Raw genomic sequence first — 127,572 nt, 5'->3', positions numbered from 1 at the left:
CTTTCTTTAGATAGAGTGGATAGGAAGCACCTATTTCTCTTAGCTGAAGGGTCAATAACCAGGGGGCATAGATTTAAAGTAATTGGTCAGCAGGTTGAGAAGGGAGTTAAGGAGAATTTTTTTCACCCAGAGGGTGGTGGGGGTCTGGAACTCGCTGCTTGAAAGGGTGATAAGAGGCAGAAACACTCACCGCATTTAAAAAGTTATCCCCGGTGTCCTGGCCCAATATTTCTCCCTCAACCAACATAACAAAAACAGATTATCTGGTCATTTTTCACATTGGTGTTTGTGGGAGCTTGCTGTGCACAAATTGGCTGCCACGTTTCCTACATTACAACAGTGACTACACTCAAAAAGTACTTCATTGGCTGTAAAGTGCTTTTGGGAGGTCCGGTGATTGTGAAAGGCGCGATATAAATGCAAGTCTTTCTTTAGATGGAGTGGACGGGCGAGACCTATTTCCCTTAGCTGAAGGGTCAATAACCAGGGGGCATAGATTGAAAGTAATTGGTCAGAGGTTGAGAGGGGGATTTGAGGGGAAATTTTTTCAGCCAGAGCCTGACAGGGTGGTACCACCAACGCTGCCTCCGCAAGATCCTGCAAGTCCATTGGCAGGATAGGCGCACCAATGTCAGTGTTCTCGCTCAGGCCAACATCCCCAACACGAAGCTTTGACCGCGCTCGATCAGCTCCGATGGATGGGTCACATCGTCCGCATGCCCAATACGAGACTCCCAAAACAAGCGCTCTACTCGGAGCTCCGGCACGGCAAGAGAGCCCCAGGTGGGCAGAGGAAACGCTTCAAGGACACCCTCAAAGCCTCCTTGAAAAAGTGTAACATTCCCACCGACACCTGGGAATCCCAAGACCGCACAAAGTGGAGGAGAAGCAGCCGGGAAGGTGCCGAACACCTCGAGTCTCTTCGCCGGGAGCAAGCGGAAACCAAGCTCAAACAGCGGAAGGAGCGCACGTCAACCCAAGCACCCAACCCACCCGCCCCCTCAACCACTGTCTGCCCCACCTGTGACATTTGTAGTGGGGAAAATGCTCGAGTCCACTATAAAAGATGTGATAGCAAAGCACTTGGAAAACAGTAACAGGATTGGGCAAAGTCAACATGGATTTACAAAAGGTAAATCGTGCTTGACTAATCTACTGGAATTTTTTGAGGATGTAACTGGTAGAATAGATAAGGGAGAACCAGTGGATGTGGTGTATTTGGACTTTCAGAAGGCTTTCGATAAGGTCCTGCATAAGAGATTAGCGTGTAAAGTTAAGGCACATGGGATTGGGGGCAAGGTATTGACTTGGATAGAGAACTGGTTGGCAGATAGAAAGCAAAGAGTTGGAATAAACGGGTCCTTTTCCGAGTGGCAGGCAGTGACTAGTGGGGTACCGCAGGGATCGGTGCTAGGACCCCAGCTATTCACAATATATATTAATGATTTAGACGAGGGAACTAGATGTAATATCTCCAAGTTTGTAGACGAGACAAAGCTGGGTGGGCGTGTGTGCTGTGAGGAGGATGCCGAGAAACTCCAGTATGATTTGGACAGGCTGGGTGATTGGGCAGATGCATGGCAGATGCAGTATAATGTGGATAAATGCGAGGTTATCCACTTTGGTGGCAAAAACAGGAAGGCAGATTATTATCTGAACGGCAATAGATTGGGAGAAGGGTAAGTGCAACGAGACCTGGGTGTCCTTGTGCACCAGTCGCTGAAGGTAAGCATGCATGTGCAGCAGGCGGTTAAGAAGGCAAATGGTATGTTGGCCTTCGTAGTGAGAGGGTTTGAGTACAGGAACAAGGATGTCTTGCTGCAGTTGTACAGGGCCTTGGTGAGACCACACCTTGAGTATTGTGTGCAGTTTTGGTTGCCTTATCTGAGGAAGGATGTTCTTGCCATGGAGGGAGTCCAGCAGAGATTCACCAGACTGATACCTGGGATGGCAAGAATGACGCTGTGATGAAATATGTCATTCATCAGACTCTGTAGTTAACTGTATATATTGTATTGCCTGCTCCGGTGTTTGTACCTTGTATTGTGTATAGGGCACCGCCCCCTTTGTGTGTCGGCTCCGCCCATACCTGGCCCTACTTAAGACAAGTCCAAGCTTGTCCTGCAGTAGAACAGCAGCACGCCAGGTGAAGCCACCGGCATCTTTTCTTTGCTAATAAAAGCCTTTGTTTTATTCTGCTAACTTCGAGTCTTGGAGTTATTGAGGCACGTCAATTTTATTAGCAAACTTTTAACGATTGATCAACTTTTGAAACCGGAACGCTTGGATTTGGACCCGCATGCTTCGGATGCATCGGCACGGTTTGGACACTGGTTCCAGTGCTTGGAATTCTTTATGGCCAACTCCGAAGCCGTCACAGCCTCTACAGCCACCGGAGATGTGAAACTCGGGATCCTACAGAATCGGGTAAGCCACCGGGTTTTTCCACTCATACAAGACGCCGCCAGCTACCTGGATGCCTGCAACATCCTAAAGGCCCACTATCAGCGGCCTACCAACGAAGTGTACGCCAGGCACCTGCTTGCTACCTGCACACAGCGACCCGGAGAGTCGCTAGAGGACTTTCTAGTCACCCTAAAAGTGCTTGGCAAAGACTGCAAATGCAAAGACGTGAAAGCCACGGTATACACAGACGAGCTGATTCGGGATGCCTTTATCGCAGGCCTTAGCTCTAATTATATCCGGCAGAGACTGCTAGAGAAAACGGGCCTAGATCTGACACAGGCTGTGGACACAGCGCGATCGTTGGATGTGGCTCAGAAGAACTCTGACTCCTACTCGTCAGGCTGCGCGGCCCACGCCGCCTCTGTTTCCCAGCCCGGTAGCCCAACACCGTCGGGGCCCTGCTCTCCCCCCAGAAGCCCTACGACAGCCGCGACGCATCGGGGCCCCAAATGCTACTTCTGCGGGCAGCCGAAGCACACCAGGAACCTGTGCCCGGCGAAAGGCACCACCTGCTTTAAGTGCGGTAAGAAGGGGCACTTTGGGAAGGTGTGCAGAGGGAACCCCGCAGGCAAAACCGCCACCGCCGCGTGCGCGCCGTGGGAGCGGCCATCTTGGCCGACCTCGTGGGGTCCGCCATCTCGCGAGCAGACAGCGTGGACGCCATCTTACCCGGCCTCGTGTGGCCCACCATCTTGTCCCGATCAGGGCCCTACAGTGGCGTCGATCACAGTGGACCAGTCCAGACCGCACCCACTATCCAAATCGATAGTGGACATTGAGGTAAACGGGTGCAAGGTTAAATGTTTAATTGACAGCGGGAGCACAGAGAGCTTCATTCACCCTGATCTGGTACAACGACTCTCTCTAACTATAGTCCCTACTCAGGGCAGGATCTCTATGGCCGACAAAACCCAGATATCGACTATTGCGGGTTACTGCGCGGTACGATTGTCCGTTAAAGACACTGTATATAATAATTTTAAACTGTTAATTATGAAAGACTTATGTGTGAGCGTGATCTTGGGCCTGGATTTTCAGTGCCACCACCAAAGCATCACGCTCAATTTCGGTGGGACCCAGCCGCCCCTCACAGTGTGCGGTCTGGCTACCCTGAAGGTAAAGCCGCCTTCGCTATTCGCGAACCTTACCCCTAACTGCCGGCCAATAGCGACCAAAAGCAGGAGGTACAGCTGGGAGGACAGGCGGTTTATCGCGACCGAGGTAGACAGGCTCCTGAAGGAGCGCATTATTGGACGCAGCAACAGCCCGTGGCGCGCCCAAGTGGTGGTGGTGAGGGGTAGCGAGAAGAAGCGGATGGTGATTGACTATAGTCAAACAGTCAACATCTATACCCAACTAGACGCCTACCCGCTACCCCGCATATCCGAGATGGTGAACCAAATCGCCCAATACCGGGTGTTCTCCACCATCGACCTCAAGTCAGCGTACCACCAGCTCCCTATCAGACCAGAGGACCGTTCGTACACCGCCTTCGAGGCAAACGGACGCCTCTACCAGTTCCTCAGAGTCCCCTTTGGGGTGACGAATGGGGTCTCGGTCTTTCAGAGGGAGATGGACCGCATGGTCGATGACCACCACTTGCAGGCAACCTTCCCCTATCTCGACAACGTCACCATCTGCGGCCACAACCAACAGGACCACGACTCAAACCTCGCGAGGTTTCTGAAAACCGCACAAAAACTCAACCTCACCTACAACGAGGACAAGTGCGTTTTCAACACCACGCGCCTTTGCATACTAGGCAGCGTGGTGGAGAATGGGGAAATCGGACCAGACCCCGACCGATTGCGCCCCCTACGGGAGCTGCCCCTGCCCAACACTCCCAAAGCCCTGAAAAGGTGCCTGGGGTTATTCTCGTATTATGCCCAATGGGTCCCTAACTACTCCGATAAAGCCCGTCCCCTCTTGAAAGCATCCTCTTTCCCGCTCTCTGCTGAGGCCCATGCTGCCTTCAAAAGCATTAAGCAGGATATTGAGCGGGCCACGCTACAGGCAGTGGACGAGAACACCCCCTTTCAAGTGGAAAGTGATGCGTCTGACTTTGCCTTGGCGGCCACCCTCAACCAGGCAGGGCGGCCCGTAGCTTTCTTCTCGAGGACCCTCCAGGGGCCCGAGATCAGACACTCCTCCGTGGAAAAGGAGGCCCAAGCCATCGTGGAGGCAGTGCGCCACTGGCGGCACTACCTAGCCGGCAAACGCTTCACCCTACTTACCGACCAGCGGTCGGTAGCGTTTATGTTCAATAATAAACAGAGGGGGAAGATTAAAAATGATAAGATTCTTAGGTGGCGGATCGAGCTCTCCACCTTCGAGTACGACATCATATACCGGCCGGGGGCCCTTAACGAATCCCCGACGCCCTCTCACGAGGGATGTGTGCCAACGCCACCGGGGATCGGCTACAGACCCTCCACAATGACCTCTGCCACCCAGGGGTCACACGGCTGTTCCACTTCATAAAGTCCTGCAACTTACCCTACTCGATTGAGGAAGTTCGGTCTCTGACCAGGAACTGCCGCACTTGCGCTGAGTGCAAGCCTCGGTTCTACCGCCCTGATAGAGCCCACCTAATCAAAGCTACACGGCCCTTTGAGCGGCTTAGCTTAGATTTCAAGGGCCCCCTCCCGTCCGTCGACCGCAATGTTTACTTCCTGAACATTGTGGACGAATACTCCCGTTTCCCATTCGCCTTCCCCTGCCCAGACATGACCAGCGCCACGGTCATTAAATGCCTCAACAGCCTGTTCTGCCTGTTCGGGATGCCAAGCTATATCCACACGGATAGGGGGGCGGCCTTCATGAGTGAAGAGCTACGCCAGTACATGCTGTCCAAGGGGATTGCCACGAGCCGTACCACCAGCTACAACCCCCGGGGTAACGGTCAGGTGGAGCGAGAGAACGGGACAGTATGGAGGGCAGTCACCCTAACTCTAAGGACCAAGGGCCTCCCTATCTCCCGCTGGCAGGAAGTCCTCCCAGATGTGCTCCACTCAATACGGTCACTATTGTGTACCGCCACTAATGCCACGCCTCATGAGCTAATGTTTGTGTTTCCCCGGAAATCCACCTCAGGCGTATCCATACCGTCATGGCTCTCCACCCCAGGTCCAGTACTTCTGCGGAAGCATGTGAGGGGCCACAAGACGGACCCCCTCGTGGAGCCAGTGCACCTGCTCCACGCCAACCCACAATATGCGTATGTCCGGCACGCCGACGGACGGGAGGACACTGTGTCCATAAAAGACCTCGTCCCAGCCGGTAACAACAGCGTTCAACGACAACGACTACAACAACAACAACCACAACTATTACCCACCCACTCCACCCACTATTCTTTCATCACCCCCGGGAGAACACCAGCCAACGGTACACCCACCACCTACTCCCCCACCACCTACTCCGTCAACAACCCCGGTGGCGCCCCCGGCAGAGACCCAGGAGACCACCCGGGACACCCAGCCGGCACCCGCGGCACCGCAACCGTTACGTCGGTCACAGAGGACTATCACACCCCCGGACAGACTAAATCTGTAGAAGGGGTGAATGTGATGAAATATGTCATTCATCAGACTCTGTAGTTAACTGTATATATTGTATTGCCTGCTCCGGTGTTTGGACCTTGTATTGTGTATAGGGCACCGCCCCCTTTGTGTGTCGGCTCCGCCCATACTTGGCCCTACTTAAGACAAGTCCAATAGCAAAATACTGCAGATGTTGGAAATCCGAAATAACAACAGAAAATGCTGGAAAAACTCAGCAAGTCAGGCAACATCCGTGGAGAGAAATTTGAGTTGACGTTTCGGGTTTGACCCTTCTTCAAAACTGGAGAGAAAAGGAACTAGATCGAAGGCAGGGCTGCGATCGGACAAAAGAATAAAAGAATAAAAGAACCAAAAGAAGTAAAAGAGATTAGAAGCTGGACGAGATGGTAATAGGCTGTGATTAGGTGTAACGTGTACTGGCAGGGCAAAAGATAGCTGCCAGGTGTGAGAGAGAAACAAAAGGGAAGGGGGGGGGGGGAAAGGAAAGGAGTGGAAAAATATAAGTGAAAATGAAATAGGGGCCGAGGTTATGATCTGAAATTGTTGAACTCGATATTGAGACCGGAAGGCTGCAGAGTGCCTAATCGGAAGATGAGGTGCTGTTCCTCGAGTTTACGTTGAGCTTCCGTGGAACAGTACAAGAGGCCAAGGACGGTGAGGTCCGAGTGGGAGTGGAATGGTGAATTGAAATGACAGGCGACCGGAAGCTCGGGGTCACCCTTACGGACTGAACGGAGGTGTTCCGCAAAGCGGTCACCCAATCTGCGTTTGGTCTCCCCAATGTAGAGGAGACCGCATCGTGAGCAGCGAATACAGTATACTAGATTGCGAGAAGTACAAGTAAATCGCTGTTTCACCTGGAAGGGGTGTTTGGGGCCCTGGACAGTGGGGAGGGGGGAGGTATAGGGGCAGGTGTTACATCTCCTCCGCTTGCACGGGAAGGTGCCAGGCGAAGGGGAAGGGCTGTTTGGGGTGATAGAGGAGTGGACTAGGGTGTCTCGGAGAGAGCGGTCCCTGCGGAATGCTGAAAGGGGAGGGGAGGGGAAGATACGTTTGGTGGTGGGATCACTTTGGAGGTAGCGGAAATGCCGGAGGATGATCCGTTGAATGTGGAGGCTGGTGGGGTGAAAGGTGAGGACAAGGGGAACCCTATCGTGGTTCCGGGAGGGAGGGGCAGGGGTGAGGGCAGAGGTGCGGGAGATAGAACTGACACGGTCGAGGGCAGTGTCAACCACTTTTACTTTTACTTTTACTTCTTTTGGTTCTTTTATTCTTTTGTCCGATCGCAGCCCTGCCTTCGATCTAGTTCCTTTTCTCTCCAGTTTTGAAGAAGGGTCAAACCCGAAACGTCAACTCAAATTTCTCTCCACGGATGTTGCCTGACTTGCTGAGTTTTTCCAGCATTTTCTGTTGTTATTTAAGACAAGTCCAGGCTTGTCCTGCAGTAGAACAGCAGCACAGCAGGTGAAGCCACCGGTATCGTTTCTTTGCTAATAAAAGCCTTTGTTTTATTCTGCTAACTTCGAGTCTTGGAGTTATTGAGGCACGTCAGACGTATCAGGAGAGATTGGGTCGATTGGGCTGATACTCGCTGGAGTTTAGAAGAATGAGAGGGGATCTCATTGAAACTTATAAAATTCTAACAGGACTAGACAGACTAGATGCAGGAATGATGTTCCCGATGGCGGGGAGTCCAGAACTAGGGGTCACAGTGTAAGGATAAGGGGTAAGCCATTTCAGACAGAGATGAGGAGGAATTTCTTCACCCAGAGAGTGGTGAACCTGTGGAATTCTCTACCACAGAAGGCAGTTGAGGCCAATTCATTAAATATATTCAAGAAGGCGTTGGATATATTTCTTAAGGCTAAAGGGATATGGGGAGAAAGCAGGGACAGGGTACTGAATTTGGATGATCAGCCATGATCTCATTGAATGGTGGAGCAGGCTCGAGGGGCCGAATGGCCTACTCCTGCTCCTATCTTCTATGACAGAGACTGTTGGTCCCGCATTGGACTCATCCGTCACCCGAGAACTCATTTTTAATGTGGAAGCAAGTCATCCTCGGTTCGGAGGAACTGCCTAAGAAGAAGATAGAGGCAGAAACCCTCATCACATTGAAAAAGTATTTGGATATTCACTTGAGGCGGCTAGGGGCGAGGAGCTGGAGAGTGGGATGGGGCCGGCAGGGACACGATGGGCCGAGTGGCCTCCTCCTGTGCTGTGATTGTCTGCCCGGGTCGGCCTCCCCCCGGCGCCGCCTCTCTCGCTGCTCCTCCCCGGGGGCCGGGCCTGGGGGCGGTTCGAGCTGCTGTCAGGCGGCGCCGCCCCCCGGGCCCGCTCTCTCTCCCGCTCTCTGTGTGTCCCGGCTCCGCGATGGCCGGCCGCCCCGTCCCTGTCCCCGCCTCCTGCCCCCGGGCCCGGGTCCAGGCCCAGGCCGGCACCCGCCTCCTGCTCCCGCTCCTCGCCGCGCTGCTCGCCGCCCGGCCCGCCGCCGCCTATTTCCCGGAGGAGCGCTGGTCCGAGGAGTCGCCGCTGCTCCGCCCGCGGGTCCTGGTCGCCGTCATCGCCCGGAACAGCGCGCACGGACTGGCCGCCTTTCTGGGCCGCGTGGAGGGGCTGCGGTATCCCAAGGACAGGGTGTGCCTGTGGTAAGGGGGAAGAGAGAGTGAGTGAGGGGGAGTGTGAGAGAGGAGAGAGAGTGAGTGAGGGGAGAGAGAGAGTGAGTGAGGGGCTGCGGTATCCCAAGGACAGGGTGTGCCTGTGGTAAGGGGGAGAGAGAGAGTGGGGAGAGGGGGAGTGTGAGAGAGGAGAGAGAGTGAGTGAGGGGAGAGAGTGTGAGGGGAATGGGGGGAGAGAGAGAGTGAGTGAGGGGCTGCGGTATCCCAAGGACAGGGTGTGCCTGTGGTAAGGGGGAGAGAGAGTGAGTGAGGGGGGAGAGAGTGAGTGGGGGAGAGAGTGTGAGGGGGAATGGGGGCGAGGGAGTGAGTGGGGGGAGAGAGTGAGTGAGGGGGAGAGAGAGTGGGGTAGAGAGTGTGAGTGAGGGGGGGAGAGAGTGAGTGAGGGGGGAGAGTGGGGGAGAGTAAGGGGGGAAAGAGAGAGTGTGAGGGGGAATGGGGGGGAGAGAGAGAGTGTGTGAGGGGGAGTGGGAGAGAGGGGATGAGAGAGGGAGAGAGAGTGAGGGGGAGAGGAGAGAGAGAGTGAGGGGGAGAGGAGAGAGAGAGTGAGGGGGAGAGGAGAGAGTGATTGAGTGAGGGGCGAGGGGAGAGGAGGAGTGTGAGGGGAGAGGAGGAGTGTGAGGGGAGAGGGAGTGTGAGGGAATGGGGAGTGAGAGAGTGTGATGGGGAATGGGGGGGAGAGAGAGGGAATGGGGGAATGGGGGGAGAGAGAGAGGGTGATGGGGGAATGGGGGGAGAGAGGGAATGGGGGGAGAGAGAGGGAATGGGGGAATGGGGGAGGGGGAATGGGGGGAGAGGGAATGGGGGGAGAGAGAGGGAATGGAGAGAGAGAGGGGGAATGCGGGAATGGAGAGTGAGAGAGGGGGAATGCGGGAATGGGGAGAGCGAGGGAATGGGAATGGGGAGAGGGAATGGGGAGAGAGAGCGTGAGGGAGAATGGGGGAGAGAGAGCGTGAGGGGGAATGGGGGAGAGAGCGTGAGGGGGAATGGGGAGAGAGCGTGAGGGGGAATGGGGGAGAGAGCGTGAGGGAGAATGGGGGAGAGAGAGAGCGTGAGGGAGAATGGGGGGAGAGAGAGAGCGTGAGGGGGAATGGGGGAGAGAGAGAGAGCGTGAGGGGGGAATGGGGGAGAGAGAGCGTGAGGGGGAATGGGGGAGGAGAGAGAGCGTGAGGGAGAATGGGGGAGAGAGAGAGCGTGAGGGGGAATGGGGGAGAGAGAGAGCGTGAGGAGAATGGGGGAGAGAGAGAGCGTGAGGGGGAATGGGGGAGAGAGAGAGTGTGAGGGAGAATGGGGAGAGAGAGCGTGAGGGAGAATGGGGGAGAGAGAGTGTGAAGGAGAATGGGGGAGAGAGAGAGCGTGAGGGAGAATGGGGGAGAGAGAGAGTGAAGGAGAATGGGGGGGAGAGAGCGTGAGGGAGAATGGGGGGGAGAGGAGTGTGAGGGGGGAATGGGGAGAGTGTGAGGGGGAATGGGGGGAGAGAGCGTGAGGGGGAATGGGGGAGAGTGTGAGGGGGAATGGGGGAGAGAGCGTGAGGGGGAATGGGGAGAGTGAGGGAGAATGGGGGAGAGAGAGCGTGAGGGGGAATGGGGAGAGTGTGAGGGGAATGGGGGGAGAGAGCGTGAGGGGGAATGGGGAGAGTGAGGGAGAATGGGGGAGAGAGAGAGTGAAGGAGAATGGGGGGGGAGAGAGAGTGTGAGGGAGAATGGAGGAGAGAGTGAGGGAGAATGGGGGAGAGAGAGAGTGAAGGAGAATGGGGGGGAGAGAGAGTGTGAGGGAGAATGGGGGGAGAGAGTGAGGGAGAATGGGGAGAGAGAGTGTGAGGGAGAATGGGGGGAGAGAGAGAGTGTGAGGGGGAATGGGGGAGAGAGAGAGTGTGAGGGGGAATGGGGGGAGAGAGAGAGTGTGAGGGGGAATGGGGGGAGAGAGAGAGTGTGAGGGGGAATGGGGGGGAGAGAGAGGTGTGAGGGGGAATGGGGGGAGAGAGAGTGAGGGGGATGGGGGAGAGAGAGTGTGAGGGGGGAATGGGGAGAGAGAGAGTGTGTGAGGGGGAATGGGGGGAGAGAGAGTGTGAGGGGGAATGGGGAGAGAGAGTGTGTGAGGGGGAATGGGGAGAGAGAGTGTGTGAGGGAGAATGGGGGGAGAGAGAGTGAGGGAATGGGGGGAGAGAGAGAGTGTGAGGGGGAATGGGGGGAGAGAGAGGAGTGTGAGGGAATGGGGGAGAGTGTGAGGGAGAATGGGGGAAAGAGAGAGTGTGAAGGAGAATGGGGGGGAGAGAGAGTGAGGGAGAATGGGGGGAGAGAGAGAGTGTGAGGGAGAATGGGGGAGAGAGTGAGTGTGAGGGAGATGGGGGAGAGAGTGTGTGAGGGAGAATGGGGGGAGAGAGAGTGTGAGGGGGAATGGGGGGAGAGAGAGTGTGAGGGGGAATGGGGGGGAGAGAGTGTGAGGGGGAATGGGGGGGAGAGTGAGAGGTGTGAGGGGGAATGGGGGGAGAGTGTGTGACGGGGAATGGGGGGAGAGAGAGAGTGTGAGGGGGAAATGGGGGGAGAGAGAGAGTGTGAGGGGGAAATGGGGGGAGAGGAGAGAGAGAGTGTGAGGGGGAAATGGGGGGGAGAGAGAGAGTGTGAGGGGGAAATGGGGGGAGAGAGAGAGTGTGAGGGGGAAATGGGGGAGAGAGAGAGTGTGAGGGGGAAATGGGAGAGAGAGAGTGTGAGGGGGAAATGGGGGAGAGAGAGAGTGTGAGGGGGAATGGGGGGAGAGAGAGTGTGAGGGGGAATGGGGGGGGGGAGAGAGAGAGTGTGAGGGGGAATGGGGGAGAGAGAGAGTGTGAGGGGGAATGGGGGGAGAGAGTGTGAGGGGGAATGGGGGGAGAGTGTGTGAGGGAATGGGGGGAGAGAGTGTGAGGGGGAATGGGGGAGAGAGAGAGGTGTGAGGGGGAATGGGGGAGAGAGAGTGTGAGGGGGAATGGGGGGAGAGAGAGTGAGGGAATGGGGGGGAGAGAGAGTGAGGGTGGGAATGGGGGAGAGAGAGTGAGGGGAATGGGGGGAGAGAGAGTGAGGGGGAATGGGGGGAGAGAGTGTGAGGGGAATGGGGGGAGAGAGAGTGTGAGGGGGGAATGGGGGGGAGAGAGAGAGTGAGTGGGGGAATGGGGGAGAGAGAGAGTGTGAGGGGGAATGGGGGGGAGAGAGAGAGTGAGGGGGAATGGGGGGAGAGAATGAGGGGGAATGGGGAGAGAGAGATTGAGGGGGAATGGGGAGAGAGAGTGAGGGGGATTGGGGGAGAGAGGGGAATGGGGAATGGAGAGAGAGGGGGATGGAGAGAGGGAATGGGGAAATGGAGAGTGAGAGGGGGAATGGAGAGAGGGAATGGGGGAATGGAGAGAGAGGGAATGGGAGAGTGAGAGGGAATGAGGGGGGGAGAGTGAGGACTGAGGGAGAATGGGGGGAGAGAGAGTGTGAGGGAGAATGGGGGAGAGAGAGTGTGAGGGAGAATGGGGGGAGAGAGAGTGTGAGGGAGAATTGGGGAGAGAGGGAGAACGGGGGGAGAGTGTGAGGGAAATGGGGGAGAGAGGGGGGAGTGTGTGAGGGGGAATGGGGGGAGAGAGAGTGAGGGGGAATGGGGGGAGAGGGAGCGAGTGAGGGGGGAGAGGGAGCGAGTGAGGGGGGGAGAGGGAGCGAGTGAGGGGGGGAGAGAGTGTGAGGGGCTGCGGTATCCCAAGGACAGGGTGTGCCTGTGGTAAGGGGGAGAGGGGGAGTGTGAGAGGGGAGAGAGAGTGAGGGGGGAGTGTGAGAGGGGAGAGAGAGTGAGGGGGGAGTGGGAGAGAGGGAGGAGAGTGAGGGGGAGTGGGAGAGAGGGAAGAGTGTGAGGTGGGGAGAGGGAGGAGTGAGAGGGAGAGAGTGAGGGGGGAGAGGGGGAATGGGGGGAGTGGGAGAGAGAGAGTGAGGGGGAGAGTGTGAGGGGGAAAGAGAGAGAGTGTGAGGGGGAGAGGGAGAGTTTGAGGGGGGAGTGAGGGGAGAGGGGGAGTATGAGAGGGGGAATGGGGGGAGAGGGGAGAGAGTGAGGGGGGTGAGGGGGAGAGTGAGGGGGGGAGAGAGGGAGAGTGAGGGGAGAAGGGGAGTGAGAGTGAGGAGAGAGGGGGAGTGAGGGAGGAGAGAGTGGGGGAGAGGAGAGAGAGTGATTGAGTGAGGGGAGAGGGGGAGTGAGTGAGGGGAGAGGGGGAGTGAGTGAGGGGGAGAGGGGGGAGTGAGTGAGGGGGAGGGGAGAGGAGGAGTGTGAGGGGAGAGGGGGAGTGTGGAATGGGGGAGAGAGAGCATGAGGGAATGGGGAGAGAGAGAGTGTGATGGGGAATGGGGGGAGAGAGGGAATGGGGGAATGGAGGGAGAGAGAGCGTGAGGGAGAATGGGGAGAGAGAGTGGGGGAATAGGGAGAGAGAGCGTGAGGGAATGGGGGAGAGAGAGAGCGTGAGGGGGAATGGGGAGAGAGCGTGAGGGGGAATGGGGAGAGAGAGAGTGTGGGGAATGGGGGTGAGAGAGTGAGGGGGAATGGGGAGAGAGAGAGAGAGTGTGAGGGGGAATGGGGGTGAGAGTGTGAGGGGGAATGGGGGAGAGAGAGAGTGTGAGGGAGAATGGGGGAAAGAGAGTGTGAGGGAGAATGGGGGAAAGAGAGAGTGTGAGGGAGAATGGGGGAGAGAGAGTGTGAGGGAGAATGGGGGAGAGAGAGAGTGTGAGGGAGAATGGGGGAGAGAGAGAGTGTGAGGGAGAAGGGGGAGAGAGAGAGTGTGAGGGAGAATGGGGGGAGAGAGAGTGTGTGAGGGAGAATGGGGAGAGAGAGAGTGTGAGGGAGAATGGGGGGAGAGAGAGAGTGTGAGGGAGATGGGGGAGAGAGAGAGTGTGAGGGAGAATGGGGAGAGAGAGTGTGAGGGAGAAATGGGGAGAGAGAGAGAGTGTGAGGGAGAATGGGGGAGAGAGAAGTGTGAGGGAGAATGGGGGAGGAGGAGGCGTGAGGGAATGGGGGAGAGAGAGAGCGTGAGGGGGAATGGGGAGAGAGCGTGAGGGGGAATGGGGAGAGAGAGCGTGACGGGGAATGGGGGTGAGAGAGTGAGGGGGAATGGGGAGAGAGAGAGTGTGAGGGGGAATGGGGAGAGCGGGAGAATGGGGAGAGTGTGAGGGGGAATGGGGAGAGAGAGCGTGACGGGGATATGGGGAGAGAGAGAGCGTGACGGGGAATGGGGAGAGAGAGAGCGTGACGGGGAATGGGGGTGAGAGTGTGAGGGGGAATGGGGGGAGAGAGAGAGTGTGAGGGAGAATGGGGGAAAGAGAGTGTGAGGGAGAATGGGGGAAAGAGAGTGTGAGGGAGAATGGGGGAAAGAGAGAGTGTGAGGGAGAATGGGGGAGAGAGAGAGTGTGAGGGAGAATGGGGGGAGAGAGAGAGTGTGAGGGAGAATGGGGAGAGAGAGAGTGTGAGGGAGAATGGGGGAGAGAGAGAGTGAGGGAGAATGGGGGAGAGAGAGAGTGTGAGGGAGAATGGGGGAGAGAGAGAGTGTGAGGGAGAATGTGGGGGAGAGAGAGTGAGGGAGAATGTGGGGGAGAGAGAGAGAGTGTGAGGGAGAATGGGGAGAGAGAGAGAGTGTGAGGGAGAATGGGGAGAGAGAGAGAGTGTGAGGGAGAATGGGGGAGAGAGAGAGAGTGAGGGAGAATGGGGGAGAGAGAGTGTGAGGGAGAATGGGGGAGAGAGAGAGTGTGAGGGAGAATGGGGGAGAGAGAGTGGGGAGAATGGGGAGAGAGAGAGTGTGAGGGAGAATGGGGGAGAGAGAGAGTGTGAGGGAGAATGGGGGGAGAGAGAGAGTGTGAGGGAGAATGGGGGGAGAGAGAGAGTGTGAGGGAGAATGGGGAGAGAGAGAGAGTGTGAGGGAGAATGGGGGAGAGAGAGAGTGTGAGGGAGAATGGGGGAGAGAGAGAGTGTGAGGGAGAATGGGGGAGAGAGAGAGGGTGTGAGGGAGAATGGGGAGAGAGAGTGTGAGGGAGAATGGGGGGAGAGAGAGTGTGAGGGAGAATGGGAGAGAGAGAGTGTGAGGGAGAATGGGGAGAGAGAGTGTGAGGGAGAATGGGGGAGAGAGTGTGAGGGAGAATGGGGGGAGAGAGAGAGAGTGTGAGGGAGAATGGGGGAGAGAGAGTGTGAGGGAGAATGGGGGAGAGAGAGAGAGTGTGAGGGAGAATGGGGGGGGAGGAGAGAGAGAGAGAGAGAGAGTGAGGGAGAATGGGGAGAGAGAGAGCGTGACGGGGAATGGGGGAGAGAGAGAGTGTGAGGGAGAATGGGGGAAAGAGAGAGTGTGAGGGAGAATGGGGAGAGAGAGTGTGAGGGGAGAATGGGGGGAGAGAGAGAGTGGAGGGAGAATGAGGAGGGAGAGAGAGAGTGAGGGAGAATGAGGAGAGAGAGGAGAGTGTGAGGGAGAATGGGGGAGAGAGAGAGAGAGTGTGAGGGAGAATGGGGGGAGAGAGAGAGAGTGAGGGAGAATGGGGGGGGAGAGAGAGAGAGAGAGGTGAGGGAGAATGGGGGGGAGAGAGAGAGAGTGTGAGGGAGAATGAGAGAGAGAGAGAGGTGTTGAGGGAGAATGGGGGAGAGAGAGAGAGAGAGTGTGAGGGAGAATGAGGAGAGAGAGAGAGTGTGAGGGAGAATGGGGGAGAGAGAGAGAGTGTGAGGGAGAATGGGGGGAGAGAGAGGAGAGAGAGAGTGTGAGGGAGAATGGGGGAGAGAGAGAGAGAGAGTGAGGGAGAATGGGGGAGAGAGAGAGAGAGTGAGGGAGAATGGGGGAGAGAGTGTGAGGGAGAATGGGGGAGAGAGAGTGTGAGGGAGAATGGGGGAGAGAGTGAGAATGGGGGGAGAGAGAGAGTGAGGGAGAATGGGGGGGGAGGAGAGAGTGAGTGAGGATGGGGGGGGAGAGAGTGTGAGGGAGAATGGGGGAGAGAGTGTGAGGGAGAATGGGGAGAGAGAGTGTGAGGGAGAATGGGGGAGAGAGTGTGAGGGAGAATGGGGGGAGAGAGAGTGAGGGAGAATGGGGGGGGAGAGAGAGTGAGGGAGAATGGGGGGGAGAGAGTGAGGGAGAATGGGGGGAGAGAGTGTGAGGGAGAATGGGGGAGAGAGTGAGGGAGAATGGGGGGAAGAGATGAAAGTGTGAGGGAGAATGGGGAGAGAGAGAGTGTGTGAGGGAGAATGGGGAGAGAGAGTGTGAGGGAGAATGGGGGAGAGAGAGTGTGTGAGGGAGAATGGGGGAGAGAGAGAGAGTGAGGGAGAATGGGGGGAGAGAGTGTGTGAGGGAGAATGGGGAGAGAGTGTGAGGGAGAATGGGAGGAGAGAGAGAAAGTGAGGAGAATGGGGAGAGAGAGAGTGTGAGGGAGAATGGCGGAGAGGAGGAGAGAGAGTGTGAGGGAGAATGGGGAGAGAGAGTGTGAGGGAGAATGGGGAGAGAGAGAGTGAGGGAGAATGGGGGAGAGAGAGAGTGAGGGAGAATGGGGGAGAGAGAGAGAGTGAGGGAGAATGGGGAGAGAGAGAGAGTGAGGGAGAATGGGGGAGAGAGAGAGTGAGGGAGATGGGGAGAAGAGAGAGAGAGTGAGGAGAATGGGGGAGAGAGAGAGAGTGAGGGAGAATGGGGGAGAGAGAGAGTGTGAGGGAGAATGGGGAGAGAGAGAGTGAGGGAGAATGGGGGGAGGAGAGGAAAGGGGAATGGGGGAGAGGGAATGGGGAATGGAGAGAGAGAGGGGGAATGGGGGAATGGAGAGAGAGAGGGAATGGAATGGGGAGAGAGGGAATGGGGGAATGGAGAGAGAGGGAATGAGGGAATGGAGAGAGAGAGGGAATGGGGGGAATGGAGAGAGAGAGAGGGAATGAGGGAACGGAGAGAGAGAGAGAGGGAATGGGGAACGGAGAGAGAGAGAGGGAATGGGGGAACGGAGAGAGAGGGAATGGTGGGAACGGAGAAGAGAGGGAATGGGGGAATGGAGAGAGAGGGAATGGGGGAATGGGAGAGAGAGAGGGAATGGGGGAATGGAGAGAGAGGGAATGGGGGAATGGAGAGAGAGGGAATGGGGGAATGGATGAGAGAGGGAATGGGGGAATGGAGAGAGGGAATGGGGGAATGGAGAGAGAGAGGGAATGGGGGGGAATGGAGAGAGAGAGAGGGAATGGGGGAATGGAGAGAGAGAGAGGGAGGGGGACGGAGAGAGAGGGAATGGGGGAATGAGAGAGAGAGAGGGAATGGAGAGAGAGAGGAATGGAGAGAGAGAGGGGAATGGAGAGAGAGGGAATGGAGAGAGAGAGGGAATGGGGGAATGGAGAGAGAGAGGGAATAATGGGGGAATGGAGAGAGAGAGGGAATGGGGGAATGGAGAGAGAGAGGGAATGGGGGAATGGAGAGAGAGAGGGAATGGGGGAATGGAGAGAGAGAGAGGGAGGGGGAACGGAGAGAGAGAGGGAGGGGGAACGGAGAGAAGGAATGGGAACGGAGAGAGAGAGGGAATGGGGAACAGAGGGAGAGATGGGGAAGGGGAGAGAGTGGGGGAATGGAGAGAGAGTGGGAATGGAGAGAGAGAGAGGGAAAATGATTGAGGGAGAGGGAATGAGGAGGGAGAGGGAATGGGGTGGAGCGACAGGAAGGAATAGGGGAGAAATGAGGAGAGATGGGGTGGGCAAGAGAGAGGGGCGAATGAGAGGAGTGGGAGGAATGCAGACTACCCAAGAGTGAGTGGGGAATGGGGAGATATGGAGAGGGCGAATTGGGGAGAGAGAAAGGGAATTGGGGGAGTGAATTGGGAAAGAGATGTGAATGGGGATAAAGATGGGGAGAAAAGGAAGGGAGAGGGAGAGGGAATGGGGGAAGAGAGAAAGAAACAGGAGGGGGATTGAGGCGAAGGCGTGTGTCAGGGTGTAATCGAGGGGGAAAGGGATCGGCACGAACGAGTGGTTCTGTGGATGGTCTAGAGGGCCATAATAGGAAGGATGATTAACTGGAGAGAAAGGTCATGGAGGGAGAGTGGGGCGGCTGCTTGGACACAGGGATCAGGAGGGGAGAAAGGGGTCAGAGTGGGGTAAAGGGGCAGCACTTTGTTTGGCTGAGGCAAGAGAGAGGTAGATGGAGGGGGTAAAATAATATGCTGGAGAAGGGAGTGGAAGAGAAAGAAGGGTTGAGGGAGGGTGTTGGAATGGGGTGGAAGTGAGAGACAGCGGGACAGTGATTGATCAGCTCTCTGTGTAAATTGGGGGATTTCTGATGTATCTTTTTATATGCCTTCAGATACAGTAATCTAAATTGAAGATTGCTTTTGTTTACTTGTATCTTTAAGAGTTAACTGTTCCGACATTCTCCCAATTATGATGAGAGATGGCATCATAGTTGGTATCACTGTCCATAATCGAATGTAATTAGGTCAGGTTTGCTTGAATGCTAGACCTGTATGTGTTTGGAGATTTTTTTAATTCATTCATGGGATGTGGGCGTCGCTAGCAAGGCCAGCATTTATTGCCCATCCCTAGTTGCCCTTTGAGAAGGTGGTGGTGAGCCGCCGCCTTGAACCGCTGCAGTCCGTGTGGTGAAGGTACTCCCACAGTGCTGTTAGGGAGGGAGTTCCAGGATTTTGACCCAACGACGATGAAGGAACGGCCGATATATTTCCAAGTCAGGATGGTGTGTGACTTGAAGGGGAACCTGGAGGTGGTGGTGTTCCCATACGCCTGCTGCCCTTGTCCTTCTAGGTGGAAGAGGTCGCGGGTTTGGGAGGTGCTGTCGAAGAAGCCTTGGTGAGTTGCTGCAGTGCATCTTGTAGATGGTACACACTGCAGCCACGGTGCGCCAGTAGTGGAGGGAGTGAATGTTTAAGGTGGTGGATGGGGTGCCAATCAAGCGGGCTGCTTTGTCCTGGATGGTGTCGAGCTTCCTGAGTGTTGTTGGAGCTGCACTCATCCAGGCAAGTGGAGAGTATTCCATCACAATGTATGTCAGGACACGGACTGGGGGAAATAAGTGAACTAATTGGGGAGGAATTTCCAGGAAGGTTGGGGGTTATCCTGCCTGTCTGCCGTACCTTCAGCCAAGGAAAGATGTTCCCGATGGCTGGGGAGTCCAGAACCAGGGGTCACAGTCTAAGGATAAGGGGTAAGCCATTTAGGACAGAGATGAGGAGGAATTACTTCACCCAGAGAGTGGTGAACCTGTGGAATTCTCTACCACAGAAGGCAGTAGAGGCCAATTCATTAAATATATTCAAGAAGGAGTTGGATATATTTCTTAAGGCTAAAGGGATCAAGGGATATGGGGAGAAAGCAGGGACAGGGTACTGAATTGGATGATCAGCCATGATCTCATTAAATGGCGGAGCAGGCTCGAGGGGCCGAATGGCCTACTCCTCCTATCTTCTATGTTTCTATGTTAAAGAGCTCAGAAACTACAGAAAAATGGCGTAGACAATGGATGAACAGTTAACGAGATGAGCAGGAGAATTCCCCATGGAAATTCACTCCCACCATCTCTAATCTGACTTTTATGTGTGGGGAGGGGAGGGCATTTCTATTGGATGAAAGTTGCTGTCTCAAGTTTAACACCTGTAGCAATCTTAATTGCCTGAGTCTTGATAAGAATCTGTTTTGGTCTTCAGATATCAGACTGCTTGTTCCACGTGAGGCAGCCCAGGGAGGCTTCTCTTGGGCCCATGTGCACGTAACTTAGCATCAGAAACTTAGTTAAAAGTTACTGAGATTTCGGATTCTCTATTGCCGTTTCGCGACAGTTCTCAGAATTGGGTAAGTCAAGTGTTGCACTGCTCGCTACTTGCCGCGTCTTTCTGCTTCTGTATAATTGTCACGCCTGGTAAATAAATCTGACTTGGCTTTAGCCTGAACAGCCCGGCCCGGTTGTGATATTTTCCCCCTTTTGCGCTGGACAGGAGAGTGCGTGGGGGGGCATCCCGCACACCCTCCAGGGTGTAGCACCGTGGTGAATAGGTCAATTGTTAGTCCCGTTCATGGTGCGCGAGTTTTGGTTCACAGGAGACGAGGTCCGCTTCAGGGAAACTGGTGTAAACACAAGTTTTGGGAAGAAAGCGCAAACCGTAATGAGCTGTGGGGGCTAAATCGGGATAAGTAGCACTTGCAGACCAAGTAGGGAGGCTTAAAGTTTAAATTTGAGTAAATTAGCAACAGTATTACTTATAAACAAAGTAAAGAGTTTATAAAGTGATGGTTATCCTCATATTGCTATGTGGATCTGAGTGTTGGAACATGAGAAAAGTTGATGAGCAAAAGATACTAACAGCAAAGAGTTTTCCCAGAGAGTAGAAAGCCTCTGGAATGGGTTGCTGGCTGGTGGGGTGGGTGCTGACTCTGGGGCCAGAGATCACATCATCTAGACGGTCAGTGTCTTCAGAGATAACACTTGGTCCATGAGATGTCCTGGACTGGGTTCCATCGCCTGAAGGGATGGAGAAGAATTTTCCAGGGTATTTTTCCCCTTATGGGTTTCCTTTTTCCCCTGTCTGTTTGCCTCTCCCAGGGGAGTGGAGGGTGCGGTGGAGGGTAGGAAGTGTCTAATCATGATCAGTGTTCCCTTTAATTTTTTTGGGGTGGTGAGCGGCCCCTTTAATGGGCTGCGCGGCCCATTCAAATTTTCACGCGTGCGTGGTTTTTCCCGTGTAACAGCTGGTGAGCCAGCTGCCCGGGACCTCCAGACGGCGCAGCTTAACCAGAATATTGGTCATGATGATGGTGTAGGTCAGGCTTGATGGACCAGCTGCTCTTTCCCTGTCTGTCAGTTTTGTACGTTTGTATGTTCAAGTTGAGTTGGTTGAGTGCAGCGCCAAACAACACTCGAGAAGCTCGACACCATCCAGGACAAAGCAGCCCGCTAGATTGGCACCCCATCCACCATCTTAAACAGTCATTCCCTCCACCACCGGCTGCTGCCCTTGTCCTTCTAGGTGGAAGAAGTTGCGGGTTTGGGAGGTGCTGCCGAAGAAGTCTTGGCGAGTTGCTGCAGTGTGTACCATCTACAAGATGCACTGCAGCAACTCGCCAAGGCTTCTTCGGCAGCCCCTCCCAAACCCGCGGCCTCTTCCACCTAGAAGGACAAGGGCAGCAGGCGCATGGGAACACCACCACCTCCAAGTCACACACCATCCTGACTTAGAAGTATATTGGCCGTTCCTTCATCGTCGCTGGGTCAAAATCCTGGAACTCCCTCCCTAACAGCACTGTAGGCGTACCTTCACCACGGACTGCAGCGGTTCAAGAAGGCGGCTCACCACCACCTTCTCAAGGGCAACTAGGGATGGGCAATAAATGCTGGCCTTGCCAGCGACGTCCACATCCCAGGAATGAATTTTTAAAACTTATTGCTCCCAACGACATAACTTACTGTGCCTCCTAACTCAGTATCATGTGCAATCGTGGATATACAACTGCCTATTCATCCAAGACGCCCACATCCCATAAGCGAATTTTTTTAAAAATGAGAGGAATAATGGGAGTATTCAGGATGCAAAGAATCAAGAATATAATATGATGGCTTGGACATGTAACAATGCTTATTCAGAAGCTCCAAGAAAGACGACTGCGATGTTTCAAGAATGGAATCGGCTAGAATGCCTTTCTTTCATGGCCCTGCGCACAGAGGTAGACGGGCCAGGAAGCGCTGGAGCGACTTGTCACAGAAAGGGATACAGATGACTGAAGTGGCCAGGCTTGTTCCGGACCGACAATAGCGGAGTGAATTCATTCGGTCCTGTTGTCACTGCTCAGCTGGTGGACGGGAGTTTAGTCGCATTACTATGAATGCCAGGTCTCAGAAAGATGTGAATAGAGAATTAGAATTGGCTCCACTGGGTCTTGAAGCTGACGCGCGTGGACTGGAAGCGGAGGAGGGAGAGGCAGGATACAGGCACGAGGGGGAACAGCGCAAGGACAAGTAAGCAGAAACCGCACCAATGTACACGTGACCTGGATCGGGAAAATCTCTGATTATGAGGCCAGTGGGGATTGAGTTGATTTTAATTTCTGACTTGTGTAAAACAATTTTAGCAAATGCAACCTCTTAGATTTGAGGGAAGGGGCACAGCCTAGATGGTAGCTTAAGGGCTTTTGGTGAATTTGGGCACCTCTGATGTTTCAGTAACAGCCTTTCTGCTTAAACTGCTCCATCACTTATTAGTAAAGCGCTTACTGCATTTTTATGAATAGATCGTATTGTGCTGCTGTGCAGCGAGTGATTGTCGCTGCTTCTGACTTGAGTCTGGAAACTTTTCGGCCTAAATGTAAAATGTTATGGAAGTTCTGGGCCATGGTTACAGGGAAATGAAGGGTGTATTGAGATTGTGGTTGGAGGGGGGGAAGCATCTAGCGATTTTGTAATGAAATGCGGCAATAAATTTTCAAAAGAGGATCAATCCCTGGTAGTGGTTTCAGACGATTTAAAGTTACCTTTGACCAAGGCTCACGCTCCCAAGTCACATGACCAAACGAGCCGCAGTCTCGTGAGTGCCTGGAGCCCACGAGCAGGTGGGAAGGCTGAATTTCCGCACCGTTTAATTGGTGAGCGCTGCCCTGAACCCGGGGGACCAGCCCCCCCCCCCCCCCCCCCCCCCCCCCCGTGAGCCTGTGATGGTGCAGGCAGGAGATCGTACAGAGGTGATTCAGGGACAGTCCAATGTTACGGATGTGGGACATAGGCTGGGTTCAGGCTGTCCAGGGCAGGGGAGCAGCTCCATTAACTCTTCACAGGAGGTATACAGAGAGCTGCTTGGTACATAGCAACAGGAGGAGGCCATTCAGCCCCTCGAGCCTGTACTACCATTGAAGTAGATCATGGCTGATCTGTATCTCAACAGCCAGGGCATCCTTGGCCTTCTCCTCTTCCTCTCCATGCCACCCTTTGGCAACATAATCGGCAGACACGGGGTCAGCTTCCATGTGTACGCTGATGACACCCAACTCTCTACCGCTTCACCAGCTCTCTCAACCCTTCCACTGCCTCCTTGCTGTTCGACAGCTTGTCCAACGACCAGTCTTGGATGAGCTGCAATTCCGTCTAGCAAAACATTGGAAGATAAAAGCTGCCGTTTAGGCCCCCGCCACAGCCTCCGTACCTTTTCACTGAGTCCATCCCCCTCCCCGGCCACTGTCTCAGGCTGAACCAGACTGTTTAAAATCTCGGCACCCTATTCAACCCTGTGCTGAGCTTCTGGGGCATATCCTTTCCATTGCAAGGATCGTCTACTTCCACCATCGCCCACCTCTGCCCCTACCTCCGCCCATCTGCTGCTCATCCAGACTCTACCTTCCATAAACTTAAGCTCACTCAAAACCGTTGCCCGCCTCCGATCCTGCGCCAGAATATTGTGCAAGTCAAGCATGAAATTGTAAGTTATTTTTTAATATTTCTCTGTAATTATCTTGCATGCAAATAAATCCAACTAGTAGTTTTAGCCTGAAGTACATGGCTTCATACTTCCCATCTTTCAAAGTGAATAGGAGAGCACAGTGGGGAGCTTCTGGTGATTAATACTGTGATAAAAAGGGTAACAGTTCCATGGCAAACTGTCCCTTCTAATAGAAACATAGAAGATAGGAGCAGGAGTAGGCCATTCGGCCCTTCGAGCCTGCTCCGCCATTCAATGAGATCATGGCTGATCATCCAAATTCAGTACCCTGTCCCTGCCTTCTCCCCATATCCCTTGATCCCTTTAGCCTTAAGAAATATATCCAATTCTTTTTTGAATATATTTAATGAACTGGCCTCCACCGCCCTCTGTGGCAGAGAATTCCACAGGTTCACCACTCTGGGTGAAGAAATTCCTCCTCATTTCAGTCCTAAATGGCTTACCCCTTATCCTTAGACTATGACCCCTGGTTCTGGACTCCCCGGCCATCATAAACTTAAGCTCACTCAAAACCGTTGCCCGTCTCCGATCCTGCGCCAGAATATTGTGCAAGTCAAGCATGAAATTGTAAGTTATTTTTTAATATTTCTCTGTAATTATCTTGCATGCAAATAAATCCAACTGGTAGTTTTAGCCTGAAGTATGCACACTTAAGGATGCAAGTTTCACTTTATGGGAGTGTTACATTGTCTGCTTATATTTTTGTTTTTGGTTCAAGGCCTTCAACGGAATATTCCACGCACACACTTGTCCCACTGATGCCAGGCTTTCTTTTTAAATTGTAGATTCCACAATAATACGACTCGTATGCTAAATTAGTTCAAAACATTTATTATACAAGAGAGATCCTGCAAAGTAATACTTAGTATAACATTCATATAATACAATTTGTATAGGAAAGTTCTTCGTCTAACAAGCTGTGTCTGTAAGCTTAACAGAGTGACAGTTTCTAAATCTGGGAGGCACCAGAAGATGTTCCACCTTGACTGTAGCTGTCAGCTTTCATATCCCGGGGCGGGGTGCACATTCCACAAGGCCGCTAAAAGCCCCTCTAATTGAGGCCTAACATTACAGCCTAAGTGGCTCTTGTTCCATCTGTCAATTCAATCATTGTACTAAAGGAACAAACACCCTGAAGTGGTAAAATGGATGGACTGACAAAGGCCTTCTATCTAACTGAAGGAATATTACCTCCTTATCACCTGCCTGCAATCCTTCCACAGACGTGGCGGTGGTAGGATTGTTTTTGCGATAGCTCTACGGTATATTTTCTTTCCACAGTTGGATGTTGTGCATTCAGGAACTAATTGTGATGCCAAAACATCTTGAGCTGATCGTTAAATCATATGGGCATGAGCTAGACAGCAAATCAATGTTTATTTAAACCCCCAACATTCCTTCGCGTGCAAGAGAGAGTAATCGGCTTGTTGCTGCATCGTCCCACCCGAGGTAAGTTGTGCAATCGAATTCTGTAAATCTGGTCGTTTGTGGGCTGGTCCCTGAAAAGGAACCATGTTGTTGAAACTCAATGGATTCGCTACAACAACAACTTGCATTTATACAGCGCCTTTAACGTAGCGAAACGTCCAAAGGCGCTTCAACAGGAGCATCAGCAAGCATAATGTGACACCGAGCCACATTGTGAGATACCGGGGCAGAGCTCGGTCAAAGCAGTAGGTTTTAAGGCGCGTCTTAAAAGAGGAAAGAGAGGCGGAGAGGTTTAGGGAGGGAATTCCAGAGCTAAGAACATAAGAAATAAGAGTAGGAGTCGGCCATACGGCCCCTCGAGCCTGCTCCACCATTCAATAAGACCATGGCTGATCATTGACCTCAACTCCACTTTCCCGCCCGATCTCCATATCCCTTGATTTCCCTAGAGTCCAAAAATCTATCAATCTCAGCCTTGAATATACTCAAAGGCTCAGCATTCACAGCCCTCTGGGGCAGAGAATTCCAAAGATTCACAACCCTCTGAGTGAAGAAATTCCTCCTCATCTCGGTCTTAAATGGCTGACCCCTTATCCTGAGACTATGCCCCCTAGTTCTAGACACTCCAGCCAGGGGAAACAATCTCTCAGCATCTACCCTGTCAATCCCCCTCAGAATCTTATATGTTTCAATGAGATCACCTCACATTCTTCTAAACTCCAGAGAGTATAGGCCCAATCTACACAATCTCTCATCATAGGACAGCCCTCTCATCTTTCACCACTTTCTGGTCATGGACAAATTTGTGCGCACCTTTGGAAGTGGCTTATTGATACGGAGTGAATGATGAGACATAACGTTACCTCCAGCAATGGTGGTCAGTGTGAAAGGAATGGCTTGGTCACTGTAGGGATTGACGTAAGAAAACTACTAGGCACTTGGCCTAAGCATTAAACAAAGCTTTAATCAACTGTTTTACAACATGGAGGTCTAGTTGTGTCCTTCACTAGTTCCTGTTAAGAATGTCCTGCGCAAGCTGGGCCCGTGCCCGAGTATTTATACTCTCCCTGGAGAGCGCCACCCGCAGGCCGCTCAGTATTATTTCATAAGTCTTTCTTTCATGAATGACTGATTCATGTCAGGGATGCTTTAGGGTGTTGCTGTGGGGTGGTGCCAACCTGGCGCAGCATATGACAGCCATATGGGTGTACAGCGTAACGTTAAGTAAACCTGGCCATGATGAGCCCATCCCTGGCTTCAAGCTTAGGCAGCTTGAAGGCACGGCTGCCAATGGTAGAGCCATTTAAAATCGGGGATGCCGGAGAGGCCAGAATTGGGGGAGCGCAGATATCTCGGAAGGTTGTAGGACTGGAGGGGCGAGACCATGGAGAGATTTGAAAACAAGGATGAGAATTTTAAAGTTGATGCGTTGCCGAACCAGTAGCCAATGTAGGTCAGCGAGCACAGGGGTGATGGGTGAACGGAACTTGGTGCGAGTCACCCACATCTCTTGCATTCCTGTGGAGCTGGAGCGATGGATTGGATGGGAGCAGCGAGGCTGTCTGACACACACAGTCTCGGGTCCTGGAGTTCCCAGGGCCTTCGTATGTTTGTTGGAGGATTGTTGATGTCAAAACCATGAGTGCTATAAGGATTCAAGAGTTTCGATGGTCTGCATAGCACAGTTCCCACCACTTATAGCGGACACGTTGGCATCGACGCGATATGTGCTCTGTACCCGGTGGCTGGTGTAACCAAAGCATTTTAAGAGTACTTTACAGTTCAAATCCCTCCACGGCCTTGCCCCTCCCCATCTCTGTAATCTCCTCCAGCCCTGCAACCCTCTGAGATCTCTGCACTCCCCCAATTCTGCCCTTTTGCGCATCCCTGATTTCCTTCGCTCCACCATCGGCGGCCGTGCCTTCGGCTGCTAGGCCCTAAGCTCTGAAATTCCCTGCCTAAACCTCTCCGCCTCTCCTCCTTTTAAGACGCTCCTTAAAACCTACCACTTTGACCAAGCTTTTGGTCATCTGCCCTAATATCTCCTTATGTGACTCAGTGGTAAATTGTGTCTGATAACTCTTTGAAGCTCCTTGGGATGTTTCACTACATTAAAGGCGCGATACAAATGCAAGTAGCTGTTGACATGAATCAATCATTCATGAGAGAAAGACTTATGAAATGATACTGAGCGGCCTACGGGTGGCGCTCTCCAGGGAGAGTATAAATACTCGGGCACGGGCCCACCTTGCGCAGGACATTCTTTAACAGGAACTAGTGAAGGACACAACTAGACCTCCATGTTGTAAAACAGTTGATTAAAGCTTTGTTTAACGCTTAGACCAAGTGCCTAGTAGTTTTCTTACGTCAGCTGTTGTTGTGGGGCTCAAGAAGCTGGTGTGTAGGGCTCGCAGCCGCCGCAGGAGTTCCAGAGGCCCCAGGGCGAGGACTGAAGGCGGTGGGGGCTGCACTTTCCGACTGCCTCACATAGTTGTTGACAGCTGATTGGAGCTGCGGGAAGTTGTCCATCAGCTTTTCGCGCTGTTGCTAATTAGGGAAGGGTGAGTGGAGACTTTGGGCAGCTCCGATCAGCGAATGCGTTTAACATGAGATCAGGTCGTCCTTTTTTTTAAAATTCGTTTTTATGGGATGTGGGCATCGCTGGCAAGGCCGGCATTTATTGCCCATCCCTAGTTGCCCCTTGAGAAGGTGGTGGTGAGCCGCCTTCTTGAACCACTGCAGTCCGTGTGGTGAAGGTGCTCCCACAGTGCTGTTAGGGAGGGAGTTCCAGGATTTTGACCCAGCGACGATGAAGGATCGGCCGATATACTTCCAAGTCAGGATGGTGTGTGACTTGGAGGGGAACTTGAAGGTGGTGGTGTTCCCATGCGCCTGCTGCCCTTGTCCTTCTAGGTGGAAGAGGTCGTGGGTTTGGGAGGTGCTGCCGAAGAAGCCTTCGCGAGTTGCTGCAGTGCATCTTGTAGATGGTACACACTGCAGCCACGGTACACCGGTGGTGGAGGGAGTGAATGTTTAAGGTGGTGGATGGGGTGCCAATCAAACGGGCTGCTTTGTCCTGGATGGTGTCGAGCTTCTTGAGTGTTGTTGGAGCTGCACTCATCCAGGCAAGTGGAGAGTATTCCATCACACTCCTGACTTGTGCCTTGTAGATGGTGGAAAGGCTATAATGTCTTGCGTCTCTTTGGCTCTGTTTCTGTCGCAAAGCAGATGGAGCCATAACAAAATCGGCTTTTAAAAAGTCAGTACGTACTGAACTGCCCGATCTAGTCGGTGCGCTTAATACATTATTAACGGTGCCTTTGTAATTGGTGGCGATGGCGAACGGTTAGCGCCATTTGCCCGCTATAGGCGGCTGTCGGGTATAAGTGAGGATGGCGTTAGTGATGAGCATTGTATTGTAATTCAGAATCTAATAGCCCGTACAATGTTCCCTGTGATTGATTTTTTGGTGCGGGGTCCCTTTAATTGGCTGCGCGGCCCATTGACATTTTCGCGCATGCGCGGTTTCTCGCACTGAAAAGCCGGTGAGCGGCCTGCGCGGGTCCGCCAGACCGCCGCGCAGCCGCGCCAATTAGTGGGAACGTTGAACCTGTATGCATAGAAAATAAAATCTTGCATTTATATAGCGCCTTTCAGGAGCTCAGGACGTCTCAAAGCACTTTACAGCCAATCAAGTACTTTTTTGAAGTGTCGTCACTGTTTTAATGTGAGAAACGTGGCAGCCAATTTACGCACAGCAAGATCCCATAAACAGCAAAGTGATAAATGACCAGATAATCGGTTTTAGTGATGTTGACTGAGGGATAAATATTGGCCCCAGGACGCCGGGGAGGTACCCACTGCTCTTTTTCAAAACAGTGCCGTGGGATCTTTTATGTCCACCTGAGAGGGCAGATAAGAAATAGGAGCCAGGAATAGGCCACTCGGCCCCTCGAGCCTGCTCCGCCATTCAATGAGATCATGGCTGATCTTGGGCTCAAAGCCACTTCCCAGCCTGCTCCCCATAACCCTTCACTGCATTATCTGTTTATCTCCACCTTAAATGTATTTACTGACCCAGCCTCCACGGCTCTCTGGGGCAGAGAATTCCACAGATTTATGACCCTCTGAGAAGAAATTCCTCCTCATCTCAGTTCTAAAAGGGCGACCCTTTATTCTGAAACTATGCCCCCCGAGTTCTAGATTTCCCCACGAGGGGAAACATCCTCTCTGCATCTACCTTGTCGAGCCCCCTCAGTATCTTACATGTTTCAATAAGATCACCTCTCATTCTTCTAAATTCTAATGAACCTTTCCTTTCCTCATAAGTCAACCCCCTCAGCTCAGGAATCAACCGTGTGAATCGTCTCTGAACTGCCTCCAATGCAAGCACAGGAAACTTTTTTTTATCCGGCACCGACGGGACCGACGTGGTGCCGGTTCATCAAAAATTCCGGATAACCGAGCGCTATAGTAAAAGATACGGAGCTGAGAGCTCCGTATAAAGCAACAAACCCTGTTGCTTAGCAACAGGTTCAGAACAATGGCCAAAAGTTCCAAGCGTCTCTGTAGCTTAGCAACAGCTGCAGCCACACCCTTGCACAGCAACAGATGGAGGAAGGCAAGTAATAAAACTTACCTGAACCTACTCCTGAATTTTGCCGGTTAACCGAGATTTCCGGTTATTTAGGTGCCGGTAAATCGAAAGTTTCCTGTATGTCCTTCCTTAAATAAGGAGACCAAAACTGTACGCAGTACTCAAGATAACGTCTCATCCGAAAGAAGGCACCTCCAACAGTGCCGCACTCCCTCAGTACTGCACTGGAGGGTCAGCCTAGATTTTGTGCTCAAGTCTCTGGAGTGGGATCAAGGGATATGGGGAGAAAGCAGGGACAGGGTACTGAATTTGGATGATCAGCCAGGATCTCATTAAATGGCGGAGCGGGCTCGAGGGGCCAAATGGCCTGCTCCTGCTCCTATCTTCTATGTTTCTATGACTGGAACTCACGAGATTCGGATTCGCGTGTGCTGCCCGCTGAGCTGCGACTGACAATAAAGCAGATCTGTGTTGCGATTGCATTTTCATTCTAAATCTGATTTACGACCAAGCACCTAGGTGCGCTTATGGGAGATGTGTCTTGCAGTGAGGAGATGTTTAGGGTGAAAAGCCAGATTTTCAAATACTCTGTGTGTGTCCACATTAACTGGAGCCCCAGAATATTATAGCATGTGTACCGTAGAGCGCAGTGCCGCCCCGGAGAATCAAGGGACTGGAAGCCGCTCTCTTAATCGAGGCTCACAATCAGTTTCTAAAAGTTGAATGGGTTTGCTGTTTAAATGACTTTGCTCCAGTCTGCACTTGTTTCTTAATCAGAACAAATTCCGTTCACCCCCCCCTCCCCCTCCCAAGTTAGCAATGACCTTGATTTTAATTTGATATTGAGATACAGTAATAGTTGTGCACGTGCTCAAACACGTTCAAAGCGCTCCATGACACCGACTCGCAGGATTATTGGGGCCCCAGTTAGGTGGAATCTTCTCGCGGAGATTAGTCTGGGAATAGTGACATTTGATCCTGTATGGTGCAGTCGGATTTATTAGTTGTGCATTAGTGCCGAATCCCATTAACTCATTCAGTGCCAGTGCTAGGGCACGCGTATCCTGAGCATTTGGAAACCACGGGCGATGAACTGATATTCAACCACTTTTGTCTTCGATGTCTGTCACCTGGAAGAATGCCGCCAAGCAGTTTGCACTGGGGAAGGGCGATGTCAAGTTAGAATCGGTGAGGATCACGAGGGGGGGATGAGGAACTAAAGTTGGCTGAAGGGAGAGCTGTTTAAGAGGCTTTTGAAGGAAGGAAAGAAAGGTAAATTAACAGGTTTTTTTGGGAGAAGGTTTAAGAGCAAGGCCAAAGTGACTGAAAGATTGGCCGTTGGCAATGGGTCGGCAAATGTGCGATGATCTAGAGTTGGGTACGGGCTTGGGCTTACGGCTGGAGGGGCGAGACTGGGCAAGACTCAGGGAGGGGCAAGATGGGGCCAAAGCATGGAGGGATATAGAACCATACAGCACAGAAGGAGGCCATTAGGTCTGTGCCGGCTCTTTGAAAGAGCTATCCAATTAGTCCCACTACCCAGCTCTTTCCCCATAGACCTGCAAATGATTTTCCCTTCAAGTATGTATCCAATTCCCTTTTGAATTTTACTATTGAATCTGCTTCCAACACCCTTTCAGGCAGCGCATTCCAGATCACAACAACTCGCTGCGTAAAAAGAAAATATTCCTCATGTCACCTCTGGTTCTTTGCTGATCACCTTAAATCTGTGTACCCTTCTGCCACTGTAAACAGTTTCTCCTTATTTACTCAACACCTGTATCAAATCTCCTCTTAAACCTCTCCGCTCTAAGGAGAACAACCCCAGCTTCTGCAGTCTCTCCACATATCTGAAGTCCCTCAAGTACGCGGTGGTATTGGGCCAGTGGCCATGACCTACCAGGCCCCAGTTAACCATCAGCTGGTGAGTTGTGTGCAGAGAAAGGGCAGGAATTCCAGGTCACCAAGGAAGGCAGGGTTGACGCGTTGGGTGATGGCTAACTGAGGCCTGGTGGGACATGACCACTGGCCCAATGCCACAGCATATAACTTGAGGTACTTGTGGCTGCCTCGGGAAGTAGTCTTCAGTGTGCCAGTGCAGCCTTTGGTCACCTGAGGAAGAGAGTGTTTGAAGACCAGAACCTCAAACCCGGCACCAAGCTCATGGTCTACAGAGCAGCAGTGATATCCGCCCTCCTGTATGCCTCAGAGACATGGACCATGTACAGCAGGCACCTCAATGCACTGGAGAAGTACCACCAACGTTGCCTCCGCAAGATCCTGCAAATCCATTGGCAGGATAGGCGCACCAACGTCCGTGTTCTCGCTCAGGCCAACATCCCCAGCATCGAGGCTTTGACCACGCTCGATCAGCTCCGATGGACGGGTCACATCATCCACATGCCCGATACGAGACTCCCAAAACAAGCGCTCTACTCAGAGCTCCGGCACGGCAACAGAGCCCCAGGTGGGCAGAGGAAACGCTTCAAGGACACCCTCAAAGCCTCCTTGAAAAGGTGTAACATCCCCACCGATACCTGGTAATCCCTGGCCCAAGACCGCACAAAGTGGAGGAGAAGCATCCAGGAAGGCGCCGAACACCTTGAGTCTCTTTGCCGGGAGCAAGCGGAAGCCAAGCACAAGGAGCGCACGTCAGCCCAAGCACCCCACCCACCCGCCCCTTCAACCACCGTCTGCCCCACCTGTGACGGAGACTGTAGGCCCCGCATTGGACGCATCAGTCACCTGAGAACTCATTTTTAATGTGAAGCAAGTCATCCCCGGTTCCGAGGGACTGCCTAAGAAGAAGTAGTCTAGACTTTTTGTTGTGTTGGTTTCAGTAGAAGGTGCTTTCCCTCTCTGTGGTATCTGAGGCTTGTCACGGAAGCACCAAGCCCAGATCTTTGCCGTTGATTGCTCCGGCTACCCTGTGTCAACTGGGGAGACTGTCGCACTCGGGCTGGAGGGCGCAGTCCAGGTTTCCATTTTAGGTTACTATGTGTGGGAGCAAGCCTGAGGAATTCTGTTGGGGAGTCCTTATTTGGGGCGAAGATGATGAGCATCGAACCCAACTTTCCCACCTTGCACTTTGGTAGCATCGTTAGCCGAATAAAATGCCCCAAGGCACCTCAGATCGAAGAGTGCAGACACCTGAGTAGCAGTGAGTTAGGAGAGAAGACTAGAGTCATAAAGATAGACTTTTTTTTAAAGGCATGGTAAAGAAGTTGCAAGAGGTCTACAGAAGGAAATTCCCGAGAGTAGGGCTGGAGCAGGTGGGTGCTCTGCCACTGATGATGGGGTAGATTTGGGGGGCTATATCAGGGCTAGTGTCAGGACCGAGGGGCTGGAGGGGTTTGTAGGAGGGGATTCTTTTTCACACATAGGGGTAGTGGAAATCTGAAACTTGCTCCCCCAAAAGGCTGTGGATGCTGGGGGACAATTGGAGCTTTCAAGACGGATCGTGAGCGGGAGAAGCAGGCCACCACGTGGAGCCGGCAACAGTGAGGAGGGGGAGGCCGCGGTGACGAGGAGGACGGAGCGGCTGAGGGTCATCGTGCTCCCACTGCCACAGGAAGCCATTGTATTGACTTTCTGAATGCGGCGCTGTATGAATAGCTGACGCGTCCCCACGGGGAGTAAGCATTCCATTGTACTTGTACTGGTTGCATATGGCAAATAAAATTGAATTGAAAAAAAATTGAATTGAATTGTGTAAGGGTATCATGGGATATGGAGCAAAGGCAGGGAAATGCAGTTGAGGTACAGATTCGCCATGAGCTAATTCAATGATGGAACAGGCTCGAGGGGCTGAATGGTCTCCTTCTGTTCCTACGTTCCTCCGACCATAGAGGGATTTATAAACTAGGACTAGGATTATCGGAATGGGGTGGCCATCCTCTCTGGAGATGGTTATCTCCACGGTGAAAGGGAGATTTTGTTGATCAATATGGCCACCACACTCCTAGGAGGCAGCCAGTCTTTAGTCCGTCCAATCATCAGCTTAGCATGTTCTGAGAAGGTGAAGTGGATTTGTTGGAGAAATAATATGTCCCTCACTTAGTTCTGCCTAAGTAGGTACGGGAGCCTAGTGGTTTCGGTACTTTGAGTTCGAATTGTGCAATTGAATTCAGTAAATCTGCTCATTTGTGGACAGGCACCCGAAAAGGAACCATGGAAACTTCCAGATTGTTGTTAAAACTCAAGGAGGTCACTCAGTGTCAGCTGTGGCTCAGTGGGTGGCACTCTCACCTCTGAGTCAGAAGGTCGTGGGTTCAAGTCCTGCTCCGGAGACTGAACACAAAATCTAGGCTGACTCTCCCAGTGGAGTGCTGAGGGAGTGCTGCCCTGTCGGAGGTGCCATCTTTCAGATGAGATGTTAAACCGAGGCCCTGTCTGCCCTCTAGGGTGAATGTAAAAGATCCCGTGGCACTATTTTGAAGAAGAGCAGGGGAGATCTCCCCGGTGTCCTGGACAATATTTATCCCTCAACCAACATCATTAAAAATGAATCCAGTCACTATCGCATTGCTGTTTGTGGGAGCTTGCTGTGCGCAAATTGGCTGCCGCGTTTCCTACACTACAATATAGTGACTACACTTCGAAAAGTACTTCATTGGCTGTAAAGCGCTTTGGGACGTCCTGAGGTGGTAGCACTATATCAATGCAAGTCTTTCAATCTTTTTCTTTTCTTGCCTTGCAGGGAAGGGAACCTGCCCACCCCTCACTATGTGGTTGACTATTCGTGGCCTCTGAATTGGTCCAGCAAGTCGCCCACGACCATCTCAGAGCAACTAAGGGATGGGCAATAGATGTGGCTTGCCAGTGATGCCCGCATCCCAAGAATAAATATATTTTTTTTAAAAGGTGGGGCCTTATTTTTTCGGTGGTTAGAGTCCTTTTCTTTTGGTGGTACAAGTCTTAAGTTTGGCTGTATTGTGGGGTTAGGGTATGCTGTGTGCGTGATGGTCAGGTGATGTCCCCTTCACAGTTGGGGTCTCTGGGTTTGCAGTTTCTTTGCCCCCCCCCATTCCCAACTTATATTTTTTACAGGGAAATGTTTTGAAATTTGGAAACCAATATTTTACCTGGCAGGCAGGACGTGTGGATTGCGTAGTGTTAATTGGCTGATCTGAGGCACTTGCTGGGCCCCAGCCTGCCTCTAAAAAGGGTTCTTTATTTCTCTTTTTCTGCCCTGCCTCTATAAATAGTTACTAACGTCATTGCTTCGTTGGCAGGCTGGGCTGGGGGAGGGGTGATTGTGCTTGGATCTGAAATGTGTGGAGAAAAAATCCTGAGTGAGCTTATCTACCTCCTTCTTCTTAGGCAGTCCCTCGGAACCGAGGATGACTTGCTTCCACATTAAAAATGAGTTCTCAGGTGACTGATGAGTCCAATGCGGGACCTACAGTCTCTGTCACAGGTGGGGCAGACGGTGGTTGAAGGGGCGGGTGGGTGGGGTGCTTGGGTTGACGTGCGCTGCTTGCGCTTGGCTTCCGCTTGCTCCCGGCGAAGAGACTCGAGGTGTTCACCGCCTTCCCGGATGCTTCTCCTCCACTTTGTGCGGTCTTGGGCCAGGGATTCCCAGGTGTCGGTGGGGATGTTACACTTTTTTAAGGAGGCTTTGAGGGTGTCCTTGAAGAGTTTCCTCTGCCCACCTGGGGCTCTCTTGCCGTGCCGGAGCTCCGAGTAGAGCGCTTGTTTTGGGAGTCTCGTATCGGGCATGCGGACAATGTGACCCATCCATCGGAGCTGATTGAGCGTGGTCAGAGCTTCGATGCTGGGGATGTTGGCCTGAGCAAGAACACTGACGTTGGTGCGCCTATCCTGCCAATGGATTTGCAGGATCTTGTGGAGGCAGCGTTGGTGGTACCTCTCCAGTGCTTTGAGGTGCCTGCTGTACATGGTCCATGTCTCTGAGGCATACAGCAGGGCGGGTATCACTGCTGCTCTGTAGACCATGAGCTTAGTGCCGGGTTTGAGGTCCTGGTCTTCAAACACTCTCTTCCTCAGGCGACCGAAGGCTGCACTGGCACACTGAAGGCGGTGTTGGACTTCATCGTCGACGTCTGCCCTTGTTGACAGTAGGCTCCCGAGGTATGGAAAGTGGTCCACGTTGTCCAAGGCCTTGTCGTGGATTTTGATAATCGGGGGGCAGCACTGTGTGGCGGGGGCAGGTTTTGCACCTTTGCACCTGGTACCTACACCTTTTGCAGACCTAGATCATCCTTGTAGCCTTTCCTCTTGTGAAAAGAAGTACGTAACTTGGGTCAGCCGTGGCTCGGCGAGTAGCACTCTCGCCTCTGAGGCAGAAGGTTGTGGGTCCAAGCCCCACTCCAGGGACTTGAGCACAAAAATCCAGGCTTGACCACTCCAGTGCAGCGCTGTCGTCTTTCGGATGAGACGTTAAACCGAGGTCCCGTCTTCCCTCTCCGGTGGACGGAAAAGATCCCACGGCCACTATTTCGAAGAAGAGCAGGGGGAGTTCTCCCCGGTGTCCTGGGGCCGATATTTATCCCTCAACCAACATCACTAAAAACAGGTTATCTGGTCATTGCCACAGTGCTGTTTGTGGGAGCTTGCTGTGCGCAGATTGGCTGCTGCGTTTCCTACATTACAACAGCGACAACACTTCAAAGAAATTAATTGGCTGTAAAGCGCTTTGGGATGCCCTGAGGTGGTGAAAGGCGCTATATAAATGCAAGTCTTTAACTTGGGTCCCTCAGGAATCATCGTGATCGTTCTCCTTTAACCCACTCTTCCTTCTATCAATTAACGTGAATTGAAGGGGAGAGGGCAGCGGGGGAAACTGAACGCCCAATCACTAGTGTTTTAAGATTTGGACCCAATACTCACAGCGAGGGGGTTTAACCACCAGTCACAGTTGGGGAGCTAGGGTCAGTAATGGAGCTGCCTGGGTCTCTGAAAGCCACGATTGGAGTCTTTGGAGGCTGATTTTGAGCAAATGAAGTGCTTTTGGAGGGAGTTCAGCGAAGATTCACCAGGCTGATACCTGGGATGGCAGGAATGACGTATGAGGAGAGATTGGGTCGATTGGGCTTCTACTCGCTGGAGTTTAGAAGAATGAGAGGGGATCTCATTGAAACTTATAAAATTCTGACAGGACTGGACAGACTAGATGCAGAAAGGAAGTTCCCGATTGACGGGGAGTCCAGAACCAGGGGTCACAGTCTAAGGATAAGGGGTAAGCCATTTAGGACAGAGATGAGGAGGAATTTCTTCACCCAGAGAGTGGTGAACCTGTGGAATTCTCTACCACAGAAGTCAGTAGAGGCCAATTCATTAAATATATTCAAGAAGGAGTTGGATATATTTCTTAAGGCTAAAGGGATCAAGGGGTATGGGGAGAAGGCAGGGACAGGGTACTGAATTTGGATGATCAGCCATGATCTCATTGAATGGCGCAGCAGGCTCGAGGGGCCGAATGGCCTACTCCTGCTCCTATCTTCTATGTTTCTATGTATTCAGCATCAAAATGCCAAACCTTCCAAGGTGAGGACCAAGACAACAACATCAACCTGCATTTATGTAGCGCCTTTAATGCCGTTAAACGCGCCAAGGCGCTTCACAGGAGCCTTATCAGACAAAACAGATTGACAGCACGCCGAAGAAGGAGCCATTAGGACAGGTGACCTGGCCATAAGCTTGATCCTAGTGGTAGATTTTAAGGAGCATCTTAAAGGAGGAGAGAGAGTTCGGGAAGGAATTCCAGAGCTTTAGGGCCCAGGCAGCTGAAGGCACGGCCGCCAATGGTGGGGCGAAGTAAGTCGGGGATGCGCAAGAGGCCAGAATTGGAGGAGCGCAGAGATCTCGGTGGGTTGTAGGGGGTTACAGAGATCTCGGTGGGTTGTAGGGCTGGAGGAGGTTACAGGAATAGGGAGGGGCGAGGCCGTGGAGGGTTGTGAAAACCATTGGAACGTTTTATTGGCACAAACCAGGCCTTCTGCCAGTGTCGACTCCCATTCCATGCATCTGAGGCTCTCTTGTTCAACCCTTTGACAGGAAGGTAGTGTGGCTGTTGGACTGACGCTGCTTTCACACAACCTTTGCCATCTGGTGCGCCTGAACTTGTTTGTTTGTTTATGCAGACTGGGAACATGTACTTCTCCCTAGTTTGATTCGTTTGAAGTGTCTGTTGACCACAAGCTCCACAGGCTCTGGGAATCCAAACAGCTTGAGAAAGCTGTACCTTTATGTGGCTGCTGATCACTCCTGCGGGATATCCCATACTGCCTCACAGCCTGTAGGTCAGGCTTTGAAGTACAGTTGCGCGCACACACACAGGAAACAGCTGTGCACAGCAAGCTCCCACAAATACCAAGTGAATGAATGACCAGTTAATCTCTCTTTCGGTGATGTTGGTTGAGGGATGAATATTGGCCAGGACACCGGAGAGAACTCCCCTGCTCTTCTTCGAAATAGCGCCGTGGGATCTTTAACGTCCACCTAAGAAGGGTCCTAACGTCTCCCTCAGCACCGCACTGGGAGTGTTGGCCTAGATTTTGTGCTCAAGTCCCTGGAGTGGGACTTGAACCCACAACCTTCTGACTCCGAGGGAAGTGTGCTGCCCACTGAGCCACAGCTGATACGGAGCCATATGTGGATAGCCACACATACAGCATTAAATTCACACCACCGGCGCAGTGCTGTCAGCCCACAGCTACCCACTCCCCTCCCCATGAATCACAAAAAGTTAGCATGCTGGTACAGCAAGTAATTAGGAAGGCAAATGGAGTGTTGGCCTTTATTGCAAAGGGAATGGAGTATAAAAGTAGGGAAGTCCTGTTACAACTGTACAGGGTCTTGGTGAGACCACACCTGGAGTACTACGTACAGTGTTGGTCTCCTTATTTAAGGAAGAATATACTTGCATTGGAGGCTGTTCAGAGACGATTCACACAGTTAATTCTGGAGATGAAGGGGTTGTCTTATGAAGAAAGGTTGAGCAGGTTGGGCCTATACTCATTGGAGTTTAGAAGAATGAGAGGGGATCTTATTGAAACGTATAAGATTCTGAAGGGGCTTGACAGGGTAGATGCAGAGAGGATGTTTCCCCTCGTGGGGCATCTAGAACTAGGGGGCATAGTTTCAGAATAAAGGGTCGCCCATTTAAATCGGAAATGAGGAGGAGTTTCTTCTCTCGGAGGGTCATGAATCTGTGGAATTCTTTTCCCCAGAGAGCTGTGGAGGCGGAGTCATTGAATATATTTAAGGTGGAGATAGACAGATATTTGAACGATAAGGGAGTTGAGGGTCATGGGGAACGGGCAGGGAAGTGGAGTTGAGGCCAAGATCAGATCAGCCATGATCTTATTGAATGGCGGAGCAGGCTCGAGGGGCCGAATGGCCGACTCCTGCTCCTACCTCTTATGTTCTCTGTGTAATCTGCTCCCCTCGTACATCAGCCAGAGTGTCAGAGAGTGTAAGTGCGGCGATGAGTGACACAGCCTCTGCCTCCTTGCACTGTTAACCAAACCCTAAGTCCATTTGAAGGTGACTCACTGACGACAGCAGAATTGAAACGGCTCTTTCTGTAACGTTGCTGAACTGCTATAACCCTGCGCGCTCAGCAAAGGAATCTGCCTTTGCTATCGGGGGAGTTGGTTTGTGTACGAGCCCGCATTAAAGATGCCTTTGTGTCCTGGTGTGATGTGGACCAGGCACTGGTAGGGACAGTGGTAGCACTGTACCATAACTTTGAGCAACGTACACACCCATTCACAGCTCCCCCATAACTGGGACTGGGCCCCTTGATATGTGGAAGCTAATTGCATTTGCTCCTGGATTGGAAGCTGTGTTTAGAAGTGCAGGCGATTCTGAGGACAGAGTTTTGAGAGCTGTTAAAATATTCCAATCGTTAAAGGTTGTCCAATCACCTCCCTCCCCCAGAAAACTGACTTCTTTGTGATTGGCCTCAATATTAAAATTCTCCTCTTTTTGTTCAAATCCCTCCACGGCCTCACCCCGCCCTGTCTCTGTAACCTCCTCCAGCCCCACAACCCTCCGAGATCTCTGTGATCCTCCAACTTGGGGCTCTTGTCGATCCCCCACTTCCTTCGCCCCACCATTGGTGGCCGTGCCTTCAGCCCCCTAATTATAGACTCGAGCACTAACAGTCAGTATGAGGAGCAGTTCACAGGGGATGACAAAGATCTGCCATCCAGATGCACGCTCCCATTCATAAGAACATAAGAAATAAGAGCAGGAGTAGGCCATACGGCCCCTCGAGCCTGCTCCGCCATTCAATAAGATCATGGCTGACCATCGACCTCAACTCCACTTTCCCGCCCGGTCTCCACATCCCTTGATTCCCCTAGAGTCTCGGACGGTTCTGGGGCTGGAGGAGGTTACAGAGACGGGGCGGGGTGAGGCCATGGAGGGATTTGAGCAAAAAGAGGAGAATTCGATGGGAGATGGACACTCTCAGCATCAAGTGAATTCCCTCCCTAAACCTCTTCTCCTCGCCGCCTCTCTCTCCTCCTTTAAGACACTGCTTAAAACCTACCTCTTTGACCAAGATTTTGGTCACCTGTCCAAATATCTCCTTATCTGGCTCGGTGTCTAATTATGCTCCTGTGGAGCTCCTCGGGATATTTTATTATGATGATGAAGATGCTATATAAGTTGTTGGTGCTGTCAGTGAGTGTATATCTCCCATCGAATGTGAAAGTGCATCTGGATGGCAGATCTTTTTCATCCCCTATGAATTGCTCCTCATACTGACTGTTGGTGCTTGAGCCTATAATTAAGGATAGAGTGACTGAACACCTTGAAAATGTTCAGCTGATCAGAGAGAGCCAGCATGGATTTGTAAAAGGTAAGCCACGCCTGACGAACCTGATTGAATTTTTTGAAGAGGTGACTAAAGTAGTGGACAGGGGAATGTCTATGGATGTTATTTATATGGACTTCCAGAAGGCATTTGATAAAGTCCCACATAAAAGACTGATAGCTAAAGTTGAAGTTCATGGAATTAAAGGCAAATTATTGACCTGGTTCAGAAATTGGCTGAGCGGCAGGAGACAGAGCAGGGTTAATGGGCAGGTATTCTAATTGGCAGGATGTGACTAGTGGTGTCCCACTGTGTTGGGGCCTCAACTATTCACAGTATTTATTAGCAACTGAGATGATGGTATAGAAAGCCATATTTCCAAATTTACTGATGACACAAAGATAGGCGGCATTGTGGGCAGTGTAGATGGAAGCATAAAATTACACAGGGATATCGACAGATTAAGTGAATGGGCAAAACTGTGGCAAATGGATTTCAATGTAGCAAATGTGAGGTCATCCACTTTGGACCTTAAAAGGATAGAACGGGGTCCTTTCTAAATGGTGAAAAGTTAAAAACAGTGGAGGTCCAAAGAGACTCGGGAGTCCAGGTACATAGATCATTAAAATGTCATGAACAGGTATAGAATATAATCAAAAAGGCTAATGGGATGTTGGCCTTTATATCTAGAGGACTAGAATACAAGGGGGTAGAAGTTATGCTGCAGCTATACAAAACCCTGGTTAGACCACACCTGGAGCACTGGGAGCAGTTCTGGGCACCACACCTTAGGAAGGATAGATTGGCCTTGGAGGGAGTGCAGCGTAGGTTTACCAGAATGATACCCGGACTCCAAGGGTTAAGTTACGAGGAGAGATTACACAAATTAGGGTTGTATTCCCTGGAATTTAGACAGTCACGGGGTGATCTGATCGAAGTTATCAACATAACAAGGGGACCAGATAGGGTAGATAGAGAGAAACTATTTCCGCTGGTTGGGGATTCTAGGGCTAGGGGGCATAGTCTAAAAATTAGAGCCAGACCTTTCAGGAGTGAAATTAGGAAACACAAAGGGTGGTAGAAGTTTGGAACTTCCTTCCACAAACAGCAATTGATGCTAGATCAATTGTTAATTTTAAATCTGGGATTGATAGATTTTTGTTAACCAAAGGTATTATGGGGCAAAGTCAGGTATATGGAGTTAGGCCGCAGATCAGCCATGATCTCATTGAATGGCAGAACAGGCTCGAGGGGCCGAATGGCCTCTTCCTGTTCCGATGTTCCTAATCCCAACTAGCCCTCACTTCAGGCACCATTCCCTGTGCGCATTTATACTACAAGCTTCCTTCAACGCTAAAGTTAAGTCGAGTAAATCCAGAGTTAAGGCCCAACCTGATTCCTGAAACTGCTTTGCACCAACTCTTGTTATAGTTGTAGTGTAAATGCACCTTTTGATATTCTCACTCCAGAGACTTGAGCACATAAAGCTAGGCTGACACTCCAGTGCAGTACTGAGGGAGGGCTGCACTGTCGGAGGTGCCGTCTTTCGGATGAGATGTTAAACCGAGGCCCGTCTGCCCTCTCGGGTGGATGTAAAAGATCCCGTGGCACGATTTCGAAGAAGAGCAGGGGAGTTCTCCCTGGTGTCCTGACCAATGTTTACCCCTCAACCAACTTCACTGAAACAAGATTATCTGGTCATTATCACATTGCTGTTTGTGGGAGCTTGCTGTGCACAAACTGGCTGCCGCGTTTCCCACATTCCAACAGTGACTCCACTTCAAGAAGTACTTCATTGGCTGTAAAGCGCTTTGGGATGTCCGGTGGTCGTGAAAGGCGCTCTAGAAATGCAAGACTTTCTTTCTTTCCGAGTTAATCCAGTCTTCAGTCCACTTTGGACTGGTTTACGGCAGGGCCTGGCCTGGGTTAGTGTTTAGCCTGGGTTAGCACTGTAATGCAGCCTAGCTTGTAACTCGAGAGCTCCCTGGCAGAATTCAAAAGGAAGGTGGCTGTTGTTCTGCATCAGACTGTACTTTTCACAGTTCGACACAATACGGGCTTGCCAGGAGTATCAGGTACAAAATGAGCAGCACTGTACTTAAGCTCTGTAATGTTCCAGTACGTCTACACTTCTTTCGAGTATTGTGTCCTGTTTTGGTCCCTGAATATGGAGGAACTGGGAGGGATGTGGACGGGGACCAGAGAGGGAATATTTGCGGCACAGGCTTTTGGCATCATTGAAGAATCAAGGAAGTTATTCCAAACCTTTATAGGTTTGGCCTCAGCTGGCGCATTGTGTCCAATTCTGGGCACCGCACTTTAGGAAGGATGTCAAGGCCTTGGAGAGGGTGCGGAGGAGATTTACCAGAATGGTACCGGGGATGAGCGACTTCATTTATGTGGAGAAACTGGGGCTGTTCTCCTTAGAGCAGAGAAGGTTCAGGGCAGATTTAATAGAGGTGTTCAAAATTATGAGGGGTTTTGATCGAGTAAATAGGGAGAAGCTGTTTCCAGTGGCAGGAAGATCGGTAACCAGAGGACACAGATTTAAGGTAATTGGTAAAAAGAACCGGGGCGAGTTGTTGTGATCTGGGATGCGCTCCCTGAAAGGGCGGTGGAAGCAGATTCAATGGTAACTTTCCAAAGGGAATTGAATATATACTTGAAAAGGAAAAATTTGCAGGGCTGCAGGGGAATGTGGCACTACTTGGATAGCTCTTTCAAAGAGCCGGCACAGGCCCAGAATGGACCGAACAGCCTCCTTCTGTACCGAAATAAACTGGCCGGATTTTCTAAGGTCAGCGGCTAAGCAGTCCCAGGAATAAACGTCCGTCAAACTAAGTATAAAAGCAGCTTTAGTGAGCGCTCTAGGGTGGAAGGCAAGTCATGTGCCCCAGAGATTTTCGGTTGCAGTCACAGTACTAACTACTGTTCATTTGCTTAATTACCAGATCATTATCCCCCTTCAGTTTAACTGTCAGCAGAACTGGAGGTGGCGATTAAATCATAAGTAAATAATTATAGTCATTATTAGCACGGTGACTAACTTCCATAAAACTGTGAAGTCCACAACATGTTCGTTATGTACTTATAGTGTAGTTGGCAAGACTCGAGGGCAAAATCAGCAAGCAAGCAAGCACTTCCTGCTCAGCCTCACCCCCATGTGCTGCTCTCGCCCGCGACGTGTTGCTCTCCCCCACGACCCGTTGCTCTCCGCCCCCCCCGAGCGTTGCTCTCTTTCCCCCCCCCCCCAAATGTGCTGCTTAGCCTCTTCCCGCCCATGTCCTCGTTAGCCTCTGTGCCCCCGCCCGCTGGTGAGAGCGTGTCATTGAATGAACAGTAACCGGCTAAGCCACAATGGGCTGCTGTATCACATTGAACGGATGAGTAGGGCATCAGAGTTGAGCAGCTTTACCTTTTTAATAACAACAGAAAACGCTGGAAAAACTCAGCAGGCCAGGCAACATCCGTGGAGAGAAAATAGAGTCAACGTTTCGGGTCGAACCCTTTGTCAAGACTGGAAATGCACAGGAAATGAAATAGATTAAAAGGCCAGGCTGGGAGAGAACAAAAGAGAAGTGAAGAGACATTAAGAGGTATTCAAAACGAGACGAGATGGCGATAGGACTAGTGGAGACAAAAGACGGCTCTGGATTAGGTGTGAAATGCGCTGGCAGAATGGGAGACAGCTGCCATGTGGGAGAGAGAAAAAGGGGGGGGGGAAAGGGCCAAAACAAAGGTGTGGATAAAAAATAAGAAAATGTAATAGGGGCCGAGGTTATGATCTGAAATTGTTGAACTCGATATTGAGTCCGGAGGGCTGTAAAGTGCCTAATTGGAAGATGAGGTGCTGTTCCTCGAGCTTACGCTGGGCTTCCGTGGAACAATGCAAGAGGCCGAGTACGGTGAGGTCTGAGTGGGAATGGGGTGGTGAATTAAAATGACAGGCGACCGGAAGCTCAGGGTCCCCCTTACGGACTCAACGGAGGTGTTCCGCAAAGCGGTCACCCAATCTGCGTTTGGTCTCCCCAATGTAGAGGAGACCACATCGTGAGCAGCTTTTAATGCTAAGTTCTCGTAGTTTACCTCTTTAATGCTAAGTTCTCGTATATAAGAGTGCAAATAAACTAATAGCCGCTCAGCTGCTTCTTCCGGGGCTCATTCAGTTCAGTGAATTACTCAATATAACAAATGCGGTTGATGGCCACAAGTGTTTATTATAATAAAGCAAGAATGTTACCTGCGTTTGGAAAGGGTGACAGAACTGACCCAGAAAACTTGAGGCCTTTTTAGCTCAAGTAAAATAAAGGGATTGATTCCAAGGGCAGGCTGCAGGAGGGTCTGTAGAGCAATAATTTAATGGCCCGGATTTTGCGGTCAGCGGCGAAGGGACGGCACTCGCTGTTCACCTCGAGAGAAGTTGCCCACAAAGTTTTAGCGGGCTCCAGAGCAAACTGTTCCTCTTTTCGACGTCAGTTTGAATTTGGCGCCCGCTACAGGGAATCTATTGGGCCTGTGAACAGGGCAGGCAGCCGGGAGACTGATCAACCAATTAGATTGAAGAACTCTCACGGATGCCAAAGCAGGAAGTAAAAAGCAGGAGATATAAATTAGATTTAAATCATTGTACAGAAAGCGAAATAAAGATTGGGACATACACATGGCATTAAGGGAGAAACTTAAATAGAAAAGCACAAACTTAAAAAAAAAAAAAAAATTCAATTTAAAAGAAAAAATCTGCAGCGTTTAAATTTCTTCTGAGAATGAGACTCCACACTTGTAAAACTAAATTTTCAGGGCCGGAGAGGTTGTTCAGCAGTAATTATGACTTAGTGGGCCCATAAAAACTCAGTTGCTCCTGATTGAACAAGGCTTAAATTTTTTCATCGGTCTTCACAGCGAGAATAGTGGGTAATTAGTTTAAGTTCACACCAAATCACTGGTTCTGTGTTGATTCCATCGGGGAAGACTGCAGCAGCGCACCCTGTGGAGGAGCGGGGTATCTCTGACAGCAGCCTCCGGATCTCCGCGTTTAACTGCGCATGTGCGGACTCCAGAAGTTGCTGTCAGTTTTACCCAGTAATCACACCGAGCGCTGACGGCCTTGCCATTATTACTGCCGCAAACTTCGGGCCATTAGGAAAACAGCTGGCGTGGGTTTGGAAGAATTTAATGCTGCCTGGTAAAACTCCTCGACCTCTTGCAGAATGTTTTGGATAAAATAGTCGGTGGTGCTCCCTATGTTATAGTTTATTCGGTCTTTTGGAGAGCTTTTTGGCAAAGTTCAATATGAAAGACTTCTCATTGAACAAAAAAAAAGCGGCATTCATCCAGGGCAGAACATGGGGCTGTGTGCGAACTTTAAAAATACTGAGTGTCAGATTGTGGGTTGGGGTGGTGGGGGAAGAAAGTGTTGAGCTGAATCCCCAGGAATCGGGGGCTGCGCCCCTAGTTTCTATGCTATGTAAATGTAGACAAATCAAATACAGGAAACTCTTTGGTATCCGGCACCGACGGGACCGGCGTGTTGCCTGTTGATCAAAAATTCTGGATGACGGAGAGGGTTATCTACCAAAGCTATTTTTAACACGACAAGGCCTTGAACAACATGGACCACTTTCCATACCTCGGGAGCCTACTGTCAACGAGGGCCTACTGTCGACGACGAAATTCAACATCGCCTTCCGTGTGCCAGTGCAGCCTTCGGTCGCCTGAGGAAGAGAGTGTTTGAAGACCAGGACCTCAAACCCGGCACTAAGCTCATGGTCTACAGGGCAGCAGTGATACCCGCCCTGCTGTATGCCTCAGAGACATGGACCATGTACAGCAGGCACCTCAAAGCACTGGAGAGGTACCACCAACGCTGCCTCCGCAAGATCCTGCAAATCCATTGGCAGGATAGGCACACCAACGTCAGTGTTCTTGCTCAGGCCAACATCCCCAGCATCGAAGCTCTGACCACGCTTAATCAGCTCCGATGGACGGGTCACATCGTCCGCATGCCCGATACGAGACTCCCAAAACAAGCGCTCTACTCAGAGCTCCGGCACGGCAAGAGAGCCCCAGGTGGGCAGAGGAAATGCTTCCAGGGCACCCTCAAAGCCTCCTTGAAAAAGTGCAACATCCCCACCGACACCTGGGAATCCCTGGCCCAAGACCGCACAAAGTGGAGGAGAAGCATCCGGGAAGGCGCCGAACACCTCGAGTCTCTTCGCCGGGAGCAAGCGGAAGCCAAGCGCGGGCAGCGCAAGGAGTGCATGTCAACCCAAGCACCCCACCCACCCGCCCCTTCAACCATTGTCTGCCCCACCTGTGACAGAGACTGCAGGTCCTGCATCGGACTCATCAGTCACCTGAGAACTCATTTTTAATGTGGAAGCAAGTCATCCTCGGTTCTGAGGGACTGCCTAAGAAAATTTAAAAAAAATCAAATGTGCGGTATACAGTAATTGGGTACTCACCTACAGAATGTTGTGTTAAATGGATGGTGGAAGATGCTTGATTAAGTACAGTACTGCCAGTTGAGGGTAATGCAATGCAGTGACTACCAGCAGCGTGGGAGACACACAGTACCCCTGTAAAATGGTGGATCAGAAGAGACTACCGGCAGCGCGAGAGAGTCAGACTCCTGTTATTGAGGTGTTCCGACTTCCGACAGCGCCAAGAAGCCGAGTAGTGGCAGTTTGGAGAACTACCCCCACTGACTAACTCGGCCACCGCGGGAGACTCGGACTCGGCAACATTGCTGGATATTGAGGTGTTGTTTTCGGAGTGAGAATTTTGCCGGTTAATAGAGAATTCCGGATATTATGGTGCCGTTTAAACGAGAGTTTCCTGTATAGAGACTAGTAGAAGCAGAGGAGGCAGCTGAAGATTTACAGAAGGATTCAGATCAGTCACACTGTTGTACAGACACAGTAACGTTTAACATTGCCGATCCTGCACATCAGTCAAACAGATGTGGGTCTTGCGCACGCAATAAATAGAACTGAATTGGAACATTAGGAAGGAAGTGACTGCAGACACCTCACGTATAATGTGGTAAAGCGAAAGCTAATGGAAAGAAATGTTCTTTAGTCTCAATGGTGGAGTTCAAGCCTAGAGAGGTTATACTGAGACTTTACAATGCACTGGATGGATCACACTTAGAATGCTATGCTAATTCTGGGGCACTACACCATGAAAAAGATATACTTACACTGGAGGTGGGACTCTTTAAGTGTTCAAGGGGACAACATGTGAGGAAAGAATTGAGAATTTAGTCTAGGAAGGTGATGATTATCGACAGGCAGTGAAGAACATTGAATTGTATTTAATAAATGGGACGAGGGACGTGGAGAGACTGGAGAAGCTGGGATTGTTCTCCGAGCAGAGAGGGTTAAGGGGAGATTTAATAGAGGTGTTCAAAATCATAAGGGGTTTGATCGAGTAAATAAGGAGAAACTGGCAGGAGGGTCGGTAACCAGAGGACACAGATTTTAAGTATTTGACAACAGAACCAGAGGGGGAGATGAGGAGAATTTTCTTTATGCAGGGAGTTGTTGTGATCTGGAACGCGCTGCCTGAAAAGGCGGTGGGAGCAGATTTGGTTGTAACATTCAAAAGGGAATTGGATAAATACTTGAAAAGGAAAAATTTGCAGGGCTCTGGGGAAAGAGCGGGAGAGTGGGACTAATTGGAGAGCTCTTTCAAAGAGCCGGCACGGGCACGATGAGCCGAATGGCCTCTTTCTGTGCTGTATCATTCTAGGATTGCCTTTTTGAAAACCTAAGTTAACTAATCTCCTCGCACACAAGCTTGGCTATCCCTTCAAGGAATTCAGTAAGTTTGTATGGGATGACCTATCACCGCTTTACAAAAAAACGGCGTTGATAAAATAAATCCAGATTACTTCTTCAAAATGGAGATGAGAGAATAAAGATGAGGACAGAAATGGAAATTCATGAAAAGTAAGCTTAGAGCCAGCTTCAGGGAATAACTTTAACAACCGAACTATTAGAAAAGTGAAAAAGCAGACCAGCTTCAGGCGGTGAAAGGCCCTTACTGTGCATTTTAAGCATTTTTTATTTCAGGTCTCCAGAGGTTGCATTTTTTCCCCCTCCCTTTCTCCCTGCGTTCAGGAAGAACTTTATTCAGAAGATTGGTAAGGGTTTGGAATAATCGACCATGCCAGAACACTGGGCGCTATTCAAAGTAACAGATGTGACGGTGAGGAGTTGGTGCGCTAGAGGGACACGGTTCACTGGGCCCAATGGCTTTTTCTCATCCTTAGCGTTTATTTTTAATGTTGTACAGGGGGCCTCATTTAACTGGCGCGCAGCAGTCCTTGTCCCACCAGTGGGCCTGTGTGCCTTAGATAACGGAGGCTCCTGTCTGGGCCTAGCCTGCGATTGACTGCTGAAGGTTTTCATTGCTTGAGAGCAGATCGTGTCTACGTTCAGTGAATAGTGAGTCCCCCTCCCTTCCCCCTCATGCAATTGACTTTCTTTTTTAAAACACAGGCATCAGCTGTGGCTCAGTGGGCAGCACCCTCGCTCCGGGTCAGAAGGTTGAGGGTTCAAGTCCCACTCCAGAGACTTGAGCGCAAAATCCAGGCTGACACGCCCAGCGCCGTACTGTGGGAGCGCTGCACTGTCGGAGGTGCCGTCTTTCGGATGAGACGTTAAACCGAGGCCCCCGTCTGCCCCCTCAGGTGGACGTAAAAGATCCCACAGTACTATTTGGAAGAAGAGCAGGGTGTCCTGGCCAATACTCCTCCCTCAATAAACATCATTAAAAAGAGATTATCTGGTCACTATCACATTGCTGATCCCATGGCCCTCTTTTGAAGAAGAGTAGGGGAGTTCTCCCCGGTGTCCTGGCCAATATTTACCCCCCCAACCAACATTAAAAATTAATCCAGTCATTATTGTAATGATCAGTAACATGTCATTCTAGAATGGTACACTAGGTGGAGCTGTATGTTCAGTGATGGGCTACCCACAAGGCAGTAATCAAGATGGATGCCTGTACACTAGTCCACATGGCTGAATAAATGACTAGCTCAAGCTAGCTGTTCATAATGAAAACGTCTATTTATTTATGAACATAACAATTATCACATTGCTGTTTGTGGGAGCTTGCTGTGCGCAAATTGGCTGCCGCGTTTCCCACATTACAACAGTGACTACACTTCAAAAAGTACTTCATTGGCTGTAAAGCGCTTTGAGACATCCTGAGGTCGTGAAAGGCGCTATAGAAATGCAAGTCTTTCTTTCTACATTCCTAAAAACTCTTTATTTGACTTGCCATCCATTTTTGTTCTTGTGAAGCACTTTGGGTCTTTTTTTTAATGTTGAAGATTCTCAAACATGTGACCCCCTCCCCACCCCCTAGAAGGACAAGGGCAGCAGGTGCATGGGCACACCACCACCTCCAAGTTCACCTCCAGGTCACACAGCATCCCGACTTGGACATATATCGGCCGTTCCTCAATCGTCGCTGGGTCAAAATCCTGGAACTAACAGCACTGTGGGAGCACCTTCACCACACGGACTGCAGCGGTTCAAGAAGGCGGCTCACCACCACCTTCTCAAGGGGCAATTAGGGATGGGCAATAAATGCTGGCCAGCGATGCCCACATCCCGAGAATGAATTAACAAAATGCAATTTGTACATTTGCGAGGTAGCAACTTCCTTTTTTTTAATGGAGCTGCAAAGCCACCTCATTGGGAACAGATTTGTAAGGATGGCGACGAGCAGCAGTCATTGCTTCATGGCGGCATTGCCTTCCATGTGATGTTGCTGTTTGAGTGTGTTGGTTCTCTTCATACCACCTGACGTAAGAAAACTACTCGGCACTTGGTCTAAACGTTTAACAAAGCTTTAATCAACTGTTTTACAACACGGAGGTCTAGTTGTGTTCTTCACTCGTTCCTGTTAAGAATGTCCTGCGCAAGCTGGGCCCGTGCCCGAGTATTTATACTCTTCCCTGGACAGCGCCACCCGCAGGCCGCTCAGTATCATTTCATAAGTCTTTTACGAATGACTGATTCATGTCACCCCCTCTCTGGATGTGTTAGATTCCACCTCTGGTGCAAAGTCCGCGCAATCTATCCTCGGACTGCGTTTCAGTACCGTGTCGTCCAGCAGAGGACCAGAAAGTATTTTGGCAGTGATGTGGAACATGGTATTCGATGCGTTTCATCAGAAGGTTGTGGGTTCGAGTCCCACGCTACAGATGTGACACATAATCCAGGCTGACACTCCCAGTGCAGTGGTGATGGAGTGCTGCGCTGTCGGAGGTGCCGTCTTTCGGCTGAGACGTTAAACCGAGGCCCCGTCTGCTCTCTTAAGGTGGGCGTAAAAGATCCCACAAGGCGTCTTTCCCAGCGTCCTGGCCAACATTGATCCTTCAACTTCAACCTACAACACCGAAACAGATTATCTGGTCATTTACCTCATTGCTGTTTGTGGGAGATGGTTCTGCACAAATTGCGTGCCGTGTTTCCCCTATTTTAAAATATTGACTACACTTTAACAGTACTTCATTGGCTGTGAAGCACTTTGGGATGTCCTTAGGATGTGAAAGGCGCTACATAAATGCACGAGGGTCAATGGTCTGGTTTGGAGAAGGCTCCTCTGTACACAGTGATTGAGGTTTGTTACATTGTGCTCTTTCCTTTCCTGTAGGGTAGCAACGGACCACAATGTGGATAACACCACGGCAGTGCTGAGGGAGTGGCTGGTGAACGTACAGACACTCTACCATTCTGTGGAGTGGAGACCTATGGATGAACCAAAGTGAGTCTAGCTGCTGGCTACAGCCCGGGACATCGTTAACCCTTGAGTTTCGGGCAGTTTCTTTTCATGGGCAGTGGCCTTTCTCAATGTGGACATAAAGCTGCGGACCAGTTTGGGAGCAGTTTGGCCCTGATATTTTCCGACAGCAGAGAGCCAGACTGAGATTATCAATTGCTTCTAGGATTTGAGTAGCAACTAGGAGAAGGGTTTCCCCCTCACTCGATCAGGATGCAGGTACTACTCCACATGTTTACCCCGTGCCACACGGTCCCCATACTCCATGGAATACAATACTGGAAAGTGTGAGGTTATGCACTTTGGCAGGAAAAATCATAGAGCAAGTTATTATCTTAATGGCAAGAAACTGGAAAGTACTGTAGTACAAAGGGATCTGGGGGTCCTGGTGCACGAAACTCAAAAAGTTAGTATGCAGGTGCAGCAAGTGATTAAGAAGGCCAATGGAATGTTGGCTTTTATTGCTAGGGGGTTGGAATATAAAAACAGGGAGGTATTGCTGCAGTTGTACAAGGTATTGGTGAGGCTGCACCTGGAATACTGCATACAGTTTTGGTGTCCATACTTAAGAAAAGACATACTTGCTCTCGAGTCAGTACAAAGAAGGTTCACTCGGTTAATCCCGGGGATGAGGGGGTGGTCATATGAGGAGAGGTTGAGTAGATTGGGACTCTACTCATTGGAGTTCAGAAGAATGAGAGGCGATCTTATTGAAACATATAAGATTGTGAAGGGGCTTGATCGGGTGGATGCGGTGAGGATGTTCCCAATGATGGGTGAAACTAGAACTAGGGGGCATAATCTTAAAATAAGGGGCTGCTCATTCAAAACTGAGATGAGGAGAAACTTCTTCACTCAGAGGGTGGTAGGTTTGTGGAATTTGCTGCCCCAGAAAGCTGTGGAAGCTACATCATTAAATAAATTTAAAACAGAAATAGATAGTTTCCTAGAAGTAAAGGGAATAAAGGGTTACGGGGAGCGGGCAGGAAATTGGACATGAGTCTGGGTTCGGAATGGTCATGGCCCTGTGGGTAGTGGAGCGGGCCCAGGGGCCGTGTAGCCTTGTTCTGCTCCTACTGTGTTCTAATTCTGTTAGATTTCAGGAGATGGTTTTATTCCTGTTCCTGGCTGGGGTGGAGATCGCCTTTACAGAAGGTAAGTACTGTAGAAAATATAGGGACAGAGTGATCTCCTGGAAGAATTTCGATCGCCTAGATGGGTCGGAGAGGAATTTCCCAGATTTTTTTCTCCCAAATTGGCCATTGGGTCTTTATCTGGTTTTTCGCCTCTCCCGGGAGATCACATGGGTTCGGGTGGATGCAGAGTGATAGAAGATTTGAGGTTAGGATCAGATCAGCCATGATCTTATTGAATGGTGGAGCAGGCTCGAGGGGCCGATTGGCCTACTCTTGCTCCTATTTCTTATGTTCTTATGTTCTTATGGCTAGCGGCATAAGACGTAGGAGCAGGAGTCGGTCATTCGGCCCCTCGAGCCTGCTCCGCCATTCAATAAGATCATGGCTGATCCGATCTTGGCCTCAACTCCACTTCCCTGCCCACTCCCCGTAACCCTCGACTCCCTTATCGTTCAAAAATCTGTCTATCTCCACCTTAAATATATTCACTGACTCCGCCTCCACAGCTCTCTGGGGAAGAGAATCCCAAAGATTCACGACCCTCTGAGAGAAGAATTTACTCCTCATTTCCGATTTAAATGGGTGCCCCCTTATTCTGAAATTATGCCCCCTAGTTCTAGATTCCCCCACGAGGGAAACATCCTCTCCGCATCTACCCTGTCGAGCCCCTTCAGAATCTTATATGTTTCAATAAGATCCCCTCTCATTCTTCTAAACTCCAATGAGTATAGGCCCAACCTGCTCAACCTTTCTTCATAAGACAACCCCCTCATCTCCGGAATCTACCTCGTGAACCTTCTCTGAACTGCCTCCAATGCAAGTATATCCTTCCTTAAATAAGGAGACCAAAACTGTACGCAGTACTCCAGGTGTGGTCTCACCAATACCCTGTACAGTTGTAACAGGACTTCCTGACTTTTATACTCCATCCCCAAACTGACCAGTTACACTTCGCATTTTAGTATCAGTTGTAGTATTCACGCTGGCGCTCACTCACCATATTCAGTGGCTTTAGTGAATCTGGCAGGCCTCTGGCTGCATGTTGGGCTCTATGATCTCAACAGACGTTTGGATCTCTTGCGTGCCGCGCACTCGGTCCGACTGCGAGCCGCGCAATCGGTCCGACTGCGAGCCGCGCAATCGGTCCGACTGCATGCCGCGCAATCGGTCCGACTGCGAGCCGCGCACTCGGTCCGACTGCGAGCCGCGCACTCGGTCCGACTGCGAGCCGCGCACTCGGTCCAACTGCATCGATATGTTAATGACTAAGGGGAGTAAAGAAGCTACCAGTGAAAGGCCAGTCTCGTTGGGGTGTTTTTCTACGGTAAAGGAGCTGTATAAATGCAGACTGTTGTTGATGAAGCTCTTCCCGTATTACTTTCACCAGAGGATGGGTTTGTGTGGAGCCCCAGTTGCAGCAGTGTAGTGTGTACCACAGGATGAACTCATGGCAATTCAGGGTATGATACAGATGGCAGCATTGGGTACGCCAGTGTCTTTGTGCTTGTGTGTCTTTTATTTGTTCTCTGGACGTGGGCGGCGCTGGGAAGGCTGCACTTGCTGCCAGTCCCTAGTTGCCCATAAAAGTGCCCATTGTGAGCGGGCTTCTTGTTGAGCCGCTGCAGTCCTTGGTGCTCCCGCGATGGCATTAAGGCGACCCATTTAACTGACTGACTAACGGCCTGTTACAGTTTGCTTGGAGAGCTGGACTACTGGACACCACAGGGAAACTAGAAGAATGAGTATCGCACTGTGGGCAGGGTGGGGAGAGACTGATGGGCAGTGGGCAGGGTGGGGGAGAGGATCGATGGGCAGGGTGGGGGGAGGATCGATGGGCAGGGTGGGGGGGATCGATGGGCAGGGTGGGGGGAGGATCGATGGGCAGGGTGGGGGGAGGATCGATGGGCAGGGTGGGGGAGGATCGATGGGCAGGGTGGGGAGAGGATCGATGGGCAGGGTGGGGGAGGATCGATGGGCAGGGTGGGGAGAGGATCGATGGGCAGGGTGGGGGGAGGATCGGTGGGCAGGGTGGGGAGAGGATCGATGGGCAGGGTGGGGGAGGATCGATGGGCAGGGTGGGGGGGATCGATGGGCAGGGTGGGGGAGGGATCGATGGGCAGGGTGGGGGAGGGATCGATGGGCAGGGTGGGGGGAGGATCGATGGGCAGGGTGGGGAGGATCGATGGGCAGGGTGGGGGGGATCGATGGGCAGGGTGGGGGGGATCGATGGGCAGGGTGGGGGAGGATCGATGGGCAGGGTGGGGGAGGATCGATGGGCAGGGTGGGGGGGATCGATGGGCAGGGTGGGGGGAGGAGAGGATCGATGGGCAGGGTGGGGGGGATCGATGGGCAGGGTGGGGAGAGGATCGATGGGCAGGGTGGGGAGAGGATCGGTGGGCAGGGTGGAGAGGATCGATGGGCAGGGTGGGGGAGGATCGATGGGCAGGGTGGGGGAGGATCGATGGGCAGGGTGGGGGAAGGATCGGTGGGCAGGGTGGGGGGAGGATCGATGGGCAGGGTGGGGGAGGATCGATGGGCAGGGTGGGGAGAGGATCGATGGGCAGGGTGGGGAGAGGATCGATGGGCAGGGTGGAGAGGATCGATGGGCAGGGTGGAGAGGATCGATGGGCAGGGTGGGGGAGGATCGGTGGGCAGGGTGGGGAGAGGATCGATGGGCAGGGTGGGGGAGGATCGATGGGCATGGTGGGGGAGGATCAGTGGGCAGGGTGGGGAGAGGATCGATGGGCAGGGTGGGGGAGGATCGATGGGCAGGGTGGGGAGAGGATCGATGGGCAGGGTGGGGGGAGGATCGATGGGCAGGGTGGGGGAGCATCGGTGGGCAGGGTGGGGGGGAGGAGAGGATCGATGGGCAGGGTGGGGGGAGGATCGATGGGCAGGGTGGGGGAGGATCGGTGGGCAGGGTGGGGGGAGGATCGGTGGGCAGTGGGCAAGGTGGGGGAGGATCGATGGGCAGGGTGGGGGAAGGATCGATGGGCAGGGTGGGGGAGGATCGATGGGCAGGGTGGGGGAGGATCGATGGGCAGGGTGGGGGAGGATCGATGGGCAGGGTGGGGGAAGGATCGATGGGCAGGGTGGGGGAGGATCGATGGGCAGGGTGGGGAGAGGATCGATGGGCAGGGTGGGGGAGGATCGATGGGCAGGGTGGGGGGAGGATCGATGGGCAGTGGGCAGGGTGGGGGGGGATCGATGGGCAGGGTGGAGAGGATCGATGGGCAGGGTGGGGGGAGGATCGATGGGCAGGGTGGGGGGAGGATCGATGGGCAGTGGGCAGGGTGGGGGGGGATCGATGGGCAGGGTGGGGGAGGATCAGTGGGCAGGGTGGGGAGAGGATCGATGGGCAGGGTGGGGGAGGATCGATGGGCAGGGTGGGGGGAGGATCGATGGGCAGGGTGGGGGCAGGATCAGTGGGCAGGGTGGGGGAGGATCGGTGGGCAGGGTGGGGGGAGGATCGGTGGGCAGGGTGGGGGAGGATCGATGGGCAGGGTGGGGGAGGATCAGTGGGCAGGGTGGGGGAGGATCGATGGGCAGGGTGGGGGAGGATCAGTGGGCAGGGTGGGGGGAGGATCGATGGGCAGGGTGGGGGGAGGATCGATGGGCAGGGTGGGGGGAGGATCGATGGGCAGGGTGGGGGGAGGATCGATGGGCAGGGTGGGGGAGGATCGATGGGCAGGGTGGGGGAGGATCGATGGGCAGGGTGGGGGAGGATCGATGGGCAGGGTGGGGGGAGGATCGATGGGCAGGGTGGGGGAGGATCGATGGGCAGGGTGGGGGAGGATCGATGGGCAGGGTGGGGGGAGGATCGATGGGCAGGGTGGGGGAGGATCGATGGGCAGGGTGGGGGGAGGATCGATGGGCAGGCTGGGGGGAGGATCGGTGGGCAGGGTGGGGGAAGGATCGGTGGGCAGGGTGGGGGGAGGATCGATGGGCAGGGTGGGGGGAGGATCGGTGGGCAGGGTGGGGAGAGGATCGATGGGCAGGGTGGGGGAGGATCGATGGGCAGGGTGGGGGGGATCGATGGGCAGGGTGGGGGAGGGATCGATGGGCAGGGTGGGGGAGGGATCGATGGGCAGGGTGGGGGGAGGATCGATGGGCAGGGTGGGGGGGATCGATGGGCAGGGTGGGGGAGGATCGATGGGCAGGGTGGGGGGAGGATCAATGGGCAGGGTGGGGGAGGATCGATGGGCAGGGTGGGGGGGATCGATGGGCAGGGTGGGGGAGGGATCGATGGGCAGGGTGGGGGAGGATCGATGGGCAGGGTGGGGGGAGGATCGATGGGCAGGGTGGGGGAGGATCGATGGGCAGGGTGGGGGAGGATCGATGGGCAGGGTGGGGGGAGGTTCGATGGGCAGGGTGGGGAGAGGATCGATGGGCAGGGTGGGGGAGGATCGATGGGCAGGGTGGGGGAGGATCGATGGGCAGGGTGGGGGAGGATCGATGGGCAGGGTGGGGGAAGGATCGGTGGGCAGGGTGGGGGGAGGATCGATGGGCAGGGTGGGGGAGGATCGATGGGCAGGGTGGGGAGAGGATCGATGGGCAGGGTGGAGAGGATCGATGGGCAGGGTGGGGGAGGATCGGTGGGCAGGGTGGGGAGAGGATCGATGGGCAGGGTGGGGGAGGATCGATGGGCAGGGTGGGGGAGGATCAGTGGGCAGGGTGGGGAGAGGATCGATGGGCAGGGTGGGGGAGGATCGATGGGCAGGGTGGGGAGAGGATCGATGGGCAGGGTGGGGGGAGGATCGATGGGCAGGGTGGGGGAGCATCGGTGGGCAGGGTGGGGGGGAGGAGAGGATCGATGGGCAGGGTGGGGGGAGGATCGATGGGCAGGGTGGGGGAGGATCAGTGGGCAGGGTGGGGGAGGATCAGTGGGCAGGGTGGGGGAGGATCGGTGGGCAGGGTGGGGGAGCATCGGTGGGCAGGGTGGGGGGGAGGAGAGGATCGATGGGCAGGGTGGGGGGAGGATCGATGGGCAGGGTGGGGGGAGGATCGGTGGGCAGGGTGGGGGAGGATCGATGGGCAGGGTGGGGGGAGGATCGATGGGCAGGGTGGGGGAGGATCGATGGGCGGGGTGGGGGGAGGATCGATGGGCGGGGTGGGGGGAGGATCGATGGGCGGGGTGGGGGGAGGATCGGTGGGCAGGGTGGGGGAGGATCAGTGGGCAGGGTGGGGGGAGGATCAGTGGGCAGGGTGGGGGAGGATCGATGGGCAGGGTGGGGGAGGATCAGTGGGCAGGGTGGGGGGAGGATCGATGGGCAGGGTGGGGGGAGGATCGATGGGCAGGGTGGGGGGAGGATCGATGGGCAGGGTGGGGGGAGGATCGATGGGCAGGGTGGGGGGAGGATCGATGGGCAGTGTGGGGGGAGGATCGATGGGCAGGGTGGGGGGAGGATCGATGGGCAGGCGGGGGGAGGATCGATGGGCAGGGCGGGGGGGGGATCGATGGGCAGGGTGGGGGAAGGATCGGTGGGCAGGGTGGGGGAGGATCGATGGGCAGGGTGGGGGGAGGATCGATGGGCAGGGTGGGGGAAGGATCGGTGGGCAGGGTGGGAGTGGGACCGATGAGTTGCTTGTCTTGGTGAAATGTTAGTGGTGTGCCAGCTACTAATGTCCTGTGTGTGCTTTGCAATGTTGGGTTCCAGATCCTACTTCGATGAAGTTGGGCCGAAGCACTGGTCGGACTCTCGGTACGAGCATGTGATGAAGCTACGACAAGCAGCGCTGAAATCGGCCAGGGAACGGTGGGCCGATTATATTTTGGTAAGGACAGTAATGTTTGACTGGAGATACTCTCGGGGAGAAGCCCTGATGTACGGTTCTTGCTCATCAAAAAACACATCATTAACTATAACGATTACTTTGGTGTTTATTGCAGCCGCTGGGAACTTGCAATTTCCAGGAACATTGATCAGACGACTCGTTAGGTGCTGGGCTGTGGTCGGTACAAGCATTGTGGAATTTGTTCTAGTCCCCAACCAAATGTGTCAGCCATTGCACAGTGGGTGGGACTCTCGCCTCCCGAGTCAGAAGGTCGTGGGTTCGAGTCCTACTCCAGAGACTTGAGCCCAAAATCCACTGCTGACACTCCCAGTGCAGTGCTGAGAGAGTGCTGCACTGTCCAAAGTACCGTCTTTCGGATAAGACATTAAATCGAAGCCCCCTCTTGCTTCTCGGGTGGATGTAAAAGAGCCCACAGCACTATTTTGAAGAAGAGCAGGGGAGCTCTCCCTGGTGTCCTGGCCAATATTTTATCCCTCAACCAACATCAGTAAAACAGATTATCTGGTCATTATCTCGTTGTTGTTTGTGGGATCTTGCTGTGCGCAAATTGACTGCCATGTTTCCTACATTACAACAGCGACTCCACTCCAAAAGTACTTCATTGGCTGTAAAGCGCTTTGGGACGTCCTGAGGTTGTGAAAGGCGCTATAGAAATGCAAGTCTTTCTTTACAACAGAGCCAGACGTGGGCCGAGGAAAGCCAGTGATGGAGAACTTGGGGAAGCATGGGCCCCAGTCACGTGTTCCTCCCAAGCACGCTACACTTGCATGCACCACATGTCTTTTGGCTTTTAAGTAAATATGTAACTTTCATTTCGAGTGTGCCGTTTTACATTCCTATATTAAACTAAAACACAGTAAAGGAAAGAAATCCTAAACCAGGGACACAACGTTCCATTCCTTGCCACAAAAGAAAGAAAGACTTGCATTTCTATAGCGCCTTTCACAACCTCAGGACGTCCCAAAGCACTTTACAGCCAATGAAGTACTTTTGGAGTGTAGTCACTGTTGTAATGTGTGAAACGCGGCAGCCAATTTGTGCACAGCAAGCTCCCACAAACATCAATGTGATAATGACCAGATAATCTGTTTTAGTGATATTAATTGATTGAGGTATAAATATTGGCCAGAACACCTGGGAGTACGCCCCTTCTCGTCTTTGAAATAGTGCCATAGGATCTTCTACGTCCACCTGAGAGAGCAGACGGGGCCTCGGTTTAATGTCCCATCCGAAAGACGGCACCTCTGACAGTGCAGCACTCCCTCAGCACTGCTCTGGAGTGTCGGCCTAGACAAAGGGCGGACCTGATAGATTCTTCCTCCCCCATGGGCGAATGGGCCAGAGGATTCAGGTAGTTGATTCAGTGTTGGGGTAAAAGGGGAGTTGGATCGATATTGGGTGGGGGTGGGGGAGTGTTGGTGGTTATTGAAGATATTAACAGTCCTTCTGATTTTGTTGTGGCCGGATATTGTTCCTTTAAGTGAGGGATTAACAGGTGGGCGTGGGAGGAGGGAGTGGAAGAATCTACAGGAAACTCTTGATTTACCGGCACCTAAATAACCGGAAATCTCTGTTAACCGGCAAAATTCAGGAGTAGGTTCAGGTAAGTTTTACTTCATATTAGTGGCTGTTCCTGGATCTGTGGCTGTGTAACCAGGGTTCCTGCAACTGTTGCTAAGCAACAGGGACGCTTGGTCTGTGGCCGGGGTTCCTGCACCTGTTGCTAAGCAACAGGGAAGCCTGGATTTGTTGCTGTGTACGGGGCTCTCGTACCTTTTACTACACCTCTCTGTAATCCGGACTTTTTGATAAACCGGCACCACGCCGGTCCCGTCGGTGCCAAATAAAAAAAGAGTTTCCTGTAATTAGAATAGTTGTACATGGACTGTGGCTGGAGAAGTTTGTTCTAGCCAGGCCTGCAGCTGTTGGTTGGCTGATGCCCAGAAACTGTTAAGTCTGAGGCTGGGAATTTTCTCCGCGCTGCTCCCACGTCGGCGCCGCAACTTACACGCGTGAACGAGGTTTCTCCCGGACCTCTGGGAGCATCTCCAAGGAAATTGCCGGCCTAGAACCGAGTGACACTCCCCATCTTGTATTACTCCAGCTCCATGGGAATTAAAGGAGTTGATGGGGCCGATAGAGACAAACTATTTCCTCTGGTAGGAGTGTCCAGAACAAGGACCTTTTTAAATTAGAGCCAGGCCGTTCAGGGGTGATGTCAGGAAGCACTTCTTCACACAAAGGGTTGTGGAAATCCGGAGCGCACTCCCCCAAAAAAGCTGAGGGTCAATTGAAATTTTCAAAATTGAAATTGATGGATTTTTGTTTGGTAAGTGTATTAATTCTATATTCCCCAGACTGATACCTGGGATGGCAGGAATGACGTATGAGGAGAGATTGGGTCGATTGGGCTTATACTCGCTGGAGTTTAGAAGAATGAGAGGGGATCTCATTAAAACTTATAAAGTTCTAACAGGACTAGACAGACTAGATGCAGGAAGGATGTTCCCGATGGCGGGGGAGTCCAGAACCAGGGGTCACAGTCTAAGGATAAGGGGTAAGCCATTTAGGACAGAGATGAGGAGGAATTTCTTCACCCAGAGAGTGGTGAACCTGTGGAATTCTCTACCACAGAAGGCAGTTGAGGCCAATTCATTAAATATATTCAAGAAGGAGTTGGATATATTTCTTAAGGCTAAAGGGATCAAGGGATATGGGGAGAAAGCAGGGACAGGGTACTGAGTTTGGATGATCAGCCATGATCTCATTGAATGGCGGAGCAGGCTCAAGGGGCCGAATGGCCTACTCCTGCTCCTATCTTCTATGTTCCTATTAAGGGTTACGGTACCAAGAGGGTTAAATGGGGCTAAGATACCATGATCTATATGAATGGTGGTACAGGCTCGAGGGGTTGAATTGCCCCCACCTGTTCCGACGTTCCTAATAACCCTGACATTGCAGCTTTTACACAACTGATGTCATTTCTTCAGTGGTGGACCTGCGACTCACTGGATGCTCTTTGTTAACGGGCCCCGTCTCCACTCCCGCCACGCCCCGAGGAGCTTTCCGCTAAGTGTGCAGGTGTGCCCAGTGACCTCCTTACCCCCAGCACAGCGTGTGCTTGGCACAGCCCATAGCTGGCGAGCTGGACCCTGGAACTGCTCCTCTCCAACACTCTTGTTTCTTTTGAAGTTTCTAGATGCAGACAACTTCCTGACCAACCCGGACACCCTAAACCTACTCATAGCGGAGAATAAAACGGTTATTGCTCCCATGTTGGACTCGCGCTCAGCATATTCCAATTTCTGGTGTGGAATGACCTCGGAGGTATGGCTTGGAATAATTTTGTTTTTTTTTAGAAAATAACTTTTGCTTTTTGACCTCCATTTCCTGCAGCAGTTCCTCAATTTTCTGAACTGATGACCTTTGAACAATCTCAAACTCTCTGGAGAGCTCACAGTGCCTGCTTTGCTTCCAGTCTCCTACGAGCCTCCTCCCATTGCCCCACCATATAGTGCCAAAGCCACCTTCCACCTTGTCCGGATTCTCTGCAGCTCTCCCCCTTAAACCTTCTCTGCCTCTCCACTTCCTGCTCTGCCTTTTACATTCAAAACCCAGCTTTTCAACTGAGCGTTCGGTCACCTCTCTCAATCTCTCCCTCCCTGGCTCAATTCCATCCCACTTAGAATCTGACAGCGCCGAAGGAGGCCATTCGGCCCATCGTGCCTGTGCCAACTCTTTGAAAGAGCTCTCTAATTAGTCCCACTCCCCCTGCTCTTTCCCCATAGCCCCTGCAAATTTCCCCCCTTCAAGTATTTCTCCAATTCCCTTTGGAAAGTCACTATTGAATCTGCTTCCACCGCCCTTTCAGGCAGCGCATTCCAGGTCACAACAACTCACTGCGTAAAAAACATTTCTCCTCATCTCGCCTCTGATTCCTTTGCCAATGACCTTAAACCTGTGTCCTCAGGTTACCGACCCTCCTGCCAGTGGTAACACTTTCTCCCTAGCTACTCTATCAAAATCCCCTTTAACTAAATGTTTTCCTCTCTTTCTCCCCTCTTCACCCAAAAGCATTTTGTGATGTCTTCTGCATTATGAATTCAAGTTGTTTTATGCTGCTGATTTGTTTGATGATGGAGGGGGGTGGTGGGCCTGGAGCCGGGTGATGTCTTGTGAATGTTGGCTCGCACTTCCCGATTGAGCTGCCTCAGTACGCCGTCACTAGAACCACCCTTGTGGCACCGTGTGGGCACCGCACTCCGCACCTCTGGAGGCCGCCCACTTTCAGTCCGTCATTGTAGGGAATCAGCGGCTAAGTTCCACCGATGGTCCCAGCCACCAGTCCGAGCTCCCGCTACAGACAGCACAGATCAGCTCCCACTTGAGTTGGCAGGGGATGGTGTGGGGATTAATATAGTTTCCACCTCCTGTACTGCTGGGTCTGTTTTGGCCGGCAAATGAGATGAGTCAGTGTAGTGTAGCCGAGCATCTATCACTGCACTCAAACCCTGTACCAGCCTGGTATCACCGCACTCCAACCCTGTACCAGCCTGGTATCACCGCACTCCAACCCTGTACCAGCCTGGTATCACCGCACTCCAACCCTGTACCAGCCTGGTATCACCACACTCAAACCCTGTACCAGCCTGGTATCACCGCACTCCAACCCTGTCCCAGTCTGGTGTCGCTCTACTCAAACCCTGTCCCAGTCTGGTGTCGCTCTACTCAAACCCTGTCCCAGTCTGGTGTCGCTCTACTCAAACCCTGTCCCAGTCTGGTGTCGCTCTACTCAAACCCTGTCCCAGTCTGGTGTCGCTCTACTCAAACCCTGTCCCAGTCTGGTGTCGCTCTACTCAAACCCTGCCCCAGTCTGGTGTCGCTCTACTCAAACCCTGTCCCAGTCTGGTGTCGCTCTACTCAAACCCTGTCCCAGTCTGGTGTCGCTCTACTCAAACCCTGTCCCAGTCTGGTATCGCTCTACTCAAACCCTGTCCCAGTCTGGTGTCACTCTACTCAAACCCTGTCCCAGTCTGGGATCGCTCTACTCAAACCCTGTCCCAGTCTGGTGTCGCTCTACTCAAACCCTGTCCCAGTCTGGTGTCGCTCTACTCAAACCCTGTCCCAGTCTGGTATCGCTCTACTCAAACCCTGTCCCAGTCTGGGATCGCTCTACTCAAACCCTGTCCCAGTCTGGTATCGCTCTACTCAATCCCTGTCCCAGTCTGGGATCGCTCTACTCAAACCCTGTCCCAGTCTGGTATCGCTCTACTCAATCCCTGTCCCAGTCTGGTATCGCTCTACACAAACCCTGTCCCAGTCTGGGATCGCTCTACTCAAACTCTGTCCCAGTCTGGTATCACCGCACTCAAACCCTGTCCCAGTCTGGTGTCGCTCTACTCAAACCCTGTCCCAGTCTGGTGTCGCTCTACTCAAACCCTGTCCCAGTCTGGTATCGCTCTACTCAAACCCTGTCCCAGCCTGGTGTCGCTCTACTCAAACCCTGTCCCAGTCTGGTGTCGCTCTACTCAAACCCTGTCCCAGTCTGGTATCGCTCTATTCAAACCCTGTCCCAGTCTGGTGTCGCTCTACTCAAACCCTGTCCCAGTCTGGGATCGCTCTACACAAACCCTGTCCCAGTCTGGTATCGCTCTACTCAAACCCTGTCCCAGCCTGGTGTCGCTCTACACAAACCCTGTACCAGTCTGGTGTCGCTCTACTCAAACCCTGTCCCAGTCTGGTATCGCTCTACACAAACCCTGTACCAGTCTGGTGTCGCTCTACACAAACCCTGTACCAGCCTGGTGTCGCTCTACACAAACCCTGTACCAGCCTGGTGTCGCTCTACACAAACCCTGTACCAGTCTGGTGTCGCTCTACACAAACCCTGTACCAGCCTGGTGTCGCTCTACACAAACCCTGTACCAGCCTGGTGTCGCTCTACACAAACCCTGTACCAGTCTGGTATCGCTCTACTCAAACCCTGTCCCAGTCTGGTATCGCTCTACTCAAACCCTGTCCCAGTCTGGTGTCGCTCTACACAAACCCTGTACCAGCCTGGTGTCGCTCTACACAAACCCTGTACCAGCCTGGTGTCGCTCTACACAAACCCTGTACCAGCCTGGTATCGCTCTACTCAAACCCTGTCCCAGTCTGGTGTCGCTCTACACAAACCCTGTCCCAGTCTGGTATCGCTCTACTCAAACCCTGTCCCAGTCTGGTGTCGCTCTACTCAAACCCTGTCCCAGTCTGGTGTCGCTCTACACAAACCCTGTACCAGCCTGGTGTCGCTCTACACAAACCCTGTACCAGCCTGGTGTCGCTCTACACAAATCCTGTACCAGTCTGGTGTCGCTCTACACAAACCCTGTCCCAGTCTGGTATCGCTCTACTCAAACCCTGTACCAGCCTGGTGTCGCTCTACTCAATCCCTGTCCCAGTCTGGTATCGCTCTACTCAAACCCTGTACCAGCCTGGTGTCGCTCTACACAAACCCTGTCCCAGTCTGGTATCGCTCCACACAAACCCTGTCCCAGTCTGGTGTCGCTCTACACAAACCCTGTCCCAGTCTGGTGTCGCTCTACTCAAACCCTGTCCCAGTCTGGTGTCGCTCTACACAAACCCTGTCCCAGTCTGGTATCGCTCTACACAAACCCTGTCCCAGTCTGGTGTCGCTCTACACAAACCCTGTCCCAGTCTGGTGTCGCTCTACTCAAACCCTGTCCCAGTCTGGTATCGCTCTACACAAACCCTGTCCCAGCCTGGTGTCGCTCTACACAATCCCTGTCCCAGTCTGGTGTCGCTCTACACAATCCCTGTCCCAGTCTGGTGTCGCTCTACACAATCCCTGTCCCAGTCTGGTGTCGCTCTACACAAACCCTGTACCAGCCTGGTGTCGCTCTACTCAAACCCTGTCCCAGTCTGGTGTCGCTCTACTCAAACCCTGTCCCAGTCTGGGATCGCTCTACTCAATCCCTGTCCCAGTCTGGTATCACCGCACTCAAACCCTGTCCCGGTCTGGTGTCGCTCTACACAAACCCTGTCCTAGTCTGGTGTCGCTCTACTCAAACCCTGTCCCAGTCTGGTGTCGCTCTACACAAACCCTGTCCCAGTCTGGTATCGCTCTACACAAACCCTGTCCCAGTCTGGTGTCGCTCTACACAAACCCTGTCCCAGCCTGGTGTCGCTCTACTCAAACACTGTCCCAGTCTGGTGTCGCTCTACACAAACCCTGTCCCAGTCTGGGATCGCTCTACTCAAACCCTGTCCCAGTCTGGTGTCGCTCTACACAAACCCTGTCCCAGTCTGGTGTCGCTCTACACAAACCCTGTCCCAGCCTGGTGTCGCTCTACACAAACCCTGTCCCAGTCTGGTGTCGCTCTACTCAAACCCTGTCCCAGTCTGGTATCGCTCTACTCAAACCCTGTCCCAGTCTGGGATCGCTCTACTCAAACCCTGTCCCAGTCTGGTATCACCGCACTCAAACCCTGTCCCAGTCTGGTGTCGCTCTACACAAACCCTGTCCCAGCCTGGTGTCGCTCTACACAAACCCTGTCCCAGTCTGGTATCGCTCTACACAAACCCTGTACCAGTCTGGTATCGCTCTACTCAAACCCTGTACCAGCCTGGTGTCGCTCAACACAAACCCTGTACCAGTCTGGTGTCGCTCTACACAATCCCTGTCCCAGTCTGGTGTCGCTCCACACAAACCCTGTACCAGTCTGGTGTCGCTCTACACAAACCCTGTACCAGCCTGGTGTCGCTCTACACAAACCCTGTACCAGTCTGGTATCGCTCTACACAAACCCTGTACCAGTCTGGTGTCGCTCTACACAAACCCTGTCCCAGTCTGGTGTCGCTCTACACAAACCCTGTCCCAGTCTGGTGTCGCTCTACTCAAACCCTGTCCCAGTCTGGTGTCGCTCTACTCAAACCCTGTCCCAGTCTGGTGTCGCTCTACACAAACCCTGTACCAGTCTGGTGTCGCTCTACTCAAACCCTGTCCCAGCCTGGTGTCGCTCTACACAAACCCTGTACCAGTCTGGTGTTAGCAGTCAAACCTCCTTTCTCCTCTGGTTCACAACAACACGTTTCGAGTAAGCACGAGACTCCGTGGTGGAGCATACGGAACAGACTTTATTGATACACAGTAAAGGTGATCAGTCTTAACTGCAGACAAAGAGTGACTTTTTCCTGGTTTCTGGATCTTTCAAGCACACTCTGACATACTGTTGAAAACCATGATCCTTTATAAGGAAGCTTTGGTTTATCCGGAGGTTATATGTCCGGAATACTCGATCTAATGGCAAAAATCAGGAGCCGTTTTTTTAGTTCTCGTTGCTTTTTTTTCCCAGTCAGGCACTGCAAGGTCTGTAGCTATAGCAACAGCTTCAGCTAGAGACGCTTGCAGCTGCAGCCGACTGTTTAGAAGCTGTTGCTAAGCAACAGTGTTTGTTGTCAGATACGGAGATGAAAACCTCCGTACGCTTCAACATTAACTTTGTATGTCCGGCAGTTTTGATAGATCGGCAACAGCTCGGTCCCGTCGGTGCCGGATATCACAAAGTTTCCTGTACACCCTATTTTGACTACATCAAAGGAAAATGTCATAGATAACACTGTATGATGTATCTATTCCCAAATCCTTTGAAAACAGATTATTCATGTAAACAGTTCTAGTTTGTTTACCTCAGAACTACCTCTCTTAAAAAAGACTTCCCTTAACCTACAGTTATCTTTAGTTTTATTACCCTAAAACTAAAGTTACATTTTAATACTAACATTTATTTCCTTACACAAGCACTTCACATAGCAGAAGACAAGCCATGCTGGGTGGGCACAAAGCTGGGTGGGCGTGTGTGCTGTGAGGAGGATGCAGAGAAACTCCAGGATGATTTGGACAGGTTGGGTGATTGGGCAGAAGCATGGCAGATGCAGTATAATGTGGATAAATGCAAGGTTATCCACTTCGGTGGCAAAAACAGGAAGACAGATTATTATCTGAACGGCAATAGATTGGGAGAAGGGGAAGTGCAACGAGACCTGGGGGTCCTTGTGCACCAGTCACTGAAGGTAAGCATGCAGGTGAAGCAGGCGGTTAAGAAGGCAAATGGTATGTTGGCCTTCATAGCGAGAGGATTCGAGTACAGGAGCAAGGATGTCTTGCTGCAGTTGTACAGGGCCTTGGTGAGAGCACACCTTGAGTATTGTGTGCAGTTTTGGTCACCTTATCTGAGGAAGGATGTTCTTGCCATGGAGAGAGTGCAGCGAAGATTCACCAGACTGATACCTGGGATGGCAGGAATGACATATGAGGAGAAATTGGGTCGATTAGGCTTATATTCGCAAGAGTTTAGAAGAATGAGAGGGGATCTCATTGAAACTTATAAAATTCTAACAGGACTAGACAGACTAGATGCAGGAAGGATGTTCCCAATGGCGGGGGAGTCCAGAACCAGGGGTCACAGTCTAAGGATAATGGGTAAGCCATTTAGGACTGAGATGAGGAGGAATTTCTTCACCCAGAGAGTGGTGAACCTGTGGAATTCTCTGCCACACGGGGCAGTTGAGGCCAATTCATTAAATATATTCAAGAAGGAGTTAGAAATATTTCTTAATGCTAAAGGAATCAAGGGATATGGGGAGAAAGCAGGGACAGGGTACGGAGTTTGGATGATCAGCCATGATCTCATTAAATGGCGGAACAGGCTTGAGGGGCCAAATGGCCTACTCCTGCTCCTATCTTCTATGTTTCTATGCTTTCTCCTCACGACACCTCAAAGTCATCCTGTTTATATTGGAAAGCCTGTTGCTTTAAGACACAAAGAAGTTCGACTGTTAACCCTTAACTCCCCAAGATGTCCAACCTACATCTCTCCAGGGTGTCCCAACACCTGGCATCACCGCTCTCCACCCCGGTATCCGCCTGCCATCACTACACTTCAACCCTGTACCAGGCTTTAATATTGCACTCAAACCCCATACTGGCAGTGCCTGGCGGTAGGTTGTCTGCCATCGGTCTGAGCCCCTTGACTACAGTTGACATCTGCCCTGTTTCTGTGTTGATATTTGCAGTCATGTTGCGCTGTTGAATGGATTTACTGTAATACTTACTTTGCTCGGAAGGGCTATTACAAGCGGACCCCAGCCTACGTGCCGATACGGAAACGGGACCGACTGGGCTGCTTCCCCGTGGTCATGGTGCACTCCACGATGCTGATCGACCTCCGCAAAGAGGCCTCCAAGCAACTGGCATTCTACCCCCCGCATCCCGACTACACCTGGTCTTTTGACGACATCATTGTCTTTGCATTTTCATGCCGGCAAGCAGGTGAGCTGCAGGATGCGGCCCCACTGTGAATAGACTTGAGCGTGTGGCGCTGTGGAGGGGCCTGGGTGCGCAGAGGGCTGACTTTGGGGCCTAGTTCTGAGGCTACGCAAAAAGATGCGTCGCTGCAGCCATCTCTCCAACTACCCTATGAAATCCTTTAATCATCTTGAACACCTCAATTAGATCACCCCTTAATATTCTATTCTTGAGGCAATACAAGCCTTTTGTATTCCCTTGAATAAAGGAGGTTGTCTGTCGCTTCTTATAGGAACAGGAGGAGGCCATTTAGCCCCTCGAGCCTGTTCCGCCATTCAATGAGATCTCGGCTGATCTGCGACCTAACTCCATGGGGGGAAAATTCGGTTGATTAGTGCCTCCCGTTAGTGCCCTAAGAGGGCGCTCACGGGGCGCAAAGCAACTAGTGCCCGAGCGCGGCGATGTTTGTGCCGCCCGCGAAATTGACCAGACGTTTTGCGGCGGCGCTAAACGCTACCGCTATGATGTCCTGCACCCGCAGAGCGTGACGTCAGTCGAGCGTGCAATGCCCCGGACAGGATATTAAGCCGCGCCCCCCTGTCTTAGCGCCTGCTGCTAGGAGCGACAGGTAAAGGGGAACGTTTTCAAGTCGGGAAGGGGCTGGGGGAGCGCTATTTAAAGGCGGGCGCTTCCTGCCTTGTCTTGTCGGCAAAATATTTGGTTTTAACGCTGTCCTAAGGAGTTTTGGCCCTCAGCACCACTTTTGAGGTTCCTAAGTGCCGAGCTCTTTCCCTGGGCCTATCCATTAGTGCTTCCAACACAATTGCTTTCGAGGTCTCTCCAGGTCGAGATTCAAGGCTGCAATGAGCAGGGAGTGGCTGGCCAGCAAGATGGCCCCTCCTCTTTAAAAACTGGATGGCGCCAGTCTGTCTGGCTTCCATGGTAACGGACATCGCCTGAGCTTCGGTAGCGTTCTGAGGTAGCGCCTCACTCCCTGACATTAGCGCCTTAAGAGAGGTGTGTAGCGCCTGATTTAGCGCTCAAATCACCTCCAGGGGCGATAGAGGCGAATTTTGCAGTCAGAGGCGATAATTAGCGCCGGGCGCTAAACTTTGCGCCCGGCCAATATTAGCGCCCCAAAATGGGCGACACCCAATTTCTCCCCCTATATACCTTCCTTTGGCCCACATCCCTTAATACCTTTGGTTAATAAAAATCAATCAATCTCAGATTTTAAAATTAACAATTGACCTCGCATCAATTACTGTCCCATCAGTCTACTCTCAATCATCAGCAAAGTGATGGAAGGTGTCATCGACAGTGCTATCAAGCGGCACTTACTCGGCAATAACCTGCTAACTGACGCCCAGTTTGGGTTCCGCCAGGGCCACTCAGCTCCTGACCTCATTACAGCCTTGGTCCAAACATGGACAAAAGAGCTGAACTCAAGAGGTGAGGTGAGAGTGACTGCCCTTGACATGAAGGCAGCATTTGATCGAGTGTGGCATCAAGGAGCCCTAGCAAAACTGAAGTCAATGGGAATCAAGGGGAAAACTCTCCATTGGTTGGAATCATACCTAGCACAAAGGAAGTTGGCTGTGGTTGTTGGAGGTCATTCATCTCAATCACATGACATCACTGCAGGAGTTCCTCAGGACAGTGTCCTAGGCCCAACCATCTTCAGCTGTTTCATCAATGACCTTCCCTCCATCATAAGGTCAGAAGTGGGGATGTTCGCTGATGATTGCACACTGTTCAGCACCATTCGAGACTCGTCAGATACTGACACAGTCCGTGTCCATATGCAGCAAGACCTGGACAACATTCAGACTTGGGCTGACAAGTGGCAAGTAACATTCGCACCACACAAGTGCCAGGCAATGACCATCTCCAACAAGCGAGACTCTAACCATCTCCCCTTGACATTCAATGGCATTACCATCGCTGAATCCCCCACTATCAACATCCTGGGGGTTACCATTGATCAGAAACTGAACTGGACCAGCCATATAAATACTGTGGCTACAAGAGCAGGCCAGAGGCTGGGAATTCTGTGGCGAGTGTCTCACCTCCTGACTCCCCAAAGCCTTTCCACCATCTACAAGGCACAAGTCAGGAGTGTGATGGAATACTCTCCACTTGCCTGGATGAGTGCAGCTCCAACAACACTCAAGAAGCTCGACACCATTCAGGATAAAGCAGCCCGCTTGATTGGCACCCCATCCACCACCTTCAACATTCACTCCCTCCACCACCGGCGCACTGTGGCTGCAGTGTGTACCATCTACAAGATGCACTGCAGCAACTCGCCAAAGCTCCTTCAACAGCACCTTCCAAACCCGCGACCTCTACCACTTAGAAGGACAAGGGCAGCAGACGCATGGGAACATCACCACCTACAAGTTCCCCTCCAAGCCACACACCATCCTGACTTGGACCTGTATCGCCGTTCCTTCACTGTCGCTGGGCCAAAATCCTGGAACTCCCTTCCTAACAGCATTGTGGGTGTACCTACACCATATGGACTGCAGCGGTTCAAGAAGGCGGCTCACCACCATCTTCTCGAGGGCAATTAGGGATGGGCACTAAATGCTGGCCTAGCCAGCGACGCCCACATCCCATCAATGAATTTAAAAAAAAAATTGCCATTTGCGGAAGAGTTTTCCAAATTTCTACCGCCCTTTGTGTGCAGAAGTGTTTCCTAATTTCACTCCCGAAAGGTCTGGCTCTAGCTGCACTGCACCTCACTAGAAGTCCTGGGGTTAAACAGTAAAGAGACGCTTTTGAGGAAGTTGTGTTGCTGCGCTGGGTGCGCCATTGAGCTTGGGTTTTAGGGTTACACAGGAGCAGGAGGAGGCCATTCGGCCCCTCGAGCCTGCTCCGCCATTCAATGCAATCATGGCTGATCATCCAAACTCAGTACCCTGTCCCTGCCTTCTCCCCATATCCCTTGATCCCTTTAGCCTTAAGAAATATATCCAACTCTTTCTTGAATATATTTAATGCACTGGCCTCCACCACCCTCTGTGGCAGAGAATTCCACAGGTTCACCACTCTCTGGGTGAAGAAATTCCTCCTCATTTCTGTCCTAAATAGCTTACCCCTTATCCTTAGACTATGATCCCTGGTTCTGGACTCCCCGGCCATCAGGAACATCCTTCCTGCATCTAGTCTGTCCAGTCCTGTCAGAATTTTATAAGTTTCAATGAGATCCCCTCTCAATCTTCTAAACTCCAGTGAGTATAAGCCCAATCGACCCAATCTCTCCTCGTACGTCATTCCTGCCATCCCAGGTATCAGCCTGGTGAATCTTCGCTGCACTCCTTCCATGGCAAGAATGTCCTTCCTCAGGTAAGGCGACCAAAACTGCACACAATACTCAAGTTGTGGTCTCACCAAGGCCCTGTATAACTGCAGCAAGACATCCTTGTACTTGTACTCGAACCCTCTTGCTACGAAGGCCAACATACCATTTGCCTTCTTAACCGCCTGCTGCACCTGCATGCTTACCTTCAGCGACTGGTGCACAAGAACACCCAGGTCTCTTTGCACTTCCCCTTCTCCCAATCTATTGCCATTCAAATAATAGTCTGCCTTCCTGTTTTTGCCACCAAAGTGGATAACCTCACATTTATCCACATTATAGTGCATTTGCCATGTTTCTGCCCAATCACCCAACCTGTCCAAATCGTACTGGAGTTTCCCGACATCCTCCTCGCAGCTTACCCTCCCACCCAGCTTTGTGTCGTCTGCAAATTTGGAGATATTACATCCAATTCCCTCGTCCAGATCATTAATATATATTGTGAACAGCTGGGGTCCTAGGACCGATCCTTGCGGTACCCCACTAGTCACTGCCTGCCACTCGGAAAACGACCCGTTTATTCCAACTCTTTGCTTTCTGTCCGCCAACCAGTTCTCTATCCAAGTCAATACCTTGCCCCCAATCCCATGTGCCTTAATTTTGCACGCTAATCTCTTATGCGGGACCTTAACGAAAGCCTTCTGAAAATCCAAATATACCACATCCACTGGTTCTCCCTTATCTATTTTACCAGTTACATCCTCAAAAAATTCCAGTAGGTTAGTCAAGCACGATTTACCTTTTGTAAATCCATGTTGACATTGTCCGATCCCGTCACAGGGTTACACAGGAGCGGGAGGAGGCCATTCAGCCCCTCCAGCCTGTTCTGCCGTCCAATTAGATCACGGCTGATCTGTATCTTAACTCCCATTTGCCTTCCTTTGCTCCATATCCCTTCATACCCTTGCCCACCAAATTTTCAATTGACTCCTCGTCTCAACAGCTTTTGGGGGGGGAGAGTGTTCCAGATTTCCACTACAACAACTTGTATTTATACATAGTAAACATAGTAAAACGTCCCAAGGCGTTTCACAGGAATATTTTAAGACAAAAAATTTGACACCGAGCCACATAAGGATAAATTAGGGCAGGTGACCAAAAGCTTGGTCAAAGAGGTCGGTTTTAAGGAGCGCCTTAAAGGAGGAAAGAGAGGTAGCGAGGCGGAGAGGTTTAGGCAGGGAATTCCAGAGCTTAGGGCCCAGGCAACAGAAGGCACGGCCACCAATGGTTGAGCAATTATAATCAGGGATGCTCAAGAGGGCAGAATTAGAGGAGCACAGATATCTCGCGGGGGGGTGGTGGTTGTGGGGCTGGAGGAGATTACAGAGATTACCACCCTTTGTGTGAAGAAGTGCTTCCTGACATCACCCCCTGAACAGCCTGGCTCTAATTTTAAGGTTGTGCCCCCTTGTTCTGGACTCACCCACCAGAGGAAATAGTTTATCTCCATCACCCTATCAACTCCTTTAATCGTTTTAAGTGCCTCAATTAGATCACCCCATAATCTTCTATATTCAAGGGAATAATGCAAATGTTTTGCTTCTCTTTCAGGAGTCCAGATGTATGTCTGTAATAAAGAACACTTTGGATTCCTGCAGGTGCCGCTGAAGTCCACCAGCACCATGCAGGACGAGGTGGATAGTTTCATTCACGTCCATTTGGAGGTTATGGGTGAGTGACACCGAGCGATTTTCCAGAGCAGCACACGTCAGCTGTTGGTGATGGTTGGGACTCGATGTCCTCGGCCACGCTGACCGACTTGTACTTTCCCAGCAACAGGTCCAGATCAGGTTCCAATAGCCATAGGTTTTATTCATTGATTATCATAGGTTAGAACGAAACATAGAAAAAAATAGGAGCAGGAGTAGGCCATTCGGCCCTTCGAGCCTGCTCCGCCATTCAATATGATCATGGCTGATCCTCCATTTCAATACCTTATTCCCGCTCTCTCCCCATACCCCTTGATGCCTTTTGTGTCTAGAAATCTATCTATCTTCTTCTCAAATATATTCAGTGACTTGGCCTCCACAGCCTTCTGTGGTAGAGAATTCCACAGGTTCACCACCCTCTGAGTGAAGAAATTTCTCCTCATCTCAGTCCTAAATGTCCTACCCCGTATCCTGAGACTGTGACCCCTCGTTCTAGACCCCCCAGCCAGGGGAAACATCCTCCCTGCATCCAGTCTGTCTAGCCCTGTCAGAATTTTATACGTTTCAGTGAGATCCCCTCTCATTCTTCTAAACTCTAGTGAATACAGGCCTAGTCGACCCAACCTCTCCTCATACGACAGTCCTGCCATCCCAGGAATCAGTCTGGTGAACCTTCGCTGCACTCCCTCTATGGCAAGTATATCCTTTCTTAGGTAAGGAGACCAAAACTGCACACAGTACTCCAGGCGTGGTCTCACCAAAGCCCTGTATAATTGTAGTAAGACATCCTTGCTCATGTACTCAAATCCTCTTGCAATGAAGAAGGTTAGTTTCTCCCTGTGTAGCCCCTGTTTAACGCCTTGTCTTATTAGTGTAAGACTCTAGCTGAGGCCTTGTCTGACTAATCAACACGTTCCAGAGTCTAGTGTCAGCAACTTTAATAAGATTAGCAGATTTTCTGGCCTCTACCGTATCTTGTATTGATGCATCAATCGTAGTGAACACGTAAGTCCCGCGCACCCACGTTACCTGCTGGATGCAACCTTATGTCATAAGTTCAAGGTGCCCACTTGCACAAGGATGCTCTCACTTTTTATCCCCTTCTATGTCACGCCTGCTTTCACGTCACGGGATATGACGTAATCACAGCACCACGTGCTATTCTCTCTTGTGAAAAACGGTCGAGCCCAGCCACGTCCCTTAACTCTTCAAACTTTCTCCACTATGCTTCTGTATCCATGGTAACCTCGCTTAACTATTTTAAATTTAGGCACTCCTAAAGTCATGTGATACAATTCTCAGCTGTGGCTCAGTGGGTGGCACCCTCGCCTCTGAGTCAGAAGGTCGTGGGTTCAAGTCCCACTCCAGAGACTTGAGCACAAAACTCTAGGCTGACAATCCAGTGCAGTGCTGCGCACTGTCGGAGGTGCCGTCTTTCAGATGAGACGTTAAACCGAGGCCCCGTCTGCTCTCCCGGGTGGACGTAAAAGATCCCACGGCACTATTTTGAAGAAGAGCCAGGGAGTTATCCCCGGTGTCCAGGGCAATATTTACCTCTCAATCAACATAACAAAAACAGATGATCCGGTCATTATCACATTGCAGTTTGTGGGAGCTTGCTGTGCACAAATTGGCTGCCGCGTTTCCCACATTAACAACAGTGACTACACTTGGCTGTAAAGCACTTTGGAACATCCTGAGGTCATGAAAGGCGCCACATAAATGCAAGTCTTTTTCATCTAAGTGTCTATTTTCTACAGGAATACAATTAATCCTTACACCAGCTGTCGTACCTTGCTCAGGCTGCTTATTCTGCAAAGAGATGGTTTTAGTCACATGTTGTACCCTTTATACTTGTTCATCGATTGTTATCTGCTCATGACTAATTATCTTAACAAGTCATTTATCTAAATTACCCCATAAAACCTTCAGGCCCCCCCCCCCCAGCAACATTCCCAGACCGAGGGCAGACGGACTGGCAACCTGACCTGACCCCCACCCGACCTGAGCCCCACCCGACCTGAGCCCCACCCGACCTGAGCCCCACCCGACCTGAGCCCCACCCGACCTGACCCCCACCTGACCTGACCCCCACCCGACCCGACCCCCGCCCGACCCGACCCCCGCCCGACCCGGCCCCCGCCCGACCCGGCCCCGACCCGACCCCCGCCCGACCCGACCCCCGCCCGACCCCCGCCCGACCCGACCCCCGCCCGACCCCGACCCCCACCCGAACCCGACCCGACCCGACCCCCACCCGAGCCGACCCCGACCCCCACCCCACCCGACCCCCACCCGACCCGACCCCCACCCGACCCGACCCCCACCCGACCCGACCCCCACCCGACACGACCCCCCCCGACCCGACCCCCACCCGACCCCACCCAAACCCGGGCCGGCCCCCGCCCGACCCGGCCCCCGCCCGACCCAACCCCCGCCCGACCCGACCCCCGCCCGACCCGACCCCCACCCGACCCCGACCCCCACCCCGCCCGACCCCCACCCCGCCCGACCCGGGCCCCCGCCCGACCCGACCCCCGCCCGACCCGACCCCCGCCCGACCCCCGCCCGACCCGACCCCCGCCCGACCCGACCACCGCCCGACCCGACCCCCGCCCGACCCGACCCCCGCCCGACCCGACCCCCGCCCGACCCCCACCCCACCCGACCCGACCCCCACCCGACCCCCACCCGACCCCCACCCGACCCGACCCCCACCCGACCCCCACCCGACCCGACCCCCCCCCGACCCGACCCCCCCCGACCCGGCCCCCGCCCGACCCGGCACCCCCACCCGACCCCCACCCCACCCGACCCCCACCCGACCGACCCGACCCCCACCAACCGAGCCGACCCCAACCGACCCGACCCCCACCCGACCCGACCCCCACCCGACCCGACCCCCCCCCGACCCGACCCCCCACCACGACCCCAACCCGACCCCCCGACCCGACCCCCACCCGACCCGACCCCCCCCCCGACCCGACCCCACCCCACCCGACCCGCACCCGCCTGACCCGACCGACCCCCACCCGACCCGACCCCCACCCGACCCCCCCCCCCGACCCGACCCGACCCGGCCCCACCCGACCCGACCCCCACCCCGACCCCCACCCCCACCCGACCCGACCCACCCGACCCGACCCCACCCCCACCCGACCCCGACCCCCCACCCGACCCCGGACCCCCACCCGACCCGACCCCCCCCGACCCGACCCCGACCCCACCCCCACCCGACCCGGACCCCACCCGACCGGACCCCCGACCACCCGACCCGACCCACCCGACCCGGACCCCCACCCGACCCACCCCCCACCCGACCCGACCCACCCCACCCGACCCGACCCCCACCCGACCGCCCACCCGACCGACCCACCACCCGACCCCACACCCGACCGCCCGACCCCCACCCGACCCGACCCCCACCCGACCCGACCCCGACCCACCCGACCCGACCCGACCCCTACCCGACCCGACCCCCACCCGAGCCCGACCCCCACCCGACCCGACCCCACCCGACCCGACCCCCACCCGACCCGACCCCCACCCGACCCGACCCCCCACCCGACCCGACCCCCCACCCGACCCGACCCCCCCCGACCCGGACCCCACCCGACCCGACCCACCCGACCCGGACCCACCCGACCGGACCCCACCCGACCCGACCCCACCCGACCCGGACCCCACCCGACCCGGACCCCACCCCGACCCCCACCCCACCGGACCCCACCCGACCCCCCCCCGACCCGACCCCCCCCCGACCCGACCCCACCCCACCCGACCCGGACCCCACCCGACCCGGACCCCACCCGACCCGACCCCCACCCGACCCGACCCCCCCCGACCCGACCCCCACCCCCCACTCGACCCCACCCCCACCCGACCCCACCCCCACCCGACCCCACCCCACCCGACCCGGACCCCACCCGACCCGACCCGACCCCCACCCGACCTGACACCACTTGGCCCGACCCCCACCCGAACTGACCCCCAACCGACCCGACCCCACCCGACCTGACCCCACCCCACCCGACCTGACCCCCACCACCCGACCTGACCCCCACCCGACCTGACCCCACCCGACCTGACCCCACCCGACCTGACCCCACCCGACCTGACCCCACCCGACCTGACCCCACCCGACCTGACCCCACCCGACCTGACCCCACCCGACCTGACCCCACCCGAACCCACCCCACCAGACCCCCACCAGACCCCCACCCGACCCCACCCGACCCCACCCCACCCGACCCGACCCGACCCCCACCCGACCCGGTCCCCACCAGACACCCACCCCACCAGACACCCACCCGACCCGACCCCCACCCCACCCGACCCCCACCCCACCCGACCCCACCCCACCAGACCCCCACCCGACCCGTCCCCACCCGACCCCGACCCGTCCCCACCCCACCCGACCCCGACCCACCCCACCCGACCCCCACCCGACCCGACCCCCACCCGACCCGGTCCCCACCCCGACCCCACCCCACCAGACCCCCACCCGACCCCCACCCGACCCGACCCCCACCCGACCCGACCCCCCCACCCGACCCGACCCCCACCCGACCCCCACCCCACCCGACCCCACCCCCACCAGACACCCACCCGACCCCGTCCCCACCCGACCCGTCCCCACCCCACCCCACCCGACCCCGACCCCACCCCACCCGACCTTAACCAACCCGACTCCACCCCACCCACCCCCACCCGACCCGACCGCACCCCACCTGACCCGTCCCCACCCCACCCCACCCGACCGCACCCCACCTGACCCATCCCCACTCCACCTGACCCCCCACCCCACCTGACCCCCCCACCCGACCTGACCCCACCTGACCCCGTCCCCACCCAACCTCAACCGACCCCCCCCACCCCACCCCACCCGACGCGACCCACCCGACACGACTCCACGTGACCAACCGACCCGACCCCACTCCACCTGACCCCCCACCCCACCTGACCCCACCCGACTGACCCCACCCCACCCGACTCCACCTGACCCCACCCGACCCGACCTGACCCCACCCGCCCCGACCTGACCCCACCTGACCTGACCCCACCCCACCTGACCTGACCCCACCCCACCCGACTCCACCTGACCCCACCCGACCCGACCTGACCCCACCCGACCTGACCCCACCCCACCCAACTCCACCTGACCCCACCCGACCCGACCAGACCCCACCCGACCTGACCCCCCACCCCACCTGACCCCCCACCCGACCCGACTCCACTCCACCCCACCCCACCCGACCTGACCCCACCCCACCCCACCCAACCCCACCCAACCCCACCTGACATGACCGACTCTTGCTCCATGAGGCGATGCCCCTGACCCTTGCTCGAGTCCTTCCTCAACCACCAATGTGAGGACCCGTGGGAGTGCGGTCCGCCCTGTCACTCGGTGGGTTGTACCATCACACCTGAAGCAGACATCGCTAGATCAGGCTAAGTGAAAGGTTGTGAGCGATCAGTCCTGGATGATGGGTTGATTGGGCTTTTTTCTTGCTCCTCATTCTGTGTGCGTACAGGGTCTAATTTTTCAGACTGGAGGCGATTTTGTAGCACTTTGAGTTACATAGAATATGCAGCACAGAAACAGGCCAGTTGGCCCAACAGGTCTATGCTGCTGTTTATGCTCCACACAAGCCTCCTCCCACCCGACTTCTGTCAGCATAACCTTCTATTCCTCTCTCCCTCATGTACTTATCTAGCTTCCCCTTAAATGCATCTATGCTATTTGCCTCAACCACTCCCTGTGGTAGTGAGTTCCACATTCTCACCACTCTCTGGATAAAGAAGTTTCTCCTGAATTCCCTATTGGATTTATTGGTGACTATCTGATATTTATGGGCCCTAGTTCTGGTCTCCCCCACAAGTGGAAACATCTTCTCTATGTCTACCCTATCAAACCCCTTTCATAATCTTAAAGACCTCGATCAGGCCACACCCCTCAGCCTTCTCTTTTCTAGAGAAAAGAGCCCCAGCCTGTTCAGTTTTTCCTGATAGTTATCACCTCTCCGATCTGGTATCAGCCTTGTGAATCTTTTTTGCACCTTCTCCAGTGCCTCTATATCCTTTCTGTAATATGGAGACCAGAATTGCGCACGGTTACAAAGGGGCCTCGAGTACACAAGTCTTGACTTCCCAACCGCTGGAGTTTCCCTGTGGAACCCTCCGCTGCCTTTACACTGGCCCTCGAGTGGAGCTTGCGCTGCCGGTACCCGACACAAGGTTTTCGCGACAGCCAGTCTTGACACGTCGGGCTAAGTTTACGTTGTGGTTGCGTCCTGGTGTGTGACACCCTACGGTGTGTTTACATTATGGTCGGCCCACTAAAGCCAATGGCAAGGGGAGAGGAGGAGGAGAAGAACTTTTTTTAGGCAGCGAGTTGTTACAATCTGGAATGCCTTGCCTGAAAGGGCGGTGGAAGCAGATTCTAAGGGGAATTGGATATATACTTGAGAAGGAAAAGGTTGCAGGGTTTATGAGGAAAGAGAGTGGGGGTGCGACTAATTGCGATATTTCTTTCAACGAGCCAGCATAGGCACGATGGGCCGCATGGCCTCCTCTGTGCTCTATCATTCGATGACTAGATAGCTGTAACAGAGCTTGTGTGCACTCCGTGTCTGTGCGACTGATAGCCAGTGGTGGACACTCCTTATTCTGACGCTCTGTTTATGTTCCAGTGAACCACCCTCCCTTGGAGCCTTCCAAGTACGTGTCTGTGCCACCAAAGCAGCCGGATAAGATGGGCTTTGATGAGGTAAGAGTTTACTTGAACTTGCTCTTGGGATGTGGGCATCGCTGGCAAGGCCAGCATTCATTGACCGTCCCCTCGTTGCCCTGAGAAGATTGTGATGGCCCTTCTCCTCACGAACATAAGAATTAGGAGCAGGAGTCGGCCATTCGTCCCCTCGAACCTGCTCCGCCATTCAATAAGATCATGGCTGACCATTGACCTCAACTCCACTTTCCCCGCCCTAGCGCCATATCCCTTGATTCCTTGCACCGCTGCAGTCCGTGTGGTGAAGGTACTCCCACAATTGAGCTAGGTAGGAAGTTCCAGGGTTTTGACCCTGCGACGATGAAGGACCGGCGATGCATGCCCAAGTCAGGATGGTGGGGAACTTGGAGGTGATGGCGTTCCCACGACATTGCTGCTCTTGTCCTTGTCGGTGGTAGAGGTTTCAGGGCAGCTTTTAATTGGCGAGCTTTTGAGGAACTGTCCACCTCCATTTCTGGACCAGTGCCTCTTTAGTCGAGCGTCCCACTTCTCATTGTGCAGACTGACTCGATTAACAGCCTCCCAGCTGACCAATGTCGTTGAGGTGACTTGTGCAATCCCGTCTTACCAGATGCTACATCTCCCCTTTTTTAAGAGCTCTTTGACTGTTCAATTCAAAACATTTCTTGCCTTTTATCTTCTAGATTTTTCTGATTAACTTGAAGCGCCGCCCAGACAGGAGACTGCGGATGATTCGTACTCTGTACGAGCAGGAGATTGCGTGCGAAGCAATAGATGCGGTCGACGGAAGGTAGCAATTTTATAAACAACAGCTGACAAAATACAACTTGCATGCGATAAGGTCACAGCCATATGCTGCTGGTGTTAAACTTGTATAGAATCTTGGTTCGACCACACTTGGAGTACTGTGCACAATTCCGGTCTCCTTATTACAAAAAGGATATAGATGCACTGGAGAAGGTGCAAAAAAAAGATTTACAAGAATGATACCAGAACTGAGAGGTTACAACTATCAGGAAAGACCGAACAGGCTGAGACTCATTTCTCTAGATAGAAGAAGGCTGAGGGGTGACCTGATAGAGGTCTTTAAGATTATGAAAAGGTTTGACGTCAAGACATGTTTTCAAAACTAGGGGTCATAAATAGAAGATAGTCACTAATAAATCCAGTAAGGAATTTAGGAGAAACTTCTTTACCCAGAGAGTGGTTGGAACGTGGAACTCGCTACCACAGGGAGTGATTGAGGCAAATCGCATAGATACGTTTAACGGGAAGCTAGATAAACACATGAGGGAGAGAGGAATAGAAGGATATGCTGATAGGGTTATATGAAGAGGGGTGGGAGGAGGCTCATGTGGAGCGTAAACACCGGCCTGGACCAGTCGGGCCGAGCGGCCTGTTTCTGTGCTGTAAATTCTATCAATGCTCAGTATTTGTGCGATGTCCTAAAGATTTGGATTGACGCCTCCATCCTTCAGCTGTGGCTCAGTGAGTAGCACACTCACCTCTGAGTCAGAAGGTTGTGGGTTCAAGTCCCACTCCAGGGACTTGAGCACATAAAGCTAGGCTGACACTCCAGTGCAGTGCTGAGGGAGTGCTGCACTGTCGGAGGTGACGTCTTTCGGATGAGACGTTAAACCGAGGCCCCGTCTGCTCTCTCAGGTGGATGTAAAAGATCCCACGGCACGATTTGAAGAAGAGCAGGGGAGTTCTCCCCAGTGCCCTGGCTAACATTCATTCTTCAACCACCATCACTAAAATAGATTATATGGTCGTTTGTCTCATTGCTGTTTGTGGGATTTTGCTGTGCGCAAATTGGCTGCTGCATTTCCTACATTACAACAGTGACTACACATCAAAAGTATTTCATTGGCTGGAAAGCGCTTTGGGACGTCCTGAGGTCGTGAAAGGCGCTATAGAAATGCAAGTTCTTTCTTATTACTTAAACAGAAAGAAATTAATGTGTGTGGAACATTAAAGGGACCTGAGCGACAATAAATTGAAGCTATCGCAGCAATGCTCGGCAGCAGTGAGTAAAACAAATCAGATGTTGGGGTGTATTAAAAGGTCAATATTGTGCTGAAATAGTGAGGTTGTACTGGCCGCGCTAGATGTGCTCCTATCTAGCTATCCAGCAAGTTAAACACTCATTCAAAAATAATTCTTCTGAAGCCGGTTGCTGTTTTGAAGATTTACTTGAACAAATTTGTGAAACTGTAAACAAAGACAAAGTATGTTTTGTACATAAACTGAGTACTATACATTCGATATTACATAAGATATAAACATATTTACAACAGTAGAATAGACTAATTGTATAACTAACTAACATTTGGACTAACTTCTATAACTATCAAATATTAACCTTTTATAAACATAGTATTATCAAAATATTACTCTGACAATGTTGCTATTATGCTAAGGAACAAAGATACTCACAGATATTGCGCTTGGCCTAACATATGAAATCAGATTACATTGGATTGTAAATGGAACCTCTCATGGCAGATTCTCCATTACTCAAGTCAGGTTCTTCCTGGCAAAACTGCTTCCTGGGGTCAACAGGAAGAAAGGTAGGAAGATCAAATGACCTCTCACAGGAAGAAAGGAACAAAGGTCAAATGACCTCACACAGGAAGAAAGATCAGATGACCTTTCCAGCATACAAACTGTTAACACAATAACCACCACCAGAGGGTGCTATCTGCACACATAAATGTTCATTGGTTTAGAACAGAGGTTATCCTGCCACTTCATAAACCATAGGTGCGACTGCACTTAGAAGACTGTGTACCGTCCTGGTCAACGCGGTACAAAAAGGATAGTGCAGTTATTGAAAGGACACAGAAGATGGCAACCAGAATGATTGAGGGAATGAAGGGATAGGATTACAATGACATATTATGTAAATTGGGCATGCTCCCACTGGAAACGAGAAGTTGAGATGATACGATTTCTGTGTTTAGGATTCTAAAGGGACTAGGTAATGTCGACCATGACGAGCTTATCTCATCTTCTTCAGAACAGTAGACCTAGAGGACACGGCCAGCGCTTGGAGGGGGTTAAATTAATCTGCGGAAACAATGGGGGTGAATTTGCCAATGGGGGCGCGTTGGAGGCGGGACTGCTGCTTGTCGGGTTTTAGTCCGAAGTTGGAGCCTCCATCGACTTGTGGCCAACCCACGCTATTTTCCCTTGATTGACCTTGTTAAGCCCACCCAGCGGGCTTAGCCGGCCAATTAAGGGAAAGCCGGTGACAGAGAACGTCAGCGTATGACGTTTCATCTGTCAAAAAATTTTGACAGATGAATTGTCATCGTTTGAGAAGCTGTCAAACACTGACTTTCTCTACAACAAAAAGAAAATACTGCAGATGCTGGAAATCTGAAATAAAAACAGAAAATGCTGGAGAAACTCAGCAGGTCAGGCAGCATCTGTGAAGAGAGAAACAGAGTTAACGTTTCAGGTCGATGACCCTTCGTCAAACACTGACATTCTCTGTTGTTTGGTGAGTTCTTGTACCCAAGACTCACCAAACCTATTTCCTGCGCAGAAAGCAGATGGCTGTTGCATCGGAGAATGTAACAGCCATTCTGTCATCTCTGCCGTGGAGATGCCGGAGCCTCCAGGTCCCCAACGATTGAAGCCTGCAGGAAGAAACAAAGGTAAGGAAACTTTTTCTAACACTTTTCACTCACCTCACATACTCACCTCTCCACACTTGCACCCATCACTCACCTCCACAGCACACTTTTGGACCCGTCTCACCCCCGCAGACCCACTGCTCGCCTCGCTGAGCCTAGCGGGGTTGCCCGACGTCGGGAAGCCCGCATCTCTGTTGGAAAAATGGGGATGATCCTCTTAACTGCCTGTTAACTACCTGTTAACAGGTAGTTCTGCCTGTTAATTTTCCAGGCCAGTCCCGCCTCCCCAGGGCTGGCAATATTTCAGTGAGCGAGTGGTCAATCTATGGAACAGGCTTCCTAGGGAGACGGTGGAAGCAGTTAGTGTTGATTCATTCAAATTCAAATTAGATAGATTTGTTTCATTTTGGGACACTACATGACTAATTTGAGAGATGACGTGTGGTGAGTGTAGCGTGCTTGGGAGGAACAGGTGACTTTGGACCTCTGATTCTCAAAGCTCTCCACCACTGGGGGTTTTCCTCGCCTCGTGTCTGGGTCTGTTGTAGACTCATTGATAGAGATTGATCGCTGTGATTAGTGAACAACTCCATGATCGTTGTATCGTGCAACTACCAGGATGGTAGAAGGTGAACTAGATGGGCCGTGGTCTTTTTCCGTCTAGCCAATCTTGTGTCCCTTCACTTTCCACGTCCTTCTCCAAGGACCATCAGTACTCTAGTACAGCTACAATAATAGTGACGATGCATAAGAGATGGTGCAAAGATGATGGCCATCACCTGCATTCAAAGGCAGCTTACAGTAAGCACTGTGCTCCTCACACAGCGTAATATCTCCAGGCACCTTCCAAAGGAGCGATGTGGACATCGATCAGGAAGTGAAAGAGTTTGTGGGTGGGAGACCAGGGTGCTATAGAAGGGTTGGGTATTTAGGAGGCCCTTGAAGGTGAGGGGAGTGTTGAAGAGGAGACAGAGTGGCTTTGAAAAAGGGTGGGGGTATAGTGGTTGAAGAGTGGCCTCCCGTGGTGGCGCAGAAAGCAAGCAGTACTCCAGGGACCCGAGGGTAGGATGTTAGGCCGTCGGGTGGAATGAGGATGAAGAAGACGAAGACCTTGGAATCAATTCATTGGGGACAGGGAGGTAGAAGAGTTGGAGGGCAAGTGTGACGGACGTGTGGAGCTCTTGATTAGCTGGTTTTGCGGAGATGGAGGAGTTGACTCGGCGAGTGTTTGAGAAACTTGTTGTCAAGGTGATGAAGGTGTCGTTCAGGGTTTCACGAGCGGTGGTGGTGTAAGTGTGCTGTGTTCTGGAGGCGCAGGAAGGAGATCTTCGCAACAGGGGTTTAAGGCTGAGGTTGGGGCTGAGCAGGGTGCTGAGGTGCATTGCCAGATTTGGCCTGAGCAGACAGCCAGGGAGGCTGATGGAGTTGGATCCAGAGCCATACAGACACCAGCAAGATGCTCGACGTTGAGCTGTAGGAAACTTTATGGCCCTTGAGGGTGTTCAGTCAGTTTTTACACCCAGACCCCATGAGAATTTAGTTGGAAAATTGGAACGCTCTCACACTACACCGCAATAATCAAACCCAATGATATAAAAGATGTGATTTTGGTTTAGCTACAAGTACCACACTGATGAATTCCGGTCGATCCATGGGCTGTCGGCGTCTGTACCAGCTCATCCCAGTTGTTCTGATTGGTGATACCATTAATATTGCCCTCTCAGTGTCTCTGTTTCTCATTGGCTGGGTGTCCTGGGCTCCCTCCCCACTCCGTGTACATTTCAACCTGGCAAATCAGGCGACACATCTATTGGGCTGTTGACCCACATTCGGTCACAGCCTGGCGGCTGTGATGTTGACAGCTTTTTATAGTGTTGAGTTTGTGGCTGGCAAAATCCGACAAATGGTTAAAAAAAAATACAGAATGGACTTAGAAACATAGAAGATAGGAGCAGGAGTAGGCCATTCGGCCCCTCGAGCCTGCTCCGCTATTCAATGAGATCATGGCTGATCATCCAAATTCAGTACCTTGTCCCTGCCTTCTCCCCATACCCCTTGATCCCTTTAGCCTTAAGAAATATATCCAACACTTTCTTGAATATATTTAATGAACTGGCCTCCACCACCCTCTGTGGCAGAGAATTCCACAGGTTCACCACTCTGGGTGAAGAAATTCCTCCTCATTTCAGTCCTAAATGGCCTACCCCTTATCCTTAGACTATGACCCCTGGTTCTGGACTCCCCGGCCATCAGAAACATCCTTCCTGCATCTAGTCTGTCCAGGCCTGACAGAATTTTATAGGTTTCGATGAGATCCCCTCTCAATCTTCTAAACTCCAGTGAGTATAAGCCCAATCGACACAATCTCTCCTCATACGTCATTCCTGCCATCACTTCATATTCTAACAGTCTATGGGGTGATTCCAAGTTAGGGAATCACTGCCTATGCATTACATTCTCTATTATACACGGCTATTATTTCCTAACAATCAGTTGCAGCTTATCCGTCTGCCTTGCCGAGCTTTTTAAACTCATGGGGACCCATTGGTGCAACCATGGGAAGCGGGGGAAAGGGAGGGTGGGAATAGAGACAAGAGAGAATGGGGGGCACTCAAGCTGGGTAAGTGGGGTTGATTTATGAGAATGGGATGGGCTTGTCGGAGCCTAATCTTTTTGTATTCTTGAAAAGTATTCTGTTAAATAAGAACATGAGAAATAGGAGCAGGAGTCGGCCATTCGGCCCTTCGAGCCTGCTCCGCCATTCAATAAGATCATGGCTGATCTACCTCAACTCCACCTTCCTGCACTATCCCCATAGTCCTTGGTTCCCTTAGTATCCAAACATTTATCGCTCTCTGCCTTGAATATACTCAACGACTGAGCCTCCACAGCCCTCTGGGGTAGAGAATTCCAAAGATTCACCACCCTCTCAGTGAAGAAATTTCTCCTCCTCTCAGCCCTAAATGGCCGACCCCTTATTCTGAGACTGTGACCCCTGGTTCTAGACTCCCCAGCCAGGGGAAACATCCTCTCAACAAATACCCTGTCAAGCCCTGTAAGAATTTTATACTTTTCAAGGAGATCACCTCTCATTCTTCTAAACTCTAGAGAATATAGGCCTAGTCTACTCAATCTCACCTCATAGGACAATCCCCCCATCCCAAGAATCAGTCTGGTGAACCTTCGTTGCACTCCCTCTATGGCAAGTACATCCTTCCTTGGGTAAGGAGACCAAAACTATACACGATACTCCAGGTGTGGTCTCACCAAGGCCCTATATAATTGCAGTAAGACTTCCTTACTCTTGTAATAAAGGCCATTTGCTTTCCTAATTGCTTGCTGTACCTGCATGTTGTGTGCTGCTCGTTCCTCACCTGTCTCCCGAAATGGGCTAATACTTTTCCCATGAATCTTCCCAACAGAGCTTTCAACAGCAGCCAGTTAAAGGCGCTTGGAATCACCATGTTGGCGGATTATCAGGACCCTTACTCGGGGCGGCCCTTGACCAAGGGGGAACTGGGCTGTTTTCTCAGTCACTACAACGTCTGGAAGGAGGTAAGGAGCCCCCGTGTTAGGTGAGGGCCTGTGGGAGTTGGGTTCACCGAGCCGCACTGGCCTGTGTAACAGACAGTAATAGGGGGAGTGACGCCAAGACATTAATCCCAAGTCGCGTACCGCACGGTATTTGTTCTGATACAGCGAGTGTTGAAGCATCGACATTGTCGACTACTGTCGTTCCAGGGCTGAGAATTAGTGCTAAGATATCGACTGAAGTTCTTCGGTAATTTGCTCAATATCTCAACACTATAAAATGGCAATTTTTAATATATAGACATAAGTTGTCTGGGAGTTCTCCCAATCCTGTTTTGTAACTTGAGCGGAAGATCAACATAAGCCCCGGAGAAACGTCGTAAACGGGAGAACCCTTTATAAATCACTGGTTAGGCCTCAGCTGGAGTATTCCGTCCAATTCTGGGAAAGAAAGAAAGACTTGCATTTATATAGCGCCTTTCACGACCACCGGACGTCTCAAAGCGCTTTACAGCCAATGACGTACTTTTGGAGTGTAGTCCCTGTTGTAATGTGGGAAACGTGGCAGCCAATTTGCACACAGCAAACTCCCACAAACAGCAATAAGAAAATGACCAGAGAATCTGTTTTTGTTATGTTGGTTGAGGGATAAATATTGGCCAGGACACCGGGGATAACTCCCGTGCTCTTCTTCGAAATAGTGCCATGGGATCTTTTACGCCCACCTGAGAGAGCAGACTTGATTTAACGTCTCATCCGAAGGACGGCACCTCCGACAGTGCAGCACTCCCTCAGCACTGCACTGGAGTGTCAGCCTAGCTTTATGTGCTCGAGTCCCTGGAGTGGGACTTGAACCCACAACCTTCTGACTCAGAGGCGAGTCGTGCTACCGACTGAGCCACAGCTGACACTTTAGGAAGGATGTCAAGGCCTTGGAGAGGGTGCGGAGGAGATTTACCAGAATGGTACCAGGGATGAGGGACTTCAGTTGTGTGGAGAGACTGGAGAAGCTGGGGTTGTTCTCCTTAGAGCAGAGAAGGTTAAGAGATTTGATAGAGGTGTTCAAAATTATGAAGGGTTTTGATAGAGTAAATAAAGAGAAACTGTTTCCAGTGGCAGGAGGGTTGGTAACCAGAGGACACAGATTTAAGGTAATTGGCAAAAGAAACAGAGGGGGAGATGAGACCTTTTTTTATGCAGTGAGTTGTGATCTGGAAAACATGGCCTGAAAGGGCGGTGGAAGCAGATTCAGTCGTAACTTTTAAAGGGAATTGGATAAATACTTGAAGAGGCAACATTTGCAGGACTGTGGGGAAAGAGCGTTGGGGGGGGGGGCGGGGGGGTGGAGGGACTCATTGGACAGCTCTTTCAAAGAACCGGCACAATCGGCACAATGGCCGCCTCCTGTGCTGTAAGAAGATTCTACGGCCTAGAAATTCGTCGCGGGCGGTACCGGATCGGCCGCCCATTATACGCAGTGTCTGATAATCAGTTCCGTTGACTGCAATGGAACTGAATTCTCGCCCCTTCTCTTACTTCTAGCAATTGTCTCTGCTCGTCTCCTACTGCCTTCCCTTTCTATCATCTTTCTACTTTTTTCTCTCTCAATGTGTTTCTCCTTTTTCTTTTTCCTTGCATCTTTCTCTCTCGCTCTTTTTTTTTTCTCTCGCACCCTTTCTTTCTTTCTCTCTCTTTTTACCTCTCAGCTCCTCAGAGACCTGGATCCACGTATGGGGACTCTGATCCTTTCGTAGCCGCAGATATGATCTTTTATCTCGCTGGGTGCGAAGGACGAAGTGGCGAGACCAGGGCGTGGGTCTGGGAGGGAGCGAGTTTAAAGTGAGACACTTGGGTATTAAACTTGGCTATGGGAATAGATAAAGGCCTGGCACAGTACTGGGTCCCTGGGAGAACAGCAGAGCAAAACGGGACATCATAATTGGAATAGAAACCCTGTAAAATAACGATCAGAGAAGGTTGAGGGAATTTACCCAGTAGCAATAAAGTAGACAGCACTTTAACATTCAGCATTTAGTCGGATTCATTTTATTCCAAATGTTTTAACTGCTTTTAGTTGGAAAATTTGGGGGCGATGTTAACCAGCAGAAATCTGGTGGGTGGGCAGTTAAAATCGCCCTGGCTCCTAGCTGTCCGAAAGCCGCCATGATCGCAACATTTGCAATTTTAACCTGCGCTCCTGAGCAGGCAGCAAGGACAGGCGCCCGGAGCCAACGGGGTCCTTCTTTACAGGTGCAGGTTGCGGCTCGATGACATCATTGAGAACCGACTGTAATTTTAACTCAGGCCTGAGCGGGGAATCCACCTGGAGTTAAAATCGGGGGTAACAACAGAAAATGCTGGAAATACTCAGCAGGCCAGGCAGCATCCGTGGAGAGAGAAACAGAGTTAACGTTTCAGGTCTGGGACCCTTCATCAGAACTGGAAAAAGCTGGAGATGTAACATATTAAGCAGGTGCAGAGACAGGGGGGGCGGGGGGAGGGGAGGAAGGAATTGAAGGAACATACTGTGCTTATGTAAGAGGCAGGAAAGATTAAAGGGCTGGATTTTCATTGAGGAGGCGGGACTACAACTTTCGGGGTTGTAGTCCCGCCTCCATCGAGTTGTAGCCAACCCACGCGATTTTGACTTGATTGACCTTGTTGAGCCCGCCCAATTAAGGGCCACCTGGCAACAGGTAACGTCACAGATTGATATTTCATCTGTCAAGAACTTTTGACAGATGAAATATCAGCGTTTCACAGCTGTTTGAAGCTGTCAAACACGGACAATCTGTACTCTAAGTTACTTCCTTCCTCTCAGGATGATTTAGAGATCTCTCCGGAACAGAAAGCTGAATGCTGCAATTTTTGACAGATCGCGGTCATTCTGCTTTCTGTGCCGGTGAGATGAGGGACTCCCGAGACCTGAAGGAAGGAAGGCTGTAAAGGTAAGTAAAGGTAAGTAAAACTTCTTTAAACACTTTACACACACCAAACTCACTTACCTCTGCACTCATGCACCCATCACTCACCTGAACACCGGACATCTCGACCCCTCCAAACCCTTCAGCCCGACGGCCCGCCTCGCTAACTTGGCGTGGTTTGGAGCCGTCGGGAATCCCACACTTCAAGAATGAAAATAGGGATTAGGCTAAAAACTGCCTGTTAACCACCTGTTAACAGGCAGTTAATTGGCACTAATCCCCTTCCCGCCTTGGGGATGCGGGTCCCAGTGCGGGTCGGGTACCCGCCTCCTTTGAAACTGGCATGGGGGCGGGATGGGTTCAGGCCCCCCGATTTCGGGATTTTAACCCCCCACACGCCTTCAATCCCGCCTCCACGGCCCAATGAAAATCCTGCCCAAAATGTTGCAAATGAGAATGGCAAAATCATATGCAGGAGATGCAACACATGCCCTTTTACCTCCTCCCTTCCCACTGTCCAGAATATTTCCAGCATTTTCTGTTGTTATTTCAGATTTCCAATATCCACAGTATTTTGCTATTGTGTTAAAATTGGGGGCCTAAGTTTCAATGCAAGAAAAAAATGACCACTAAGATACACTCACAGGTCCTCGCCCTTTTGCACCACACCTCCCTATATGCACATTTCTTTTAGCTGATTGACTTAATTTTCATATTCGTTAAACAGCAACAAATCACAACAGAACAGTAAGCAGGGTAGCGATCAGCAAACAGGAATGAAATTTACCAATCGGCAAGTTCAAAACCGTCAGCAGCAGCTTCCAATAAAAGAACAGAGAGACTGAACCAATCGAAGCAGCACTGTCAGAGGGGCAGTACTGAGGGAGCGCTGCACTGTCAGAGGGACAGTACTGAGGGAGCGTTGCACTGTCGGAGGGGCAGTACTGAGGGAGCGCCGCACTGTCAGAGGGACAGTACTGAGGGAGCACGCACTGTCGGAGGGGCAGTACTGAGGGAGCGCTGCACTGTCGGAGGGGCAGTACTGAGGGAGCGCCGCACTGTCAGAGGGGCAGTACTGAGGGAGCGCCGCACTGTCGGAGGGGCAGTACTGAGAGAGCGCTGCACTGTCGGAGGGGCAGTACTGAGGGAGCGCTGCCCTGTCGGAGGGGCAGTACTGAGGGAGCGCCGCACTGTCAGAGGGACAGTACTGAGGGAGTGTTGCACTGTCGGAGGGGCAGTACTGAGGGAGCGTTGCACTGTCGGAGGGGCAGTACTGAGGGAGCGTTGCACTGTCGGAGGGGCAGTACTGAGGGAGCACGCACTGTCGGAGGGGCCGTACTGAGGGAACGCTGCACTGTCAGAGGGACAGTACTGAGGGAGCGCCGCACTGTCGGAGGGGCAGTACTGAGGGAGCGTTGCACTGTCGGAGGGGCAGTACTGAGGGAGCGCTGCCCTGTCGGAGGGGCAGTACTGAGGGAGCGCTGCACTGTCGGAGGGGCAGTACTGAGAGAGCGCCGCACTGCCGGAGGGGCAGTACTGAGGGAACACTGCACCTCGGAGGGGTAGTGCTGAGGGAGTTTTGCACTGTTCGAGAGGCAGTACTGAGGGAGCGCTGCACTGTCAGGGGCAGTACTGAGGGAGCGCTGCACTGTCGGAGGGGCAGTACTGAGGGAATGCTGCACTGTCAGAGGGGCAATACTGAGGGAGCGCTGCATTGTCGGAGGGGCAGTACTGTAGGAGTGCTGTGCTGTCGGAGGGGCAGTACTGAGGGTGCGCTGCACTGTCGGAGGGGCAGTACTGAGGGAGCACTGTCGGAGGGACAGTACTGTTAACATAAGAATTAAGAGCAGGAGTAGGCCATACGGCCCCTCGAGCCTGCTCCACCATTCAATAAGATCATGGCCGATCTTTGACCTCAACTCCACTTTCCCGCCCGATCTCCATATCCCTTGATTCCCCTAGAGTCCAAAAATCCATCGATCTCAGCCTTGAATATACTCAATGACTCAGCATTCACAGCCCTCTGGGGCAGAGAATTCCAAAGATTCACAACCCTCTGAGTGAAGAAATTCCTCCGCATCTCAGTCTTAAATGGCCTCCCCCTTATCCTGAGACTATGCCCCCTAGTTCTAGACTCTCCAGCCAGGGGGAAACAACCTCTCACCATCTACCCTGTCAATCCCCCTCAGAATCTTGTATGTTTCAATGAGATCACCTCTCATTCTTCTAAACTCCAGAGAGTATCGGCCCATTCTACACAATCTCTCCTCATAGGACAGCCCTCTCATCCCAGGGATCAATCTAGTGAACCTTCGTTGCACCGTCTTTAAGGCAAGTATATCCTTCCATAAATAAGGAGACCAAAACTGTGCACAGTACTCCAGGTGTGGTCTCACCAAGCCCCTGTACAATTGTAGCAAGACTTCCTTACTCTTATACTCCAACATCCTTGCAATAAAGGCCAACATGTACTAGGGCAGCACTGAGGGAGCGCAGCACTGTCGGAGGGGCAGAACTGAGGGAGCGCTGCACTGTCGGGGGCAATACGCAGGGAGCGCTGCACTGTTGGATGGGCAGTACTGAGGGAGTGCCGCACTGTCAGAGGGGCAGTACTGAGAGAACGCTGCACCTCGGAGGGGCAGTGCTGAGGGAGTGCCGCACTGTTCAAGAGGCAGTACTGAGGGAGCGCTGCACTGTCGGAGGGGCAGTACTGAGGAAATGCTGCACTTTCAGAGAGGCAGTACTGATGGAGCGCTGCACTGTCGGAGCAGCAGTGCTGAGGGAGCGTTGCACTGTCGGAGGGGCAATACGCAGGGAGTGCTGCGCTGTCGGATGGACAGTACTGAGAGAGCACTGCACTGTCGGAGGGGCAGTACTGAGAGAGTGCTGCGCTGTTGTAGGGACAGTACTGAGGGAGCGCTGCGCTGTCGGAGGGGCAGTACTGAGGGAGCGCCGCACTGTCGGAGGAGCAGTACTGAGGGAGCGCTGCACTGCCAGAGGGGCAGTACTAAGGGGGCGCTGCACTGTCAGAGGGGCAATACTGAAGGAGTGCTGTGCTGTCGGAGAGGCAGCACTGAGGGAGTGCTGCACTGTCGGAGTGGCAGTACTGAGGGAGCGCTGCACTGTCGGAGGGGCAGTACTGAGGGAGCGTTGCACTGTCGGGCTCTGTCTGGCCTCTCAGGTGAACGTAAAAGATCCCTTGTCAGTATTCGAAGTAGAGCAGGAGGTTCTCCTCAATGTCCTGGCTAATATTTATCCCTCAACTAACATCACTAAAACAGATGATCTAATTGCTGTTTGTTGGAGATTGCTGTGTGAAAATTGGCTGCCGTGTTTTCTACATTACAGTAGTGACTTCATTGGCTGTAAAGTGCTATGAGACGTCCTGAAGTTGTGTAAAGTGCTATATAAATGCAAGTCTTAACTCCAGTCTTTTATACTGGTACCTCCCTCACAGGCTGGGGTAGAGTTTACCTGGGAGCACAGTGGGTGGAGTGACCATCTCACAGCCTCAAATACAGCACCATTGAATTCTCAAACGTTTCCTGGGGCAGTTTGGGCCTCTCTGCTGCTAACTGCCGTGAAACATGCCGTTAGTGTAGAAAATTGCCCAACACCTTGCAGTACAGTGACAGCTTCTCAGTGACCTGGCACCCCACCGAGTGCCCACTCCCCCTGGGGCACGAGTCCCACCGAGTGCTCACCATCGACTCTCCCTGGGGTACAAGTCTCACCATCGACTCTCACTGGAGTACGGGTCCCACCGTCGACTCTCCCTGGGGTACGGGTCCCACCGAGTGCTCACCATTGACTCTCCCTGGGGTACAAGTCTCACCATCGACTCTCACTGGAGTACGGGTCCCACCATCGACTCTCCCTGGGGCACGGGTCCCACCATCGACTCTCCCTGGGGCACGGGTCCCACCATCGACTCTCCCTGGGGCACGGGTCCCACCATCGACTCTCCCTGGGGTACGGGTCCCACCTTCGACTCTCCCTGGGGTACGGGTCTCACTATCGACTCTCCCTGGGGTACGGGTCCCACCGTTGACTCTCCCTGGTGTACGGGTCCCACCATTGACCCTTGTGGTACGGGTCCCACCGTCGATTCTCCCTGGGGTACGGGTCCCACCGCTGACTCTCCCTGGGGTACGGGTCCCACCGTCGACTCTCCCTGGGGTACGGGTCCCACCATCGACTCTCCCTGGGGTACGGGTCCCACCGTTGACTCTCCCTGGGGTACGGGTCCCACCGTTGACTCTCCCTGGGGTACGGGTCCCACCGTTGACTCTCCCTGGGGTACGGGTCCCACCGTTGACTCTCCCTGGTGTACGGGTCCCACCGGCGACTCTCCCTGGGGTACGGGTCCCACCGTTGACTCTCCCTGGGGTAAGGGTCCCACCATCGACTCTCCCTGGGGTATGGGTCCCACCGTTGACTCTTGGGGTACGAGTCCCACCGTCAACTCTCCCTGGGGTACGGGTCCCACCGTCGACTCTCCCTGGGGTACGGGTCCCACCGTTGACTCTCCCTGGGGTACGGGTCCCACCGTTGACTCTCCCTGGGGTACGGGTCCCACCGTTGACTCTCCCTGGGGTACGGGTCCCACCGTTGACTCTCCCTGGTGTACGGGTCCCACCGGCGACTCTCCCTGGGGTACGGGTCCCACCGTTGACTCTCCCTGGGGTAAGGGTCCCACCATCGACTCTCCCTGGGGTATGGGTCCCACCGTTGACTCTTGGGGTACGAGTCCCACCGTCAACTCTCCCTGGGGTACGGGTCCCACCGTCGACTCTCCCTGGGGTACGGGTCCCACCGTTGACTCTCCCTGGGGTACGGGTCCCACCGTCGACTCTCCCTGGGGTACGGGTCTCACCGTTGACTCTCCCTGGGGTACGGGTCCCACCGTCGACTCTCCCTGGGGTACGGGTCCCACTGTTGACTCTCCCTGGGGTACGGGTCCCACCGTCGACTCTCCCTGGGGTACGGGTCCCACTATCGACTCTCCCTGGGGTACGAGTCCCACTGTTGACTCTCCCTGGGGTACGGGTCCCACCGTCGACTCTCCCTGGGGTACGGGTCCCACCGTCGACTCTCCCTGGGGTACAGGTGCCACCGTTGACTCTCCCTGGGGTACGGGTCCCACCGTCGACTCTCCCTGGGGTACGGGTCCCACTGTTGACTCTCCCTGGGGTACGGGTCCCACCGTCGACTCTCCCTGGGGTACGGGTCCCACTATCGACTCTCCCTGGGGTACGGGTCCCACTGTTGACTCTCCCTGGGGTACGGGTCCCACCGTCGACTCTCCCTGGGGTACGGGTCCCACCGTCGACTCTCCCTGGGGTACAGGTGCCACCGTTGACTCTCCCTGGGGTACGGGTCACACCGTCGACTCTCCCTGGGGTACAGGTGCCACCGTCGACTCTCCCTGGGGTACGGGTCCCACCGTCGACTCTCCCTGGGGTACGGGTCCCACCGTCGACTCTCCCTGGGGTACGGGTCCCACCGTCGACTCTCCCTGGTGTACGGGTCCCACCGTCGACTCTCCCTGGGGTACGGGTCCCACCGTTGACTCTCCCTGGGGTACGGGTCCCACCGTCGACTCTCTCTGGGGTACGGGTCCAACCATCGACTCTCCCTGGGGTACGGGTCCCACCATCGACTCTCCCTGGGGTACAGGTCCCACCGTCGACTCTCTCTGGGGTACGGGTCCAACCATCGACTCTCTCTGGGGTACGGGTTCAACCATCGACTCTCCCTGGGGTACGGGTCCCACCGTCGACTCTCCCTGGGGTACGGGTCCCACCGTCGACTCTCCCTGGGGTACGGGTCCCACCGTCGACTCTCCCTGGGGTACAGGTCCCACCGTTGACTCTTGGGGTACGGGTCCCAAGGGTGCTGGCCTGGGTCCCCAATAGAGAACCCCCTGCAGTCGGGGCATCTCCTAACTTGTTGCTGTGTTTTGTTTCCCTTTGGGGTGGGGCCTGGTATTTCTCACTCTCTTCCTCTGTTTATCCGCAGATTGTTGAACGAGGACTGCAGAAGTCGGTGGTGTTTGAAGACGATCTAAGGTTTGAGATCTTCTTCAAGCGAAGACTGAGGTATCTGATGAAGGAAGCGGAGAAGGCTGAACTCGACTGGGATCTGATGTGAGTGAGAAAACCCTCGTCTGCCTCTTCTTTCCCTTTGACCTGCTTTTATATTGCGCTCCATGCCACACTAGTGCCGCCTGCACCAGACACCACGGTAACCCTGCCAGAGTCGCTGTGGCTGGTGGATAGGAATGCCCAGTTAAAGGGTGTCTCCCATACCGGCATTAGCAAATCTGGCAAACTTACTGTGGTGCAGCTGCTGGCACACACGGTATAAAAGCAGCTCTCGGGTGTCAGCGGTGGCTCAGTGGGTAGCACAGAAGGCTGTGGAGGCCAAGTCACTGAATATATTTAAGAAGGAGATACAGTAGATAGATTTCTAGACCCAAAAGGCATCAAGGGGTATGGGGAGAGAGCGGGAATGTGGTATTGAGATAGAGGATCAGCCATGATCATATTGAATGGCGGAGCAGGCTCGAAAGGCCTACTCCTGCTCCTATTTTTCTATGTTTCTATGCTAGCACTCTCTCGCCCCTGAGTCAGAAGGTTATGGGTTCAAGTCCCACTCCAGAGACTTGAGCACATAATCTAGGCTGACACTCCCAGTGCAGTGCTGAGGGAGTGCCGCACTGTCGGAGGTGCCGTCTTTCGGATGAGTCATTAAACCGAGGCCCCGTCTGCTCTCTCAGGTGGACGTAAAAGATCCCATGGCACTATTTTGAAGAAGAGCCGGGGGTGTTATACCGGGTGTCCTGGGGCCAATATTTATCCCTCAATCAACATCACTAAAAAACAGATTATCTGGTCGTTATCACATTGCTGTTTGTGGGAGCTTGCTGTGCGCAAATTGGCTGTCGCTTTTCCTACATTACAACAGTGACTACATTTCAAAAAGTACTTCATTGGCTGTAAAGCGCTTTGGGACGTCCGGTGGTCGTGAAAGGCGCGATAGGAATGCAAGTCTTTCTTTTAGGGGCTACTTAACACCATTGTGGGATCACTTTCACTCAAAAGACTGCAGTGATTCAGAAAGAAGGCCCACCACCACCACCACCACCTGCTCAGGGCAATAAATGCAGCTTTGCCAGCGATGCCCAGGTCCAAACTCTGGCCCGTGAGCTATTTCTGCCCTCAATCCCCAAATTACAGCTGGACTTGTCTGTTGATTCTGTTAATAGCCGTGTGGTCGGTTTGGCATAATTAGGGTGTGTTTACATTTTCTACACCAAAATAAGCACAGCTGGAGTATATTTTCAGACAATAATTGAGGCCTCAGTTAAACCACGAATGAGAGACCTGGGCTTCACTCACCCAGACCTGCTGCCTGCCTTCCACTGTATTCTGATAAATATTTCAGTGTGGTCGCATTCAAAGTCGGGTGAAATCTCCTCGTGCAAGATTAGATAGACACTCGGTGACATGAATCAGTCATTCATGAAAGAAAGACTTATGAAATAATACAGAGCGGCCTGCGGGTGGCGCTGTCCAGGGAGAGTATAAATACTCGGGCACGGGGCCAGCTTGCGCAGGACATTCTTAACAGGAACTAGTGAAGGACACAACTAGACCGCCATGTTGTAAAACAGTTGATTAAAGCTTTGTTTAACGCTTAGACCAAGTGCCTAGTAGTTTTCTTATGTCACTCGGTCACAGTCATGTGAATCTGCTCCACGCAAGAGCGATATACCCCATTACACAGAGGTGTCAGCCATGGCTCAGTGGGCAGCTCTCTCTCTCGCCTCGGAGTCAGAAGGTTGTGGGTTCAAGTCCCACTCCAGAGACTTGAGCACAAAAATCCAGGCTAACGCACCCAGTGCCAGTACAGGAAACTTTCGAATAACCGGAAATGTCGGTTAACCGGCAAAATTCAGGAGTAGGTTCAGGTAACTTTTATTACTTGCCTTCCTCCATCTGTTGCTGTGCAAGGGTGTGGTTGCAGCTGTTGCTAAGCTACAGAGACGCTTGCAACTTGTGGCCATTGTTCTGAAGCTGTTGCTAAGCAACAGTGTTTGTTGCTTTATACGGAGCTCTCAGCTCCGTATCTTTTACTATAGCGTTCGGTTATCCGGAATTTTTGATGAACCGGCACCACATCGGTCCCGTCCGTGTAGGATTAAAAAAAAAGCTTCCTGTACTCGGGGAGAGCTGCCCTGTCGGAGGTGTTGTTTTTCCGATGAGACACAAAACCGAGGCCCCGTCTGCCCCCTCAGGTGGACGTGAAAGATCCCACTGCACTATTCAAAGAAGAGCAGGGGAGTTCTCCCCGATTTATCCCCCAACCAACAGCTAAAAAGCAGATTATCCAGTCATTTATTTCATTGTTAACGTTGCGGGTCAGTGACCTTCGTCAGAACGTGCTGACGAAAGGTCATCGATCTGAAACGCTAACTTTCTTCCTCTCCCCACAGATGCTGCCTGACCTGCTGAGTATTTCCAGCATGTTCTGTGTTTATTTCAGATTTCCAGCATCCGCAGTATTTTGCTTTTGCCTTTATTTCATTGCTGTTTGTGGGAGCTTGCTGTGCGCAAATTAGCTGCCGCGTTTCCTACATTACAACAGTGACCACACTTCAAAAATACTTCATTGGCTGTAAAGCGCTTTGGGACGTCCTGAGGTCATGAAAGGCGCTATAGAAATGTAAGACTTTCTTTCTTTACTGTCTAATGCAGTCACTTTGGATTTGGGAGCAAGGTATGGTATTTAAGAACTACAGGTACCTGCAGTAATCAAATGCTGTAGGAGAGACTTAGAGGAGACTTCATTGAAAATTACACCCTATTCGCTGAATTACCCCAACACAAGACTTCAGCCTTGCCCATTGTCTACAGTCGTTTCAGGAGGGGAGGTGGGGGGGTCCATCTTCAGTCATTCAGGTCATTGAGTTGCCTTCTGCCCCTCCTGTTAATTGTTTGCCTATTCATGCTCAGGTAGACACGCCCACAGGTAACCACAGCTCAGGTAGACGGGCCCACAGGTAACCACAGCTCAGGTAGACACGCCCACAGGTAACCACAGCTCAGGTAGACGGGCCCACAGGTAACCACAGCTCAGGTAGACGCGCCCACAGGTAACCACAGCTCAGGTAGACGGGCCCACAGGTAACCACAGCTCAGGTAGACAGGCCCACAGGTAACCACAGCTCAGGTAGACGGGCCCACAGGTAACCACAGCTCAGGTAGACGGGCCCACAGGTAACCAGAGCTCAGGTAGACGGGCCCACAGGTAACCACAGCTCAGGTAGACGGGCCCACAGGTAACCACAGCTCAGGTAGACGGGCCCACAGGTAACCACAGCTCAGGTGGACGGGCCTACAGGTAACCACAGCTCAGGTAGACGGGCCCACAGGTAACCACAGCTCAGGTAGACGGGCCCACAGGTAACCACAGCTCAGGTAGACGCGCCCACAGGTAACCACAGCTCAGGTAGACGGGCCCACAGGTAACCAGAGCTCAGGTAGACGGGCCCACAGGTAACCACAGCTCGGGTAGACACGCCCACAGGTAACCACAGCTCAGGTAGACGGGCCCACAGGTAACCACAGCTCAGGTAGACGGGCCCACAGGTAACCACAGCTCAGGTAGACGGGCCCACAGGTAACCACAGCTCAGGTAGACACGCCCACAGGTAACCACAGCTCAGGTAGACGGGCCCACAGGTAACCACAGCTCAGGTAGACACGCCCACAGGCAACCACAGCTGCTGAGCAGAGTCCAGATCCTGGTGGCTTCTGTGAATGGTGGTCAGATTCATATTGAAGACCTCCAGAAGTATGACCAGAGTGGATGTTTCACTTACTTGGCAATTCCTGTCTCCTTCAGTGGGCAGTTGAGATCACCAGGCCAGTAGATCTCCAGAGGGTCATTCAAAGCCTCCCCATCAGCATGTAGACTATTGAGAGCAGGACCCCCCTGGATAGGAGGTGGGGCAAGATGTTGATCTTCTGCCTGAGGCCGGTTTTTCAAAGCCAAGTTCCAAAGGCGCTCAATGCGTAGGCTCAAAGCCTCAACCGCAGGGACCCAGAGCAGAACCGTTCTTGGGAAAGTCGCCCTGCAGGGTATTAATCCTGGATTTCCCTGCAAGGGTCCAACCAGGTTTGGAAGGTGATGCGCTATCAATTACTCATAAAAGACTGAGAGTTAAGAGAGTAACTAAAGGCTTTTATTAACAAAAGAATGAAGGTCTGCCTCGAGTGGTCGACCGGTCCTGGAATACAAAGGGCTGGGGAGCAGTCACCTTTATACTAGGACTTGTGGGAGGAGTCAGCCGAGGCATGTCCAGGCATGTACACAGTGGAATACAAACAGTGGTTTACCACATTCACCCCTTGTTTAAAATTGAGTCCGGCGGGGTGAAGTGTATTAAAAGTTAGTGTATTGGAGACTCTCCGGAGGTCTTGTCTGCCGCTGTGATCGGCGTGGCGACGGCAGGGGTAGTGGAACTTCCGGCGTCGAGTCCTGCGTAGGCTGTGGCATAGGCGTGTCGTCCTCGTAGATGTCGAGCGGGTCGCGGGGCCCAGGCCTGCCGTCTGCTGGGGCTGGATATCGGGTCGTGGGGGGGGGGTGGTAGTGAGTAGTGGGTTACTGCGGCCCCCGAGGGTGCAAGGTCTCTTATGGAGACTGTGTCCTCCCGCCCGTCCGGGTATGCAATGTAAGCATACTGGGGGTTGGCGTGGAGGAGGTCGACCCTCTCGACCAGGGGGTCCGTTTTATGGGTCCTCACGTGTCTTCTCAGTAGGACCGGCCCTGGGGACGTCAGCTATGGCGGTAGCGATGTCCCCGATGTGGACTTCCTTGGGAAGACAAACATTTTCTCATGAGGGGTGGCGTTAGTGGCAGTGCAGAGCAGTGACCGAATAGGGTGGAGCGCATCGGGGAGCACATCCTGCCAGCGGGAGGTTGGAAGGCCCCTAGACTTTAAGGCTAGCAGGGCGGCCTTCCAAACTGTCGCATTTTCTCTTTCCACCTGTCCGTTCCCCCGGGGGTTGTAACTGGTGGTCCTGCTTGTGGCAATACCCCTAGTTAGCAGGTACTGACGGAGTTCGTCGCTCATAAACGATGAGCCCTGGTCGCTATGGATATAGCTGGGGAAACCGAACAGGGTGAAGAGGTCGTTCAGACATTTAATGACCGTGGCACTGGTCATGTCCGGGCAGGGGATGGCGAACGGGAAACGGGAGTACTCATCAATAATATTGAGGAAGTACACATTGCGGTCGGAGGAGGGGAGAGGCCCTTTAAAATCAACGCTCAGGCGCTCGAAGGGGCGAGTGGCTTTTATCAGGTAGGCCCTGTCTGGTCTATAAAAGTGCGGTTTGCACTCAGCGCAGACTTGGCAGTTCCTGGTCATGGTCCTGACCTCCTCAATAGAGTAAGGCAGGTTGCGGGCCTTGATGAAGTGGAAGAACCTGGTGACCCCCGGGTGGCAGAGGTCATTGTGGAGGGCCCGCAGTCTATCGATCTGCGCGCTGGCGCAGGTGCCACGCGATAGCGCATCCGGGGGTTCATTGAGCTTCCCGGGCCGGTACAAGATCTCGTAATTGTAGGTGGAAAGTTCGATTCTCCACCTCAAGATCTTGTCATTTTTGATTTTGCCCCTCTGCTTGTTGTTAAACATGAAAGCAACTGAACGCTGGTCAGTGAGCAGGGTAAATCGTTTTCCGGCCAGGTAGTGCCTCCAATGACGCACAGCCTCCACAATCGCCTGGGCCTCCTTCTCAACAGCGGAGTGTCTGGTCTCCGGGCCTTGGAGGGTTCGTGAAAAGAAGGCCACTGGTCTCCCCGCCTGATTGAGGGTAGCGGCCAGGGCAAAGTCGGACGCGTCGCTTTCCACCTGGAAGGGGATGGATTCGTCCACTGCGTGCATGGTGGCTTTGGCAATGTCCTCCTTGATACGGTGGAAGGCTAAGCGGGCCTCTGCCGTCAAGGGAAAAGAGGTGGACTTGATCAGCGGACGGGCCTTGTCCGCATAGTAGGGGACCCACTGGGCGTAATAGGAGAAAAACCCTAGGCACCTCTTCAAGGCCTTGAGGCAGTGGGGCAGTGGGAGTTCCATAAGGGGACGCATCCGGTCGGGGTCGGGGCCGATGACTCCGTGTTCCACAACACAGCCAAGGATGGCGAGGCGGTTTGTACGGAATATGCACTTCTCCTTGTTATATGTCAGGTTCAGGAGTTGGGCGGTGCGGAGGAATTTTTCGAGGTTTGCGTCATGGTCCTGCAAGTCACGGCCGCAGATGGTCACATTGTCCAGATATGGGAAAGTGGCCTGCAACGCATTTTGATCTACCATCCGGTCCATCTCCCTTTGGAAGACGGAGACCCCGTTGGTGACGCCAAAGGGAACCCTAAGGAAGTGGTAGAGGCGGCCGTTTGCCTCAAAGGAAGTATACTGGCGGTCCTCAGGGCGGATAGGGAGCTGGTGGTACGCTGATTTCAGGTCAATGGTCGAGAAGACGCAGTACTGCGCGATCTGGTTGACCATATCAGCTATGCGGGGGAGTGGGTAGGCGTCCAGCAGGGTGTAGCGATTTATTGTCTGGCTGTAGTCGATGACCAGGCGCTGCTTCTCGCCGGTCTTAACGACCACAACCTGGGCTCGCCAGGGGCTGGTGCTGCCCTCAATAATCCCTTCCTTCAGGAGCCGCTCCACTTCGGTTTTAATGAAAACCCTGTCCCCGGCACTGTATCGCCTGCTCTTTGTGGCGATGGGCTTACAGTCGGGGGTGAGGTTAGCAAACAGTGGGGGGGGGGGGTGACTCTGAGTGTGGAGAGGTTGCACCTGGTACACGGCGGGCAATTTGGAAGCTGCTGGCTGCGGACTGTGAGTGGGGGTAGGGGTCCACCGTACGCCATCGTAACACTTTTAAGGTGGCACTGAAAATCTAACCCCAGCAGGACCAGAAGTTTAAAATGATCGTACACAGTCCCGTCTACTACGAGTGTCACCACGCAGTAGCCGCCGATGTCCGCCGACTGGGACTCGGAGGCCATAGAAATCCGCTGGTGCGCAGGCAGGACTGGGAGAGAGCAACGCCGCGCCGTGTCGGGGTGGATGAAGCTCTCCGTGCTCCCAGAGTCAAAAAGGCAGATTGTATCGTGACCATTTACCTTAATGTCCATTGTGGAACTGGCCAGCTGGTGCGGTCTCGCTTGGTCCAGTGTAACGGATGCCAGCGTAGGGGTCGGTGTGTCGCTGCGGGTATCAGATGAGGCGGTGTTGGGGGCCTGCTGCGTTCCGGCTGTCGTCCAAGATGGCGGCGTCCATGATCCCCATGTGGCTGGAGGCGTCCAAAATGGCTGCTGTACCGGTGGTTCGCACATGGCCGGGGAGGCCCAAGATGGCGGCCCGCATGGCCCACACGCGGCGCTGCTGGGGTTCGGGGTGGCTTTGGCCCTGCAGACGCTAGCGTAGTGTCCCTTCTTCCCGCAGCCCGAGCAGATCGCGTTTTTCGCCGGGCAGCGCGCTCTGGGGTGTTTTGCCTGGCCACAGAAGTAGCATTTCTGGCCTTGGGGCACTGCTGTCTGGCCTTGGGACACTGCTGCGGTAGTTGGGCCGTTGCTGGGGTGTGGCTGGGGTGGCACGGCGCTATGAGGCGGCCCTACCGTGTCCCAGGCTGTCATTCCCCGCGGCGTCCACGGTGCAGAGGAGTAGGCATCCATGCCCCGGTAGGCTGCATCCAATGATAGTGCGAGTTCAGAGGCCTTGTTGAGGTCGAGGTCACTCTGCTCCAACAGTCGCTGTCGGGTGTAATTGGACCTGTGGCCCGCTACATAAGTGTCCCGGATAAGTTCCTCTGTGTACACGGCGGCCTTTACATCCTTACAACCACAGGCCCGGCCAAGCACAGACAGTGCCTGAAGGTATTCCACGGTCGATTCCCCAGGTTGTTGTTTACGACTCCCCAGAAGGTGCCTGGCGTACACTTCGTTCACTGGACGCGTGTACTGGTCCTTGAGGAGCTTGATAGCGTCTGCGTACGAGGTCGCGTCTTGGATGACCGAGTACACTCGGTGGTTCACTTTGGAGGTCAGGACATCCAGTTTGTCCTCGTCCGATTTGATTGCTGCGGAGGCGGTCAGGAATTTTTCGAAACACTTAAGCCAGTGAGTAAACTTGGTGGATGAGTCCGCCTCCCGATGATCTAAGTCCAGGCATGCTGGTGTGAGGATCTTCTCCATTATAAAAATTTTGTTAATAAAATTGATGCGCTATCAATTACTCATAAAAGACTGAGAGTTAAGAGAGTAACTAAAGGCTTTTATTAACAAAAGAATGAAGGTCTGCCTTGAGTGGTCGACCGGTCCTGGAATACAAAGGGCTGGGGAGCAGTCACCTTTATACTAGGACTTGTGGGAGGAGTCAGCCCAGGCATGTACACAGTGGAATACAAACAGTGGTTTACCACAGAAGGAATGCCACCAAACTAATTGGGCAGGGTTTGCTTACCAGGGGGGCCACACCATTACAGGCCATTGCTAAAGAAGGTCAAGGTGCCCTCTACAGTCAATAACTGTTCCCCATCAAAGACCAACTGCAGCCCATTGTACTGCAGCACTTGATGGGCATGAGGGCAGATCAGCAACAACAACTTGCATTTGTACAGCGCCTTTAACACAGTAAAGTTTCACAGGGGCGTTATCAAACAAAATGTGACACGAAACCACATGAGATGTTAGGACAGGTGACTGAAAGCTTGGTCAAAGAGGTCGGTTTTAAGGAAAGTCTTAAAGGAAGAGAGAGAGGCGGAGAGGTTTAGGGAGGGAATTCCAGAGCTTGGGGCCCAGGCAGCTGAAGGCACGGCCGCCAATGGTGGAGCGAAGAAAATTGGGGATGCACAAGAGGCCAAAATTGGCGGAGTGCAGAGATTCCGGAGGATTGTAGGGCTGGAGCAGGTTCCATGGATAAGGTATTTTGCTTGACAGCAGATGTGGCTATCACCTGAGTCAGCCCCGGGGAGTTGGCTAGATGGAAAGGGTATTTTTGGTGCATAGCTGACAAAGGTAGATGAGGGGGGGGGAAATTTAAGCAGCAACTTGTGATGATCTGGAATGCACTGCCTGAAAGGGAGGTGGAAGCTGATTCAATGGTAAATTTTAAAGGGGAATTGGATAAATACTTGGAAAGGAAAAAATATGCAGGGCTACGGGGAAAGAGCAGGCGAGTGGGACTAACTGGAGAGCTCTTTCAAAGAGCCGGCACAGGCACGATGGGCTGAATGGCTTCCTTCTGTGCTGTTGCCCCTTGGCGACGTCATCCGAAAACACAGCGTCAGTTTCCACATGTACACTCTACCTCACCACCACTTCTCTCAACCCCTCCACGGTCTCTAAGACTGCTTGTCCAACATCCAGTTCTGGATGAGCAGAAATTTTCTCCAATTAAATATTGGGAAGGCCGAAGTCATTGTTTTCAATCCCCGCCACAAACTCCGTTCCCTAGCCACTGACTCATCCTTCTCCCTAACATCTGTCTGAGGCCGAACCACACTGTTCGCAACCTTGGTGTCATATTTGACCCTGAAATGAGCTTCCGACCACATGGGAAAGCAAGTTGTGAGGAGGACACAAAGTGTCTGCAAAGGGATATAGACAGGTTCAGTGAATGGATAAAAATTTGGCAGATGGAGTATAATGTGGGAAAATGTGAGGTTATCCACTTGGGTAGGAAGAATAAAAAAGCAAATTATTATTTAACTGGTGAGAGACTACAGAATGCTGAGGTACAGAGGGGTCTGGGGTCCCCGTACATGAAACACAAAAGGTTAGCATGCAAGTACAGCAAGTAATTAGGAAGGCCAATGGAATGTTGGCCCTTATTGCGAGGGGGATGGAGTATAAAAGTAGGGAAGTCTTGCTACAACTGCACAGGGCGTTGGTGAGACCACACCTGGAGTACTGCGTACAGTTTTGGTCTCCTTATTTAAGGAGGGATATACTTGCATTGGAGGCAGTTCAGAGAAGGTTCACGAGGTTGATTCCTGAGATGAAGGGGTTGTCTTATGAAGAAAGGTTGAGCAGGTTGGGCCGATACTCACTGGAGTTTAGAAGAATGAGAGGGGATCTTATTGAAACATATAAGATTCTGAAGGGGCTCGACAGGGTAGATGCAGAGAGGATGTTTCCCCTCGTGGGGGAATCTAGAACTAGGGGGCATAATTTCAGAATAAGGGGTCGCCCATTTAAAATGGAGATGAGGAGGAATTTCTTCTCTCAGAGGGTCGTGAATCTTTGGAATTCTCTTCCCCAGAGAGCTGTGGAGGCGGAGTCACTGAATATATTTAAGGTGGAGATAGACAGATTTTTGAGTTACAGGGGAGTCAAGGGTTATGGGGAGCGGGCGGGAAAGTGAAGTTGAGGCCAAGATCGGATCAGCCATGATCTTATTGAATGGCTCGAGGGACCGAATGGCCGACTCCTGCTCCTATTTCTTATGTTCTTATATCCACTGCATAACTAAGACCGCCTATTTCCACCTCCATAACATCGCCCGTCTCTGCCCTTGCCTCAGCTCATCCACTGCTGAAGCCCTCATCCATGCCTTTGTTACCTCTAGACTTGACTATTCCAACGCACTCCTGGCTGGCCTCCCACATTCTACCCTACGTAAACTTGAGGTCATCCAAAACTTGGCTGCCCGTGTCCTAACTCGCACCAAGTCCCATTCGCCCATCACCCCTGTGCTCAGTGACCTACATTGGCTCCCGGTTAAGCAATGTCTCGATTTCAAAATTCTCATCCTTGTTTTCAAATCCCTCCATGGCCTCGCCCCTCCCTATCTCTGTAATCTCCTCCAGCCCCACAACCCCCGAGATATCTGCACTCCTCTAATTCCGCCCTCTTGAGCATCCCTGATTATAACCGCTCAACCTTTAGTGGCCGTGCCTTCTGTTGCCTGGGCCCTAAGCTCTGGAATTCCCTGCCTAAACCTCTCCGCCTCGCTACCTCTCTTTCCTCCTTTAAGACGCTCCTTAAAACCGACCTCTTTGACTAAGCTTTTGGTCACCTGCCCTAATATCTCCTTATGTGGCTCGGTGTCAAATATTTTATCTTATAATACTCCTGTGTAGAGCCTTGGGATGTTTTACTATGTTAAAGGCGCTAAATAAATACAAGCTGTTGTTGTAAGTTACTATGAGGTACGAAAAGCTATTAAGAAGCACCAGCAGAACTTGTGGACAATTTCTATGACAATAGCTATGAAAAGTATGGCCACTGTAAGAGTCACTCAGCTGACTGGCTGTGAAAACCCCCTTACAGTCCTGCCCCATTTCATGGCACCAATAACGGTTTCAGGGCAGGATTCATGCCAAGAGACTGTAGTGTAGGTCTCACACGACAATTGCTTTCCGCTAACTCCCCACCTGCCCAGGCCCCGGCCCGGTTAACAGTACAGAGTGGTGTCTCGCTGCAGGCAGTAAGAATCGAACAGGAAGTGGAGTGGTGTTCCGCAGGGCTCGGTGCTGGGACCACTGCTGTTCATCATTTACATTAAATGACTTGGAATCGGAAGTACAATTTCAAAGTTTGCGGACAGCACTAAATTGGGGAGTAGATAGTGAGGAGGACTGCAACAAAATACAAAAGACATTACAAAACTTGCAGAATGGGCGTGTAATTGGCAAATGAATTTCAATGTAGGTAAGTGTGAGGTGGTGCATTTTAGAAACATAGAAACATAGAAGATAGGAGCAGGAGTAGGCCATTCGGCCCCTCGAGCCTGCTCCGCCATTCAATGCGATCATGGCTGATCATCCAAATTCAGTACCCTGTCCCTGCCTTCTCCCCATATCCCTTGATCCCTTTAGCCTTAAGAAACATATCCAACTCCTTCTTGAATATATTTAATGAATTGGCCTCAACTGCCTTCTGTGGTAGAGAATTCCACAGGTTCACCACTCTCTGGGTGAAGAAATTCCTCCTCATCTCTGTCCTAAATGGCTTACCCCTTATCCTTAGACTGTGACCCCTGGTTCTGGACTCCCCGACCATCGGGAACATCCTTCCTGCATCTGGTCTGTCCAGTCCTGTCAGAATTTTATAAGTTTCAATGAGATCCCCTCTCATTCTTCTAAACTCCAGCGAGTATAAGCCCAATCGACATTTTGGTAGGAAGAATAAGGAAACCACACACTGCTTGGATAGTAAGAGTTTAAATGGGGTTGAGGAGCAAAGGGATCTGGGGATACAGATACACAGATCACTAATCACTAAAGGTAGTGCCGCAGGTCAATAAGGCCTTAAAAAAAGCAAACCAAACACTCGGGTTCATTTCTGGAGGAATAAAATTGAAAATCAGAGAAGTTATGTTAATCTTGTATAGAACCTTGGTTAGAACACACATGGGATACAGTGAACAGTTCTGGTCTCCATATTATAAAAGGGATGTAGAGGCACTGGAGAAGGTGCGAAAAAGATTCACAAGGGTGATTCCAGAACTGAGAGGATATACTTATGAGGAAAGGCTGAACAGGCTGGGGCGCTTTTCTTTAGAAAATAGAAGGCTGAGGGGTGACCTGATGGAGATCTTTAAGATTATGAAAGAGTTTGATAGGGTAGACATAGAGAAGATGTTTCCACTTGTGGGGAGTCATTAATAAATCCAGTAATGAATTCAGGAGAAACTTCTTTACCCAGAGAGTGGTGAGAATGTGGAACTCGCTACCACAGGGAGTGGTTGAGGCGAAGAGCAGAGATGGATTTAAGGGGAGGCTAGATAAGCATACGAGGGAGAAGGGAATAGAAGGATATGCTGATGGGGTGAGGTGAAGAGGGGTGGGAGGAGGCTCGTGTGGAGCATAAACTCCGACATGGACCAGTTGGGCTTAATGGCCTGTTTCTGTGCTGTTAATTCTATGTAGAAAGCAAAGCCCAGTAGGCGGCCCCAATGATAGTCTTCCCAGCAGTTGATGGCGATAACACATGTGTCCATCAGGATGGGGTCTCAAATCCAGAGGACTTGTCTAAGAGATAATGAAACAATATATGCAGACCCACTGGTGGAACTGAAGGCATTACGGTTGCCTCCAACACTTCCAGACCCTCGTACAGAGCTAGTTGTTATGCGCATGGAGGGGCAGTAACCCCATAGTCCTCTACATCAGTTCATGATCTCTTGGGTCAGGATATGGTCTAACCGACTGGCTGGTGATTGAATTACTAGGTAATATTCTCTGCTCAGCACATAGCTGGGGCAGACCCCCGGGGGTGAGGTGGGCAGTGATGTTTTCTCCCCCCTTCACTGGTTCACCAGTCCCGTCCGTGTGCTGACGGTCAGGCTGTTTACGCCGGGAGGGAGAACCGCACAATTGGGGGTCGGCTGCAATCCTCGTGTGTTTCCCAACCCCAATTTTTTTCTTCTCCTTTCCTGAAGCCTCATACTCAATACTAGGGTGGAACTGCTGGATTCCACAGGAAGCACCTGGTTGAGTTTAACATTTGATGCATCTGTTAATGTTTAATGCCTTTGTTACTACAGGGTTATAGCCTATGAAACCCAGGCAGAGAGGACCTGCGGGAAAGAGGGAGGAGGACAGTAGGAGTATGTTTGTGTGTGTGTGTGCTAGGCCGTTGTAGCAGAGCCTGGTCTCCAATCGTCTTGGATCCCCTTGCCATTGGACCAAGACCTTGCTCTGTCAAGGCCGTGTGGTAGCTGGTGTGCAACGGCCACCCCACGTTAAAATAATTCATGCACAGGCATCTTCCACCCTTTAAAATGAAGTTCAGGACCTGGAACGTCAGGACCCTCATGGACAACCCCAACAGTGACAGAGACTGTAGGTCCCGCATTGGACTCCTCAGTCACCCGAGAACTCATTTTTAGTGTAGAAGCAAGTCATCCTCGGCTCCGAGGGACTGCCTAAGAAGAAGAAGGGGCAGACATAATGGCAAATTCTCTCAATCATCTCATTATTCACCCTGACACATAGAAGCCAGTTGAAGAAATAGTCAGGAGTTGGGTTGGGCCGAAGTGGATCTGTTCACCTCCTCGGACAACCACCAGTTGAACCATCTCCCGGGAGGTTGAATGCTCTCTCTCCTTTTCCTGAACATTTTGGTCTCTTCCCTCCATTTTTCCTGATTTCCCCAACTGATACAGAAGATATAAGTGGGCAGAATAAAAGTTGTCCTGGTGACCCCCTAACTGGCCTTGGCAAAGCAGGAGCCTTGACTATCCTGGCAATGAGGAGAGGCAGCTGAGGGGTCAGATATTACACCCAAACCCAGGGACCTTCCAATGGACACCTGGCTGTTGGAAAGCCATGACTGTTAGTAGGTCTCGCACCTTCAATGGAAAGGTGTTCAGTAACAGTGCTTAGAAAGAAAGACTTGCATTTCTGTAGCACCTTTCACAACCTCAGGATGTCCCAAAGTACTTTACAGCCAATTACAGGAAACTCTCGATTTACCGGCACCTAAATAACCGGAAATCTCGGTTAACCAGCAAAATTCAGGAGTAGGTTCAGGTAACTTTTATTACTTTTTTTACTCCATTTGTTGCCGTGCAAGGGTGTGGCTGCAGCTGTTGCTAAGCTACAGAGACGCTTGCAACTTGTGGCCATTGTTCTGAAGCTGTTGCTAAGCAACAGGGTTTGTTGCTTTATACGGAGCTCTCGGCTCTCCGTATCTTTTACTATAGCGTTCGGTTATGTGGAATTTTTGTTGAACCAGCAGCACGTCGGTCCCGTCCGTGCCGGGGAAAAAAAGTTTCCTGTAAGTTATTTTTTGAAGTGTAGTCACTGTTGTAATGTAGAAAACGCAGCAGCCAATTTGCCCACAGCAAGCTCCCACAAACAACAATGTGATAATCTGTTTTAGTGATATTGATGGAGGGATAAATATTGGCCAGGACACCGGGGATAACTCCCCTTGCTCTTCTTCAAAATAGTGCCGTGGGATCTTTTACATCCACCTGAGAGAGCAGACGTCTTTAACATCTCATCTGAAAGACGGCACCTCCGACAGTGCAGCACTCCCTCAGCACTGCCCTGGAGTGTCAGCCTGGATTATGGGCTCAAGTCTCTGGAGTGGGACTTGAACCTACAACCTTCTGACGAGGTACGAGGTGAGAGTGCTACCCACCGAGCCACGGGCTGACACCTTGGAACACAAGAGTGGAGGAACCTTGTGCAACTCCCCACGATCGGGATTTATGTCACTGTTCATCTTTAAATGCATGTTTTCAGTCCACCCTCGTTCCATTCCCTTGCATCTTTTCATACGTTGGCTTTCCTTTATGATTGGTTCAGTCGGTTTCTTCAGTGAAGCCTTGGTCTTGATCTTCTGCAAGATGTCTCACTTGGCTCCTCCCAGGATCCCATCTTCGTTTCGTGTTTATCTGCATTATTTAGAGACTTATCCTCTCCCTGCTTTGAGCTCCTGCAGTTCCCTTTCTTGAACAACGGCCCCTATGTTTCTGTTCCCTGCAGCTACATTGGCCGAAAGCGGATGCAAGTGGACCACCCAGAGAAGCCGGTGCCGGGGGTCCGAAATTTGGTGGAGGCCGATTACTCCTACTGGACTCTGGGATACGTCCTCTCGCTGCAGGGGGCGAAGAAACTCCTGGATGCCAAGCCATTTGATAAGATGTTGCCCGTGGATGAGTTTCTGCCGGTGATGTACAACAAACACCCTGTGTACGTACCCGTGGGGTCCCCGATTGACCGGGTTCGAGCGTGTACTGAAATAAAAGGGGAGGGCTGGGGAAGGGAGGCATTGGTTGTGTCTCCCGGCATAAGTGGGTTAAAAAGGTCGATGGGCTGAGAGGGCTGTCCTATGACGAGAGATTGTGTAGATTGGGCCGATACTCTCTGGAGTTTAGAAGAATGAGAGGTGATCTCATTGAAACATACAAGATTCTGAAGGGGATTGACAGGGTAGATGCTGAGAGGCTGTTTCCCCCTGGCTGGAGTGTCTAGAACTAGGGGCCATAGTCTCAGGATAAGGGGTAGGCCATTTAAGGCCGAGATAAGGAGGAATTTCTTCACTCAGTGGGTTGTGAATCTTTGAAATTCTCTACCCCAGAGGGCTGTGAATGCTGAGCCTTTGAGTATATTCAAGGCTGAGATCGATAGATTTTTGGACTCTAGGGGAATCAAGGGATATGGAGATCGGGCGGGAAAGTGGAGTTGAGGTCAATGATCAGCCATGATCTTATTGAATGGCGGAGCAGGCTCGAGGGGCCGTGTGGCCGACTCCTGCTCCCATTTCTTATGTTCTTAAGAATGATAGGAGTTCAGGGTCTCCCTTTTGACAAAATCTAGACACGTGCAAAACGCATAACTTGAGGTAAGCATGATAACCTGGGGAGTGGGGTAAAGGGGAAGATGGGTGGAAACGGTATTGTGCAGTATAGTGGGGTATAGTGCAGTATAATAGGGTGCAATGCACGGTACGGTGGAGATTATTCGGGCACACGGTGATCATGCGGTGTAGTGGGGTATAGTGCAGTAGCTCGCTGTCGTGGAGTGCGGGCGGCTGGGGGGGAGCGCGGGAGGCCGGTGGGGTGGGGAGCGCAGGAGGACAGTGGGGGGGGGGGAGCGCAGGAGGCCGGTGGGGGTGTGGTGGGGGGGAGCACGGGAGGCCTGTGGGGGTGGGGGGGGGGGAGCGCGGGAGGCCGGGGGGGCGGGGGGAGCGCGGGAGGCTGGGGGGGGGGGGGCGCGGGAGGCCGGTTGGGGGTGTGGTGGGGGGGGAGCACGGGAGGCCGGGGGGGGGGGGAGCGCGGGAGACCGGGGGGGGGGGGGAGCGCGGGACGCCGGTGGGGGGTGGTGCTTGCGCCAAAAAAAAAATCACCCAGTAGAAACTGTCTCCTATCATCTTTTAAAGGGACAGTCCTCCCTCTCACTTCCAGGTTAGGCTGGTGTACCTCTGGTGTAACAAGTGTGGGCTAAACTGTGGCAGATGGAGTTCAGTGTGGGGAAGTGTGAGGTCTTCCACCTTTGACCTAAGAAAGATCGATCAGAGGATTCTCTAAATGGTGAGAAGCTGGGAACTGTGGAGGAGCGGAGAGATTTTTCAGGGTCCAAGTACAGAAATCACTAAAAGCTGGTGGACAGGTACAGAAAATAATGAGAAAGGCGAATGGAATGTTGGCCTTTATCTCGAGAGGGCCGGAACACAAAGGGGTGGGAGTTATGTTCCAGCTGTACTGAGCTCGGGTTAGACCCCATCGAGAGTAACTGTGTTCAGTCCCGGTCACTGCCCCTCAGGGAGGAGATACTGGCCTGTGAGAGGGTGCAGCGCAGATTCACCAGAATGATACCGGGGCTAAATTATGAGGACAGGTTACACAGACTCAGCCTGTATTCCCTCGAGTACAGAAGATTAAGGGGTGAAGTAATTGAGGTGTTTAAGATGTTCAAATGAGTCGATAGGGTAAAGCGAGAGAAACTATTCCCTCTGGTGGGAGAGTCCAGAACAAAATCTTAAAATTAGAGCCAGGCCGTTCAGGGGTGATGTCAGGAAGCACTTCTTCACACAAAGGGTAGCGGAAATCTGGAACTCTGTCCCCCAGAAAGCTGTTGAGGCTGGGGGTCAATTGAAAATGTCAAAACTGAGATTGATAGATTTTTGTTAGGCAAGGGGTATTAAGGGATACGGAACCAAGGCCGGTGGATGGAGTTAAGATACCGATCAGCCGTGATCTAATTGAATGTCAGAAAAGGCTCGAGGGGCTGAATGGCCTCCTCCTGTTCCTATGTTGCTAGAAATTGTCTTTTAAAGGGACAGGGATTCTGACTTCCTGGTTAGGCTGATATAGCCTTGGTATACGAGTGAATGAGGACTAGATGCATTTGAAGTTGAGTCTCATTCCTGGGATGGGCTCCCTTTTTAATCGTTCCTGCCTGGCGTTTTCCAGTCACTTTCCCTGTCTCGCGGTTGGCCCATTCGAATCTGGCAGCTTTCTGTTCCTCCGGTAGGTCCGAGTACATGGATCGCTTTGAGAGGCGCGACCTGAGGGCTTTCTCCGCGGAGCCGCTCCTGATCTACCCCACGCATTACACGGGCGACGCGGGCTACATCAGCGACACGGAGACCTCCACGGTCTGGGACAACGAGAAGCTGAAGACGGACTGGGACCGCGCCAAGTCGCAGAAGACCAGGGAGCAGGTGAAGATCCGCGAGGCGGCGCAGAACCTGGACGTGTCGCACTCGCCGATCGATTCGGCCACCAGAGACGAACTGTGACTGACGGCTTGTGACCGCACTCGGTGACCGATTGCGGCAGGGAGGGACAGGGATGTGACCCGAGTTGAAATGGCCCTTGAACCCCAGCTACACTCGGTAACGTCCTTGACTGTGGGTTTTAGGGCGGGTTGCTGTGGGGGGTTAACTTGTAATGTGCCTCAATGTATATTAATAGATAGATGTACACGATTCACCTCAAAAGGACTGAATACCTCGCAGGCCACTGGTATGAGTGAGTTGCATTTTTTCATGTGCAGTAAATTCAGCGGCGTAGATATTCGACTTGGGGCGGCAGCACCAAATGGGCGGTATCGAATCGGCCGCCCCTTATACACCCCGCCCAAGATTCAGTCCCATTGACTTCAGTCGGGCGGAATATCAAGTGGGGGGCGTATAACTGGCCTCTGATTTGATGCTGCCCGCTTGGCACTGCCGGCCCAGGTCGAATAGCTACCCCGCTGTCTTACCATTCTGTTTATACTACGGATGTAATACAAATATCATAAAATGTCTTTTTTAAAAAAAAACTTTTTTACCCTTTAATTCGTATCATTGAAGGGTCGGTGCTCCTCTCCCCGCATTCAACGCGGTTTTAGCCTCGCTGCAGGTTTTATCGGCAGGTCAGCCATTGTCTAAATGAATGGCGGAACAGGTTGGAGGGGCTGAATGGCCTCCTCCTGCTCCTATGTTCTCCACACCAGGGATATCAATATGGTCTACAGACACACACACACACACACACACACACACACACACACTGGGGGCAGAAGCGTGGTGATTGCCCTCCCGTACATTATAAACATGGTTAGTGCCCCCATTTGAAGGGCGTAAATGTGTTCAGTGCCCACACGGGGAGGGGGGAGCGTTAATGCTGACCTTGCACGAGAATGGGGAAAATTTGTACCGAAAATGGGCAGAGTTGCTCAACAGGTTTGCCGAGCCAATATCGAGCGTTTTACACAATCGCCCAAAGTCAAAGCTCCGTCCGGGATATTGTGTAAGCAGCTGGTAGCTTCATATTATTTCGCAGACACTGTGTCTGTTACATCTATTACAAATCTCTTCGCACGCCTGTCTGACACGTATACAAAGGATCTAAAATTCCTGGATCCTGCCGCTGTTGAAGTTTATTGCACTGCCTCGTCACCATGGGGATACCAGACGGCCGGAACAGGAGTCAGTTTTATTTCTGCTTTAGTATTCTCTTTTTTTTTTGGCTCATCCTGGACCTTCAAAACTTGAGCACATTTTTCAACAGGAGCGATCCAGGCTCTCGGCCCACAGTTACTCAGCCAGTGTGCCTTAGAGGGCCTGGCAGTCCTCATCGACCTAGGAGGCCACGTCCTGATTGTATCCAGCTGGTTTCTGCTCGTACAAGGAGCAGCACTACCCTCGGGCTCCTTAACCTCCCATCTTGAGTACAGAAACAGAAAAGATCGCTATGGTCCATCTAGCGGTGGTCAGGAAACCCATCCTAAACTCACTCGTACCCCTCATCACTCCTTTCGCCAAGAAGTATAGCTGCTTTTTCAATTTGCTGTCACTCTCTACCCTCCTCTGCTCTCTCTCTCTCTCTCCGTGCAGTCTCCACCCTCTGTGTGAAGCAGTCCAATCGAAGCTGTTTGTTCACCTTCCCTCTTCTCGGCTCCCAATCCGTGACCCCGGTTACAGAGTTTAACGTCATCGGGCCGGCTTATCTGTACCCTTTAGGGGGCGAAACTCGGTTTGCTTTGCGCCCCCGGGAGTCGCTAACGGGGTGCAAAGCTCCGGGCGTGGCGCCGCTAACGCCTCCCGCGAAATTCAGCGTGAGGTTAGCGGTAGCCGGTAGCGCTCCCGCAGTGCTGCGCCTCCGGCGACGACGTCATCGCCGTGCGCAGCGCCCCGGCCACAAACTTCGGTCGCGCCCCCTGACCTACCGCCGGACAATATGTGCGACAGGGTCAGGGGGGGGCGTTTTTGCAGCCACTGCGGCGCAACTTAAAGGGCAGGTGTCTGTTTTTTGACCGGCTAAGATCGCTCAGCCCGCCACTCCTCTTGAGTGCCGGGCTCTTTTCCCGGCACCCCGCTCCCCGATGGTCCAGCAGGGCCCCGGTGCGCGCAGCGCTAGACCCTCCTTTAATCAGGGGAGAGAGGCCTGCAATACCGCGGCGCTGTTGCCCGTAGCACCGCGACATTCACTGGTAGCGCCCCAGGAAGGAGGGGGCGCTACCACTGAATTAACAGCGCTGGGGCACTGACTTTTTCGGGGCACTAAATGTAGCGCCCCGGCGACGTTAGCGCCCCAAAGGGAGCGCGACCAAATTTCTCCTCCTTAGAGTCTTGAAAACTTTCACAAGATCTGCCTCCCTCTACTATCCAAGGGTATCCACCTAGATCGTGTGCTGAAGTCCCGGAGTAGGGAGCGAGCCCACAACCGTCTGGCTCAGAGGCGAGAGTACAGCCAACTGCGCCAAGCTATAACGGGGAAATCAGTTGGGAACATTTTTTTTAACTCATTCACTGGATGTGGGCGTCGCTGGCCAGGCCCAGCATTTATCGCCCATCCCTAATCGCCCTTGAGAAGGTGGTGGTGAGCCGCCGCCTTGAACCGCTGCGGTCCGTGTGGCGAAGGTGCTCCCACGGCGCTGTTAGGGAGGGAGTTCCAGGATTTTGACCCAGCGACGATGAAGGATCGGCCGATATATTTCCAAGTCAGGATGGTGTGTGACTTGGAGGGGAACTCGGAGGTGGTGGTGATCCCATGCGCCTGCTGCCCTTGGTATTCGAGGTGCAGTCTGACCAGAGCAATGGACAGTTGGGTCATGACTTGGTCGGAACTGTTGAAGCCACTGAAAGCCCTAGATCTTTGTCAACATCCTCTTTAGCTGTTTCAACACCCTTCTCGGCGTTCATGTGTTGGACTTTCTCTTCCTCTGTGCAGTATTTTACGCTGGTCTGTGTTTAACTCCATCTCCCGGTGTTGCGCCCACTTGTATATTTTGGCCACCTCACGCTGTAATCTCTGAACTGCTCCCTCCCAGTGTGGTGTCATCTGCAAACTTGACCAAGTTGCATTGGGTTTCTGAGTCTTAGCTAATTAATGCAAATCTTTCTTCTTCTTAGGCAGTCCCTCGGAGCCGAGGATGACTTGCTTCCACATTAAAAATGAGTTCTCAGGTGACTGATGAGTCCGATGTGGGACCTACAGTCTCTGTCACAGGTGGGGCAGACGGTGGTTGAAGGGGCGGGTGGGTGGGGTGTTTGGGTTGACGTGCGCTCCTTGCGCTGCCTGCGCTTGGCTTCCGCTTGCTCCCGGCGAAGAGACTCGAGGTGTTCGGCGCCTTCCCGGATGCTTCTCCTCCACTTTGTGCGGTCTTGGGCCAGGGCTTCCCAGGTGTCGGTGGGGATGTTACACTTTTTCAAGGAGGCTTTGAGGGTGTCCTTGAAGCGTTTCCTCTGCCCACCTGGGGCTTTCTTGCCGTGCCAGAGCTCCGAGTAGAGCGCTTGTTTTGGGAGCCTTGTGTCGGGCATGCGGACAATGTGACCCATCCATCGGAGCTGATCGAGCGTGGTCAGAGCTTCGATGTTGGCCTGAGCAAGAACACTGACGTTGGTGCGCCTATCCTGCCAATGCAAATCAGACACCGCAGTGCTTCCCCCCCGACAATGATCCGTGGGCCACTCCACTCAGTGTTACCTCTCCCACCCTGACATTACTCCTAACTAAAGTGCCTGTTGTTTCCTGCCCTACAGCTCTGGGGCTGTAGCCCAGCAAGAGTCCGTGCCTACAGGAGAGGGGGCAGGGGGAGAACCTGAGGAGCAACATTTCCTGCCTACAATAACCGATGTCAGCACTGCCTTCCCCCTCTCCCTCTCTCGCCCTCCCCTAATTCGGGCCAGTGGATAATGGATCAGCACTGATGATACAGAGTGAACAAATGCGGCTGTGAGTTTTATAACTGCCTGGTGTTTGATTGCAGCCAATTGTACAAATGGAGGATTTAAAAAAATTATTTCTTGAAGTCGTACTGCTTCAAAAATAAAATGTTTGTAAAATGGGAGAAGTTGTCAGAGATCAATGCCAAATCTGTCTGTGTTATGGCCGATTTACCCCGGACGTCATTCATCATCCTAAAAATGCCTAGGAATTTTTGATGTTATTTAATATTTTCCAATTTTCTGTGTTTATATCTGTGTTTACTTCTTTGCAATTTCCAATAAAGATTTTATACAAACTCAGCTATCTCACTTTGTACGAGGTTTATTCTCTCCGTGGAGGGCATGATCTCAGAAACAACCACTGGGCCAGTGTCCCCTCTAGCAGTGGGCCCTGTAGCACTGGGGCAGTGGGCCCTGTAGCACTGGGGGCAGTGGGCCCTGTAGCACTGGGGCAGTGGGCCCTGTAGCACTGGGGGCAGTGGGCCCTTTAGCACTGGGGGCAGTGGGCCCTGTAGCACTGGGGGCAGTGAGCCCTGTAGCACTGGGGCAGTGGGCCCTGTAGCACTGGGGGCAGTGAGCCCTGTAGCACTGGGGCAGTGGGCCCTGTAGCACTGGAGGCAGTGGGCCCTGTAGCACTGGGGGCAGTGGGCCCTGTAGCACTGGAGGCAGTGGGCCCTGTAGCACTGGGGCAGCGGATCCTGTAGCACTGGGGGCAGCGGGCCCTGTAGCACTGGGGGCAGCGGGCCCTATAGCAGTGGGGCAGTGGGCCCTGTAGCACTGGGGACAGTGGGCCCTGTAGCACTGGGGACAGTGGGCGCTGTAGCACTGGGGCAGTGGGCCCTGTGGCACACGGCATAAATGCCAGCATTGACCTGTTGGGCTGAATGGCCTGTTTCTGTGCAAAAAAAAGCGTATGAAATACGTAGCTCAGTAGTTAATGGATGTGATCTACACGGTACAACTGGATAAAGTGGCTCTCGGCCAGCATCCTACTATTCCAGTACCTTGAATAAACCAGGATAACCTTTTTAAAAATGTGTTCATTCACAGGATGTGGGCATCGCTGGCAAGGCCGGCATTTATTGCCCATCTTTAATTGCCCTTGAGAAGGTGGTGGTGGTTGTAGTGTCCGTGTGTTGATAGAGACACTGAAGACAGGAGTTGGTTCATAGGTGTTTATTAAGCAAAGTCTGGGGGGGTTCTAACGGATATACACAATATACAGGCTTATATAGCCCGAGTGGTCATTACCGGCACATACACTACAATTCTTAAAGGCACATACACTACAATTCCTCCCCTTTTAGCTAACCAGTACATCATATTTTAAGTAATTATTAATTATATGTTATAAGAAAAATAATATACACATTGCTGTAGTTAATTAATTATAAGTCAGTCTCTCAGGAGGCTTCCTGACTCGGTCCGGATAACGCCTCGGTGGTGTAGTAGTTTCTGGTGGTGTAGTAGGTTCTTTTGGCAAGGCTGATTCGGCTTGAATGCCAGTGTCGGGTTCATCGGGTTCCAGTATCACCGGATCGGAGGCAGATATGGGTATCTCTACTTCATCGTTAGACGTATAGAGTTGTGGTGTAGGTTGTCCCTTTTCGGATGACTCTATGATTTGGTCAGCATGGCGCCTTATTATGCTTTCTCCGATGTCCACGGTATACATCAGTGGTCCTAGCCGTGTGCAGATAGTTCCAGGCTGCCATTTCTCGGTACGGTAGTCCTGGGCCAAAACTTGTTGACCTATCTGGAAGGTTCCAGTTGGCCTTTCATTCATGCCTTGAAACTGCCGGTTCTCCACGTCCCTTCTGATGTTGGGCTTGACCAAATCCAGCCGGCATCTTAGGTTTCTATTGAAGAACATCATGGTGGGAGTTTGGTTGGTAACCACATGTGTTGCATTCCTGCATGCGAATAAGAAGTTATCCACCTTGTGCTGAAGTTTTATGTCTTCATTACCCATGGCCTTTATGGCCTTCTTGAAGGTCTGGACAAACCTTTCAGCCAATCCATTGGTGGCGGGATGGTATGGGGCGGACGTGTAGTGCTTAACCCCATTGTTTTTTAAGAACTTCCTGAATTCTTCGGACACAAATTGCGGTCCATTATCAGAACAGATCTGTTCCGGCAGCCCATTCCTGGCAAATATGGTCCTTAATACTGTGATGGTTTTTTCCGTGGTGGTGGAGGACATCTTTATTACCTCCGGCCACTTGGAGTGTGCATCAACCGCGATTAAGAACATTGAGTCCATAAATGGACCAGCAAAGTCGATGTGTACCCTTTGCCAGGGAGATGAGGGCCACTCCCGTGGGTGTAGAGGGGCTTGTGGTGGGGCGTTTTGGACCTTCTGGCATCCTAGACAGCTCTTGGTCATTTCTTCGATGTCTCCATCGATACCTGGCCACCACACAAACGCCCTGGCTAGGTTCTTCATTTTCACTCCACCCAGATGCCCCTCGTGAAGCTCCTTTAGCACTTTATCCTGGAGTTTGGGTGGAATCACCACTCTGGATCCACACATCAAGGTTCCTCGGCACACTGACAGCTGTTCTCTTCTTTGCGAGAATGCTGGCAACAGTGGTTCGCCATGTGCTGGCCATCCCTTCACTGTTAAATCGTAGACCCGTGAGAGAGTCGGGTCATTTCTCGTCTCCCTTTCAATGGCAGAATTTGTTACTGGTAGACATTCCACTATGGTAGAGTGGAACATCTCCACTGGGTCTACTGTAGGTGCCTCTTCTACCGTTGGCAACGGTAGGCGCGATAAACCGTCAGCATTCCCATGCTGTTTTGATCCTTTGTATTCTATGTTGTATTGGTGTGCCCCTAGAAAAAGGGACCACCTCTGTAGCCTTTGCGCTGTCATAATGAGAACACCCTTTTTAGGGTTGAATATGGAGATGAGGGGTTGATGGTCAGTCAACAAGGTAAATTTTTGTCCGTGTAGGTAATGGTTGAATTTCTTCACTCCCCATACCAGGCTGAGTGCTTCCCTGTCGATTTGGGCATAGTTACGCTCAGCCGAGTTCAATGAGCGTGACGCAAAAGCTATCGGCCGTTCTGAGCCATCAGGGAATTTATGCGATAATACTGCTCCTATGCCGTAAGGGGATGCATCGCATGCCAGTCTGATTGGCAGTGATGGGTTGTAATGAGCCAAAACTTCTTCAGATGTGATTAAGTCTTTGCATTTATGGAAGGCACGTTTACAGTCTTCGTTCCATTTCCAAATCACTCCTGTTTGTAGCAGTTCATTAAGAGGGTGTAGAAGAGTTGATAAGTTCGGTAAAAATTTATGATAGTAATTTATTAATCCCAGGAACGACCTTAATTGTGAAACATTTTCAGGTGCTGGGGCTTTTACGACCGCTTCAATTTTTTCAGGTGACTTATGCAACCCTTCCTTATTAATTATGTGGCCACAATATGATATTTGATTTTGGAAAAATTTGCACTTGGGGCGATTTGCTCGTAGGCCCCGTTCTCTCAGCCTAGTGAGCACCTGCTCCAAATTGGCAAGGTGCTCGTTGTCGTTTTCTCCTGTTAAAAGGATGTCGTCTAGGTAGCATTGAGTCCCCGGAATCCCTTGGAGGACTTGCTCCATAGCTCTTTGCCAGATAGCTGGAGCGGATGCTACTCCGAAAACCAGTCGATTGTACTGGTATAGACCTTTGTGTGTATTTATCGTGAGATTTTTTAGAGGCCTCTTCAACCTCCATCTGTAGATATGCCTGTGCCAAGTCAATTTTGGTGAAACGTTTCCCTCCGGATAGTGAGGCGAAAATATCCTCTATCCTCGGAAGAGGATACTGTACCGTGTGAAGGACCGGGTTTACAGTCACCTTCAAGTCCCCACAGATGCGAATTTTTTTCTGTTCTTCAGATTTATCATTATTCAACGTTTTCTTCATGACCGGGACGATGGGTGTTGCCCACTCGCTCCAATCTACCTTGGATAATACGCCTGCCTTTTCCAAATTCTCCAGCTCTGCCTCGACTGCTGGACGAATTGCGTATGGCACCGGTCTTGCCTTAAAAAACTTGGGTATTGCTGCATCTTCTACTTTTATTGAGGCGGTGATGCCTTTCAAGGTTCCTAGTTTCTCTTGAAACACTTCTTTGGCGTTGGCCAAGATGTCTTTTAATCATTCAGGTATGATGTCATCATCGTTTTTTTCCTTACTGGTCACCGTCAGTGCCTGAATGGAGTGCCAGTCTAAACGTATCTTTCTGATCCATTCACGTCCCAACAACGGTGGACCACCATCTTGTAGAATGTACAAATACAACTTTTGTATTTCTTTGCCGTTGTATACAACAGGCACCCTTATTTTTCCTTTGGGGTATACTTTCTGCCCCGTATATGTTTTTAAGATAATGGATGTGTCTTTTAAAGGTATATGCGGAAATAGCCTCTCGTAATCCCGTCGATTTATTATGGTTAGAGCTGATCCTGTATCTAGCTCCATTTTAACTGGGGACCCTGCTATCGTGAGGCTAACCCAAATGGTTTGGTAATCATCTTTGGCAAGTACATTATGTAATTTGAGGCAGCTTAGTCTCTTGTTTTCAGAGTCACTATCGCTCTTCTGGTCTTCGGAGCTACTGTCCGTCATCATTTGTACCTTTCTGTACTTTTCTTTCTTGATTTTTTTTTTTCTGTCTGTGGATTTATTTTGTCCAGATCGGCATACCCGTGCAATGTGTCCAATCTTTCCGCATTGCCTGCATGCTTTGTCCTTGAACCAGCAGTCCCTCTGGTTATGGGTGGATCTGCCACAGCGATAACATCTTTCGAAACCCTGTGTCATTTCATGGGTGCCGAAGTCCTGTGTCTTTTGTTGTATCTCTGCAGCTCCTCTTGCTGCTGCTTCGTATGATACAGCCATACTGAAAGCCTTGTCCAGTGTTAAATCTTTTTCAGAAAGCAGCCTTTTTTGTGTTCCTTCACTTAGGAGACCGCAGACGAATTTGTCTCGAAGATAATCTGCTAGTCCTGCCCCGAATTGGCAGTACTTTGATAGCTTTCTTAATTCGGTGAGGTAATCAGCGTTACTTTCATTCTTGTGTTGATTTCTCTTGAAGAATTTGAATCGTTCCGCTATCAGCAGCGGTGTTGGGTTTAAGTGCTCCTGCAGGGTATCAACAATTTCTTTAAAATTCTTGTCCTTTGGTTTGGCTGGAGTGATTAAATTTCGTAACAGCCCGTATGCCTTTGCGCCCATTAGGTTCAGCGGTACTGAAGCTTTTTTTTCGTCTTCTATTCCATTTGCAGTGCAATATACCTCCACTCTTTCCACATATGTGGTCCAATCCTCTATTTCGCTATCAAAAGCATCAATATTGCCAGACTTAGGCATCTTAGAAAAGATATGGCACTTCCCGCGCTTTTCTTTCTTTTCTGCAGAAAAGATATGGCGCTTTCCCGCCGCTGCTGCCGATGACAACGTTGTTTCCTGCGGTTTCCGTTCTTTTTCTTTTTTTATTTATCTACAGTTGGAGACTCGTTCCCGCCGGACTTTCTCTCCAGGTCTGAACGCCGACCTGCTTGCAGCGCCGGCCGTCTCCCGAGTGCTCCCTCCCCGTCCGTTATTGCTTGCCTCCGATTTCGCTGCCTGTCTCAGCTGTAGAGCCAGCCGCTGGAGCCCCAGCCTGACGCCCAGGAAGGATCAGCGCAGTACCTGATACCAGCTTGGCCAGCTGGTGAAACCACAGCTTCTTTCACTTTCCTGAGTCTTCTGGACGCCCAAGGAATCGATGTCCTTGAGGTGCTGCCGAATTGCAGGTAAGTCCGTTTCCACTTCGTCGCCACTGTAGTGTCCGTGTGTTGATAGAGACACTGAAGACAGGAGTTGGTTCATAGGTGTTTATTAAGCAAAGTCTGGGGGGGGTTCTAACAGATATACACAATATACAGGCTTATATAGCCCGAGTGGTCATTACCGGCATTACAGCACACCTGGGGTTCTTAAAGGCACATACACTACAGTGGTGAGCCATTTTCTTGCACCGCTGCAGTCCGTGTGGTGAAGGTGCTAACTTTGTTGTAGTGGTTCGGTACAACTGAGTGTCTTGCTAGACCGTTTCAGAGGACAGTTAAGAGTCAACCACATTGCTGTGGGTCTGGAGTCACATATAGGCCAGACGGCAGATTTCCTTCCCTAAAGGACATTAGTGAACCAGATGGGTTTTTACGACAATCATGGTCACCATTACTGATACTGGCTTTTTATTCCAGATTTATTTAATTAACTGATTTTAATTCCCCAGCTGCCCTGGTGGGATTTGAACTCACGTTTCATGGATTATTTGTCCAGGCCGCTGGATTATTAGTCCAGTAACATAACCACTATACTACCGTTCCTGATGTCAGCACTGGCGCTGATCGCAATAAGAGAACCACTCAAGATTTGGGTCTGTCATTCTCCTGGCCGTAGACTGCCATCTTTGCTGTGCTTTCATGAAAACAGCTTACCCACAGTGCCAGGTAACCCACGGTGCCAGATGCCCCACAGTGCCAGTTAACCCACGATGCCAGGTGCCCCACAGTGCCAGGTACCCCATGATGCCAGGTGCCCGGTAACCCACAGTGCGGTACCCCACAGTGCCAGTTAACCTAATGTGCCAGGTAACCCACAGTGCCAGGTGCCGCAGAGTGCCAGCGACCTCACAGTTTCCACTTCACACCGCTCTCACTTGCTCTGCCTTGTCAGTCGCTGATGTCTCACTCCCCACAGCGCTCGACCTGTGACACTCAGTTCACTGTCCACATACAGATCGATGCTCCCTGCCACAAGTACTACTTTCACTGCTCTAACACTGCATGGCAGGTGTTTATTGCTCCTGTGGAAGATGGTCAATGAGAAGTGAGTGCGAGTACAATCAGGAGGTTGACAGTGGATTAACAAGACAGCCAGGCTTCTCACTGATGAAATAAGGATGGCCCCCCCACAATCAGAGTGTGTCAGAGCGGTGAAAGCAATACAGGGGGTTGCCCGCCTGTGTGTGTGAACAGTGTCACAGATCGAGCATTGTGGGGAGCGAGACATCAGCGACTGATGAGGTAGAAGAATTTACATTAACGATTGCTGTTCGCAATTTACATTAACGATTTAGACTTAGGAATCAAAAACAATTTCTAAATTTGCGGATAACACCAAATTGGGGGGTTAGTCAATGAGGAGGACTGCAACAAGTTACAGGAGGATGTTAATAAACTTCCAGAATGGGCATATAATTGGCAAATGAAGTTCAACACAGATAAATGTGAGGTATTACATTTTGGTAGTAAGAATCTTGGAGGGTGCGAGTCTGCGTGGGGTAGAGGAACAAAGGGATCTCGGAGTACAAATACACAAATCACTAAAAGTTGCGACACAGGTTAGCAAGGCCACAAAAAGAGCAAACCAAGCACTAGGGTTTATTTCTAGAGGGACAGAATTGAAAAGTAGGGAAGTTATGCTAAACCTGTATGGAACCTTGGTTAGACCACACATCGAGTACTGCATACAGTTCTGGTCGCCATATTATAAAAAGGATATAGAGGCACTAGAGAGGGTGCAGAGAAGATTTACAAGGATGATACCAGAAATGCGAGGGTGTAGAAATTGACGAATTCCTATAAATAACTGAGATTGACACCAGGGAACAAGCAAACAGGTCTTTACTGATCAGAGACTCCACAAGGACTGCCTGTGCAGCCCCGTGGCTTGCGACGTGACATCATCACGTTTGCCCACGTTTTCCCGCGCTCTTAAAGGGGCCACGCCCCGTACATGCAAACTCTATATACAAAACACAGTAATGCCTAACACAATGGTACAGGTTTAGGCTGGTGTTAGAACATCGTTAAAGAGAATTATATACAGTTAGCCAGAGTCATTCAGTGGTTCTGTCACATGCGCGCCCCCAGAATTCGCTTTAACGGACAAAGTCAAACGGTGAGGGGGTCTGATGAGCCTGTCAGAACGACTCCTGTACTCTCGAGGTGGAGGCTGCTGGGCGTCTGGCGGGCGGGTGCATTTGGTCTGCGGTGACAACGATGGGTGGCCGACCCCGTCTCGGCGGTTGTGCTGTCTCAACGGGGCGGTCGAGGTCCAAATGTGCTGGCTTTAAGCGAGTGACCGAAATGTGGTCCGGTTTACCGCCAACATCTACCGTGAAGGTTTTGTCTCCTGCCTCCAACACACGGAAGGGACCGGTATATGGGGCCTTGAGCGGATCCCTATGCACATCATGGCGAATAAAAACATATTCAGCCTTGTGCAGCCCTGTGGGAACGTGTGATCTCTGCAGCCCGTGGTGCGAAGTGGGTACCGGTGCGAAACATCTGGCCGCCTCTTGGTGACTAGCAAACTGAGCAGACGCGGACCATGGCTCTGTCGATGTTGATAGGAAGTCCCCTGGGACTCGTAGCGGCTGACCATACACCAGCTCCGCTGATGAAGAGTGAAGGTCTTCTTTGGGGGCCGTGCGAAGGCCCAACAGGACCCACGGTAGCTTGTCTGCCCATCCAGCGTCCTGGAGACTGGCCCTCAGGGCAGCTTTCATTGACCGGTGGAAGCGTTCGCAGAGGCCATTCGCCTGTGGGTGGTAGGCTGTGGTGCGGTGTAATTTGGCACCGAGTCCTTGGGCCATTGCATTCCAGAGGAGTTCGGAGGAAAACTGCGGTCCCCTGTCTGATGAAATATCTGCAGGTACTCCGAAACGGGCGATCCAGGAGGAAATGAACGCCCTGGCCACGTCCGCCGAAGTAGTGGATGACAGGGGGACCGCCTCCGGCCATCTGGTGGTGTGGTCCACCATGGTCAGGATGTGTGAAAAACCATGGGAAGGGTGGAAGTGGTCCTACCAGGTCGACATTGACATGGTCAAAACGTCGCTCCGGAACTGTGAAGGTGGCTAACGGAGCTTTGATGTGGCGCTGTACCTTGGCCCTTTGGCAGACCACGCAGGTGTTGGCCCAGTCGCGGACATCTTTATGCATGCCATGCCATACAAACTTTGCTGACATCAGTTTCTGAGAGGCCTTCATTCCTGGGTGTGACAACCCATGTATGGCGTCGAACACTTTGCGGCGCCAGACGACCGGCACAACAGGGCGAGGATCCTGTACGGAGACGTCACACAACAGTGTGGTACCTGCCGCATGGAACATGACGTCGGCCAACTGGAGGCCAGTGATGGCCGTTCTGTAAGCTTGAACTTCCAGGTCTGAGGCTTGGTCCGCTGCCATGAGGGCGTAGTCGATGCCCAAATGAACCATATTGACGATTGCGCAGGAGAGACAGTCTGCCAACAGGTTGTCCTTACCGGACACGTGCTGTATATCCGTGGTGAATTCGGATATGTAGGTCAGTTGACGCTGCTGTCGGGCTGACCACGGTTCAGCGACCTTGGCTATTGCAAAGGTTAACGGCTTATGGTCCACAAAGGCGGTGAAAGGATGTCCTTCTAGCAGGAACCGAAACTGGCGGATGGCCAGAAAAAGGGCAAGCAACTCCCGGTTGAACATGCTATATGCTCTCTCGTTCTGC

The 127,572-nt window shown here is 52.3% G+C and overlaps 1 protein-coding gene across 6 annotated transcripts; it reads left to right on the top strand.

Moving 5' to 3' along the window:
• The first annotated feature begins 8,323 nt into the window (after window positions 1-8,323).
• On the top strand, window positions 8,324-118,324 carry colgalt1b (collagen beta(1-O)galactosyltransferase 1b). Of its 6 annotated transcripts, none has more exons than XM_085971550.1 (13): window positions 8,587-8,677; window positions 19,345-19,489; window positions 50,604-50,714; window positions 57,523-57,640; window positions 60,854-60,988; window positions 67,787-67,991; window positions 72,883-73,002; window positions 79,673-79,749; window positions 80,415-80,521; window positions 86,798-86,930; window positions 95,852-95,979; window positions 111,349-111,555; window positions 113,839-118,324. In XM_085971550.1, the coding sequence occupies exons 3-13, from the start codon at window positions 50,701-50,703 to the stop codon at window positions 114,104-114,106; spliced, it is 1,512 nt and encodes a 503-aa protein (XP_085827676.1). In that variant the 5' UTR covers window positions 8,587-8,677; window positions 19,345-19,489; window positions 50,604-50,700; the 3' UTR covers window positions 114,107-118,324. The 6 variants fall into 6 exon arrangements, with proteins under 6 accessions (XP_085827673.1, XP_085827676.1, XP_085827677.1 ...); XM_085971551.1 differs by lacking the exon at window positions 8,587-8,677 and adding an exon at window positions 12,399-12,436; XM_085971547.1 differs by lacking the exon at window positions 19,345-19,489 and having other exon boundaries at window positions 8,324-8,677.
• The last annotated feature ends 9,248 nt before the right edge of the window (window positions 118,325-127,572 follow it).

Source organism: Somniosus microcephalus, chromosome 31 (genome assembly GCF_052327205.1).
Source record: "Somniosus microcephalus isolate GS21.2 chromosome 31, FLI_Smic_1.0, whole genome shotgun sequence".
NCBI lineage: Eukaryota > Metazoa > Chordata > Chondrichthyes > Squaliformes > Somniosidae > Somniosus > Somniosus microcephalus.
The sequence above is the reverse complement of the archived record's forward strand: the minus strand, read 5'-3'. Positions and strand labels throughout refer to the sequence as shown.

Coding starts and splice junctions, on each gene's coding strand:
- colgalt1b (XM_085971547.1), top strand. CDS start 8,403: ATGGCCGGCCGCCCCGTCCCTGTCCCCGCCTCCTGCCCCCGGGCCCGG. Junction 67,992..72,882: donor ATTTTCATGCCGGCAAGCAG/GTGAGCTGCAGG, acceptor CTTCTCTTTCAG/GAGTCCAGATGTATGTCTGT. Junction 111,556..113,838: donor ATGTACAACAAACACCCTGT/GTACGTACCCGT, acceptor TTCCTCCGGTAG/GTCCGAGTACATGGATCGCT.